A 144,179-nucleotide genomic window follows, 5' to 3' on the forward strand; every position below is an offset into this window, starting at 1 on the left:
TGTTTTATAACTTGTTAATTGTTCCTTCTACCAATATACATGCATAACAGAGGAACAGAAATTGAATGATCAGTGGTTAATTATATCATAATTACACTTAACATGTTATATGATTTAATCTTTTACAGCTATACTGATACTTATCAGGAAATACATGTGCAGTTAGATAATTTTTCATGAGAAATTGATTAACTGGATTATATTCTATAATTTTCCTACTCTACGAATAACTTTAGTTATTTCACAGAATTTATTAATAAGCCCTGAAGTTTTTGGGGAAATACTAATTTGCAGTCATATTTAGCTGGAGAACACACTGCATTGGTTTTACCTTTCAGAACATTATAAGATGATCATTAAAATTTCGTGGAAAATATAATTTCCTTTAACTAATACAATGTCAGCCATTGATAAGCACTTTTGATGTTGAAAGATCTTGCTATAAGACTTAATTTATATGCATACCGAAGATGTCTTGAAAACAATGGATACAAATGCCTGTTGAGATTGGAAGGTATCCATGTTTGTTGATAGGTATTGAAGAATAGCCTATGGCTATCAACACCTAGAGGTAGGTTTCAAAACTGAGATTGAAAGTGCCTACCATTAGCTGATACGTATAGATATCAATGTCTATCAATAGGCATCCAAAATGATAGGCAACAAAGCCTATTGACACTGAAAGGTCTCACTATTATTAGGTTGTGATGTCTACAGATATCAAAAAATGAGACAGTTGGATATAAATGCCTACTGAGATCAAAAGGTATTAGGTATTAACACCTACCAGTAGGTATCGATATTGATACCTACAGATAAGTGTTGAAATGAATAGGCATCAGTGCCTATTGTTATCAAAACATCTCAGTTGCTATCAATTTATGTCTACTCATATCAAGATTGGTCTTGAAATGTACAGGTATAACTACCTACTGAAATCAAAAGGTATCTATGCCTATTAATCTCCATCAATATTTGCATCAAAATGGGTTATAATAAAATTAAGTTGACAACAAGTATGACTTAGTAACATCTTTTTTGAAATAGTTTTAGTCAGTGATGATTTGAAGATTACTTAAAAGGGAAAATTCAGATATTTTACATGTGTCTGTATAGTTCATGTAGGTAATACAGACTGTAATGGTCCAACAAAAAGGGATTTGCCATCTGACTTGAGAAAGACCAACTAGACTTGTGAATGGATGAAAATCTTAATAAATACAAGAGCATTTTGAAGTGCCAAAACCCACCTGTACATTAGAAAATTGTTTGATTTTATACATACTGCAGTCACATGTGAAATAGTTCATTCTAGTCTGCCTGTTTATTCCTACTTAGAAATTTACAGGTAATTGTGCAGCCCATTTCCCTCAGAGGATTCAGAAATTCTGTCTCCTGCGTCCAGCTGTGCTGTTTTAAGAGGTCTTCACAGTTTCTGACAATACAATGGCAAAATTTCGTATCATTAGCTGCAATGATTCTGGTATCCTAGGACTACATTTGTTCACTATTTCATACTGCATTCTGTAGTAGAGGTGTACCTTCAAAGTCAGAATGGCCAGTCAAAGAAATTCTTAATTAATTCCCTTATTTCTTTTACTCTTCCACAACTCATTTCTCATCACATACAAAACTGAAAACCTTAAAATACTTGCTAGTTAAATTAGAACGCAAAACATTGTAGTCACTCTTGTTTTAGATATTTTCTTCTTCCTTTGGCTTACCCTAAAATTAATAAATACCTTATGTTTTGTTTGGCACCAATTCAACTAAGTTAGTGCAAAATCATACCATAAAGGCTCTAGACAAATAAGCAGCAAAAAAATCACTTGAAGATCAACTGCATTAGGGATCAAGTTTACTTTGTTTATCCCACGTCACAGTTAGAAGAACCACTTATATGAGTGGTTTTCTTCTGGCCAGTGCTGTCAAACCAGCAAGCTTTAAAGCAAACTTGTTGACTTTACATTGGAGTGGTTGAGGAGTGCTCACACAAACCATGCAGTAAACGCCACCCTGGGAGCAGAAATATCTAGCAGAGACTTGGTTAACAGTCAGGTGACAGGAGGGCCAGTGGTAACACAAAGAAATGGCACAACCACTTCTAAAGCAGACCTCTAACCTCAGTCTCTGTTGCACAGTGCTTTTTTTCAGAGGCATTGAGCATGGAGGTGAACAGTTGCTGGAGCTCTGCTGATAAGCAGTTACTCCCTCCTCAATGGTAATTTATCATGAGGTTGGGTTCTTGGCAACAAGCTGGTAAAAATACTTACTGAAGACCAATCCTTTCATGCGGATCACACTGAGGAAGGAATTTAATTGCTAAGAGGCATTTGAGACAGTACAGAGGAAAAAAAAAGTAAAAATATTCTTTCCACAGGCTTTCCACTTCTTGACCTTTCTAGGCACTCTGGTTGCTTCTGACATCCTTCCCCACCACCCTTTGCTTCCTTCCTTGGCAAAACCTCTGAAATAAGATATTTCTCTGACAATGTGCGGTGAACATATTTACATACAATGTACATAATCCCAATGATATCACTGATCTTTGGCCAGGGCCTTAACACCTGCACTTGGTGCTCATACTTCAGACTCTGGGAATTGCAGGGGAATATGGAAGGGTGACAATCTTTAAGAAACACATACATAAGAGGTCATGGATTGGCAAGCAGCAAGATATAGAGCAGCCAAATCATCAGTTGTAAGAAGAAAAATTAATATTCAAGGACAATTTTAACAGATTTCTTTTAAAGATTTCTAATTAGACATCATTTTCATGGGTTTGTCAAGAAAACTCTTTTAGAAGAGAACTCTTTGCCTCTCTGCAGTCAAAACATTAAGACAGACAAAAGAATGAGAGTAGGAAGGATCAGAGGGCTTTCCAAAGTGGCATCTGCATAGCACCTGAAATTGGAAGAAAAATCCATGCAATACAATATGTTTGGAAAAAAAACACTTTGATTCAAGGCAAAAAGTACTATAAAACAAAAGCTATAGAAATATAGAGTTATTTTATATCTTTTATGCATGTCTGCTGTATGGTGTCAGCTTTTTCAGAAATAATGTACCAAAAATCCAGCAAAAATTATTGATGTTAAAGCAAGTTTTGTTATAAGATTTAAAGAAAACTGTGGAGTTTTCCAAATATACCCTAAGTAGACAGGGTTCTCTTTTTCCATTTCCTTTTTTTTATTATTATTATTTTTTTCTGGTCAAAATTATTAATGGATGAATACAGGTTTTTTGTTTTGTTTGTTGCCTTTTTTTTTTTTTTTTTTTTTAAAATCTTGGAGAAACAGGCTTCAGCTGTTCATAAACCACTTGCTTTTGGTTAAGGCCCCAGAGTGGTAAGAATATTTTCTGAATCACAGATGACTAAAAAATTTAAATCAGGGGATTAATGCATTATTCTGAATTCACAATGTGCCAGGGGAAAAAAATGACTCAATTGAATGTTGATGGCAAAACTCCACTGACCTCAATAGGCCAAGATTTCAGTCCTCGTTCTTTGCCAATTTGCTGATATGAAAATCAAATATACGTATCTTTTGATACAAAGCCAGCCTCCAGACATCATGCATTTATGAACATCAAATATGAAAGGGGAATAATTATGTTTGTTAACTCAACATGTATTTAGAAATTTAATCAATGTTTTCGAACACTTTTCATAGCACTTGGCCAGTGTTGCCTTTCATTATTAGCTAAAAGAAGTTTTCTTCTATTGCTCTCACTGTTTTTCTCTCCTGCTTCACCAGGACTGAAAACCCATGCTGATCTGTTCATCTGAAGATTGTTGTCTCAGATCTGGTCAAGCTCAGCAGTGATTGAATATTGTCACCACGTGACAGCTGTTTGGGATCTGTGTGAAATGCTTGATGGGTTCAGTGAAGTCCCAGGGAGCTGCTGTCTATATTATGAAAAGTACAATCAGAAATGACATTAATTAACAACTCTGGGAGTTTCCAGGCAGCCAAGGACTGAGTAAGCAGCAAATGACTGAATTACTCTGGCACTTCTGGGGTAGTCCCTTCCAGTCAGAAGCATGGCTCACTGGTGAATCTGGTGTGAAATCTTACACTGCACTGACACAAACCTGTGAAGGATTTTATTCTCCAAGGATGCAAGCCCAGCACCTTTCATCTCCACTAGAAATGTAGCCAGTTTAAAAAAAAAAAAAAAAAAAAAAAAAAAAAAAAAAAAAGCACAGAAAAGAATAATTTTTGTCCTAGAAGTTTGGGTGGGCATTGTTTTACTTTACAATGTGGCAGCGGGTGTGAGCTCTGAACTCTCAGCCCTGGGGGTAAATTAAGTGAAAACTCATTTTAGAAAGTAGCACATTAAACTACGAGAATGCATTTGTAAATCTGTCTCCTGTGCTCTGACGCAGTCTTCCTGGGGCCAGCACAGCCTCAGCAAAATGGATGGATGCACAGCTGCCTGACAGAAAAATAAAGTAAAAAAAAAATCACAAGCTCACCCACAAGCACACTTGCAAAAGAGAAGAGGAGCCATGGACTGACCCCAAAAGCTGCTGACACCATCTCTATAAATATGCAACTGAGTTTTCTCAGTTTTCTTTGTCAACTCAAACTGTTGAATAATCTTTCAAGTAAATTTCACACCATTCTTCAAACAACTCATTCAGCTCATTTGACTTAATTTATTCATTCCTTGCTAACAAAAGTGGCAGAGATGAACAACTTAATATGTATAGAGAAACAAACATATACAATGAACTCCTAAAGGAAAGAGAAAAAAATAATAAAAGAAAGCTGTAATTGCATTTCTTTGATTCCATTGACAAATCCAGAGGAAGGTGGTCAGCCCTCCCTTTGGATGAGAGTTAACAGAGGGATTCTCATGACATAGCAGGTTCTTCTTTTCTGAAGCATGCTATTCACCTGTCTGTGCACACAGCTGATGCCAACAAGCACTTAAACACAGTGAAACTCACCTACAGCTTTTATTTCATTCCCCATCAGAATCATCATTTCACTACCTGTAAAGTTCATACAACATTCAACTTTCCTGATTCAACTAAATTTCATATTCTAATAACCCTCCCTAGACATGCTAGTATCACTAGATTAAAATATTTTACATATATATTTATCTCAGATAGAGAATTAGTATTTTCTAGTCAACGTAATTTAGATGAATCAGAGATAACTTCCACTGTGCAGTATTTACACCGCATATATCTGAAGCTAATAAAAAAGTAAAGTTTATAGCTATTATATCCTAGAAGTAGATTACACTGTCTATTAACAAGAGTAAATAAAAAGATACACAGTCCTGGGGTTAGGCTTCAACATAAGGCAAGGGTATTTGCAAAACGTTACCCAGTTATCCGCTGCAAGCAGGTAGCTCAGCACTGATGCTGTGTATTGCAGTATGTCAGATCTCTGCTCCAAGTGCTTCATCCCTGGGAATTGGTGACTGCTGGGAATCCTTCATTTATCCACTTCAAGGAAAAGGAGCCTTTTGCTTAACTTAACAAAACCTGCCATGGTTGTAACTAACACTTTCCATGTCCAGTGCACACGAAGACCCCAGTCTGTATCATGATGTCTTGTCTTGTGAGGCCAGGGACATCTTGGGTAGCCAAGGTCTCTGTGCCCTAAATACAAGCTGTATAACACTGCTCAAGGACTGAGAGACTTCTAGGGATAACATCACTTTCTGTTTTGCTGGAAGGACTCATATAGCAATACACATACATTAAAACAAACAAAAACAACAACCCACTAACCAAGGAAACAAAAACCAGCAATGCTATTAGAAAATAAAAAAAAAAAAAAAAAAAAAAAAAAAAAAGGCTGGATAAGACTCAGAATAGTTTCAATAAGGAATCCAGAATCCATCATCTTCCTTTTAGTTTCTCCTACTTCTCCCACAGCCTTCCTGCTGCTTTTGTTGTTCCTGAACTTCCCTTCTGGTTGTCTATTTGAATCTTCCTTTTACCCATGAAGGTAGTGCTTTTCAGTCACTTGAATGCCATACTCACTTGCTCTTGCCCCTCAAAGCTGACACCCACTCCTCTATGCCTAGACGTGGAGTGTTGCTTCTACATTTCATACTTAATACAAGCAACAGGACATCAACTCAATCAACTTAAATCTTTTCTGAGTCATTTTAAAGCAAATGCTCCACTGGGTACACTTTAGACGTGAAAATGATTCTGTCACTCCCATATGGCCCAGTTATTACAACCAAACTGTTGGGCCTTATCTCATAGAAGTCAGCGGCCTTGGTCTGATTCCCCAGGGACCTTTCATTAATTGCCATGGATCAAAGGAAACTCCTGGAGATTCTAATGCAGAATAGAGACCCCCAGAATCTCACTAAGACTGTAAAACTGTTCAACAGTGAACATAAATCCAGTGCATCTACAGCATATTTTTGTTTTAAGTTTATTTTTACACCTCTGACTATAGAACAGGGTGGGGAGGAACAAGGGGAGGTCATGAGCTACTTTGAAGAGATTGGTCTGTGAAACCTAATTAAACAAATCTCAGTCTGTAACTTACCTATGGGAAAATTCTTAAAGCACTTACAGATTTACAAAAGTTGCAAAAGCAACAGTAGTGTTGGATTGTGTCTATCTGGAATATAAAAGCTTCATCTTATTTATTTGTAACTGTCAGCAAGTAACTGATTCTGTGAACAAAAAAGTCATAAGGAATAAATAATAAAAGATTAGGTGGTCAAAGCATACCAGTTTGGGGTGTGAGGTTTGTATAGAGCCCCTGAGTATATGACCACTTCTTGCTTTGCTTTGAAAGCCTCACTAGTATCTTTCCTTCTTATTTTTAGCTGTTTTATTACTATCTTTCCAAGGAGAAGGAAAAAAAAAAAAAAAAAAAAAAAAAAAAGAAACAACACACCACAAATTATCTAAGCACTTAGACATCTTTAGATGTTACAGTTCAATAGCAGTTTACTGCCATTTTGGTAAATTGTGCTCAGCAGTGAGCCACAATTAAATGAAATCTTCATTCTAAATGTCTCCAAGATAAGGGTGTAGATTTACTTCCCTCAGAATACTCTATATCTTTATTAAATGCACATGTCATTACAACATAAAAAGATTGGTTCCTAAAGCAGACTCTGAAAGATGGCTACATTTATTTTGCTTGCTTCCTTAGATGACTACCAGAAATGCCTAGAGCAAGATTCTGTTCCTAGAAAATACTGGGCTATCTGGGAACTTTCTCCCTTTGTAGTTCTACCTCATTCATGGGCACTCAGATTGTAGGTTTAGTTATAAGGGGAAAAAACAGTAAATAAAACTTCACCAGAACTCTCCCCACCACAACACTCTCAAGAAATACTCTTGCTTCAAGCTGTATCCGTAAAAGCAGTAAGCACTCCATGCTTAAGTGTCCAGGTTATTTCCAATGTGTCAGACGCAGCACCATCATTTCAAAGAGATACGGACACTTGAGAGGAAAGAGCCAATCCTCCATCTCATGATAGTGTGACCGTTTTAACTGTGGTGGAGAAGACAGGAGAAAGAGACTGTAGAGCAGGTGGTCATCATTTTGCCTGCACTGTCTTACGCAAGCAGGGAGTGTTGTAGAGTAAATCTATCCCAGCTTCTGCTCCCATCTTTTTTTTTTTTTTTTTTTATGTTCATGTGTGTGTGTCTTCTGGGCAATAATTCTAGCATCAGCACACACAACATGTCCTAGAGACTACCAGCTGAAGCCAGAAGTTGTCCAGGAACTTGTCTTTAACACCCACATGAGGAGAGCCCTGTGAAGTACAGGGCTGACCAGCAATACCTTTATATTGTAGCTGTCTGTTCCTGAGGCATGTATGAGTAGATAAAACAACAAGCACAGGCCTGAGGTCTAACTCTCTAACAAGCTTCCTAGCCCACAGTAGCTCAAAAAATTGTGGCTTCTTTTCCCTTGAGGCTCTCCTGAAAGATCTGACGAGCTGTCTGTGCTCAGGGCATGGCAAAAAGGTTCCATATGCGTTGCCTAGTATTCTTTCATCAGTGATATACATTGCAGTATTAAATAATAATAATAAGTGAAATGAATTTGTTCCTATGAAAATAACAGATTGGCTGTGTAGTCTTACCAAATCCTGAATGCCCTCTTCAATGTGCAGAATACCTCCAACAACAAAGGGCAGGTTAGGAATGAAAGGGGCAGTGTTTTTAACACCTCCCAGGGTAGAGCCCACCTTCACCTGCCACACATCACTGTTGTCATCCTCATCACTGAGGCCAGCTCAGTGCTTTGGAAGAGCTCAGGAATTACAGCTGAGCAAGGCAAAGCAGGCACCAGTGTTTCAACACTGCTGGTTTGATATAATCTAATTACAGCTGTGACGAGCAACTGCTGGGCTGTGTGGTGTTCTACTAAGTAAAGAGCTCCCAAAAAATAAGACATAATTTTCACACAAACCAGAAAAATGAGGAGTTGTCTTCCAGATAGCTCTAGCTGACTATAGGGAACACCAAAGTGAACAGCCTATTTATTATATTACATCTGACATTATGAGAGCTTGTGTAATGTAATTATCCATAAAAATCCCAACAGTCTGCCAATTGTTCCTCACAGGTGTACTTGTTTTTAAGACAGCTTTCCTAGACATCCATTACTCACAGCCTCCTGCTTGCCTTTATCTGTTCTTTAAGTAGTATTAGGAGGAGTTCTTTTGCCACAAATAACTGAATAAAAAAAATTGAAACACACGGGCTCTCAGTTAAAAAATATAGATATATTTTTATTGTGGGTTTTTATTGAAATCTCTATTTAAGCAGGATATTTGATGAATATATATATATCTTGCTCATCATCATGCTAGAATGGAAAAGTTATTTTGCAGGCTGTGGGCCTTACAGTCACCTCAATAACTTTGCTGAAGAGTACAAAGAGCTCTAGCTTTGCAAAGAAGAGGAATCTTGCCCCATGAGATTTAGTGTTATGCCTGTTTACACTCGAAACTCTGCTTTGCAGAACAGGAACATTGATGAGGAAAAAAGTAGTACCAGGACAGGGGATTATGATTAGCAACAGAGGCTTAGAATGCAAGAATGCACACCCTTCCCCACCCCACCCAACCCCAAATCAATGTCCTGCCAAGGAAGTATATCAAAAACTCACTGAAGAACAGATGATCTGTGTTTATGGGCAGCAGTAATTTGCCTCTAAGCTTTAGGATATCAGATGGATGGTGAGGGGGAGAGAGGGCTGCTACTTTCATACATACAGTGAAATTAGTTACATATCTAGTGAAGTACATTTGCTTGTCTGGGTCCCTTTAGAAAGATAAAGTACAGCAAGACCATATTTCCCTGTTTGAATTACGCTGTAGGATTTGGAGTGTCCTACACCATCTCATAACACTGGTGGTAACTGAAAAGAATTTTGCACAGACTAATTTCCAGACTTAATTCAGTTCTCCTATTCAATAAATTAGTAGAGAAATATTGATTTGTAATCCCAACTTCTTTATGATTGACAGATGGCTTCCTCAAAATGGACGTTCTGTCAGGCCGGTTTAGTTCAGGTAGCTTTATCCTGTGCCTGGTAACACCACCTGAAACGTTTCACCCTCACTGCTGCCATGGATCAGTCCTCTTGAGAGTAGTTAGCTTTGTGTTGTAGATCATGGAAAGCGTTTGGTCTGCATTCATAAAGAGATTTGGATAAGACTTAGGAGCCTAACACACAGTTGTGTGTGGTTCAGTCTAAATGTGAAATCCTTAAAATCTCAGCTAAGCTGACTAGAGGTGCCTTGGGAGGTTTCTCCAATCTTTACAACAAAGTTGTTGTAGCCCTGGATATACAGTTATGAGCTCATTTGCCTTATTTTTTTCTGTTTGTGCAGTTTCACGTACATGTTCACAGGCAGGTAAGTATGCTCCATTGCTCTTCAGTGTGTGGCCCAAGTCAGTACTCAGCCTTGCAGAGCCCCTAGCAGAGCTCTTGCTGCATGCTGCCTTTCTCCACACTGGATTACAACTCAGCCTTCTCCTAGAAGTCTGTGACTAAACACTGTTTCAGAAACCAAGAAACCATACCTTTTTGCCAGAGATATGATGCAAAGACTGCTGGGTAGTGATGCCTGATGGTTAACGTATTCTTCCAGGTTGTAGGAGACATGAGCTTCATTCCCTCCTCTGAGAAGATACGAATTTCTATGTGGTAGTGGTTTGGGAGTACACCTGTGACCTGTGGTCTCATGGATGCTCACTGTGACATTGCAGTTTTCACAGGTGCAAAGGCTGGAAGTTAGATCATACCTGTGAAGAAGGTATAGCTAGCAGTTTTTCTCTGGCCCAGTGAATATTAAGTTATTCCATGTGAAGCAGCAGAGCTAGAACAGGAAAGAAAGAAATTACACCTAGTTCACTATATGCTGGTGGTTTGAGCTTTTCATGAGGAGAAAGACACCACCATTGCCTCCTTTTTTTTTCTATTACCTGTCACAAGTTTTACTCCCCACTTGGTGTACTGCCTTTTCTGGATCTAATTCTTAGAGAATAGTTTCTTTATACTTCATAAGAAACCTACACATTTAACTCAGAAGCTATGAATATTTTCAGGCCTCTAGTAAAAATTAAATTAAAATAAAATAAAATAATTAAAAAAAAAAAAAAAGGTATTAGTGAAATTCCATTGCATTACAACAGTAAAGATTCCATACTAACAGGGGTAAAAATTCTATCAGATGTCTAGAGTAATAGATGGAAAATCCTCATTGGAAACTCCTGCCTTCAAACCACAACTTTTGTGATGGGTGGAAAGAATTTTTAAGCGACGGTATTTTTAACTAGGTACATTTTTGAGAGGTATTATGAGAGTATGATAATTTTCCTATTTCAAAAGACTGATGTAAGCATGGAAAGTGTGATGTTCATGTGAAATGAGCCTCAGTCTCTCCCTTGTTTGTACTACAACATACCCAGTGAAAGTTTTAGTGTCTCACCTAGCATTCTTTATAACACTGCTCATCCAGTCCTAGAGAAACACTTGGAAACAAGAAAGGATTCATTTTTCAAAGGAAGACTGTAGTCCTTGGAAAATTCACCAGGCTATTTGCTTAGCAGTAGAACAGGGAAGAAAGGGAATGTATGCAGCAGTATAAGACCTACACAAACTTAATCAGTTGGGTCCTCTACTCTCCACAACCAGGTTGCTGTATCACGATGGTGTGACATAATCAAGTTCAGTTAATGATGAGCACCCTGGTTTAACATAATTAAAATATTACTTTTGCCCTGAAAACTCTCAATGTTTTTACATCATTATATGAGTGAATCATCCCTCTGCCTAAGTGTAAGGTCATTGGACAGTAGCAATTCAAATGCATTTGGCTGTGGCAGAGGGAGATTTGACCAAGGTCACTGGCACTTACAATGGTCCTTGTCAAACCCACTGGGACAGATGTGCTATGCATCCATTCAACTGTGCTGCATCTTAAACTGGATAGACTTTTCAGTTGTATGGTCCTTGGCACACACTGATTTAAACAGAGGGCAGTAATTGATCTCCTTTGGATCCATGCTTTGCTTTCCAATTATGTTTCTTCTTATTAAAGATGTTTCCTCTTATTAAAGATATATAAAAGGAAGAAGCAAACGCTTTTTGCTCCACATAGTGTCATGCCTGTGTATATGTGCAGGCTTTCAGCCTGTATATGTGCAGGCTTTAAAAACCTGCAGGCAGGTTTTTATATGCAGGCTTTCAGCCTGTAGGAGGACACAGGATAAGAAAACAGTATTGGCACCAGCAAAGGCCCTCTTTCTGCTGAAAGAAAACATAGAGAAACAAAAAGATATCAAGGGAGGAAATCTCTCAGCAGCAGCTGTGGGACCTAAAACATACTGCTATCTCACAACATACACACTTCTTCTGAGCTGTTAATCCTCACATGTATTCTATAAATGGAATTATAGTCAAACATGAGCAAATCCTAAGAATAACTCAACTGGTTCAGAATCTTACTATATTTATTAGCTAGATTTCAATCATATTCAAACTCCATGCCAGAAACCACCCAATCTAAAGTTTCAGACAGCTTTGAAAAACACTTAAGAACACAAGAACATGGAAGATAAAAAGCAAAAATTGATCTGAAAAGCAACATTTCATCCATCTATTTTATCCCCAGTTGTATGAGAAGCAGTTCTGTCTAATCATAGGAAACAACAGACTATGACTTGAGAGCAGGCCTTGAATCAGCCACATTGCAGCTGCATAGTCCAAAGGAAATGACTCCATGTTTTTTCCTGTCCCACCCTTTTCCAGCCTCACCAACAAAGGATGGCAACATTTTGGAGCTGAAACTCCCTTTTCCCTCTGTCCATATGCTCATTCTTAGACAAGTCTCAGCCCTTAGTTCCTGTAAGTCTTCTTGTCTTTCACAGCTTGAAAAAAAAAAAAAAAAAAGGAAATGTAAGACCAGGGGAAAAATGAGGTGTTCAGTAGAATTACAATAAGGGTAGGAACTAAGGCCAGGAACCCACAAGTTTATTGGAAATTTTTTTTTTTTTTTTCCTTTTTTCCTTTTTTAAGCTCTGTGTGGTATAGTATGCATAGAACAAAACCATAGGAGTTAGGATTTCTGGGAGGAAAATGGGAATGATCCTGCATCACCCATTGGTGATGGCTAGAAAATGAAGCGAAGAGATGGGTGACAGAGAAAGAAACAAAAAGAGACAGAAACAAAAAGGAGAAGAGAAATTTATTTGCAGATCAGCCACCTAGTTTGGGAAATTAGGAAACTGACTGCTTTTAAAGATCTACTGTTTTGAGCAACCCATATATTTTATTTCACTATGCTTTGTGTTATCCAGGGTCTTTCAGGGGATGTCTGTTTGTTCACTTGCTTTGTATTCTGAGAAATTCCCCGTGCTAGAAGCCCCCAGAGTTTATAATTGACCACATACTTGAAGATGGATGAAGCTGAAAGAAATGACATTGCCATAGAGAGAAAAATACTGAACTGAAGCCTATTAACAGGGAAATATGCTGCCACTCCAAATATTTACTTGTATAACAGCAATTTTCAGCAAGGGATCCATACCTGGTGTCCCCATAGTTTTTACAGGTAAGCAGTCTGGAAAGCTAACCCAAAGGAGCAACTCTATCTTCTCCTGCCAAGGCCAGGAGATGCTGTTATAATATCTAGTATTCTTACTGGGATATTTATGAGGGGGTTGGGAAGATTGATTTGGCCACCGAGGATAGATTTGTGAGCATCTGCTGTAATAGCACTAAAAAGAATTAGACTCATCAGGAATAGTGATTCATAATGATAGTAGCAATGTTTGCTCTTCGCATGTTAAAGAAATCTACTAGGCCCTTAAATCTAAGAAAAAGTTACACTTCTATATGCAAGAAAACCCTCCATTTTTACACAGCTGGAGTCACAGTCAGGAAAAGCCCCAAATGTGTTTGTGTGCCTGCACCCAGGAGTGAGTGGATTAATTGAGGGATTTCCTTTGCTGACCTCCTATTACAAACAAGAGGAGACACTACCATATTTTAAAGCCACATTAGAAAAAGTTGGTGTCTGAAAGAGCACAGATGAAGAAATCTAATGTGCAGATCAGGAAAATAAAACGACTTTGCACCAATCTGACAATATAATTTGCTAGACCCAAGCTAGACTTTGGGATCTCATGGAATGAGAAGAGATGAAGTAGGCAATTGTCATGGTTTAACCAGGCCGGCAGCTAAATACCACGCAGCCGTTCACTCACCCTCCCCCTCCCTCTCTGGGACGGGGGAGAGAAATGGAAAGTGAAGCCCGTGAGTTGAGATAAAGATAGTTTAATAAGACAGGAAAATCATAATAACAAAAGTAATAATAACAACAATAATAATAATAATACAATGGTGATAATAGGAAAATAATAATAATATGTACAAACAAGTGATGCACAATGCAATTGCTCACCACCCGCTGACCGATGCCCAGCCTAACCGAGCAGTCTGGCCCCCTCCCCCCGGCTAGCCACCCCTATATATTGTTTAGCATGAGGTCAGATGGTATGGAATACCCCTTTGGCTAGTTTGGGTCACCTATCCTGGGTCTGTCCCCTCCCAGCTCTTACTGCACCCCCAGCCTGCCTGTTGGCAGGACAGAGCAAAAGGCTGAGATGTCCTTGGCTTGGTATAAGCACTGCTCTGCAACAATTAAAACATCGGGGTGTTATCAGCACTCTTCTCATCCTAAGCCAAAACACAGCATTCCACCAGCTACTAGGAAGAAAATTAATTCTGTTCTAACTGAAACCAGGACAGCAATGCATTCTCAACTCCATCTGGGACCCAGGAAGATGGTACATGAACTTGTTTTCTTTTCATGTATCACATTAAGGACAAAGAAATGATGTTCATTAGCTGCCTTCCATCCTTTCTGAAGTATGGCCAGAAAGTCCTTCTAACATCCTGAGGTCACTCATAGTTGTGAAGGTCACTCATAGTTGTGAAGAAGTCACTCAGACTGGGTGAACTCCTGCCCCTTCCACTTCTGCCCCTTAGGTGAACCAGCAACACAAGAATTTTTTAACTTAGATTCCCCATTCCTTTAGTTAATAGACCTCCACATTTTCCAGAGGTAAAGAGTCCTAAGGAAAAGTCCCATAGATCTTAAGAGAGCTAACATAAACATTGTATTTTTAAAATTAGAACTCAAATTGATATTCAAAATGATGATCTGTATATCTAATTCTCCATAAAATTCTACAGAAGAGCTTAAAAAAATAAAAATAAAAATAAAAATAAAAATAAAAATAAAAATAAAAATAAAAATAAAAATAAAAATAAAAATAAAAATAAAAATAAAAAATAAAATGTGGAAAAGATTTCTTGTTTAATTACAGAGAAACTTGCCATAAATGGGTGCAATGTACATTAGGTTGTCTGGAGATACTAATCGAGCTCCCCCTCCCCTCCATTTATTCTCTCCTTGAGCCCACATATGTAGCTGAAAGAACATCTTTAGTACTGTCCTGCTCTAAAAATGAGTCTCTGCAAAGTCATGTGCTCTACTTGTAGCCATGTTTGCGACAAGTGTTTCATACAGGGTGTTTAAGAATATGGCTACATAAGATTAGCATGTAACAGCTGCTTGCTTAAAATGAGACGGACATTGGAAAAAAATGAAAATTCAAGTCTTCAAAGACCATCAAAAAACCTCCTCCTTTTAAGGAAGCTCTGCCCACATTAGTAGTTCAAAGAAGTAAAACATCCTTATTTTGGTCAGCACTGACAACCTTCCTCCATTGTGTTTTCTTCTCAAGGTACTGCTTGCAGAACACAGTCATATTCATTGGGAGCAAAGCTGACAAAATCTGCCTCTCAGCTTGGCACTTTCAGCAGATCACAGTGTTTATACTGTATATTTGGTGAGTCAAACCTCCATACTGCCAAGCCTCCATGTGTAAATGCAGGCCTACCTACATTGGCACAGTGTTGCTGAAGAGGTTCCCAGTCTTATTTATTGGGAATGTATGTTTATTAAACAACTGTGCTTCAATATACAACTGCCTTTTTCTTTCCTTTCCTCTTCTTTTTCCCCATGGCTTCCTATGATCTCTCTGGCACAAAAAATTCCATTGCAATTATAGCCAATGACATGAATTCAGTCTGAAGTCCAGATATAGACTTCACACCCCTCTGGAGCAATCATTCATAATTTCAGGGGTTTAAGGAATTTCAGGAATGTCTGCTAAGAGCTAAATCTTATAGAAGAATAGCTTGTTCACCACGTGAGACATAGGGACTGTACTTTCTATTTTAGCTCTCATAAAACATGTACAAGGGCTCAGGCATTTTTGACACATAAATCTCAGATGCTGAAAGTTCACTCTTGTTCTGCTGCCCCTTAGAGTTATTTCAGGCAATATGCCACTCCCCACATTTCTGGAACTGTAATGTCACCCTTTTCTCCCAAGTCCATAAGACTGTTATTATGCAAACTTTGGAAGTTAAACTCGTTTTGTTGTTTCTTGATTCTTTTCTGAAAAATCATGTGCTGTCTTGCTTGCCAGTCAGTCAGACATCATACAAAAAACATCTCAGAGATGGGGGCACAATATATCCCAGGCACATAGATGGTGTCCATTTATTTTGTGTTTCTGCAAATGCTTATTTTAGAACAAGAGACAATGTGCATTCCTAGTGTGTATTCAGTATGAGCTAAATTGTCACAGGCACTTAAAAGGGTGAGTTGTGTGGCCAGGTGCCCCATCTGTAGACCATGAAACCAAACAGCCTGGTTTCTGGCTCCCAGCTACTCCTGGGAGAGAAACAGCCAAGGTGAGTCACTCTGTCCGAGGGAGGTCATCAGCAATCCTGCAACATTCCTGTCCTGAGATTCCAGGAAGAGTTTTTTCCAAACTCTGATGTTTCTCTGCTCATAGGAAGCTGTATGAAAATGTGAAAAAGGAATGTTCTTTCACTCAACCTACAACAAGGTGGTTAACTTAAAACAACGAAGAAATATGGATCTAGCTTTTTATTTACCAGCAGCTTTGGAACATGACTTAGAAACAATCCTTGATATTACTCTATTGGCTTTGGTAGATTTTCAACAGAGGTCACGCTCTGCCATTAAGAGTTGAAAAAAGACAAGATATGCTTATGCCTGCATTTAAAGAACATGCTTTTTCTACTTCACCAATTCTTCAGAGGAAAAAAAAAAAAAAAAAAAAAAGGAAAAAAAGAAAAAGAGAAAAAAAAGATAGAACTCAATATTCTTGATAGATTTTGCGTAAAATGACGACAGAAAAGAAAACGTATCAGACTGGTTTTATAGGCTGGAAAGAAATGTGACTGGGGGCTTAATCTATAACAGAAAAATAGTACTCCCCAGATGATTTCCACATGTTTTAATTCAGTAGGTGCTAACCTAAGAAAACCCAACATGTGTTCAGACTCTTTAATAAAAAAAAAAAAAATCCTTTTACATTTTCTTAGATTTAATTGTCAAGATAAAATTTATTCAAGTACTTGTGGCATATTGAGCACTGCCATACCTGAACTCCTCCCAGAAGCACATTGAACAGCATTATTAACATTTCAATACTTTGCACTTGGTAAATGAGTGGAGTGTCAGATGTGGTAGTGTAAATGAGCACAGTCTGGAGCCATTCCGTCTGTACTCACTGAGAAGGGCCTGTCTGCTGGATGCTTCTGACTGCTTGAATAGATGTCCTGAGAAAGGAAAGGTATTGCAGTCTCCTCTATTCTTCTTCCAAACTAACATGAGTCAACAAAGATGTTTTACACTCCAACATATCAAATCCACAGACATACTGACCACGATAGTGTGACATTGCTATGGGTGATGTTTTCTGGTCCCTTTAAGCATGGAGTAAGAAGTCATTTAGAAATACTTTTCCAAAAGAAATCTTATAGAAGTTATAAATTATTAAGGTTTTGTGTTGTTTCAGTCCCGTTTGCTTCTCCCACCTACTGCCAATGTACCATCAGGAGTATTTTCTGGTCAGGTAGAGCCCTGTGTCTTTCCCAAGTGCAGAGAGACAACCTTTGTCACAGAGTTTGCTGTGAATATCAATCCAGTAATACAACACAGTATACGTAATGGTTACCTGGCTCATGTGTGCCATGTAAACTATTTCCTTGCTGAAGCAAATAACCAAATAACAAATGACAAAACACTGTGACTCCACTGATGATCATGCTGAAATCTGAGTTAGGTGGCATTGTGTGTGTCTACTGACATCTACATCAAGGTGGTAATAGGGAAGGAGGAAAAACTGTCTGTGGTTTAAACCCCTGAGGCAACAGGGAGTATTTCACAAGTTATACATCTGTGCGGAATTTGCTTCCCAATGTCCTGTTTCCTGGATTTCATTGGGGCAGGTGGTGGAAGTGAGCTCCCTTGGAAGCAGCATGCTCTCCACTCAGGAGGGAGGCCCTTATGTTTCACAGCCATGAACTGTCTGTTTGATTAATAAGCAATTTTGTTGGATTTGAGAGAGAGCTCAGGTTTTCCTCCCTTGCCTGCAGAGCAAGGCTTTCCTAGGGCAGGGGTGATAAACAGGGACTGCCAGAGGCATTAGGAGCAGATGGTGGAAGGGAATGGAGGGGTTGAGAAAAAAAAAAAAAAAAGAGGATGTTACATCCTGCTAAGTCACGGATGCTACGTGGCCTCTCCATATAACAGCCCATGATGCCTAGCGGAGAACCTGGCACAAAGTCTTGTTCTCTGAAAAGACTTCTTTCTTCCCCTGGATAAGGAAAATCTTTCTGCTCCTACAAGAGACAAAAGCAGTCATTCAGTTTAGAGCTGGGGCTCTTTTCATGACTTCTAGAAAACACACTGAACTCCAGTATCACTGATAAATGGATTAAATGGGAGCACATTGCTTTCAGAGGACGAGTGGCTACTTTACCTAAATGTTGAATACCTGAATGTTAATCAGGAAAGATGTTCCAAACCAATTCCACTACAATAACATTTTTCGTTCCCCAGCCAAACGTTTATTTGCACAGGGTGCATGGAAGACAGTGTTATGATCTCAGTTACACTGCTAACTGCTTTTATCACTGCCCTTTCACTTTAACTACATATAAATGCCAGAGTCTGGGATATTTGCAGTTACAGATTTGCAACAGAAAACTTGGGATTCACTGACTGAATGTTACCTGACTCTAGAATAGTGAAGAACCACAGAAACACCCCAAAATAATACTTCTACCTCAGAGGGAGGTTTCAAAGTGTGATAACTCAGGTAGCTCTGCAGCAGGATCCATTTCTGCTTTTCCTATGGAGAAGAGGGAAGTAAATAAGGAAGCTCTGGGGTGAGGCCAAGCAGTCCTTCCCACCCCATGGTGCCAGGTGGGGACAGGGATGACAGTCATATATAATAAAATGTCAGCTGGCACAAGAGTTAGGGCATTAAAAGGCCTCTAGGATAAAACCTAGGAGGTCCTTGTAAGTCAAATGTAGAACTGGGCTTTCGGGGTTTATGTGCTAATGACAGAAAGCTAAAAAATTTGATTTTTTATGGAATTAAATTTATTTTTAAATGGATATTTTACTGAAGCCTGTGGATGAAGATGCAACCCCCTGTGAAATGAGCCCAGTGGGACCACTCCAGAAAACCTATGTGAAACCAACACAAGGTTTCTTAAGCCTGTAACTGGAAACCCTCCTTCCACAAAGTCTTAACTCAGCCCTGTCAGTATTTACAGGGTTATTTCTAATAAAATGTCTGCAGAATTCAAAGTATGCTTTGAATGTTACAAAATGAGAAAGTATGCTTTGAAATGCTACAAAATGAGAAAAAAATAAGTTCTTGGTTCTTTTGCAAGATGCTGGAAAGGTATTTTAAAAATAATAATAATAATAATAGTCATTTTAATTTGATATGCTTCAGAACATGCATGCAAAAGAGTTCTATTTCAAATAGATTCATAATATTTATAATAACCCTTATGCTATGCTGCTTCTTGCCACCCACATGAAGGAGATGCCATATAATGTTTTCTGATATTATTTGCTTAGCTGCAGAAATTCTGGCATAGGAATGTGTAGAAAATGAGAGGAATCAGCTGTGTGCTCTTGATATATTACCTCCTCCTGTAGCTTTAAATGGTTACAGCTCTCCCATTGTACCCCAGAAGTGATTGCATTACAGTAGGCAAATGCTTTCCTGTATATTTGGATAGTGTGTAACAGATTCTTTGGATTTAAAGATATTTGATGGATTTCTAATAGAATTTTTACTAGAGCTGGCTGGCACGTTCAAGACAACTTTATTTAATGTATACCATTTCTTTGGGTAACTCTTCTGCCAATCCCTGACTGGTAGCAGCGAGGACCAGGTTCTGCATTCAGATGTCTTCTTTTAACATCATCTTGAGACATCATCCAAAACTAGGGAGAAACCAAATAAGACTGTCAGAACAGCCAGTGACCAATATATACCCAACTCACAAGCAGTGAATCAAACAGACTTGTTGAAATGGCTTATTATTTGGGAAAGAACAAAAAGAAAGAAGAGAAACAAGACAACATAAAGAAACAATCTCCAATAGGTTTCTTTCCTCTCTGATAGACTCACTTTTAACCAAAATAGACAAGTAATCATTCAGATTGTTCTTCTCTTAGCATGTTGATGCTTATTAACTTTCCCAACCAAACCCATCATTTGCTGACCCTTAATGATGTTGAACTGTCTGAATTTGGCTGCTGGATAAGATCTTTTGAGGAAAATCACAGCTGACAGTAAAGGTGCCAACTCATCCACCCATGTCTTTCTCTGCTGTGATTTCTACTTCTCACTAGTAATAGAAAATGGAGCCCATAACACCCCACTTAAATAAAGGAGCTTCCTTAAAAGTAGGGGCCTTCATTGCCTCGCAAGTTTTTTTAGACCAATTCTTTGATCTGCAGCATTAGATCTGGGTGGCCACTCACACTCTGTAGCACTGGATAGGTGAAAATGTCGTAGGAAATGTCTTATGGCTCATGGTCAACAATCTCTCTCAAAAATGTACTAAGCAGTATGGTATCAAGACCCAAAACTGGTTCTAATCTTCATTAATTGTCATCGCTCTCTGGAAAACTTTGCTTTTTTTTTTTTTATTATTATTCTGTAAGTTCTTTTTTTTTTTTTTTTTTTTTTTTTTCTATCTGAATCTTCTCATTATCCAGTTGTCAGTGTTCACTGTTGAGGGAACAATCTCACTGTTATGCACAGAATTTCCAGAATCACAATCCTCTCTTAATCTTATTCATTGATTCCAGTCCACACACTGATTTTTATTTTTTATTTTTTTTTCAGAATATGCTCTTTTGATCAGTAATAACCGGAGTTCTGTGGGTTTCTGTTTGTTTATCTTATAGGCAAGAATGTGGTAGAAATGTTAATTGGATTGTCTACCTAATTTGTAATATTAAATCTGTAATTTTATCATCACTTTCCTGTAATATGCTGTCTCCTTATATTCTGTCATATATTTAACAGAATGGTTTGTTTACAGTCTGTAGGGCTAGGCTAAAAAACATGTATATATATTGTGCCTATATATTCTTTGAATATAAAACTAACATTAAAATGCATAGTGAAGATTGAGATGGATTATATATAAAAGACAGGGATGGAAGCCATATCATGCCGAAAACAAAGTAAGCTTTACCACTAATTTAATTTGAGGCAGGATATCACTCAAGTTGGGTACATGCCTTAGGCCTTCCTCACAGGAACACGTATTTACGTGTGCATCCTCTCACCCTACTGCTACTTTACTTTCTTATCTTGTTTTTCCCATCAGCAAAATATGGCATTTGGGGTACTGATGAGAGACTTAAGTATCCATCAGTTCCAAAAAGCAAGCTCTAGGTCAAGGACAGTCTGTTAGCTGATAGATATGTACTTTTACTTTGTACTTTGTCAGAAGTCAGTTTCCAGCAGAAAACACATGGACTTGGAAGACAGATCCCCAGTAGGATCAGAATAACTTTATTAAAGGTGAATATCTCTACACTTATACTAGCAGTTGATCTGACTTGTAGAGTCCCACCTTGCAAGATTGCAAATGTGGGTGTGAAAAAAGAGAGATTTTTCAGCACTTAAGAAAGTATAGAAAATTTCAGTATTATAGAGATCATAGATGCTAAAGTTTTCTCTTGTCTTCACATGAAGGTTACAGAACTTGTAACAATCTTTGCTGACAAACCAGAGCAGTGATAGGTTTCAAAGTCCATTAATTTTTACTGTGATGTAGACCTGGATGAAAACATTTTGCCAACCACAGATCTCAAAACTGGAGAACTAACGTACTTTGAATGAGAACATCATAAAATCAGCTGGGCTACAATGGAACTGGGCAAGATGAAACTTAAAAGAGGAACAAACTCTTTCCCAAAGAGATCACCTATTACAATAACGATTCTGGGACGGATAGGGATGGTTTTTCAGTACTTATGTACCCATTCCCTGAATGAGTACTTCCTGAATAGAATTCCTTTCTTTGAGAAATTCCCAGACCTCTGTACTTAGACCTGCAGGTACCAAATACAGTAGCAGACACTGAATCCTCTAAGATTCACTGGCTTCAACTGTTCTGACGGCACTTAGTGTTATGTGGGAGAGAGCTGATAGCTGTAAGATTTACACTGGGAAAGAAATTAATACCACAAAAAAAAAAAAAAAAAAAAAAAAAAAAAAAAAAAAAAAACAAGAAGACCTTGCTCTTGAAATGCTTCTTTCTTTTTAAATCAGAAGAAAACTCACCTATGTACCAGGACATTTAGAGGTTGTAGAATTTATTAGGCATAAGGAAATAACCTTGGCAAAACTTGCTTTTCTGTGTCAATACCTTGAGCAAGAGCAGATTCAGACAGATGTAAAAGGAAGTCCTGAAGGAGGGAAAAAGATTTAAGAAGGCTGGGATGCCGCTGTCTTGTAATGCTGAGCTAATTCAATAGCCCATCAAACATCCTGGCACAAGCATACAGCTCTCTGTCACATCATCCAGACTGCAACCAGAAGCAAAACAAAATATTTCAATTAATGTACCAGTGCTGGTAACATGAAGTCCTTGTCTTGTCTGGATTTACCCTTTAGCAAATTATATGCATAAATAAATAATGGCTGACATTCATAATCTTAATGAAACTGTTGTGCTCACTATGGGCAGACCTTTCCTTTCACAATATTTTCTTCCTCCACCTTTTATCAACTTACAAACACCATCAGGTTTTCTCCATCACCCCAAATTTAGTTCTATATTAGCTTTATGCTGGTGTAGATGATGAATCTCACCCCATACCAGCTCCAGCACCTCAGCTCAGTTCTCACATATTTAGGGCTGTTTTTAGGTATCACAGCCACAGATGGCATGTCACATCTTTAGTCCTCTTGAGGCTATTCATATCCTAATTCCCTTCCTTTCACAATCCCCCAAGATTTCTGTCAGTCTTCAGTCTGGGATACAAGTTTTGTTTCTCCCAGCTTTTCTGTCTCCATCAGAGTGCTGTAACCAGTCCCTTTCACTCTCCTTCCAAACCTTAATCCATTACCACTCGGATCCTGGTTGCTCTATATGATTAATTTGCACCCAGGCTCCCTTACAAATCTCACTCCTTTGCATGTGTCTAGTAGAATTTGCATTTTCTTTAAGAAAATTCCTGTGCTTTTATCTAGCTCTGTGCACTACAGAAAGCAGGGCAAGTTGTGAGCTAAAATAGGATGCTCTTTGGGGATGAGTGTTTTTCCCATCCATGTTCCTGAGTCAGAGCAGTTCTGGTAGCCACCTGGAAGGTCACACAGAAGCAGAAACTGAATGGATAATAGTCAGTGAAATCCCCTGCATGCAGTATCAGTTGGAGCTCTTATCTTATCAGTTGGATTATGAAAGCAATCTCAGGAGTCTATTTTACTTTGACTATTGTTTCTTTTGACGGGTTGATGCCTTGATGAAACAGTTTATCCTGAAAATAAAGAAGTACATTTTCTATAATAGCCTGCCAGATTTAGGAAGGACCAGCCATGGTTTCTGGTACTAGGGACAGTTCTTTGTCAGCTAGAATCTCCATTCATGCTGTTCCCAGGTCATATACTTCTTTCTTCCTCCTGTAAGGCTTGTTGTAGATCCAGTCTTTTAAAGGGAGTGATGTGTTCTCCAGAGAACTGTGCACTTCATTGCACCCTGCATGCTTCAGGAAGTGTCCGAAATGCTAACATCAGCAATATGCACAGCCAAGTGCTCCCTGTACTGTCTACCTATTTTATCCATCAGATAAGAGGCATAACTGTCATATTCTAAGGATGTGTCCCAAAAGTTATAACCCTAAATTCAAAGCACTCTCATGAGATCCATGTAAGCAGAATTTGCTGATGTTCTTTTGTTATATCTAAAGCTAGAGATAGATGGCTTGGCCTATTATTTCTGTTCCATTCTCCAGAGAACTCATCTTGCTTGTCTTGTCAAAGACTACATTGAACCTTACTTGGTGTGGGAGCCAGCACAATAGCAATGTCACTATCTGCTGTGTGATTTTTTTCACAGATTCTCACATTTTCTATCTTTTTTTTTTTCCCTTGTTCAAGGAAAAAAAAAAAAAAAAAAAAAAAAAAAAAAAACTTGTACCCTATTCCCTTTGCTTTATTAAAGGAGGGGCAAAATCACATCTCTCTTTTGGCTAGTCAAAGAAAACTGTTTTAAAGTCATGAACTAGACTGGTGTCCATATGGCTTCAATATTTAGGTGTTTTCCCAGTTAGAATTCATATACCTCTTCCACTTTATGGCCTCAGCAAGATCACATGATATGTTGCCTTTCTGACGACTGATATAAAGAAAGGAACCATAATATTACAAACAGTGAAACATTTCGCCTGCTCTTTGCCCTGGGGTTTATAGTTTAAGTCTGATTTGCAAGCATCAGGCTTGGAGTGCTACAGGCATAGCCCATGTCCATTAGCAGCACATTCAGGGAAGATGATCAAGGGTCTCTCAAAGCCTTACTCAAGTTCTAAAAAGCACTTGTTCAAGGGAGGAGGATCTCTCTCCCTCTCTGTTTTCTGGTGGGTTCTCATCATAGATGAAACTTTCAAAATCCCACAGTTTCTCTTTGTATTTCTGTTACAGGCTCCCTTATAGCCAGTTACTCTCTTCACAGGATAGCCAGAATATCAGCTGTGCAATTAGTAACCTCCTGCCACAATCCCTACAATGTATTTCATTGTCTAACAGCATAGCAGAACTTAAGTAATGACTCTCAAGATGCAGAAGAACAGAGGGAGGTATAAAACATAATGAGTTACTGTGGGATAATGCACTTATCCCTGCTATTGAGGAAATGAGCTGTAAGGGGCATGGTTAAGTCTGGGGTTTTGTACAACTATATGTCCATGTTCGTTTTAGTCTAATTGAGTCCTTACTTTCAATTTCCAGTCTTCAGGAAAAATCATTAAAATGGGTTACTTTTCCCCTTTGTCAGTAGACTGTACACACATCCAAATGTTTCATCATTCTCTAAACCTTAATTTCTGAAGAACTTCTGAGACTGCATGGGGAAAAAAAAAAGTGCTTGGAGTTTCATACACTGAGCTTATAAAAAAAAATAATCTGCATTTCCTACCACCCGCTATTGACATTCCAATTCAATATGAGCAAAATGGTGAATAGATTCTCTCATATGGGTTGAAACAGAAAAGTTTGAAAGTAGTTTCTTATTTATTTATTTTCTCTACAATGGCTTCTATTTGATTCCTAGCTTACAAGCGTATAGTCTTCAAAATCATTTTATTGCTGCAGTTTAATGTGGTAGATCTCCCTCAAAATCCCACTTGGGGGGCCCTCAATACTTCAAACAATTTCCATTTCTCAGGTAGCAGTGCTCTCAATATCTGTATATATTAGTCCTGGACAGTGAGTTTTCTGATAAATATCACATCTCCCTAAGCACTTTTCAACTTATCCTTCACAGTTGCTCAGGTCTGATAATCATTTCTCACTCCAGGGAGTAAACAAGGACTTATAGGGCTACTGGCCCATAGACTATTGCTGATGAACTGATTTGTTCAGAGGCCACTCTACAGATGAGCACAGCTTTAGTAGTCTCTTGAGCTGCTAGAACTTGTGCATTCTTCCCTTGCTTATGGAAGTAAGACACAGTAAGCCTCTTGCTTACTCTCCATTCTTGGCCCTCCAGTTTTAAACCTTCTTGATCTTATTCTGCAATAACTCTTCAAGCCCTGTCTGGCAGCTCCTTACATTTTGCTAACACCACTTTATAACCTTTTCTTTGAATCACAATGAAGCGCCCCCTGCAAGGTCTCCCCAGAGCTTCCATTTCCTGTCCAGATTTTGCTTCTTAGTCCTTCCTGTCACTTCTTTAATCTTTCAGAAAGAACAGATGGACATTGAGCAGTATTTTCTAAAGGCCCATGACCCATGTTGTCCATGTGAGTTTTATAACATCATCCCGTTAGAATGAAATTGAGCAATAGAAATTAAGTATTTATTTACCATCATTACCAGATGGTCTGCAAAAAAAAATAAAAATCAATCAATCAAAGATTATTTTGTGATGGGCATTGCAAAATTGCTAACTTTTGAAATGGTTTGGCTCCTGTTTAAATTTACAGTAATATTCATCCAGAGTCTCAGAGGTAGAGAGTTTATTATGGATAGATGAGGAATGATTTTTAGAATGTCATCCATCTTGTCTAAAATAAAGTCTCTGTTACATTTCAGGGAATAAATGTAAATTAGCATTGTGTTTTTCAATCGTTCTGAAAGGAATTCTGAAATTAGTCTTATGATTTCATCAGCCACTTTGTGCTTTATTATCCATCATAGGATTATTTGGACACAGCTATTTCTTTGTCTAATTATTTTTAGTATTTTACATACACAGATTGGAAAGACTCTGTAAGAATATAATTGTTAAGACTGAATTTCTTCAGGAATGATGAAACATAATCATGTAACTATAAGAATACATTGCATAGAAAAGTAGAATATGGTCTCAGTTGTGGTTGCTATGTAATTTTTCTTTTCAAACTAATATTGAATTTTATATATAAAAGAGAAACTGATTTCTAAAGGCTGAGAGAAAGCCTTAATTCAGAATTTCCTGTAGATTTGATCTATGTTTATTTTGGGAAACTGCGTTACATATTTTAACTAGCCTGATATTAAATATGATTGTTGTTTGAATGTAATCGAAGTTAACTTCAACCATAACTAGATAATACATTTTTAATGGCTGCCATCCTTTATCATTTATTATATACATTCATTTATATATCTCTATATCATATCATATATGTAATAGTCCAATAGAAAAAAAATATGGTTATATTTTGCATATTAAATTAAAATTTTATAGGAAGGCATTGCCACACAGAATGGTCTTGTCTGTGTGAGGACTAGAAATTAAATATACATGTAGAAAATTTTGCAATAATTAAGAATTGCCTTTCTCCTCAACATTCCTCCAATGTGCACCGCATCTGATTGTTCAAACTGGAAAAGCTTCACTGAAACCAGTGGAGTTGCATCAGTATCCTCCATCAGGGAATCCAGTCCTTAACGTTCTTTATCTCTGGAGGGCAATTGCCATCAGCTGTGATAGAGGCATGATCTACATGTATTTCCAGAAATGGTCAGCTATCTCATCATCATCACTCAGAATAAAGTCTAACAAATTAATAGAAAGTTTACCTGAAGAGGTAATAAGGAATCAGGATTTACAAGAGTAAAGTTATACAGTAAGTACTAAACCAGTGTGTTGCTGATGTAATGTTATCATCAAACTCTCTGCAAGTTATCGGTAGAAGACACATGCTTTTCACTTCAAATCCCAAGACATGTCATTGCCCCAGAGCTACCAGGAGGTACAGGTGACTGCAATGCAGCTAAGAGACTGTAGTTTGCTCTCCTGAAATCTGCAATAGCATGATCGTGACTGACTTTATGGCAGCACCTGCTTGCCATGCACCCAAAGACTCCTGCTGTCCCTACCCCTCCAAACAGTCCAGTAATGACTATGTCTGCTCGTGGCCTCTTGTTTTCACCCTTAGATCCAATAAAAACATTTTTATATTTTCTGGGAATGTTTGCAATGTCCTTGTGGAGAAAATTGGAGGGTACAGTGGATAACAACATGTGTCAGATGCCATTGTATAGGTGATTTCAGCTATGGATCAAAAGAGCCATGGAAATCAAGCTGCCCTATCTGATGTTGTAATACTCCTTCAGGGCTGCAGAGAAGCTTATGTACAGGTCTACTGCTCTCCACTGCCTTTGCTGTCCCTTAGGTAAGATAGCAGTCTCCAGCAGTCTCCAAGACAGTCATCCTAGCATCTATAAGGATGTAACTTTTTAACATGAGTCAGTAAGAGTTCAAATGCCTGTGGAGATCTCAGCAGAATATATGTATTTTTTGTAGTAGATGTGTTACTGTGACTGTGCACACATGCTTATGTGTATAACTAAATGCAATTTTAAGGGGAGAATATCAAACAGTAAGAACAACGTAGGGTGGTTATTATGTAGATAATACTAATATGAGTTACAAATATTTAATTGTTACACATTAAAAAAAAAAAAAAAAAGAGAGAGAGAGAAAAAAAAGTAGCCATTACCTTGAAAAGTCTGTTATTATCTTTTCCACCAAAAACATGGAACAAATATAAGACAATTCTAACAAGTTTTAGCATTGTTAAAAAATAAAAAAATAAAAAAAAAAAACCACTTTGGATACTTCTTCCAATGAAGTAGCTAACAAGTTGTTATTCTGTCACTGCACGTCACTTTTAGAACAGCAAGGTAATACAAGATTTTGGAAAGTTCTACAAAGTACTGATGGGAATAGACCCCTTATTCCGAAGGTAAGAGTAATTCCTGCACACACCAGAATCTTCCATTTCCACTAGGTGTTGAATGCTCCTAGATTCACAACAAAATCTAACACAAAATTTGCATAATGTAGTTAAGTATTTGTTATCACCTTATTTGTCTGCTTCTGTTTACAAACATAAAAGCTTTCTCTTATTTTAATTAAACATTTAAAACTTGTCATTACCACCCTGTAAGGACCCTAAAAATTTTACAACCTAATTCTAGACCTTACAAATGCATGGCTAATGTTGATGTTGCCTCTCCTCCTACTCTGTATACTGCTTGTTTCCAGCCAAACAAGAGGAATTAATGAGCCCAGTGACTACTTGAATCTTTACTGAATACAATTCATCAGTTTGCAGGAGGACTCCTGAATAAAGCACACAGGAGACAGGTTCCATCTTCCACTCTTTTATGCTCCTCCTCATCCAGTGTATATGGTAACTGTGGAACTGTCTCTGGTCACTGGGTTTGGAGCACCTATGGCTATTTACCTCTTTGTAACTAAGAGAAGGAAAGTTTTGGGTCTCTTTCCACCATCCTGGCCATTGGAGATTTCTAACAGCAGAGAAATTCCCATATCACCACCTCAGATCTTGTCTTCAGATGGGAACAGAGTAGTGCCTAGGGACAGGTCTGTGATGCAGCTGCTTTTAACCTGCCCAACTTTTGAGTCTGACTGGAGGCTTACACAGACCCCTGCATGTTCCCCAAATATCAAAAACCTGAATTGGAAGAGGCTTCTTTGTATTTCTGCCTCCTTTGCACCCCATTATAAGCCAAAAAGAGAAATAAACAAAAGCCAAACTCACTGATGCCAGACATCCCTGTTATATCTACAAACATTAGTGAAGACTGACACAAAGGGAGACTTTTTAATTTAATGCTGGAGACTACAAATTGAATTCTCAAACTTGAGAATTGCCAACCTGACTTGAGGCTTGACAGTTCTTAATAGACCGGTTACAAATTAATAATTTTTATCTAGCTGAGTGCATAACATTTTGATAAATTGTCCATTTGCCTGTCTGCTTTATCCAGCTATGCCCTGTTTCCTTTTTAAACCCAAGGAAACTCTGCCCATAAGTTGATGGTGATAGAAAAAGCTATTTAAAATCCCAGGTACCCCAAGGTTTTTCACATATTCTATCAGAAGTGGTGTTGCTGAACCACTGAATTAAAGTGATTATATGTGTAGATAATTTCCTCCTTATTTATTTACTCCTTTCTCTCATGCCATTGAAGACTTTTAATTTTTATATATAGTGCAATATTAACCTCAGTATCTTTACCTAACCAGTATTTTTCACTGTAATTCTTCAGCTCTTGTGGGGTGTTTCAGTCCATCTCAGGTGTCCTAAAATCTTGTCCTTACTGTGTCAGTGACAACACAGACAGAAGAGATCTGTAGTGTCACATGACAGTCTTTCCAAAGCAAAGCTTTATCTTCTGGATAGAGGATCTGGAATGTTTAGTAGCTTTGCGTTATAAAATCAAAACAAAGTGTAACCAAGTATCTCCCCCCAAATCTGACAAGTTGTTTGTTCCGAGCTTGCTGGATCACTTCTTGCCTGGGCTGGAATACAGCATGCATGTTTGCCTCCTTTGTTTGCATTTCTTGGGCCACTCCAGCCCATTGTTTCTTTACGGACACCTCTCAAAAACCCTCCTCCTATCAATTTGGCTTCTTTTTTTGTTCCTAGTTCCCATGCCTGTCTGTAACAGCTTATTGTTCCCTTTGATATCTCTGCTGCTACTTATATCTAGAAATCTGCTTGTTCTGCTGGTGGGCATCCACCTAATCTGGTCCATTGTTTTCCTTATATCTAGTACAGGTTACAGCATAAAGTGGATTATACAAGACACTGTTGTCAGAGAGTTTCAGGAAACCTAACTGCACTAATATTGCAATTTACTTTCTACCACAAAAAATAAGAGTTTAAGATTACATTCATAAAAATAATGTGTATATTCTCTATTTGAACACAGACAGAAAAAGATTTTTTGGAGATGCTCAAGAATACTAAAATATATATTATATATATAAAAATTAGAAACCAAGAGTCATCTAAGGCATAGGTTTTTATGCTTGAAATGCGTACTATGATACTGGGACACTTTCTCATCTCAAAATATACTTAAAGAAATAGAAACATTTAGAGGAACCACAGTGACTATCATATATGCACTCAATCTTGCCTGTGAAGGGAAAGTCTTTCTGACTCCTTACATCAAAGGGATCACATAATGGTCAGCAACAGCTCTCTGATAACTGTCTTGTATATTCCACTGTCCATCACAAACTGTGCTAGGTACAAGGAAACAAGGGTTATCATGATGACTCTCATTTCACTCCCTGGACCTGTGGGTTTAAGTAGGCCTAAATTGTTCCTAATAGATACTACACCCCTGTGCCTTCTTAATTACTTTTCTAGCCTCTCCAGGAAATCTATTCCTATGTCATCTTTCCAGGTCAAAAGTATTTTGATGCCTGGCCTAAAATTTTCTTCACTTACAAGTAAACTCATTGCTTTGTTGGCAGTGAACACAAAAATAATCTGCAATTTCCTTTTTAGTAAACTTCTTCTGGAGATGAGCGTTATCTGCCTCTTCAAGTCTTTTGAGAATCATGCAGCCCTTTTTTTATTTTCTTTTTCTTAGTCTTCCCTTAAAAATCTTCATTTCCATATCACCAATCTTTTTAGTTCCTATTTGGACTTTCAGCAAAGTGTAGTCTTGAAAATGGAAAGATTACGTAAACTGAAGCCTCACCAGAACAGAGTAAAGTAACAGAACTACTTCACCTATCTTATCTGCAGTGACTGTGTTTATATTTTCCAGTATAATGCTTCCTTTTTCTTCACAGTTAAGTTGCCTCATATTCAGTTGGCTGTCTACTACGAGGCCCAGATACATTTCTGCAGAATGACTGTAGAGAAATTAATTTCCTATTTTGTATTTGTGTGGTTCATTATTTCTGTACAATACTGTAAATGTATTACTCCACACTTACTTTTTTTCCTTCCCTGGACCATTTCTGTAATTTTTCATGATAATCTTGAGCTTTCATCCTGTACTCCAATGTGTTGCAGCCTCTCCTAGGCTGGTATCATCTCCATATTTAATAAATTCACTCCATTCCATTACCCATCTCATTAATGAGATTACTGAATAGGAAACACCTTGGTGGCACCAGTGTAGAGGGCTTCAGCTAAGTTTGACAATAAGCCTTTAATAATTACTTAATTCAGTACCATCTTTGTGAAGGGTGGAGTGCCTGGGAAGCTGTGTACTATGTAACAGGCAGTTTATTTTGTGCCAGTATTTTATCCCCTTTGGCCTCATGCTAAAGCCAGGTTTGCCTGGGAATGTACTAAATACTTAGCTAGCCATGTGTATGTGTGTATCTGCTTTTTGATACACAAGTCCCACCTTCCAGTCTCAAAATGACAGTGTCCCCTAGGCTGGGCAAACATGATTGGTGCTCCTATTGACAGCTGAGTAGCGCTGGCTTTTCATTACAGCTGATAGGTTTGAGGGAGATCTTTCCCCTTGCTGATGTGCTGCTTTGCGGAGTTTCTCAAGCATGGCTTACAATGGAATAGGAAGCAGTCACAAGTGGGATGACTCACACTTGCAAGCTATTTTCATCTGGCTTATATTGCTCTGCTAATAACATTTTCCCTCTGTATTCAGAAATCTTTGCAGAGAAAATGAGATCTGCTGGTGTGAATCTGCTGGTGCTGTCCCCAGCTGGCAGCATGTCTTCCCGACTGAGTCACTCACCTTCTCTTTTCCTCAGTTTCTCCACTGTGAATATGAAATTCACTTGAAAATGTGAAATATTCTTCAATTGCTTGTAAACAAAAATTATTTCCCATGTGTATTTTTACGGTGATTTTGTTCCTAACCTCCCACAGAGGAAAACCTGCTTCATCTCATCCTCAGACCAGCATGGCATCCAATCACCTGCTGAGATCACACTGTACCTGTGTGTGAGGTTGGAGTAAACTGATTTCATAACAACTTTCCATCCACTCTGTCACATATTCCTTGCCTTTCATCTAAGTAGCAGCAACAGAAATTAATTTAGCAAGTACAAGACAATGGGAAGTCCATCCATTTTTGGAGAGGTTAGGCCTGACAACTCAGTGAAAGAATTTAGCTGCAGCAACTGTGCCAAAGGCAATAGAAGATTTTTATTTTCTGCCTCCTAAACTTTTCTGAAATGACATCCTGTGTAGGTGTGTGTCCATGAAGGTCCCCATGAACCTGCCCAAGTCAGGCATTTGTCTCCATTAAGTCATGTGCAAAGATAAGGGCATTTCAGTAGTCAACAAGACGGCACATTGTATTTTAAAATGAAGGATTTGCAGGGTTGGCAGCTCATTTGCATGCAAGCAATGTAAATGTAGCGGAGGAGGTGTTGTAAATCACCAAAGAGCTACTTGACAGTGCCACTCTGTGAGTCTGGTTCAGAATTATTAATTAGAGCAGGCTGAGGATGGTTTGTTTGCATATCAGTTGAGCTAAGCCATGTTGGAATCCCTGTAAATAATAAAACAGTCTGATTAGGCCTAGTCATTAATTAAGTGTCTTCACTGTGAATAAACAGTGAAATCTTTCCGTTTGCCAGGGACCCCTATGACACTGTGATAAATATGCAGTTGCAAAAGCTCCTATAACGTGGTTTGACATCTTCATCTATTAAACTGCAGCATTCTCCCCAGTGATGATGGGTTCAGATCCCACTGTGGGTGATACATCTGCCTAATTTTGTTTGTTAAAATATATTTCTTTGGAGGTCTCAGATAATCAGGGTTGAGAACCTGCTAGGGAAAAAGAAAAGGGGAAAAACTTGTTAAAACTCCAAACTGCAGTGTTCAATCATCTGTATAGGTGGGGTTTTATTGGTATAACAATGCAGAGGATGATTTAAAAAAATGGTTTTATTATTATATGGATGTTAAAAACAGTTATTATTTATTTGACTAAAATGTTGTACATTTAAAACCTAGTTACACTTGCCGCAGAGGTTGGTACTTGAATGGCTGTTTCTGGATTTAGCATCCACTGCCCATCAGTGTGGAGTAAGACAAAGAGATCATTTTTACAAATGCTATTTTTTCAAACTGAAGACGAAGTTAAAGACAATTAAATCTCATTCTCCAAGACATGAATTGATCATTGTATGTGATCAACAAGGAGATTTTCTCCTCTTATGCACTGCTAAACAATTGGTGAGGTGCATTATGGGGATGTTTCATCTTCTGAAAATTTGAATATTGACAACTTTTCCAGTCAGGATATTAGACTAGTAGGCAGATCAATGAGCTGAGCAGACAGTGACAAGTTCTATTTTCTTGTGTAATATTCAAGTACTACAAGTAGCACATGAACATTGTCTCCTAGAAAATAAGGTAATTTTTATTGTTTCAATGACAGGACAGAGATCTACTCAGTTCCCATAAAAACTGATGGCCTTGTCCCCAGATATTCCCTCTGCATCATTCTCCTTGTGCTCAGCCACAGCAGACAGGGCCAACACAGCCTTATTTACCCATCATTTTGGTGTTCTGATACTCAAAACAGACAATTTAAAGGTGCTGAGATAATTACAATGCTGAGCATGAGCATTTGAATAGGTGGGAGACAGATGACTCAGTGAGATCAATCTATTGATCTCAAGATATTCTAAGTATTTAAGTGCCATGCAACAATTAGAGGTATTTCTGAGTATGCAATAAATGACTTTATTCTGACAGGCTCTCTTGTTTCTTTTATACATAATAGAGACTGAGAATGCCACTGAACTTAGAATAGCTTTTAGGAAGACAAGGCTCAGCAGAGTTTGGTGCTGACAGTCTTGTGTATGGGTAAACAATCAGCCAGGTGGCAGGAGATCATTGTGATTATTGTTACAGCAAGTAGCAGCCCCTTGAATCCTGAGATTTACTTGAATGTGGTCAAATGGATTACAGGCCTCAATTTGAAATTAATACAAAGATATACATACATGTGCAACAGATGGATTAACTCCTGTTTAATACAGACAAGGAAACAGAATCCACTTTGGTTCCTTGATGCCCATCAGAAAAAGACAGCAATGACCGTGATGCTTGATGACTTATTTGTGGAGACCACCACAGATGCCCAGAGTCTCCCCCTACAGTTGCCACTTTCATGTTCCAGAGAGACCCTAACAGGTAGCTGTTGGCAGCATTCCTCTCTTCTGCAGTGATTCCAGCGAAGTAGCATGGGAAAGGCATTTTATGAGAGACTTGGCCTGTGCAGAGATTTGTAGTGATATTCACTATGCTGATGTCACCCAGCTGGCACAAGAGAAGGGATTAACCAATGTCTAGACATGCTCAAGGCTTGCAGGGGACTGGCTATTTGCAAATGAGTCTGGAAGAGACTGAGACAACCTTCATGGGCTGAGCAGAGGCAGGGAGAAGTCCTGCCAGAACTTCTGTCCCTGCTGCTCACTGAGGGAACATGACTACTGGTGGTGAGGCAGGTGGAGAATTTATGTGTGTGTTGAGAGTCTGGGCTTCTCCTCCTGGACATTGTCCAAGGAAGCTGTGTTAGTCTGTGCATGAGGAGCAGAAGCAATTCTTCTCGTTTCTGTTAGACTTTCCCATTACTATCTGCACCTCTATTGCCTGGAGATATGGCTGCCATAATTCTGTCTGATAACCTGCTGTGGACTCTACTGTTGCTTTTATCCCTGGTTTCAACAGCCTGAGGGATCACATGCCCTCAGTTATGATTAACTGATCCCTTTGGGCTGGAGCTCTTTGCTATAAAAGCAGAGAACTGTCGATGGAGTAGGCATCCCTGAGTTTGGCATTTATTCTCCTTTGAGGCCTTTGGGACTGCATGAGTTTTATGTTATTAAGCCTTTGGCCACATCACGAGCCATGTCTTTTTTTTTTTTTTTTTTTTTTTTTTTTTTCTTTGCAGAACAAATAGCCTGGGAGCTGGAGAGGTTTGAGTTTATTTTATTGTCTCCTTATCTTGCCAACATGCTTTGTCAGGTGGGATGAGCAGTCTTTTTGCGTGTGTGTGTCTGGAAATGTGTATTTCACCCAGAAAAGGGAATGACCCCCAAAGAACCTTTTGCAGAGCTAAAGAAATATGTAATTTAGAATTTAGAAAGCTTCTCCTTCCCCATACAGCTCAGTTAAGGCACATTTCGGCTCTCATTTAAACTGATGGAAAGCCTCCTAGGTACTTCAGTAGCGTGGAATGAGGCCTATTAATTATTATACTTCTCACATTCTGGGGATACATACCCATGCTGCACGGTCCTCACAAAATATACCACAGGCAGATGTGGGAGTTTATGATAACTTTATTTCAGCTGATGGAACAAAATGGCATTACAGAGAAATTTCAAGGTAAGTCTTGCACACTATCACAGCAATTAGCACTGGATCACTTCAGCTTGATCATCCTTCATATGCAATCAAGACCTTCCACTGGCATCTCTGAATTCAGTCCTGTCAGGTTACTCACACGCTTGCCTTGTACACTGAAGGAATGGTTTGGAGTCTGCTTTTCATATACAGCCAGGTCTTCCAAGACAATAAGAAAGTGTCATACACTACAAGTAACTGCATCTGGGAAAGGAGAGCAAAGGGCCGTGTCCTGCTTTGTGTAGCAGACCACACATTTGGCACTCTAACAAAAGGAAAACATGCACTGAACTGCTGAAAACTCCACAGAAAAGCACAGGATTTGTTTTGTTCTCTAGACCAGCTCCTCCTCCTTTTCCCAGCTCCATCTTTTTTTAACAGAAAAGATTTCTAGCTGTGAGAATAGCCTTCCCAATGCAAATGACACAGTTTTTTTAAATTCACAGCCAAGCAGACAGGAAAAAAAAAAAAAAAAAGCCTGTGGAGCCAGATCCAAATGTCTCTCAAGTGACAGAGACTCCTATTGACTTCAGTGGTCTTTGGATCAAAAACTGAAAAAAGATTTATCATCACTTGATTGTCTTAATGGAGAATATTTTTCTGAAGCCTAACAATCACTTACACACCTCAAACCTCTGTAAAAAAGCACACAATGACATACTAATACTATCCTTAAAATGTGCCCATCTAGTGTGGCTGGCACATCCCTTTAAATAGATATTGTGTGGGAAATTGTTCCTGGAACACATGCTTATTCTAGCAGCAGTAAGGTCCATTAAATACCAAGCCAAGACATCAGGGTCTGATGGTGTTGCCTTTGTTTGAGAACTGGTAGAAAAAGAAGGAGAAACTTTAAAATTCTACAGAAGCAGCAATGAAGGCCAATGAAAAGCTTCCATTTGTCTCTCTGCTTTATAGTATCTGTGCACTGGTTAATTCTGAGCAGACCTACAAGTTTACATTTTTGTAAAATGAATCTAATTTTTTCTCCTAGTCATGCTTCTAATCTCTAGGCTCTTCTGTAGTATTTATCTCCCCTCTCTGGTGCCTCCCAATTTATTACCATCTGCAAATTTTGTTAATGCATTTCATTTACCCTCTGTACTATCACATAAAAGAGGGCAATAAATTAGATGTTAACTCTGTAAGAGGGTTGGGGTGTTAAGATTGGCCCTAAAACATTCCTGCTGTTATGCTTTAGTCATTTCCCTTCAGAGTGACCCTTCCAAATACAACTGTTTACTCTCGTCTGGATGGCTCAGTAGTTTTTCATCCACTGGCCAATATTTCTCAATGAACAAACTGAACTCATTTTGAGAAGAGTGATGGGCTCCAGGCTGCTTAACTCCTGCCTACTGTGGACAGTAGTCCCTAAGGACTATGAGGCCCCAAACAGGAATGGGTTTCTAGGACTTTTTTTATGCTATAGACACTTGAGACCATTAGATGCCATTTAGACTGAAAGTTCCTGGTCTGCCTGATTTCCTTCCCTTGCTCTGAGGTGGACATTCTGGTGGGATTTTTCCCCTCTCAAACATTTGTTATAGCCCAGGTTCAGGCCTGAAAATCATAGGTCTTAACCTAGAAACCTAATCTGGCAGCTAGCACCAAGTCCCCAATGCCAGCGCTGAACTTCATTAAAGAAAGCATTGTGTTCTTCAGCTTGGAGTTATTTCTGGGAGTGTGTTGACTTTTTAGTAAATTTTCTGTGAAATTTCTCTGAAAAAGATTTTAGCAACTCTAAATCAAAACACATAGTTTCAAAATCAAGACATTTATGTCAATATCATTTTTTTCTGAATGAGAGACATTCAAAACAGAAAACACTTTTGTTTTTAATTCTGACTTGGATAAGGAATATTTTTTAGAAATCTCACCAGTTTCTGAAGGCTTTCTACCCACTTTCATGTTGATTAATTATTCCTTATGCTTTTGTTTAGGTTTTGAATCTCCATGAAAGGCCCTTTAATCCAGGCTCCCAAATGCAGATTACATTCTTTGAAAGCTCTCTATTTGTATGATCATCTATGTATATGACTATTTCCAAGTGTGTGTGACTATGAATAACTGTACGCCTGGAGCCAGTGGCCTCAAAAACAATAGGAAGACACCACTACATTCAGAAAAAATAAAGAAAAAATTCTCTGAAGTCACAGTGAGGGGGAGATGCAATCTGTTTTATAGTACACTTGCAAAAATATTTATGCCATAGCATAAATATCATAAAACAGTCTAGTATAAATATAACATTTTGCAAAAAGCCCAGTGAATTAAACAAAGCTCATTTTTGACTAACAGTTAGTAGTAAAATAAGATATGCATTCTGGGTGCTGGAAAAGGAAATTGAACACTCCTGGAAAATCCAAGAGCAAGAAAGAAGTCATTAAGTTTTTTCAAACAGGCTTTTCTCAGTCTCTGAGATCTGGTGACTTTACTGAAATGTGTATACTTAGAAGTTGGCCTTATGAAGGAAAAAAAAAAAAAAAAAAAAAAAATTGTGAAGAAAAGGAGAAGCCCAATGAATCTTGGAGGGGCAGGATGGCTGTCTATGTGATATCCCAGAAGACCAGTGCCAGGGTCACTTTGTGGCAACTAATGGAACATGTCTGATGTGCCAGAGAAGGGAATCAGGTCTGCTAGTGATGGAGGAAAAACAGAGAAAGAAAATAAAAAAAAATGGTGTCATTTCTGAGACTGGGCTAAATTACTAGAGAGGACAACAATAAACCAGTTTCCTGGCTGTCTGCATTAGAAGCATGTCCTCTACCAGCCCTTGATGAAATATGATGAGATGAGCTGCAACCAGCAAAGCTGTCCAGCTGGTACTGGCACACCAATATCAAACTAACTATCCCATCAGTACTACAGTGTGGGCTTCATGGTGGCAATAATAAAACTAAAATCTATATGGAATAAGGAAACAGATGCAATGTTATTTAGATACAAACAAAAAAACATATAATTTCATGGTTTAAAAACTAATCTATTTCTTCAGTACTGACTACAACGTATTTGCTAAGCAGACTGCCAGACACATGGAGGTTATTTGCATTGTATAGGTACCAACACACCAGAGAGGATTTTGTTACCAGGAAGCCAAATACAGTATAGTAAGGTTTATCATTTTGTCTATGCTTCAACTGTTCTTCACTTGGAATATCATGTTTTAAAATAATCAAAATGGTAACACCTAGTTCCTCTCCTCAAGAGTGCCTGAGCACACTCTTACTTTTACACAGAGTTACCTCTGAGGAGCTGCCAAGACTCTCAAAGAACTGGACAAACATAACAAGTTATGGTCATGTCTCTGGAGAATGTGTAGACCACTCTTCTTCCTTGGAGAACATTTTGTATCTTCAGATAGATAATCTTCAGCAGATACCAAGGACTAGAATTTTAAAGACATTCAGACGTCAAACCCATTGATTTTCACAGAAGTTAGTTGTCAAAGTGTCCTTAAATGTACACTGTGCAGACTTCATACAGGAAAAGTCTCCATAGGTACAGAAATGAAGACAATTTTGAGGCCCAGCAGCATTTATGCAGCTACTACAACATGCATCCCTTTGTGGCCTGTATGTTTTACTGAAGAAATTCCTATATTCTTGTTGACACTGCATATAGCTTGACTAACAACATTCAGGGATGCATTGTACTGTGCAGATGCCCTATAGGATTCTGTGGCATGTGACTGAGGAATATAGACAGACATTTATACAGAAGACTCAATGGAGAATAATAATGCAATGCAAACTTCCTCACAGTGAGCTGTTTTAGATGAATACTTGCAGTCTACCACATATGATTAACAATGAAAAGTCTTCCTGAGTCATGAGAAAAGCAATTTGGGTATATATACTGCGATGCTGTCTTCCCCCAAAAGAGAAATGTTGTCCTCATAAACCTCTGAGAAGTGCCCTGAGCTCTTACTTTTTCACAGTGTCAAACATAACATAGACAGATCTGAAGGCTGGTTATCATTTTGCCTTCATGGCTTGGGAAGCAGAATGGAAGCAGAAACCCGGCTAGGATAGTTTATTTATTACAAGATAAAACATACTGCTTTAAACCACATTCAAGTCCATTCCTCTACATACAGGAGCAAGAAAAGCAGTCATCCAAGGATGTGCCCAGCAGAACTGAACTCCTTCCTATTGGCCACATTGACAAGACTTTAGACATATGAAACTGTCAGAAGAATGTTTTCTAATGCATGATACATCTTCCACAAACTATGTGCTCTTGATCTTGTGTACTGTGAAAGTCTTACTATCAGCTCCCAGATTAAAATGCATCTTGTATAAAGGGAATGTGAGAGGAATGATTGCAAATCAGTGCAGAAACCTATTTTTAATAGTGGCTAAAGCCAAGGGAAGTATTTGTTCTCCTGCTGCTAACATGCCACTTGCAATACACCAGCCTGATTCCAAGGAGAGACTCTATTCCATTGGCAAAGGTTAAGCTGGTACTAGTGACTACAAATGGGTATTGTTTTAATATGGTCAGGCGAATATATGCACGGTTTTCCTTACCAGAATGGAAATCAGTGACTATGTCAAGAACTATGTTTATCAACCTTCTGGACTGAGAGTTTCTCATGTATTTCCATAATTTCCCTAGAGGAATCTATGGCTTAAGACAGCAAATGCTGTTTGCATTTTCTTCCCAAATGACTCTCAGGTCTCTTGCAGGTGATCTCCAGAACATATTTACATGAGGAGTACAGATAACCCTGGGTCTCTCCCAGAGACTCAGGCTACCTATGGCTGAGCTGACTTCCTGAGTATGTATCAGATGGAATAATTAGTCCACCTGCAGTCCTGTACAACAATTTGATGCATCTCAGAAGGCAACCTTGGAACACTCTTTCTTCCTGACAGCATAATGGTAGAGAAAGCCTTATCTTTGTAACATGGCATCTTACTGAGCTTTCAGCACAGAGCAAAACATTATGACAAATAAAAATGACAGGTAAGTTGAAAAGAAATAGCATTATCACAAAGGTCACTCTGCACCAATGATTTACACATGAACAGAAATAAGACTATTACCAAGTCTTGGACATGATCCTGCAAGGTGTTCCAAGACGCATGTCTTCTGAGATGTTTGACTCCTCCAGTCCTCGTTGAAGAAACTCAGCACCTTGCATAAAGACATCTGTCTGTAGTAAATGATAATGCAGCCAGCAACAACGGAAGTGACAAACACAAACATTTTGAAAGGTAAAAAAAAAAAAAAGAGTTGCCAGAAATCAGAAAATCAGAACCATTTTTTCACTGGTTTCTAAAATCCCAGTAAAGGTTTGGATGAGCTCCCGCTAGAAACTCTATTGTCAAAACAAACAAGCAAAAACCTGCCTTCAGTTTTGAGCTAGAAATATTTGCTGTGCTATTTGCATATAGCAAATCCTAGTGTAACCTAATGGTAAGAGGGGTGAAAGAGGTTTCTCAGGGTGCGCAAGTGAGAAACTGATTAAAGAAAGTGTGATCATATTTAGATGACTTTTAAGAATTGCACAAGACCTTCAGTTGAGCACTTACCTTTGCATTTTATTAAATGTTACAAAATGATTATCTTTCAATGAAAGGAGAGACTTAGTGACACAATTTCTCTCCAAATTAATGGCAAATAAAGCCTTTCTACTTCTGTATAATAAATTTGATTACACAGCTCTAGCCTTTTACTCATAAAATTCATGACCACTGAGCAGCCAAAGAAGTAAAGGGATTCTAAAGAAAGATACAATTTTGAATATCATACAACTGAAAAAATTGAAACATCTTAGACATCTGAAATGCTGTTTACATACTGTGTGATGCAGATATACTTGTTTTACTGACTATTTAACGTCACTGTAATCAGCAATAAAACATTAAAATTATGGCACAGGAGCTGGAGGGAAAAAGAAAAAAAAAAGGTTTTATATCATTTTTATTACCCTGATTTACATATCTACAAAAATATTTGGAGATTCTGCAAAGAAAAAGTAGAAGCAGAGCAGCTAAAGCAAAAAAGCGTAGTGTTATTGATGTCTACAACCACCTCACCTGTCTGACCTGCTATTAAGATCTGACCCATTCATCTGCATTAGAAATACAAATACAGATAATGAGAGCTTTCCACAGAAGGACCCAAAAGAAGTAAATTTCCTTCAAGATGTAATTTGAATTTAATGGCTTGTCCATGAAATAAACAAAGCATCATAAAAAGGGATAGCTTAATGATGCACAGTGAATCAAGAAAATGTATGATATGCCAAAGAACTCTTTAATCTTAACAGGCTCCTGTCTATATTTACTGCGACACGTTGTCAGAAAAGCTGAGCTCATCATGCTACTTTTTCGGTAACATCATGATGCAGACTTTTAACTGGAACAATCAATTTTGATTGCTGTTCCCCATTGCTTCATACTGGAGGGCAAAATGTGTTTTGCTGGTAAAAATTACTTTGCAATTTTTCCTTCTGCTTTGTAGAGTGGTCTGTGTCTCTTCTCTTCTTACGTGCTGAAAAGGAGTTCATCCTGCTTTTATTGGTTCAGGTGTAAATCCATATTTCCCCAGAGCAATTAAAGAAAAGGGGAATTTGGCATGACCAGAAGAAGATGAATATTTTTTGTCTTCTAATGCCAGTATTAGGTAATCATACTAGCTTGGTTTAATACTAGACTCCGATGCTATCCTTAAAGTAAAAAGAAACCAATTTCTTCTTTCACCTCTGCACTATGCCACATCAATTTTCATAGTGCAATCTTTTTTTGTACTATGGAGGAGCGTAATTCAAACCTACTCAGATTTCTGACTTCGCTGTAAATTAATCTTGCCGATGCATGTCTGACACTTGAACTAGGCTGTATCTTCCACTTCTTCAGCAGCCTGCATGACATCAAAATGCTACTCATACTGTGCACTGCGGTTTCTTATCTAGATTATGATGATAAAACGAAGACCAGAGGAAAAGGTAAAATGCCAAAAAGACACTGTGGTGTTTTCATAGCTTGTTCCTATCATCCTCCAGTTCAAAAACCCATCCACCAGAGCTCTGAGCTGTCAGAGGCTGTGAGGATGGGTGACAAGAAAATCTATTTGTCTTGGCTGTAATGACAGTTTAAAACTCCAGCTCTTTTATTATATGATTGCTCTTATGGATATAATGGATCTGATTTTCATCTCGGTTACCTGAGTATAAATCAGGATTATCTCCTTGAAATTGCACCAACTTAAAGCAGAATCAGGCCCACTCCTAACCATGTTGCTCAAGTGAAAACGTCATCTTTTGAAATTATGTTTTCCAGAATGAAGATACTGCGGGTTAAATGGAGAACAGAAACATACTTCTATGGTGTCTGGTTTCTCTTACTACCAGGACTCTTAATACCTTGAAATTTTACCAATATATAAATTACGAGAGGCAATGGGCACAAACTGGCACACAAGACGTTCCATCCAAACATCAGGAAACACGTCTTTATTGTGTGGCTGACGGAGCACTGGCACAGGTTGCCCAGAGAGGCTGTGGGGTCTCCTTCTTGAAGATCTTCAAAAGCCACCTGGACATGGACCTGGGCAGCCTGCTCTAGGTGGCCCTCCTTGAGAAGGGATTTGGACCACACGACTTCCAGAGATCTCTTCAAATCTCAGCAATTCTGTGATTCTATGAATTTCAGAGTTAGAAGCGTGAACGTGCCAGAAACTGGTTTCAGCATTAACCTACTCTGAAGAAAAAGATTAGCCTCAATTTCTCTGCTAACTAAAAACAACATGTTAAGGTAGATCTAAGGAAGATTGCACCAGAGTAGGAAAGTCCTTGATGAACATGCTACAGCTACAATAACCCCTAAACTCCCCCAGAAAAGGCTGTAGAGAGGATGTAGTTAGACAGGAGGAACAGCTATGCATGACTGTGCCTCAGGAAATCCCAGAAGCCCCCAGATCTTCCTCAGCAAGCCCAGGCTGTCATCAGGACTTTTGCCCTTTGTTTCACTGGTGAAGATTAAAAATGTTTTTAATATGCTTTATTCAGTGCCAAGGGAACTGGCAGAAGCAGACAAGGACTAGGGAAATGAGAGGGTTACTTAAAATTACCTTTGCATACATGTAACATCTGAATCCTGATGAGCATTTCTTTGTACTAACCTGGGACCTGTTCTATGGTATTCCTAGAAGAGAGTTGTTCCGGAGAGGGTATTTCCAGGTATTAAATTGTAGCCTATTTAGTTCCAAGGCATCCACTATAACTGGGTAATATATGTCATTAGCAGAACACCAAAAAATTTGTTGTAGGGCTGTGGGAAGAGAAAAGAGAGAGGTGTCAGCATTAACTGACACTGGTGTTTTTCTTCTCTTTAATGCTTCCCAAGAAAGTTTCCCTTATGGTGAACCTTTCCAGAGGAAAAGCTGGTTTTCTACTGCAGTGGGAGTTAAAACTGCTATTTATTTGTGCTCTTTTTTCCTGTAGATAGAAATAACTATGAATGATGAGTCAAATGTCAGCCATGATGCTTGGAGCTATGGCTCTGCATTAATCTTTAGCCTGGCAGTTTTTTCCCCTCCTTCCATCAAATTTGTTTCATCATAAGGGATATCCCCCTCAGCCCCTCAAGTGGGAGATCAGTTACCCAGTGTCAACTTCTCTGCTGTAATCCCTCTATTTAAAGAGGAGATAATCAGCTTTTGTTTGGTTGACTTGGATCTAAGACAATCTCTGGACAAAAATAACAAAGAGCCTACATGGAGAGAATGCAGAGTCTCTGCTTGCCTGAAGAGACAGGAGGTGGTCTTTTATTCTCTTTCCAACACTGAAAATTCTCATGCCCTGCAAACCCCAGTGGTATAACTTAGAGCACTACCCAAAGACAAATGCTCCTGTTAGTAAGTGAATATCATCTGGACAGCAGGCTCAGGAGCATGCCAGAATACTTGGCATGAGTGATCATCCCAAGAGAGAGAAAGAACAAATACTTCGTTCATCAAGTGATGGCACACAAGGTTGCTGCTTGGGGAGCTACCTTTCAACTCCCGTTGGCTGTCTTTCAGGACTGCATGTGCTTTGGAGGAAAGGCAGAATTCTTTCTGTCCCTCCTTCTTCTGTTTCTTTCCTACCTTTTTCCTTCTTTCCTTCCTCCCTTCTTTTCAGGAAAAATCACTGGACAGAAAATTGTTGAAAGTGTTTTATGTCTGCAGAAGTTGTTCATCTTACACTGGAGGCATGAAAGCCACCAGGCTGTATCAAAACATCTCAACAGTGGCTGGGCATTTCCACCATGGACTGTATTCCTGTATCTCTTCCCCTTGGATCAAAACAAAACAAAAAAAAAAAAACACACACAAGGTATCAGATCAAATTTCCACAAGGTGGTGAGTCTCTTCAGAAAAAGATAGTGGAGTGCTGAGTTAATACAAAATGAGCAGTTTTGTTATCTCCAACAGATGTTTCACTACGCAATTCTATTTCATGCCTTTGATATTTCAGGTTTTCAGTTCTATTTGGGAGTAAGCAAACACTAATACATCAAAATTTTATCAAGGCAGAAATTCACATTTTAGGACTGTGTTAGGATGAAGGGCCTGAAGAGAAAAGCTTCTGTGCAGTGTTTTCCTCTAGGAAATTGTAGGTGCTAATGCTCAGGGAACAAATAAGTTTATTCATGCCCCTATAGTAGGGTTCCTGGTTATGGTTGGGTTCAGTAGAAGTTATCATACAAGAAACATACTGGCTCTTCACATCATAAAATACGATGCTTTGTATGTCTGTATCTGTGAGAAGTTTAGGGAAAACACATTTAGAATAGCCAAAAATAAAATAAAAAAGGTAAGTGTTGTTAAATGCTTGGGTTCATGAACTAGTTGAACAAGGCAACACAGGAGCTTGCAGGCAGGTCTATCCTATAGGTTCACCTGGAAATTTCAAGGGACCACAACAGCCCCTGAAAAGTCACCCTGGTAGAAAAAAAAGTCCACTGTCTCCAGCATCCCCCACACAGATGTACAGACCTGCTGGTGGTGAGAGCATGAAGCTTGGCAGGGAGGTGTGCAAGAAGGGTTTCCTCCAAAGGGAGGGGTCAGAGGGATATGACCTTCCCCTGCCTTGCAGTCTTATGATTACACTATTATAGATTCAAACTTGGCAAATGCAAAAGTTAAGGTTCCTATGGCAACAGTTATCTCTACTGCAATTCATGCCTTGTATACTTATCATACACATTTAGTGTCAAAGAGGAATATATTACATGACACATTTAACAAAGAAAGACAGAACAGAAAATACTCCAGCTGTGGAATGCAGCCAAGTTAAAGATTGCTAAAGAAACCTTGATTTTTGGACTGCTTGACCTTTTCTATTTTAACTGTAAAACTTTATGGTTACATTAACAAAGATTTGTACTTATTATCTGCTACCTCATCCCTCAGATGGTAAGGGCATTCTCCATGCAGAAGAAATGTTCTGTTCCCTAGATACAGTCTATCTTCTACTAAAGTCAATGTTCATTGTTATTTTCCACTGGTGGACTTAGCTTCACTTGTAGTCTTTCTGGGACAGGTATTAACGAATATATTTAAAAAAGAATACTGGTGAAAATTTCAGTGAGGCAATGTCAGTGCAGGTAGCTGTCTCCTTTAGTCAGTTTTGCAATTCCCTAATCTCTTGGAAATATAAGCAGAATTGGATGAAATTACATGATTTTTTGACACATAGTTTTCATGCAGAAATATGGGTTTATTCACCCTTTCATCATACATATAGAAATGTCCCTACCAGCTCAAAACAAAAATTCAGCTCTTTCAACATCTTGCTATCAACAGTGACAGACAACAGGTTTCTGGGGAAGAGTACAGGAACAAAGAAAGATATGGAAAGACTTTCTAGTTTTTCTCAGCCTTAAGCAAACTATGCCTCAGGAACCTAATGAAAAAGATTATTATTTTTTTTTTAATTCCTGTTGTGAAACTGTCAACTGATTGGACTCATTTGATGTACAAGAAACAATAATGGGCTGTACTCAACCCTTAAAGCAGTGGGTATCATTCTGCCCATTTCAATGGAGTATTTCACAGACAAAATTGTGCTACTTGACCTAGTTCCCACGTGGTTTCCTTGCAAACACAATCAATTTCGCTAAATCTGTGCAAATTGAGGATAACTAAAAGAAGAATCCAGGTAGATGTTCCAGAATTTCTATCTCCATGCACTGGTGTCCTTGTTGACAGCTGCTCAATGTCACTAGAAGCCACTGTCAGATCAGATTGGCATTGCCTTGCTCATTAGGCCCACATTTCAGATGGTGTAACCTGTCACGGCACTGTCAATTGATGTGAACTGATTTGCTCTAACCAGAGCTTGGAGCAATTTGAGGGCACTGCCTGGCATTACACAATGCACAAGGCAATGACAAACAATACCCACACAAGAGTGTTGCCAGTGGTACTAGATGAGCCAAATCTACAGGTAACATAAAATGAAACAATTTATTTGAAATCAGTGGGGTCCGTATCATTTATATTAAATCAGCATCTGATAAGCAACATAGAAACTAAACCAAAGAGATCTTTGCTGCCTTCAACAACAAACACAACTTTCCTCAAAAGGGGCAGTACCTCTGTAGCTGATGTGAATCTGTGAAGCAGCTCTTATAAAACCCTACAGGGCCCAGACCTTCTTCCACAAGAAGCTAGAATGGTCATACTCCTTTTCTTGTGACCTAAGAGAAGTGTATCGGTGGCATATTTATTACAGAGTCCACTTGTTTTGGGAAGAGCTAGTCTTTCAGAAGCTTCAGACTTGGCTCCAACTGATTTATTTGGATAACATATTTATTATCTCTGTGGGCATGATTTAAAAAAAAAAAAAAGAAAAAGAAAAAAAAGAATTTGAAGAGTTTTGTCTGGGTAGCTGGTTTGAAGAGAGCTGATTTTCAGAAACAACTAAAAATTAAATGATGGGAGAAAAAATAATCAAACCTAAAGGAAATAAACAAACCATCCTTCCTCGAGGTGTTAGGCATCCTTAACTGCACCGATTTCACTAACTTTATCATCATGGTAAGAGTGGGAAAATGGATTTTTTATAGCTATTATGACAGGTTTGTGCTGTGGTTTCTTGAGACTTTCACTAATTTTGCTTCTGCAAATCATTACTTCCCCACACAGGAGTCTCCCAGACAGACTACCCAATGCAGGTATGCAGTACCTTCCATGCCCTCTAGCACTTCCAGAAGATGCACAGTGTGTATGCAGGTATGAGTGTATACATATGCAAGCTGTACCAAACTATGCAATGACTTACCTGTTCTTTACTCATGGCTCCACTGAAAGTCAGATACATGCATTTCTTACACAAGAGCATTGATCTTAGACCGTTACATAGCCACTTGGATTTAAGTAAAGTAAGATAAGTAAAAATTACATAATCATGCTAACTACCATGTTCCAAAATGGCTGTTATGCAAGCAAAAGACTTTGAAATATAAAAATATAACCCTAAGTATCATCAATACACTTTGTGAACAAATTCTTTGCATAGAGTTATTATCATTGTATGCAACAGTTATAGTGCAGTATATTTGAAAGATAGGTTTTGAAACAACGTCTCGTTTAACGGGACCATAACAACACTAAAGGAAAAATATTAGTTATTTAATATCAAAGAAACAACATAAACGCATACACATTGATACAAAGGTTGTCTTTGCCCTAAGGCTCTCATGGACTGAGATTTGGAAGTGTCTGAAAAGGCTCACTTTTCAATTTCTGCAGATAACTCTTTCTACATGCGACTAGGTATGGTTAGCTCTTGATACTCATTTCCATATACCTACACCAAAACAAGTTACCTAGATTTCTTGGATTGCCTAATGTAACATAAAAGAGAACATCAATTCATAAAAGAGGAGAATAAAGCTACTTGAATTTGACTATTTGGGAAAATCTGAGGTTTCAATTATAACAAGTTGTTCCTTGTTATAGTATTATAATCCTGGCCCACAGATTGGCCATTCTGGCCATCTGTTTCTTTTCTCTCACCCTCACAGACAAGAAATGTCTTTGCTGACGGTGGGTCAATATTGGTATTTAATTTGCTTGACATACACTTGAAAAATATCTGCCACCTCTGTCAAGCCTGAGGTAGATACTACACTGATCCCTGCCTTGCAACTTCTAATTTAAGAAACAGTTTCTTCCTTGCAGACAAGACCCCTTGCCAACCCACAAAATCTCAACAACATACTCCTGGAAATGACCTCCTGGTCATAAAGGCTTTTATGACCAAGCTGTGCAATCTTTCCTGATTAAAGAAAATATTTGAAAGCTATGGAGTGGGAGCATAATCTGGCTCCATCTCTGTTTCCATAGCAAATCTAAATAAGAATAACAGGAGCCACATGGGATTCAACTGGATTGCAGTTTTCTACTGGGCAAAGATGGCAATTTATACCTAATCTTCTTCTTTCCCTTTTTTTTTTTTTTTTTTCCCTAACCATGTATTAAACCATGTGAGGGGCCCTCCCTTTTATCCCATGACTGATTAATTTCTTTAAGACCTTTTGGTGATGTGAATAGCTTTTTGAAAACCCAAGTCCACTATCAGGCAGCACGCCCTCAGCCTGATTCTCATTAACTTCTTCAAAGGATGCTAATGGATTTGTGAGGCATGTTTTCTCTCTACAAAATGATGTGTTTACCAATTCTATTTTCTATGATCTGTACCAATTTGTCTTGTACAGAAATCAATTTTACTGGTCAGTAGTTTTTCAGCTCTGCTCTTTAAACTTTTTTTTTTTTTTAATAGCATCACATTCGCCACTTTGTATTTCTCTGCTTTCAAGGCTGATTTCAGAAATTAGCAGCTTAGCAGTCTCATATTTTAGCTTCTTTAGAATGCTTGGTTGAATGCTACCTGGTCCTTGAGTTCTGCTACTGTTTGCTTTATTGAATTGCTCTGAAAATCTCTTCTGTGGACAATTTGATTTGAGACTGTTCTGGCTTGTCCCTGGAAAGACTGGTTCACATGTGGAAACCTCCACGACCTCTTCTGAAGAGAACACTGATATAAATCATTCCTTTAGCTTTCTTGCCATTGGGCCTAGCTTCCTGGAGTATCCCATTTACACCTTAATCATCTTTCAGGCCATTGACTTCCTAACAGGCTTCCTGTTTCTGAGGTATCTGAGAACATTCTTATTAGTCAGTTCTGTGCCTTTAGGAGGTCACTTTTTTTTTTTTTTTTATTTGGTTTGCCTCATTAGAGTTCTACATTTAACAGGATAAGTTTGTTTTGTTTTATTTTCCTCACTTGCACGGGATATGCACATTCAGATGGATGGCTATTTTACTTCTAATAGCCTCCTTTGTTCTTTTATTTAAATACACTGGCTTTTTTTCAAATTCTTTTTAATGCCTTGTTGTTCTGTTTCTGTATGTGTGCACGCGTGTGTTTTTTTGTTGTTTCGTTTTAGCGTTTTTTCCTTTTCAGAATGTGTGATGTATAGACTTTACTATTCTACTGATATAAACATTTACTTCTTTGTCCACTCCTTTTAACTATTTCTCTTAACTTTTACAGTTTTCCATTTTTAGAAATTAAACATAATAAACCTTACCTTTTTCTTCATGTTTTCACTCCTGATATGATAATGTAAGTATTGTTCATCCAGCATCCACACACTGCTTCAGAGAACAAAGTCTTTTAGGGGTTTCAGATTAGTTGCTCCAAGAAGCGGCTATTTATGTACCTCAGACTCTGAAGACCTTACTGCTACTAGAGATAAAGTAAGATAAAATTTCAAACTGAGATTTGAAATTTGCTGTGAACCATCCTTAGAAACACAATTGCAGAATCACAGAATCATCTAGGTTGGAAGAGACCTCCATAATCATCGAGTCCAACCTCTGACCTAACACTAACAAGTGCTCCACTAAATGATATCCCTAAGCTCTACATCTAAACATCTTTTAAAGACCTCCAGGGATGGTGACTCCACCACTTCCCTGGGCAGCCTATTCCAATACCTAACAGCCCTTTCAGTAAAGAAGTTCTTCCTAATATCCAACCTAAACCTCCCTTGGCACAACTTTAGCCCATTCCCCCTCCTCCTGTCACCAGGCATGTGGGAGAACAGACCAATGCCCACCTCACTGCAGCCTCCTTTAATGTACTTACAAAGAGTGATAAGGTCGCCCCTGAGCCTCCTTTTCTCCAGGCTGAACAAACCCAGCTCCCTCAGCCACTCCTCGTAAGACTTGTTCTCCAGACCCCTCTCCAGCTTTGTTGCCCTTCTCTGGACTCGCTGGAGCCCCTCGATGTCCTTCTTGTAGCAAGGGGCCCAAAACTAAACACAGTACTCAAGGTGCAGCCTCACCAGAGCCGAGTACAGGGGGACAATCACTTCCCTAGACCTGCTGGCCACACTGCTTCTTATGCAAGCCAGCATGCTGTTGGCCTTCTTGGCCACCTGAGCACACTGCTGGCTCATATTCAGCTGACTGTCAGCCAATACTTCCAGGTCCTTCTCTGCCTGGCAGCTCTCCAACCACTCATCTCCCAGCCTGTAGCTCTGCTTGGGGTTATTGCGCCCCAGGTGCAGGACCTGGCACTTGGCCTTGTTGAACTTCATGCAGTTGACCTCAGCCCATCAGTCCAGCCTATCCAGATCCTCCTGCAGAGCTTTCCTACCCTCGAGCGGATCAACACACACACACACCTAACTTGGTGTCCTGATAACACTCCCTCAGATGGCAGCAACAGGCTCAGGCACTCCCTGCATCCAGAGACCTGAACTGCCACATTTTTGAGCAGGCACTCAGTCTGGGTGGCCGCAGACTTTCTAGAAAGAGCTTTCTGCCTAGCGCAGACCATGGCTGGTTTAGCTATAGGTCAGCAGCCAGTAGATGAGCTGTTCTGAGCGAGGACCAACACCCTACCCTGCCTGCACACACTACCGCACCCCGCTCCCTAGGGGCAGCTTTTGAAGGTCAGGGGAGGGGGCGCTGCTGGCTCCGCCTACGCCTCGTCAGGCTCCCTCCTGAGGCTGCCAGGCCCTGGCGGCTCCCTTGGTTGCCTCTAGTGGCCTCGGTGCAGCAAAAAAGCCCCGGCTGACCTGATCCCCTGCTCCGCTGCAGAACGCGTCTGCACCGGAGCTGATCGCCTCAGCAAGTGGCTGCAAAATGGCGGCAGCAACCAATTTAAATGGCCTGAAATGGCTTTTCTGTGCCTTTGATGGATGGAAAAAAGGGTTAAAAACATGGCACAATGCTGTAAATCAGGACTCACTTACTAATCTGAAAAAAAAATAATAAATAAAGCTAAGAAAGAAAGACAGCAGTGTTATCTAATATCTGAACAACTGATGGCCCTCATATCCTTAATCAGCTACAATTACCTGTGGTGGGGAACACATGAAATATAATAAATCTTAAAAGATGATGTCATCCTTAATAAGCCAATACATTTAATGAATTCCCTTGGTTATCTCCTAGATTCAGAAAGGGCTGTGAGGTTTATAACGAACTATGAGGCAGCAAAATTGTGTATCACCTGAACTGGCCAAATTTCAGCTGGCCCCTTTGCTGTTGTTTGCGGATAATGTCCGCAGATCTGTGGCCTGCCAGGAGAAAGGAAGTGTCCAGCCACTGCTTCTGGCAGGAGGTCCTTGCTATCAGTGCAGGGCCTGGGACAGAAGCCACAAGGCATCCCTTCCTCTTCACGCAGCTGGCCATATCAGCTTGCACCCTGCTGGCCACCCCCTCCTTCTTGTGGCCCTGATGCCAGGCCTGGGCTGGCAAGCTGAGGTCTGGATGCATCTGCAGATTTTTCAGGGCAAATTCAGATGCAAATAAGAGTGAGTACAAATGTGCCTAAGGGCAGCTGCTCACCTTGAAGCTTCGCAGCCTGACCCAGCCTATAGGATGCCTGCCAACATCAGCTAGGGAAGGGAATTTTCGACAAATACCCAAGACTGCTTCTCCTTGTGCGGTTTTCACAGGCTACTTTGAACCCTGAAACTGTCATGTTAGCAATACTTCCATCGACTGACTGCTCTAAATTTGGGGTGTTAGAACAGCTTCCTAGAGGGCCTTCAAAGTGCTCTGAAAAGTCTTGGTCAGATATGCATTTCTGCTGCTCTGGCTGCCTCAGAAAAGATGGTTGACCTTTCTCAGAGCTTAGAGACCTGATGTCATAGTTTTTTAAGGACAGAAGAGATCAGCATGTTCATCCATCATCCTTAAACATCATCCCTCTATCACTAGGAACAGACATGACCCTGGCATTAAAGCTTATTTTAAGTTATTTTCATAGCTGCTTCTCTGCATTTGTTTGACCGAGAGGAAAAAATATCAAGCTGAAACTGCCTTTCTATTTCATATTATCTTATCAACATGTTTATCTTTTTGGGTGATGGGAAAAGTAACCCTGGTACTTCTGTTTGTGAATGTTCACAGAGGTAAGGGGATTTAAGCAGTTAGTGAATGGTTTGAAGGAAAATTTAGATCCCCTTTACAAACATCATTATGTTGATGGAAATTCTCATTTTTATGCAAACCTTTCCCCTATAATAATTTACTTTAAAAACATCTTCCTTGTATTATTTCCAGCTATCAGAATTAATCAGCCAGGTATACGCTAAACTCTGATACAGGGCAATGGCAGTATATGGAGAAACAAGCATAAATTATGTCACTAGTGGGTCCAGAAAAGGATTGCAGCGATAAAGGAAGATGAGCTGAAACATTTATTTCACCTTATCTCCTACTTGTAACAAAATAAAAATGAATGAATAATAAACAATTCTTTTTGTAAAGAACCAGCTTTGTTTGCCTTTCCCTGCTGTACCCATAAAAAGTTCTCACCAGCAAAGTGTAGCACTTGAGTTCATACAGTTTCATCCCAGGGACATTTGACTGTCTCTACATCGTGTGACTTTAGATCATACTCATTTTTTAAAGTTTAACTTTTAAAAAAAGTCCCAAGTGGTATGCAAGCATTTTCATTTAAGGCAATTAAGCTGTCTTCATGAACAAGACTTCTGGATCTGTGAACAGTGTCAGTAGGTAAGTCACGGTGTGAGCTAGCATGGATATCTGGGAAGTCAATGTACTCCCCAGGTACCGCTGAGGCTGCAGTTGTGGCATTTGTGCCTCTACCTCTGCTTTTTGCTCATTTTGTTGACAGAGAACTTATCTCACTAGTTGTCCCTGCCACACAAACTCTGTGAATCTAGCATGAACGTTTTAGGAAGGGAGGGTTGGTGCATCCCTGTTTCCGTGGGCATGTTCACAAGGGCACAGCCATGTTTTCAGCAGGAACAAACATATTTGCACTAGTACTGCGCAAACCAGCTTGGGCAGCAGCACACTGGGGCACTGGGAGCTCAGGATAAATTGGACAAATCTGCCCAGAAATGACGACTACATGCAGAGGCAGCTGCTATGCACTAAGGTCCATACTGAAGAGAGTCCTTCTAGTGGTACCCAGGCATCAGAGGTGCTTTTGCCCTTGTTGCAATGACACCTCTGATTACAGTGTAGGTGTTTTTTGCTGCTAGATACATCAGTGTGTTGAGACTGTTTTGTGCTGCTCTGGGGACATGAAGCAAAAGTAAATAAACATTTACCAGACAGTTGAAATGGCTGGTAATGGCTACTAATTATGTAAGTCAAATAAAATAACTGGTGTTTGAACGACTGACCTTTAATTTCTATAACTCAGAGAGCATCCATTTGCTACAACATTCAGACCTCAGCTGTGGTTACGTGGCCAAACTTGCTTTATTATTCAGAAATTCCTCTTTCTGTCTGCTATAGCTTAGAGCCAAGAATTATTCAACAAAGTTTATTACCACCTTCTCTGAATTTTAACCCCATGATGCGGGGTTAATAAGTGGGTGCTTTTGAGGAGTTTCTGCTTTCAGATTTTCCCATATGTTTGGTGTCTGAGAGATGAGTTTTTTCCTATAGGAAGTTTTATAGAAGAACAAAAGTTGCAATCAGAGTAATATAAAATGCTTTGATGAAATAAGACCATCTACAAACTGCTTCATGGAACTTGTGGAAATAATTGATTTAAAGCACTGTGACTGTCAGCAACTAAAACAATGCAGCTATTTTGCAGACCTGAATTGCCTGCTGAGTAACAACCTACACCAACAAATAAATAAATTGTATTTCAGAGCTGTTAACAAGCTTAACTATTAATTTATGTGTGCATTTAAAAACTACTAAATAGAAATTTATTCCTGAATAAATACTAATCTCACTTTCGGAGGCGAATTGTCACTCAATCTTGTTTATTACAACAATGCAGAGAAAACATATTGTTTATGGAACTTAAGCCCAGACAATAGTCACAGAATTTCTAGGTTGGAAGAGACCTCAAGATCTGATTAGAGCTAGGACATTGACAGTCAGAACTAGGAGTGACTTTGCATCTGCCACCTACATTAGTATAAACTCTTTAGATACTATTTGTATCTATTAATGATCAGATTATTTGTCCTCAGATTAACAGAATTTCTCAGATCCTATTCTGCATGTCATTAATTTTGAGTCATATTGACCAGAGAATGAAAGGCATATAGGAATAATAAAAACTAGTCCACACTTTAGTTGCATATAACTTTGTTTTGATGGAGGGTTTCTTTTTGAGTTTACTATTGTTGGCAAAATCCCTCCGCTGATCCTGAACAAAGTATACAGAAGTTGCTACCAAGATATACAGCTGTGGAGAATTGACAAGAAAATTGTTCTTAATGTATAAGCACAGGCCAAGACTTGAAAGATCTGGTTTCAGGTCTCATCTGAAGACTTCCTGGAGGCTTTATCAAACCAGGTAATATGCTTTCTTTCTTGCAATATCTGCTTTGGTTTTGGCGTGAGGTTTCCAGACTGTTTTGCAGGCTCCTGGACATCCACAGGTGGCAACTTGCTAAGGAGTAGTGAGTAATGGCTAAGGGAAAACAAGCTTACTCTTAGCTGCTATTAGTGACAGTGGAGATGTTTTAAAAGGGCCACAAATAAAGAACGTTTAAAAGTCTACACATTTAACTTTCAGTTTTACTAGATGAGATGTTTTTGACCATCTCTTTGCACTGTGGACACTTGATAAAGAACTGTAATGCCATTGGTATTGGTGTAATACTGAAGTCTATCACTCCATTCCACGGGACCTCTAATAGACGTCTCCCACGCTGACTTCCCCTATGATGCTCTATTTCTGCCCATACATTATTGATAGCTACTCAAGGAGTAACATGTCATGTTTTCCATTTTTTCTAGCTTTCCTAGTTTTCGGTTGTTCATGGTAAACATTGACAACCTTCTGACAAGGTCAGGAAGCCAACGAAGACTGCAAAATACAAAGGAGAGGTGGATACCAAAAACATGCAGTTCAGGCCACTTTGGCAATTTTGTGGGCCTAGCTCACATGCTTCCACATCTCAAGAGCATAAGCATCATAAAGGTGGGAGAACACAGCTTTGGGGAAAAAGGATATAAACCTTGTTTTAGTTGTCTGTGTGAATACAAACTTCATCCTCATGCACATAAATTTTATGTTTAGAGCTAGTTTAACAACTGGAAGAATGTTCCTTTAAAGACTGGGCCATTAAAAGGAGATACATGACCTTAAGACTTAGCCTGTTTAGAGGCAGTGTCTTTCTATTTAATGAACAGATGCAGAGAAATATAGGTGTTTTTGTGGTTGTTGTTGTTTTTCTTGGAGATGGATTTATATCTACTAATATTTTCATTCTGATATTATCTTAGTGAATATGCTTTATGTTTTATGATGTAACATGGTTTTATATGGACATTTCATTCTTAGTATTCCTTGAAAATAATAATAATTAAAAAATAAAAAAAAAGGCACCAGCAAATATGAAGAAGAAATGTGGAAAGATATAATACTGGATTTACCTGAAATCCTAGCAATAATGTGTCAGAAGCTTTACAAGAAAATAACAATAATAAAATGTAAACCTCTACTCTGAAAAGACACTGACTGAATGTCATAAACTGCCTGAAAGCTGAACACTGAACTTGCATGCAATCATTCACTGGCATGCTTACATCTTTCGGATGAATGCAAAGCTCTCAAATAGCATAAAAAATGAAAATATAATGGCCTCAGCATGCAAAATAAAATCCTACTGTAAGATTAAATATATTCCAATGACTACAATTAATTGCAAAGGAGAATAAATCACTATACAAATAATTTATGTGTTTTAAATATCATTAAAAAAGCCATTAACAATCAAACAGGAAACTGGCAGCTTGACAATTTTATGACACTAAGCAGGACTGCAATAGTGTGATTCTGACTTCATTTAAGACAATGACAAACCTTCTGTTGACTCACTTGGGGAGTACTGAAGTGTCAATAATTTTTCATTTAAAAAAAAATCTATTTTTCTTCTGCATTGCAAAGGAAATCAAAAAGGCTCAGAAGTCTAGATAAACCAACATTTGTGCTGGTTTAAGTATGCATTACTTACTTCTATAGATGAGCAGAATAATTTGTTATAGTTAGTATTGCATTATCAAATAACTCTTGCATTGCAGAATCCCCTTACGTTCTTTTGAAGTTTAATACTTACTTTTTTCCTCTGATCAAGAAAGACTGTAAAAAACCCTCATAGTCTTATTGGATGGTTTGAGCCTCTAAAGATAACAACAACAACAACAACAAAAAAAGGTAGATGATTTAGGAGAAGCCATTTTGTATTGTTAATACACCAAGTCTTGTATTTACAAAGAGCAAAAAGTAATCTCGATATTAGGGTATTTGATATTTCTCATGTTTATATAATTTTTGAAGCAGTGTTAGAGTTTTGAAAATATTGTGCATAATAGAAGTATGATTAATGCTGAGAGCAACAAACCAGACAAAGAAAGAGAAGAAAAGGTAAGTTCAAATTGCAGCCAGTATCTGAACTATTGGTACTTGGCAGACAGGCAGTGTGGGTAATGCTCTGCTTTGCACTTCAGCAGCAGGGTCAGAAAGCCCAGGGCCACTGTGGAGGGGAAACCCATCAACTCCATTCCTGCTGGACGGCAGAGACACAGAGAACCTGAAAAAGCAGGCAGGAAAGACCTTCTATCCTGATCAAAAGGCAGGAAGAGGCAGCACCTCTGCAGGACAAACAGTCACACCTCCTGCCTGAGACCTTCTGCTCCTTTACCATGAGCTGGGGCATACTGGAATGAAGGTAGATATCCCACTTCAATCTGCTGTCTCCAGAAATAGTCGGAAGCTCTGAAGCTCTGTGATCTCCCCTTTCTCTCAGACATCTTTTTTTTTTTTTTTTTTCTGATGATGATGGTACTTCCAAGGGGAAAAGGGAAGGGGCACATTGTGGACTTCCCAGGGACCATCCACAGGAACATTCTCCATGCTGCTCTTGGCATGAAGCAGCTCACTGAGATGAAGGAGCCACAGTCTGCTCCTCCCTTCCTGCTTCTGCCAGTCTCTCAGCTCAAAATACACCATCAATGGCTCCCTGCTGGGTCCCACCTGCAGAGAGAGGGTCTACCAATAGTCTGCTGAGGAACAGCAAGCAAGCAAGATGGGAGGGGATAATATTTTGGGTCTGGGAGTGGGGAGGGGAGGAAAGGGCACTTTATGAATTACAGTTATCTCCTGTACTGAGTTTAATTTATCCCCTAGGACCTAGGCTGCCTGAGAATAACTACTCCATGGTGCTCTCTGCACGTCAAACACGTCCTCTTCCCAACAAAGGCCCTGGGCAGAGGTTTATGAGACAGTTGTAGTGAGCCACTGTTGAGGCACTGCAGCTTGCCAACAGATGGGCTGGGATGAACATCTTATGTTGGAGATTGCTCCCCAGAGGCTATTTCTGGCCTCTTGTGTTGCTGGAGGGCAATGGAGCTACAACATCACACAGAATTAGGCCTGCTAGGTCTGAATGAGGAAGGTGTTCCTAGCATTTGGGAAGCAAATGCGAGTCAGCTATTTCAGTACTGAGATGATAATTGCCTTGCAATTTGAGTAATTACCATGTGTGGCAATATATGTGCACTGTGAAAGTGTTTCCTAATGCATCCATTAGTAAGCAGCTATGCCACACAGTAGCAAGCCTTTGCGTCTTTCACAAACTTTAAAGTCTGTGAAAAAAGTTAAGCCCATCCTTCAGAGCTGGGAGGGGATTAGTTACAGACTTAACTTGAGGCTCACCTCCACAGAGGTGCATTTTTATTCTGTGGAGAAAAATAGTAGGGCTGCCTGCTGCTTTTATGCTTTTCAGTCCTTATATGTAGGAAGACTTCAATGCACAGCCTTCTTTGCTAAAATGAAAATAAAATGAAGAGTAACTGTGTTAAGTGAGAGCAACAGGAAAAATATAGCTCCAGATGCTAGGAGATATTTAGGCACCAATTCCCATTGAAACTGTCTCACTAAAATCATTCATTCACGTGGATAGTTTGTGCTTGGCCTTTGGTTATGTCAATATAATGCAGTTTCCAGAAATCTTTACCCATTCTCAGTAGTTAATTACGACTATCTAAGCCAGTCAGGCTCAATGGGGCTGAATGAATAAATGTGTGAATGTTTGAGTGCTCCCGGTTCTGGGCTTTTAGACCTTTTCCCTATCTGAGGCAGCTTCTGTCAAGCAGTTCGGCCCTGTGCTTTCTCTGCCTCCCCCAGTCAGTAAATGGTATCTCTTGTAAAAGGAGAGTGAGGTGTGTGGTGGTGTTTTAACTCCAGAGCTCAGAGAGCAGCCCAGGCTGAACACAATGCTCTGGATACCCTGAAGGAATGGGCCCTGCTCCAGCCCCAGAGCTGTGTGAGGGTCCTCATGGGTATGGGCCCCCGGGGCCTGGTTGCTCACAGTTCATGACCGGGCCTCGCAGGCAGGACGAGCGCCGGCACTCTGTAGCAGTTATGCAGCTAGTTACGGACTGGCAGGCAGGTTTCAGCATTTATTGGTGCCCTGTGACACCTAAATTATCATAAGGTCAGAGAATTCATTGAACCCGAGCAGCACTTAAGCAATTTCAGACTCATTTGTGGCCATTCAGACCCAACAAGTTTTTCAGAGGAAGACTATTGGCTCCCGGTAAAACATTAATGCAAAGAGCACCAGAAGAAAGCAAGGCTGTTTTAATAAGCTGTCTTGCTGCTGTGGCAGGGACGGGCAGGAGATTATTCCCAGCAAGCGGCCTGCTGTGCCAGCTAAAGGAGTCCCTGGGACGCCAACAGAGGATAATCAACAAGGAGACACCCACGCCACATCTTTTTCTGCTGGCTTTCCTGTCTTTCCACCTACTGTGGATATCTTACTGATCTCAGAGCACCAAGATTCAGCAGGCACCTTCTTAATGTTTAGTACCTTGAGCGAAACACAAGGCCGTCTTGTTAATAGCCTCACTTGCCTGCTCTAACACGTCCATTGCTGCTTTCGCTATCCCGGTAGCAGTGGGATGTCAGCAGGGGAAGAAAAAAAAAAAAAAGAAAAAAAAAAAAAAAAAAAAAGGCAACAGCCTGATGTAGATGAGACCCAAGGAACAAAAATCAGAACCTTCTGGAAGGCAATGCTGAAACCCAGGCTGCTACAGAGATCCTCCCAGGGTGGCAGGAGAGCCTTGACCTGCTCCCTGGGAGAAGGCCAGATTCCCCCTTCTGCTTTGCCATGGGGCAGAGGGGACATGAAGGGACAGGGACGTGGGGAGGAGGGAAGAGGATGCCAGGGGGACAGGCAATGGAGGCTGCATCCCTTTCCTCTGAGTCAAGGGACAGCAGCTGTCAGTGTGAAGGTGGAGACATGTAAATGGCAGGCATGGGTTCGCTGCCTTCCCAGAGCAACAGCAGCTGAGTCAAAACAAGCACAGCCAGAAACATGGAGCCCTTAAACAACCCCCCCGCCACACTCACTCACATATATACACACATCATAATTCATGCTACATCAAAGCAGTGATTACCACAGCTTCCTGGCTGTCTATTTCTGTTTATTTATGGTGCATTACACATTTTAATGCTATTCTCAAGCAGCAGCTCAGCTGCCACTGTTCTGTATTTGGGTGGGGAAAAAAAAAAAAAAAAAAAAAAGAACAAATGGCTGTAATGTACAGCATGTTGTTCCCTGAGAAAAAAAGGACAAATGAATGCTCAGCACCTTCCAGGGAGCAGCAACTCAGAGTTATTCATAGCATGATGACCCATCCCCATTTCATTCTAGTACATCGCCAATTCACTTGAGTAGGGGGAGGGTGACATGGGATAGGGAGAGAAGGGCCAAAGCTGCTCCCCAAATGACCTTTAAGCCCGGCTGGCTTCAAATTAATCTTACATCATCGTTCGTCTTCATGATCATGTCAAGCTCTGAGCTGCTTCAAGGCAGGGGCAAGGGTTTGGTGTCAGGCTGACCAGAACCACCAAACTCATGGCTTGTCTGAAGCTGGATTCAAGCTAATGGCAAGACAGCAGCTACTAGAAACAACACCCACTTTGGGGTTGCAGTCTACTCCCTCTTCTGCCTCTCCCCATAAGGTTAGAGCATGTGGACTTGACTTTAGTAATTTATTTAAGGAAACTACACTCAGCTCAGACCAAGCTGAGCATACAAGATTTATTTCTCCTTGCCGTCAACCTTAACACCATTCCCTCTTGAAGCCTGACTTCTCATTACCATTACTCTCCTTGCAAAATGCAAGTCATTTTGTTTATGCCATGGGAAAAATACATCATCTCTTTAAGTGCATCAACAATATCAACATACAACAAATAATACTGAACAGGCAGGAAAAGCAGAACCCATTGTGCTGGCAATCCCTACTGTGAGTGACACACAGACTGCCGCTGTGTACCTCCTGCTGTACCCTGGTGTGTAGGAGTGGCACTTCTGAAAGGCTCTTTTTAGACCCCTTAATATTGCAGCCATCCTTGGGAGTGCACTCCAGGCAACATGCTATCAGCTTCTGCTGTAATAAACTGCTCTTAAAATGCCTAGCTATGGTGCCCATGAAACACACTACATGTATATCCAGGGTCCTGAAGCACTCCTTTCAAAAGGCGGTTGTATAGGAGTGGGGGACGTGTGGCTATGTCCTTGGTGCTATACCAATCTACCTTGGCTCTGAACTAAGAGGGAGAGAGGGAGGGAGGGAGGAAGGGAGGAAAGAAGGGAGGATGGATGGATGGATGGATGGAAGGAAGGAAGGAAGGAAGGAAGGAAGGAAGGAAGGAAGGAAGGAAGGAAGGAAGGAAGGAAGGAAGGAAGGAAGGAAGGAAGGGAGGGAGGGAGGGAGGGAGGGATTTTTCAATCTTTCACCTACTATATTAACAGCCATTTTTTCCAAGAGCAACCTCGGCTGATGCCAGAGGGGCCAGCAGCTTCTTAGAGATGTCTCTGTCCACTGGAGGTAAAAACACCAATATAAAACTGCTCTTGATGGCAGCAGCCTTCAGGCACTATTGCATGAAGTTACATCTGAACCAGCAAGCCATCACTGAAGAGCTCCATACCTTATCACAAATTTTCAAGTCACCCAGTCCCTCCTGACAGCCTGTTTACAGAAGCTGTTGCAACATGAAAGGATAGTGCAAAAGAGCTAAGCCCCGTAGTCCTTATTTTTTCAAGCTATTACAGTGACATTTGTGTTCTTCATTTCACAGACTAGCTGAACTTCATTAATATGTATTTATATGGATATTTTTATGTGGATATACAGATGCAAACACAATGGCAAGGACAGACTCTAAGCCAAATGTTGATCTTATGAACAGATAAAAAAGGAAACTCTACTCATGCTGGTGAGAATGCACTGGATTTACAGTGCAAGGAGTGACAGCCAAAGTGTCTGGACAGTATAGTCTACATGGAGTTATGTTTCCTACACACAGCCCCTGCTCAATCCACATACTGCTGGAAGGGGCCAAATCCCATCCCATCACCAAACCCCATCCCATCCCCTCAAGGATTTGAAAGGCTTTCCAAAGGAAAGAAGGAGGAAAATTCTCACATGAAGGATGGGTCTGGGTGACAGCAATGAGCAGGAGAATTAAAAGAGAGATCAAATGCCAGAGAGCATGAGGGCAAAGTCACTGCGGGGATCTGGGGCAAGTGGGGTGGCAGCAAACCCCGCATTTGGACTGTGGCTGGGAAGCAAAGCAGATGCCAGCCCCTCTGAGGGAGCAGTCCCCAGAGAAGGAATCTAAGAAGAGCCCTGCTGAGCCTCCCACCCACCCTCCAGGGGGCTGTAGTCAGAGGCTGTGGTTGGGGAGCTCACTCTGCTCCCAGCAGGTCTTGGTTTCACAGACTGCTTAATCCCAGACGGCATGTGCTAGCCCAAGCAGGGACCGTAACTGAACCCCCGGGAAGGGATTTGGTACTCAGAAAGAAATGCTTCTGCTCTTTGGTGGCATGTGTGACAGGGGTATTTTTAACCTCCTCTCTCAGTGCCCACAGGCAGTGGCCACAGCACCGAGGGCAATGTGGGAAGAGCTGCAAGCAAGCTGTGTGCAAGGGGCAGCCAGGTCAGTGACATGGGGCTTCAGCAACAAAATTAAAGGTCTTGGGACTGCATTTAGGTGAGAGATGATAACTCTTCAAAAGAGCTGGTAGCTCCTCTCGGCTCAGTAATATAGCCACAGCTGGCCAGTTTCAGGGCTGAGCATCAGCTGATTTTTTCTTCACTAAGAGCTTTGTGATCTGGGGCTGTAGTTCTCTTATCACCAAAAAGAATGGGGCCGACAAATCAGGGAAATATTGTTTTGATTACAGCAAATTATTTTGTGAATTTATTATTTTCCTCAACCTCAAAGGGTAATTCAGACTAAACTGTTCAACCCAAGGTCTTCATTCTCCAGGTTTTTAGTTCTCTTGTTGAACTTTGTTTCCTTTTCGTTTGTTTGGGACACTTTTAAAATAAAGTGGAAAAAAAAAAAAATCCACTTTGAAACAAAAGGTGAAAAAGTTTCATTTGGAAAATGTCAAAATAAATCATTTTAGCTTTTTTTTTTTTTTTTTTGAAACTACGTCAGTAATTCTTTAAAGATTGTTGAAACAAGAAGTTTCAAACTTTTTAAGATTTCCCCTTGTCCCTCATTTTTTGACAGAAACATTATTTTTGGACAATTTCATCTAAAAAAAAAAAAAAAAGAAAAAAAAAAAAAAGGTTTCTAGTCCTAAATAGATCATAAAACAAAGGAAAACAGAAAACAGAAATCACAAGATCAGCCTACTTTAGCTCAGCTAAACTGTGGTCTTTCTTGCCACATCAATGAACCCCTCAGAGCAAGGAATAGGGATTAGGTGTCCTTGAGAGACAATGTTGTTGGTTTTCTGTTTGTTTGTTTGTTTGTTTTTTGGAGAAAGAGGAAAGTTCTCAAGAAGAAACAGGGAAAATGCAGGAGGAAAATACGTGAGAATGGTCATACTGCTTTGCAGGGTGATACTGAAATGGGCAAAAAAGTGCTGGACCTAGAAATATTTCTGCCCTTTATCCCCATGACCAATTATGTGGGCTTTGCAAGCTGCCAATAGCTGTATAGGCAGTTGCACTCCTGTCATAAGAAAGATGTTTCCATTTTAGCAGATTTGTTTGCTTTTTGAGACCCTGCAGCACCTCTCAATACCAGACTTGCAGTGCTTTACTATAAACACCAAAGTAATCTTACAGTCCTGATTTGACCATCCATGTTCCCCACTCTGTTCACAAAATATTTTGCTGTTTACAGCAGAAAAAAAAATAAAAAAATAGAAAATGGTATATGAACATTATCTGTCTTGTAGCCAAGTCCTTTCAGTGACTCCCAGTGAGAAAAATTCGGGATTAGAGATAATATTTAGTTTTCTGCTATTGGGTCCTTTCTCCTCTCCCTGCTCTGTCCCCACGTAACACACACACCAACAGCGATTAAATCAATGGGAATTAATCATATCCTGTGAAAGAAAAGTGGACCTGCAGTTTGCCTTTTCTATGTGATGGAATAATACAATCAACTTCAGGAATCATTTGTGATTGCTCTTGTCACAGCCTTTTGGCCAAATTAATCACTGTTACAGGCAGGCAAATCCAGAACCGTTCCCTCAACTCCATCTTCCAGCTCAGAAAGCATATGCAATACATCTTTTGTATGTGGTGCATTTCACAAACAACACCAAGGAAAAGTCACAGCAAATTCAAATTAAAAAAACAAAAACAAAAACAAAAACAAAAACAAACAAACAAACAAAAAGTCACTATTGCAAATTCCTTGCTGACCTCAAAATCTGAGTAAGAACCTGTAAGGACTCAGGAAATTTCACAGCTTGCAGGGGGAGGGGAAAAATTCAAGAACTGCAGGAAATCATTTCCAAATTCTTCTGCACTGCAAAAATTGTACTAATCCAAAAATTCTCCCCCCTGCTGTTCCACCCAGAGGTGCTTTCTTTCATTTCAACAAGGTCTCTGGGAGAAAAGGGAAGTCAGACTTTCTTCCATCAGCCTCAGTACAGTTAGCACCCCCAGGCCCCCACCATTTCTCCTTGGTGCAGCAGCGCCTGGACAGTCCTTCCTCCCTCTCCAGTCACAGCCTGGGTATTCCTACACCCAAGTAAACACATATCAAGAACTGGCCAGGAAGAGAATCCATTTTGTCATTAAATTAACCAAAAGCCATTTTGTACGCCTTGCACACACAGTAAATTAACACACTCCTTGGCTAATTACTGCTTGCTGAGGGCTGGAGGTATGGGATGCCTGGCACCTGCAGCAGCTCCCTCTCCCCAACCACACGCCAGTAAGAATCCCATCACAACTGGGCTGGGAGTCACCACAGCGCTACCTCTGGGTCACCCCTTGGATAAGTGAACAGACTGACCTTGCTTCAGGGGTGGGTGGCCTCTTCATGAGGCTGTGCCAGCACCCCCAGCAAGGCCTTGGTAAGAACCGCTGTAGCAGTCACCTTAGCCCTGAACCTCATCTCAGCATGATTAATTAATTAACAAATTACAGTGCAGTGAAGCCAGCTACGTTTCTGCATCGAGTGGGATGTATGATCAGCTTGGAGGACTCCAGGGTTCTCAGCATCTTGGCAGATAGCCTGCTCTGGACTGCAAGAAGAACAGGTCCACGTCCGTTTGCAATTCAACCAGCATGTGGTTCTCACTCTTACAGCCATCCTGACTGTTGTGACATCTTGGCCCTGCAGTTTGGCTAACTTTGTTGGGATTCATTGTCAAAAAGAAGAGGAAGAGCAGGAACTATAAATAAATAAATAAATAAAGATCTGAAGAGCAAATGCAAAAGCTGATAACACAGAAGATGAGTTCCACTGGGATCCAAGAAATAGGTACAAGTCAGAAATTAAACCCTTTATTTAAGAAAATTAATAAAATTCATATTAAATATTAATGAACAAGGCTGGAGTCCATTGTTTCCCTGGTGAGTACTAAGCAAAATTAAATATGTCATTCTTCTCCCTTTAATCTGATTGATAGGGGTTAATTTTAAGGTTAATTTTTTTTTTTGCCATTTGACGTGTGTATTTCAGAAGGTTTACATAGTATAATCACAACTGGCATTTCACCATGGTGACAAGTTCCTCGCAGAGACTGCCCACAGAATTATTCTTTTCCTTTCCTCAGAGAAACTGGGGAAAAGTGTGTCCTCTGGCTACAAGGCATTAGTGCTCAGACTGCCAGGGTGCAGTTGCGCTTTGTTACCAATATACAGTGTGATCTTCAACAAGTCCTTTCATTTTGCAAAATTTGCATTAAATTGCCTCCAGGATGTGAGCTTCTCCTCAAAAATATGTGTGTATGTGGTGTCGTCAGTTAACTCCAAACCGTGTCTTCCCAGCAGAAGAGCAGACAATGCCAAGCAAAAGGTGCATATTCGAAGAGAAGGACAAAAGGTAGACCTCATCCATAACCTCGCTAGGCACGTGTGTCAGTGCTGAACCACTCTGACAGTGATTTTTTTTCTCTATATCTAGTTAGAACTTCTCTTGCTGTGACTCTATGCAAATGGTGCAACTATCCTCTTCCTCTCAAGCTGCAACAATTCTCAGAAAGGCAGTGAAGCCCCAGGCTGTTACTCTTGTTCCTGAATAACTTCCCTAGATGAGGAGAGCACTGAACTGAAGCATCCTGTCTCTGCACGACTGGATGACCCACTGTGAGGAGGAAGCCTGGTCTTTCAGAAAGAAAGAAGCAGTCCCATCTTCTTAGATCAGTCCCATGAGTGCAGCTGAAGACCCCCCTTCCAACAAGGAGACAGGGACAGCCAGACTCTGCCCTGGTATACAACCAGCTTCCCCAGTCCCTGTGATAATCCATTGGGCTCCTTGCCTGAAAGGCTCTTGGGGAAGACAAAGCATTATTTCATTTTCAAGGAGCTTAAATATTCTGCCTGCCTATGGCCTTTATCAGCCTCAACTTTTTTGTAGCCCTGCCATCTAAAGTTATTGCTCATTCACTGTAGCTAATTCCTTTTGATGAGTTTCACAGCAAACACAGCTTCTTGAAAACTTGTTATGGATGCTGGCTTTGCACATAAGTGGAAAAAAAAATAATACATGGATGGATAGTACATCCATCTTACAATAAATTAAAAATGAGAGCTACTTGGTGGCTGCTTTGGACATGCATAGGCATTTCTGGGTTGTGTTTGTTTTGGCTGGCAAAGCAGGAAACTGTGAGCATCCTTAAGGTTAAGAGAATGCACATGGACAAGGCATGATATTTTGAAAAGTGTCTTGACCTGAACCTGTGATTAAACAAAAAGGAAATAGCATTTGGAAAACAAGTAAAGAATTACTAAAATATTCAGGGCCTTGGAAGGAGAAATCAGCTTTCACTTTCCCTGGCATTTTGCCTGTCAAATTATGAGCTTATTTGTGGTGCTAAATGCTTTGCTTGTGTCTCAGAAAGCTGCAGGAACTGCTGGCTTTTTTTTTTTTTTTTTCTTCCATTGGAAGGGAGAAGTCGTTAATGATCCCAAAGGTTAAGAAATTGGCACTGCCAGAAGCCAGCACTCATTATTTATTTATCAGCTGAATTCATCGAGGGCCCCAGTGTGCAGGATTTCCCACCTGCCTGCCTGCCATCCCCAAAGAATGCTCTGCATTTGCCCATGTGTGCACACAGGTATCAACCTATATATAAAGAAGATCAGGTTTTCTCTCAGAGATGTGCAAGAGATATACATAGACCAAATCTATTGTATGGTTCAGCTATGGGAAGGGATCCCAAACTGAGTATCTTTGTTGGGCCTTTTCTTTGTTTGAGCTAAACCAAACTCTGAGCTGCAATATACACCCCAAAGCTTCAGAGACAGTTTATATGTCTATACATCCTAGATATGTATAGAGGTGGTGTGTCCTGGGCCACTGAGCCCCACCAAATATCCCCCTAGACTTAAGTAACTAATCCCTACATGATTGGCATGGGGGTGGAAGATTACCAGCCCAGTCCTATCTACAGAGAACTTTAGGCCTCAGAGTCTTTAATGAATGTAGTAGCCTACATTCATTACACAGTGTCATGCTGGCACAGTTTCAGAAAGAGCTGTATGAAACCCAAATTTAGGCACATCATTGTTAAGCATTTTGCTGTCTGCAGAGCCCACGGAGGCCCTAGGGTACATGGAGCGTCTCTTTCCAGCATATCATGGCCAGACCTGATGTTCCTCTAAAAAAGAAGTTCTCTTCCATTGAGCCTATGTCACCTCTGCATTGACATGCCTAGGGCCTGGGGGAGATGGGAAGGAAGAGAAGAAACACAGAACTGTCTCCCTTTCTGCCCTGCCTTTAACATGCTGCTTCCAATGACCACTGAAGGGGTCTCACTTTAAGTGTTGATATGTGCCAGTGAGCCTGTGGAGGTGCATAGCCTCTGCCCTTCCACCCAAAATGAGGAGACCCTCTGGACCAGATCAACCTCTTATCTTTGGCCTTCAGAGACTTTATCAGAGAGCAGGTGAGTGCATCAGCTTAGAAAATCTTATCCACGGAGATCAGAAAGCATTGCTTGCTTAGGCAATTGCTTAAGCAATTAAGTGTAGTGAATTTTCCTCTACAGTGGTATCCAGAGAAATCAAGAATCAACTCTGCTCAACTTTCCATTCAAACTTCTCTTAAAGGAAGCACAGGAGAGCAAAAGAAAAAGGAAGAAATTACAAGAAACCTTGGACTAAACATTGTAACCCTTGCCACTATCCTTCAGATTGCCCCTTGCCTTTTCTCTCTGTTTAATTTAAAATATTCATCTTTCAAGGCAAAAAGGGAACTTTAAAGGGAGGTATGGAATAAACTTGTTAAAAATACAGGTGAAATTTCACTGCTTGTTTGTGGAACTGAGTACAGAAAATCAAAAAGTGTTCTGGCAGAGGAAGAAATGCATTTATTGAGGTATCACGCTGTAGCAGTGCACTGAGGCCTCTAATGAGAGCATGTTCCAGTATGCTAAGTAGTCCTTATCTACATGGGAAGATGTGTTTCCTGACACCTTCTGAAATCTAAAGACACAGCGACAAAGCACAGTGGCTTCTTTTTTACCAGCAGGAAAAGTTATGCACTGAGAAATCAAGCCTCATACTTCAAAGCTCAAAGCAGAGCAACTTTGAAGAGTGTGCGTAGTCTGACTTACCCTGGTGCCACAGAGCTGGAACCCCAATGCCCTCCTCCTTGGTGGCAGGCCAACACCTAATTAGATGCCAGCTCATGCGTCCTTTTACATGTATCACCCATACTCCATACACTGGGACTCGGAGCTTGCTACCTGAAAAGTCCCTAGCACTCAGGTCTAGCTAGATAAATAAAAATGGTATTAAGAGACTAAAATATTAACATAAAAGACTAACTGTTGTAATTTCTTCTTTGTATGATTCAAGCTAACGGTGTCTTCTGTACTCGAAGGGAGACTGCTTTGAAAGGATCAAGAACAGCTCTGTGAAAGTGGGAGGAAGGGACATTTATATAACAATAAGCTTTTCCCCCCTTAATTTTCTCAGTTGGCTGCACAGTCTTCTCCTGTCTTTTGATGAGATCTCTTAATAAAAACATTAAAAGGATGAGCTTAGGCAGCTCCATTTCCAGTAATAGGATGGGTATGAGACCAATGAGAAACTTCATTTCATAAAACCTCCCTGCTGAAATCTACCCTACCTCAGCGTTTATCAGCTTCTCTGCTTTATTGTCTAGTTAAAATGGAAATAGCTCAGCTTCAGCTCTTACTCATCAAGGCATGTGGATGACAATGTCAACTGACACCAGTTTTCATAAGCTAAAAAAGCTGCTCTGGGATAAGCAGCAGTGAGACCAATCAGATTTAGTGATTAATATTTCCTGCTTCAGAAAATATAAAGACACACATGCAGTTAAAATTAGACTTCACTGGAAAAGATGACTTGAGAGAATAGTTGGGCAAAGATCAGGCTTCTCAATGAAGGACCAATGCCTTGATTCTTAAGTGGTATTTCCCAATGCAGAAATGAAGTTTTCTGGTTGTGTTACACAGGTAGATGACAGTTAAAAAAATAAAAGAGGAGTTGCCTCCCGTTGCCCTATGTCCAAATTTATTTCCTGGGACATTAAAAAAAAAGTCTGCTCTTGGTATGTACACAGTAATCGCTGTCACCATCCTCAGCCAAAAAAACATTCCTCTCTCCTTTTGCCTTAGACATATTCTTTAGGATGCCTGCTGTGTTCCCAGTGTGGCTCTGAGAAATATCACATTCTCTTATCCTGCTTTTTTTTTTTTTTAATTCACTTCACCCACCAGCAGCCTTCATTTTGCTTTACTTGCCTGGCCACCTGGAGGAAACACTTATAGTCTTTCAAAGTGGGCTCACAGAGTTTGACTGAGGTGTTACATCAGTTCTAGACCGGTAGTGCACCACCAAAATGGAATGATCCAGCTGATGAACAGGCAAACTCCAACCACTGGGTTTGTGCCAGTGAGTTTGGTATGCTAATGTGGGGTATAATAGAGCATTGCATCAGATTCACTGTCTCGTCTGGAGTTTCATTTTATAATATTTAGTCTTCAAAGATGTAGAAAGAGAAAAGGCTTTTTCTCCTCTTTCACCATTACTTTTGTAAAAGGAAGCTGTGCTGAGAAATGCCACATGTTGAAACATCCCTTTATGGACACATACAGCTTTCTTACAGCTTTCACAACACTTGCCTTTCCTTGGCTCTTGCATGAAGAATAGAGTGAAAAGTAATGCTTGAAGCCCTTAGGATCAGATACGGTTGGTAAAGATACCCTGCAGTTTCTGGCTCATCAGAGATCTCTCAAGTCGGATGCAGAAACCTGCGGATAATCTTTGCTGTCCAGTAGATAAAATGGGCCAGAGACCTTACAGTCTGATCTTACAGCTCATATTCTCTGGTTTAATGTTGTCCCCAAGTCACAAATGGGATGGAAAGCCGTCAGATCTCCTCATGCAGGAGCTTCATGGCCTGTATGATACACTTGGAGCAAATCAAGCCTGTGCTATTAATATGGAGTATCTCTCAGCTCCCTGTACCTGACAGAGGCTGCTAGGAGAAGAGCAGAACACTGAGCAGGCTATATACTGCTATGTGTTTGTTCTTCATAGTGTTTTGGATCACAAGTTAACTCTGAGGAGCTCTGGGGCTGTAGCATGCAGTTCTCAGGAGCTAACATGGTCCTTGACAGGATGATGAGGCTTTCTGAGTAAGAACCTTCTAATAAAAAAGAAACATGAGTCCAACAGGGGAGGTTTGGAAACAGAAAAAGAAACCTTTGAAGGGGGAGAGACCAAGAATAAGAGAGAGACAACCCAGGTAGCAGAAGAGGAGAAAGAATCTCCCCAAATAATGAAAACTTGAGGAGTGAGACACAGGTCTCTTCTGCCAGAACAGAAGGAAAGAGAGACCATGCTTTGAAATAGGAGGGGAAGAAGAAAAAAAAAAAAAAAAAAAAAAAAAAAAAAGAAAGGAAGTCACTAAAAGCAGAGGACAAAGAGCCAAAAGGGGTGGAGTAGGGCACTAAGATCAAAGGGACTGCTGTATGGAAGTTGAAAGCACAAGTAGAATATAAAAACCATGGAGATATTCCATTTCAGGTAACTCCAAAGATGAAGTTTTGGGATTTCACCACACAGGGTGAAAAATGTTTGACCTGGTTATCTAAAAATGAAAAACATCTCAATTGCTGTCTTTTTCTAGAAGAAATCCTGCCAATCAGTTTGAAACACAGGAGTGCTACTGTATTCTTTAAATCCTTTCTGATTTTAATTTATTTCATTTGCATCCTATTATGCCTTAATTAGATGGTGATTTCTCACTATCACACATTTAGGTCAGCAGATAGCCCAATGGAGTGAGAGAATGAAATCAGATGTAGTTGAGGCATACAGTTTCTTGGAGTATTTGCTGTATCCTAAGAGGGAGGAGATGACTAGAGAGAGACTGGATCATACAGACAGTTGTGGCAAAAGTATATATTAAGACACAGATTTTAAGTCCATATCACAGGTCATGCCTTTCAAAAGAGCTTAGTCTGTATTTGTGCATGTAAAAAAGGTGGTCAGATTTTTTTACATGCACCAAAACATATTTCCAGAATGAAATGAAATGTTCATTTGGGGGTGGTAAAAGTTTATGGTCAAGCCTGAAGGTCAGTGTAAATTAGAAAGCTGGATTCCTCTTCTCTCCATCACGTGCTCTTAGTCCCTCTAATTCCCCCTTAGTCCCTCCCTTCCCCCTGAAGGATTAGCAAATAAATTCATTTTATTTAAATGGGTTGTCAAAATATAATGCAGTCAGCTTCAACTCATGTGTTTCAGCTCAAGAGCAGAAACAGTCCATGCAGAGAGTTCTCTGAAAGTCACACTAGTAGCAGACCAGAGTTTTCAGTCAGCACCACTGGGGTGGCTCTGATGACTTTACAGTTAGTTCATGATTTATAAATGTCTTTTGTAACATGGTTCTCCTGCATCTCTCCTCTCTCCTCTGCCTGCTACCTGTGGGTTGTGCTGTTCTGATGTCTGATTCTGCTCTCAGCTGGTTCATCTTGATTAGAGGAAAAGAGAGTATGCAGGGGGATGTATGCTTGCGCGTGTGTACAACAACACATAGCTTGTGAGCTTCCATCCTCTGAAAGCAGCTTTTCATTCTTGTCAAGACAAACCCACAGCGAAGTTCAGAAGTCACTGCTGTTAGACAGGAAAAGGGCCAGTTCAAATCTGTCACTCCATCAGAGCGTGGTATTCCCCCCTGGTAAAGGTCACTTTGAGAGAAGATATGAAAGTGATTCAATACTTGAACTTATACACAAAGCCAAGCAACTTATTTACTATGCAGTGACCCTGTGGTGACCTCATCCACAACATATGCAGCTCCCACTGGCATCGGTTGGTGTCGTGAGTACAGATCAAGAAAACAGTATTGCTGTTTTAGGGGAATACACTGAGTGCATCTGCGCTTTAGTTTTACAAATCCCATATGCACCTTTCAATCACTTTTTATAAACATTAATAAAAGTATTGAGTGGAACTTTGAAAGATGAGCTTTTATTTTCATCCAGGCATTTCTAATGCCGTTTCTCAAGGCACAGTGAGTAAGACATACACCAAAGGCACGCAAGAGTTTTTCAAGCTGTGCCGTCTTTTACCTTGAACAAGAATGTTCACAGCGATGCTCTGAAATAAATTCCAGTCCAAGTGATCATTTGCTTAAAAGTGAGGAATAAGCAATTTTTTTTTCTTTTGAAAAACATCGGAGGCCAAAGGGATCATGTAGAACTTTTCTTGCACTGAACTTGATTTTATTAGTTCTTAGGAAAGCACCTAGTTGAGAAGGTAAAGAAGAAAACTGATGATCCCCATCTTTCAAAGGCATACCATGGTTACCAGCTTTGCAGGACTACCATATGAATCACTGTTTTGTGTCACTGCTTATACACAGCTGTGCTGTCACCATGCAGAATTTTTCTGAGCACCAACATCCAAATTCAAATTAAAAGAGAAACCCAAACAAATTCATCTACTTCTCTCATGATTCACCCGCTTCCTTGCCACCATCATGGATGCAATGCAGGGACAGAGAAGGAGAGCAAAAAATAAAAGCAGCAACCTCTAAATTTGAAAAGCTGAGGCTGTTTGTTTAACAGATAGAAAACATTTATAAGATCTTACTTTATTCTGAGGTTTCTAATGCAGGTTTGTTGTTGTTTTAAATTATGTTCCCCGGTTTCCCCCAAACCAAGTTTACAATTCTAGTATAAAACAGCAAATCTGTCTGCGTGATATAAAAAGCTATTTTCTCCCCCCTCTTTCCTTTTTTATTTCCCCTCCTCAATCAACAGCATTTGCCTCCGGTGCCTCAACAGTAGCTATGACTGTGTCTTAATGAAAAAAGATGTATAAAATATTACCATAACCTCAGAGGCATGAGTAAAGCCCTTATTAGGATTCGGGACCTACAGCTGGAACTGGGGCTCAGGCTGGGAGATAAAGTTAACTATTGTTAGCTCACAAGTGGCTCAGACTTCCTGGCAACTGAAGTGAATTACTCAGCCCTTTATGCAGGGTTTCAGAAACAGTTCACTGTTTCACAACAAAAAAGGCATTCAGGCAGGCATTCAGGCCGGGAGAGATGGTCTCCCTGGGCTCTAGAAAGCTAGCTTTAAGACAGTGAATGGACACTGGAGCCTCATAAGTGAATGACCACTGTGGGAAAGGGTGATGATGTCAGCCTGAATGCATTTCCAATGGTTTTGTCCCACTTTTCATTGCTTTTGCACTCTCCCTCACTCCCTTTCTCTGTCTCAGTCTGTCCCCTTCCTGTTCTTTTCAGGCCATTATTTTAAAAGTTGAGACCTCGCATCAACACCAAGGGCCCACTGCGACGTGGTTGCCATGGCGATGTTTCTCTGCACATTTGTTTGCATATAAAAAAATATTTGGGGATTGAAGGGGGGTGGGGGGGCTGAAAAGAAAATGAAAAAGTGAGAGGTGGAAGGAGAGGAGGAGTGTCAGCATCCTGCGGCTGGGAGCTGGGGCTCAGAGGCTAGTAGGGCTGGGGGGAGGAAAACGGGGGGCACCAGGAGGGGAACTGATGAAAGCAGCAGGGATTTGGGGTCCTTTGAAAAACAAATTTGTAATCCTTCACACTGCACATGTTTGAAAGGATCGGCACTTTTGAAGGCCTAGGGAAGAATCGGAATAATGTTCTTAGCTAAGCCCTCGGAAAGAACAGAGCCATGCTTTGGAAAACATACCCAATTACATAAGTTTATCAAAAGCTTTCAAAGGCTCCTCTGTCCTCAACCAAGAAGAAAAAAAAAAAAAAAATAGCAGAGGGGTGAAAGAAGAAGGTTCCTCGGTGCATTGCCTGTGGTTGCAGGCATACTGCAGCTAGGCCGATGTCCCCTGGCCAGCATGGCCTGCCATCCCCGGCCTGCCTCCCCGTGCTACCAGCACAGCCTGCCATTCCTGGCCTCCCCGTGCTACCAGCACCTCCTGGAAAGTATCTTTGCAAAAACTGTCTGAACATGCACACCGCAAGGGAACGTGGAGCAAAGCACTTAACACACAATCCTTGCAAGTAAAACCAAGCCGCTTCAACACTCCTGGCCTGCAAGCCCACCTGGATCGCTTCCTACCCTCCATGAAATACTTGCTATTCATAGGGATAAATGTATGCAGGTTTGGCTAAGCTTGTCCTGAGGCAAAATTACAAGATGGCAGCGTTGTGCAGGCAGCAAGCATTACGTTATGGATTAGCCTCACCAGGCTCCTGGTGTGCTGGGGTTTGGAGCTAGTGTGAACAGGATTACAGCTGCACTGGGATATTTTAGCAGCAGTCCCCCTTGGGGAGTGCCCTCCCTGTGCCTTACTGCAACCCTGTCCTGCTGAGACTATCTTTGCATCTTTGCAGGCAAAAAGGGTAGCTTCTGACAATGGATAATTAACACAAGTTTCCCATCTTGCTGTTATTAAAAAAAAAAAAAAAAGGCAATCACACAGCACATACTGGGGTAGCTTTGTTGTGCTGTAAAAGGGGCTGCTGGCTTCACCTTAACTATCTTTCTGTTGGTGCTTTCCTTCACCCCCCCAGAAAGCCAATATGCTTTTGTAGCCAGAGGCAAAAGCTATGCACAGGCAATGTGCTTTAGCGTTGCCATAAGGTAAATTCACAAAGATCAGCCCTACACCCATGTGAGGCTGACTTCAGTGAATTTTCCTCTGGTAAAACTTAAGAGCTTTGTCTTCACTGTGTTTTTATTGTGAAATAATTCTTGCATATGATAAGAGACACAGCTTTTTATGCTTAAAAAGGAAAAGCCTGTGCCTACCTACTAAACAGGGGCTCTCTGTCTCCGGACAGGATTTAGTAGTGAGGTACCTTTCTCGTGATAGGTGTCATCTGAATAAAACCAAAGCAAATCAAAGCAAACCAAACCAAACCTTTATGCTAGAGCAAATACAAATCCTGCCTTCTCCAGAAATATTGGCACCCACTGATGAACCATCTGCAGCCAAGCCCACAGTAGGAAGTTTACTTTTTGGCCTGGTGATGAGACCAGCACAGCTACTGAACTCCAGAAGAACTTCTGAAAGTTCCTGTCATAAAGATGCTCCATTAAGGGTATTTCTAACCAGTCTTACAAGATAAAGCAAGAAGATAGTTATTTCCCCAAGGTAGTTTTTCCTTCTTTTCCTTAAAAAGACTGTCAATACAGTATCTTGTTCTGTTTGGCTTTAACTGGGCACCTACTGCCTCAGATCTTGTCCATTCAGGTAGAAATAAAGACCAAGGAAAACATACAAGGCTGTGTTTTCAGACAGTTTTAGCCTGGTCTGAGATTAAGGTGCCACCCAAGGGACACTGCCTTCTGCCTTCAGCCCTGGACACACATTGTACCCACACTATGCTTGTTGATGGTGGGACAATCTCTGATGAACTCATGCTGCTGTGAAAACCCCTCTTAGCCATTTTTTCCTTCCCTGACTAGTGCAGGCTTGTGTGAATAACGTTAATATGAACTATGCTTCAGTTCATTATAAATCAATTCACTGGCTTCAATAAACTCACCTAGTGCCAATAGGAAAGTTCCTTTACACAGACTTCAGCCAAAATAAAAACAGCAGGTCTTATAATTGATATAGGTGTTTCAGTATCATTAATCACATAAACATGTCTACTTGGAATGTATGCAATCCCTGTGTCTCTACAACTGCAGGGACTGAGGTGCTAACTCCTTGATACTGGTGCCATTTACCTAAATTGTTAATCCACTGAAGATAAATAGGTGTTAAGAAAAATACCAGAGTGCCTGCCTGAGGTGTTTTTTCTTCGAGTTTCCCTCCGCTTAGGTCTTCTGACTTCACCATTTCATTAGTCCTCTTTATGTCCACAATAGACTTAAATGACCAATATATATTAAAAAAAAAAAAAAAAAAAAAAAAAAAAAAGCAATGTTAAGAGATGAAAAAAATGAAAATACTTTTCAGGCCTTCTTTATATATTGCCAAAAAAAAAAAGGGAAAAGGGCACAGTTCTCTATACCCAGTCACCCCATTCAGGCCTTAAGCAAGTCTGGTCAGTCAGACATGTACAAGCACTGCAGAGCCCCAGAGGCCCTCATGGCAGGCTCTCCTATACCAACAAGCACTGGGTGAAGCAAACACAGTCCTTGTGGAAGGACTACCATGTCTTGTCTAGAAATGGCTCTGAGGCCAAGCTGACCGGGAAAGACCCCCCCCCAAAAAAAAAGAAATATAATAGTAATAAATAAATAAATATACATACATATATATATATATACATATACATATATAGTATATATTTCCACAAACCCCTGCAGAAAAAATATTTTGCAGTTTACACTTAGAAAACTGCATCTAAAATGCAACCCTCATGAGACTTAGAGGGGATTCAAATCATTGTGATGATAAATGCGTGACTAAATGGAAGTTAATATTTTAAAAATTTAAATTAAATTAAATTTATTTTTTTTTTGTCCTGATTCCAGATGAAAATCCACGTGTAACCATTGCAAAGACTTGCAGGACAGAAAGTCCAGATTTCTGTTAGCTCTGTTTGAAGGTTATCTGAAGGTTGGACTGTCTCGTCTGGCACCAGGCTCTTAGTAAGCATCCAGCATCACCATTTTCTTTCACTTATCACAGAAAAGCTCACACCATTAGGAAGTTCCAGTCATTTAAGATATTGCTCTAAGAAAGAAGGGATGTATCAGCTAAATTTGAAGCAGCTCAGTGGAACAGCCCCCAAAGTTTGAGTTGGATAAAAATCATAGGAAATAAACAGCTATGAAGGCAGAAGGCCAAAACAAGATTTAAAAGGCTTTTGAACTCTATCCAGACAAGATCAGGGGAAATTAAAATGATTTTCTAAGAGCTGGCTGCTGGCAGGCATATTTTAAAGTAGTCTCTCCTGAAGCCTCCCTTTCTGTGCTTCAAACTCTCACAGCTTCTCTGTGAATATGGTTAATTAGATTTTGGAAAGAAAATCTTTAGGAATATAATGTGTTCTTTCCTTACATAACATTTCTATCATCTTATATCTAATTTCCTCATGGACACTGGTAAGTTTGTTATATCTCCCTCCCTTTCTTTGCCCTTCAAGACCTGAGGAGGTAAGCTTTCCCAGTTTTCTAGTGGGACCTGTGAAAATCTCACTCTTGCAAAAACTAGGTCTCTGTCTGCTATCCGCAGCCACCTTCATTTACAGAGGGCTTTCCTTCGGTCTCATTTGCTTCCTGGCATTGATTGTGGTGGAAAATTTGGGCTTGCTCTCTAAGCCTTTTCTCATTCCCTTTCCCTCTCTTTATTCTCTGCACAGCGCTGTAGTTGATGCTTTTTTCCTCCTCTACCCATGTTGCCATCTCTTATCCCTCCAACACTACCCCACTAGCCTTCCCCTCTAATTTTGTTTCTTTTCAACACAATTTTTCATCTGAGACTTCAGCTTCAATATTGGTGACCTTCTTGATTTGCAGCTGCATGTGTTGTTCCCTTTTGTTTTCATTGCACTCAGAGATCCTTCATAACTTCTCCCACTCCCTTTACTTCCTCTTAACCAAAGGCTAAGGACCACTTGCTTCCTCTTAGCTTGACACAGCACACAGCCAAACACTCTAATGCTTCCCCTTCCCTTAAAGCCTATCTACATTAATGGTTCACCTGCTCCTCCTGCTCTCCCCCTTGCCTTCTATTCCCTTCCTTCCACTGACAACCTTTACTCAACAAGAGCAGAAACAGTGCGTATTACCAAATGAGAGACCAAGATCCACCAGTAGCTATCATTTCCACATTAACTAGCGTGGTATTCCTCAGATATTTAATGCTGCCACAGTGACTGCTACAGTTGGGAGAGATTTTATGAGTAGTATGAGAAGATGATTCAATGTGGGAACTCACTGTGGTTAAGCAGCATATAGGGGCAATAGGGAAGGAGGAGAGGAAGGGCTATTTTCCTACCTCTGGTTTCCCAGTTTTCATTTCTACCTCCATACCTGATCTCGTCAATTCCTCTATAGAGAAAATTATCAATGTGTAGTTGGAATTTCATCTTCCTCTTTATTGATCTTCTCTTCCATCTTCCTCCCCCACAACTCTTTTCTTCCTTTTCAGCTGCTAACATTTATTGTCTGATCTCCTCTGACCATTCCACATGCCCTAAGTCTTATCTTAGAGAAAAGAAAAAAAAATCATTAATCTTCTTCTCCAACCCCCCACTGTTGCATTTACCACAGGGGAAAAAAAAAATGAAAAAAAAAAAAAAAAAAAAAAAAAGGAATTCAGTGATCTCATCATTGTCAAAGATTTCAGCCCTCTTGATCTCAAGTGACTTAAACACAGCTGAAATGATATTGTACTTTGGCTTAGGTCTCTCTTCTCTTCTTTCCCCTTTTCTTTAGAAACCACTCGCTTTTGAGACTTCGAATCTCTGAAAGTCTGCCCCAGACCACTTTCTTTCCTCCCTCTTCAAAGTATACCTGGATAATCCCATCCATATCCATTTTTATGTCATTTTTAAAAACAGACTGACATGCAGATTTTTCCTAGGATTATGACTATTGTGTTGGTGCTTAATGGTGAGTTGAACTCATTTGATAATCCACATTCAGACTGCTTGCCTGTGGTCATGCAAGAAGGATATAACATATCCATATGATCTTGTTCTCTTCCTTTTTCCCTTCAAACCATTGTTCACAGAGACACTACTGTGGATGCACAGAATTCCTTCACTAACTCCAAAATACAGTTTATGGTTCTTCGCTTTCTCCATGCCTATTTTTTTTCCCTTTCGTATGTCTCAGCCTCTGGAAATACCTTATTCCTTGTACAAATATCTCACTACCAGGTTAAGGTCTTGCTCCTCTTTGATCTTCCCATGGCACTAGAAGTACTCTTGAAATGCTTGGCAGTTAATAGCTGATCATTGATTTAAGTGGGAAGTGAGGAACCTGAATATTTTATTGGATCTGGGCCATGGTCCCCCCTTTAGGGAGCTTTTATCCACCTAAACTCAGAGCATCTGCCTAGCATGCAAAAGGCTCTGCTTGAGAGACCTACAATACAAGTACTGACAGACAATATCAAGTCTCATATTATATGAATAGACAGGGAGAAGCCAGGTCAATTCCGCTCCCTCAAGAGTTTTTCTTCATCTTTAGAGCACAGCAAACACCAGACTTCCTCCCTTGCCCCAAGTTAAGCATCTGTAGGGCACCAGAGAGTCACAGAGTGATGCAGGCCCTCTGGCTCTGGAAATACATTAATGAGTCAGTGCCATCACCCCTCCTACGGCCCCTGCTTTGGAGGTTCTGCTTGTGCCCAGAGCAAGGTGTACAGCCTATTTCTCAGGTGTGCTGGAACTGAGTGCTAAGCTATTTGCCCTGTGTGTGTTAGAAACCATGACAACACTAAATTCTTCTGGAAACAAAGCATCTCCAGCAGTAAAAACTGCAGTTTGCAATATGGATGAGAGGTTGGAATATAAAGCTTCACTCTGCACTTTGCTGGAGAGTTCCCTGACTGCACGGCTGTACCCTAGGTTCAATCATGTTGGTAGAAAAGGAAACAACAGTTCCTCCTACCCATCCTTTCCCAATCTCAAGTTGTATCACTCTGCAGAAAGTAACTTCAATTACTTAAAACTTAAAGCTTTGCTTATAAGTATAGATCCATGGAAAGAACAAGCAAGAAGGAACATGGTTTGGTAGTCCACTGGAAGTGTGGGGAGTAAGGGGAAGAAAATTCTTGTTTCCTATGTAACATCCTAAGAAAAACATTCCAAACGGAAACACAGCTGTTCCTTTCAGTCCTTCATGAGGGCTTAGTCCTCTAAGAATGGGTCTATCGTACACTTCTAGTTGGAATAGTCAGGTTTTAAGAGCTTTACTCTCTGAGGAAGCTAGGCAATTTGCAGCACACTGGGGACCCAATGATCACCTCTCCTGTGAACACACACCATAAGCTGAGAAAAATTGCGGGAAGTGCAACTTTCTCTAATTTGCAGTTGAAGAACTAAGAACATGGAGCAGTCTCTGTGCAGGTCAAAGAGAGTACCAGTGGCCAATTTGCATTTGAAGTCCCTGCAAAATAAATGTTCCTGTGGACAAACTGTAATGGTCAAAGCTGTGCAGACAAAACCTCGTGAAGAACTAGTTAATGTATGCAAGCAACAATCTTCAGCTACTGGCTGTTTTGGTTGTTTCCCTGTTTTTGTTTTTATTTTACAGCTGGAGCCATATTCCATAAAATCACTTCTCACAACATACACCAGATTTCTAGCATCATAGGACGCTAGAAACATATGGTTAATTCTGGCAAAATATCAACAGGATTCTAGGGGTAATAATTCTGCATAAAAACAGAGAGAGTCATCCAATATCTTAATGTAATATTTATGATATTCATTATTCTGAGATTACTTTAACATTTCACCAGGTACAGTTTTCTATGTTATGCTTTCTCTTTCTTTTTCTTTCTTTAATTTCTGATTGTTATTTTGTACATTATATCACTCCTTTATTGTGTAATAGAAGCATTTTATATTTCAATTTGTACCAACATTCACCATTACTTATTTTTTATTTTTATTTATTTATTTATTTATTTTTTGCAGAAGTAATAAAAAGTTTAAACATTAAAGAATATCAGGCAAAGCCTTTCTTCTTGTTTCAGGGCTGAGAGTAGATTTTGGTAGTGGTCAATGTATTAGCAGCATCTAGAGACAGCTTTCAGTGTCATTTTCTAGTATTTGAATTGCTGTAATTCTAGGCCATGTGGAAAAGCCTCACTAAGAACCTGGGATCACCAGGAGCCAAGGTTTCAAATGTGCATGTTTCCAGTTACACACTTCAGGCCTTCCTCAGGTGCCTATCTCGCTTAGTTCAGTCCCCAGAGCATCAGAACTGCAAAAGAATGCACTAAGAGCTTTTGATGATCAGCACCAATGAAATTCTGGCATCTTTTAGACTTCAAGTGTCAGCTTTGACTCTAATAGAAAATGAAGCACAGAAACAAAACCTGCTCACTCCTATGACAGCACCATATTCTTCCTCAAGGCGTCTTCCCAGACAAAGATTCAGAGGTCATAAAATGCTGTTCCATGGGGGATGGATGAGGTCTCAAAATCCCTTTACATATGCAGGGGAGAAACCACTTTACTCCGTTACCGCACTATTCCAAAAATGGAAATTCCCTCTTCATCTGAGAAAGTACAGTCATCCTTCTGTTTCTCTCCATGTCCTTTGTACTCTAGCAAAAATCATTGAGAAGTAGTGGGAGAAGTAGAGAGTAGAAAGAATTTCTCCTAGGAGGGGGACAGAAGGGTGGGAGGGAAGATAAGGTAGGTAGGAGTGACTTGTTTACCCTCTGGCATAGTAAACAGCTGCAAATTCAAGAAAAAACAAACAAAGGAATACAAAGGAATATCTCGGGGGGGGGGGGGGGGAGAGGGGGGATTACTGATATATTACCTCAGAAAGTAAATTTTGAACTGTTTTCAATAAGCAGTACCATGAAATATGAAGTGCCTGGGACTCTCTTAGGTGTGGCAAAGGAGGTTAACCTCTATGCTGTACACTACAGCAGAAAGGAGCACTGCTTATACAGATGACTGTGAAGAATCTTGAATTTATACTCTCCAAGTCAATGTGGCCAATGGAGAAAACATTTTCAGCATTTGGCTTACTTAAACAAAAAAATAGAAATTAAAAAAAGTGCCACCTTTTATTTATTCCTTCAGGAACACATAAAACCAGCTTCTGTTTAGAGGCAAGCCAAATACACTTAAGTAATGTATATAATCTTAAGCAAATAAATATAGCTCACCTCTCTGTTAATATAATTAACATTGCCTATTAACTAAGACAGTAATGTAATCAGGGAAAATATGAGGCAGAGTCTACTGTAAAACAGACAATAAATTGTGGAAAATAACCGCAGGTGAGAAAGAAGAAAACAAAATGCAAAAAGTGAATATAATGTTATATGTCCAAATCCACATTTTAGAGAATCAGAAAGCCTCACAGCTATTAGCGTGCAAAGCTGAAAGAAGGCAATGGCAGCAAGGTGGCAGGTGACTCTTCCATGTTGGGGTTTGTATGTTGATGCCTCAGAGCATATGCTTGCCCAAGACCTGAGGAATACATGCACTGGGAAGGGAGTGTTATATGATGAAAGACAGGTAGACCAGTGATGGTTTATTAAGGAGTGTTGGGAGAAGAAAAAATATTTAGTGGAGATGTGGAAAAGACCTCCACTTTTAATCCTTCATACTGAATGGAGCAGAGAAACACTCCCTTGGCTGGTGACAGCAAAGCACTGGCAATGTTGAGAAAGTCAAGTAGCCATTCATCATTGTGGCATGGGAGAAGTTGCATAAAGGATCTGAAAAGCCCTCCGAAGCACCCTGAACCCGGTCAGTAATTATGTCAAGCGTTTGACCCACTAAAACTACTATTAACCTCGAACAGAAACGCAGTTGTACAGCCAAACATTCACAATGTTAGTCATGTTTTAAAAGCTTCCAGTAAAGATGGCACAGGCCTATGAGAGGAATTTGCACATTCCCCCTCTAATCGACAGGATTCCTTCAACTCTTTGCAATCTTGTCCCTTATTTTTTCCTGGGAACTTAATAAATGAAGTACTGTCCTCACAGATTTATTCTTTCTTATTATAGGAAATCTTGTTTGGTAAGGGTGGGATGGCCTATGCTACATATTTCCTAAATGGTTGATTTAAATTTGTATAATTACAATCATCTTGACCATAAGTCGTAGTTTAGAGTAGAAAGGAAACACTCTGTTCTCCTCTTTTTCCTTTCAGACACATCAAGGACAAAGTAGCAACTGTCATAGAAAATGCATCAGCAGTCCCAAAGGGTTTTTCAATACCCTGAAATTCCCATGTCCCCATGTTTATGCTTACCCGTCTTTAATGCTGACACACCACCATCTCCAGCATTTCTTTGTGTGTCTCCATGTTTACACTCAAGGATGCTGGCAGAATAAAGTTGTCCTTGCCCACACAGGATGTGATCCTAGCAGGCCAGGCTCCTCTCTGACTCTGAAACTGCCTAATGTCACTGAAATCGATAGAGTTATCCTCATTTGCAGCAGTGGGAGGCAGTGTCAGATCCTTTCCTTACTTGGCAGTCTGCAGCTCTGGCTCAAAGCCAGGAAGGAGAGGTCTTATCCTACAGGCAGTGAACTAGCACCCTGCTGTGGGACTAGTGAGCAGAGGGACCAGCTGGAACCCAGACAGGATGAAAAGAAATAATGAAACAGGAGGGATCCCCTCAAACACACACAAGAAAAGGTGACAACTCATTGTTGTCAATCTACTGATTTGGCCATTCTAATTCTTAAGGCCCATAATCATTGATATGCACCATTAATAAATCAAAAAGGGGCCATAAGGTTTATTACAAGATAAATTTTTGAAACCAATGCTCTATCATTCAAGAATAACTTCACTGTTTAACTGAAATCAGTAGAATTACCCTAACATAAAACAGAAGTATTCTGGTGGTGAATTTAAACTTTCAGGTACAACACACAAAAACAGGGGTGTAACAGATGCCTCATGCACAGCTTAACAAGAGTAGACCCAGGACAGAAATAAACACAGTCCTTCTAGTTTTCTAATAAATTAACACAGGTGACTGTTTCTACTGTTTCACTTCATGTTTTGGTGTTCTCTAGCAAGATTAAACTCACTAACTCACTAAATGATTAATTAACTATGTTCCTAGAACTTTTGGAAGTAAATTCTGTTTATAACCTTTATCTGACATCAGAAACCTTTCACGTATTTCAAATGACCTTAAATAAGTTAACTGCTTTTGCTCCTTCCCCTTTGCAGACCTCAGCACTGTGCTTTTTTAGCAGCATCTTTTCATTTTCTTTATGATTCAAGCAATACTACTCACAAAAGCGTATTAGAAATTAGCCCCCTACACATATTTCAAAGAAACCAAGCTTTCTGTGTAACATCTGCCTCTCAGCTAGCCTCTCTTGGTCACCTGAATTGTGCCCTGGGTACAGACTAGTAATCAGAGACATATTTCTCCTCCAATTGTGCATTGTGATCAGAATAATCTTATCTCCAGTTCCCCACTTACCTCTTTATGACATTTTAATTCAATCCTGACACTGCAGCCATGATGCCTTTCGCAGGAGTTGTATAGTGCAGTCGAAAGAAGACTTATGAACATGGCACTGTGGGATCAGCAGCGCAAGCACATGAGCTGTACCTTGGAAGTCAAATATAGGCTGCAGGGAAAAAATATATGTGGAAAGGGTATCACATAAGAAATCCACTTTACTATTGCCATTCCTGTAGTGCAGCCACGGTAAGTGGCCTTCTCCTAAATCTTCTTCTGATTGTGAGGTTTTGATTTAACCATCACCAACCCAGACTCTGCCTCTATCAGGGTCAGTTTCTGGATTCTTTATTGAGAGATTTCCTCTAGCATCTTTCATATAAGCTAGGCAGTACCACTAAATATCCTAAATGTCTCAAGGAAAAAAAAAAAAAAAAAAAAAAAAAGCTCTTGGCCCACCTGACTCCTTAACTCAGTGCTTACAAAAGGCTGAATACTTTCTTCTCCTTTTCTACCACCCGCTTCCATCCTACCTTTGCAGCCATTGAGTGTGTTGCTGCAACAGGTTGGCAGCAGTGAAGGCAGATACCATGCAGGCAGAGCTAAACTAGCTTTAAACTAAATAGATCATACACCCCTAACAGGTAAAGTTGATGTAGTTCTGAGTGTGGGCTTCTGCAGCACCTCCAGCCTAAGGTAAATTTCATTAGTTGCTGCATCTTACTGTAATTGCACCTAAGCTTGGTAGTATAAATCTAGTTTATCTATGCTACCTACAGTAGGAAGGTAAATGATTGCTATATTGCACAGTAGCCACTGAAGCCCAGGCCAGTCTTCACATTTCTCTACGTGCCCTCTCTCATCACACACAACAAACCTATTGCTCAATATGTCTTCTGATCCTGAAGCATCCTCAGCACCCTACCTGCCCTGGGAGTTATGGCATTCAGATGCAATGGCAGGCAGACCCCAGCTAGAAGCTGATGAAAGATCTGGGTTCAACAACAGGATCTTCAGAATAGGGAAAGCAAGTCCTGAAATCATGGGCTGGGAATTTGGAGGAGGCCCCATACAACTTATGAAGGTTAAATTTGATTGTATCCTGTGAGAAAAGCACCAGCAGGGGAAGGACTTGGCAAAATGTCAAGCATAAGTAGAAACTTGATAAGGCTTCTTCTAGAAAATTAATCTGAAATAAGTTTGGGTTTCATTTCAGTGCTGAGAGAAGGTTAGGGTCAGTTTTTTCTTTCCTTCTGAAGTAGTGCCCTGATTCCTTCTTACATTTCTATAATAAGCTTCTATGAATTCCAATAAAATAATCACCTGCAGGATTCAGTTTTATTGCCCTAGACAAATGCATCATCTTTACTCCAATTTAGAAAAAGCATCACAGCCATGTAGTCCAGATCCTCTAAAAAGTGGAACAGACATTTAATTTAACAGCAAGGCTTTTCTCCATCAAAAGGCTAGAGATACAGGTTTTTCTTAATTACAGCATATGGCAGGGAAAAAAATAATAAACATACTTACTTCTGTAGTTTGAAAGTAGCCATCTCCCTCTGGTTATATGTACCTCAATGAAAGAATGCAATATAAATTCTGGAATTAAAAGAAATTAAAACATTGTCACCCCTCAGAGAGCTAATTTAAAGGTGTACTTCCTACCCAACCCAAGAAATGGGACACAGGCTGAGATCCTCTTCACCTAAAAGGGCTCAACCTCATAGCTTCTCATTCTGAGGAATGTCACAGCCATTTTATCTTATATTAAGTTTGTGGGTAGGCCTATATTATGGATGCCACCAGATTGTTGCTCAGACATAAGGTGCCTTTTGGTCTGAAGCTGTAGTTGTGGACTCCACCATTAACACTGACATAAGCATCATATATATCATCCTCATTAACTGAGTAGAAAAAAATACCAGGGAGAAAAATAAATGGCATTTAACTTTTACCTCTGCTGAACAGCTTTTCCTTTGATTTTGAATCACACACATCAAGATAATTTTCAAGGAAGAAACACAAAGTAATCAAGGTAATGTTTGTCCTCTCATAAGGTGATCTGTGTGAAGGTCCTGACTACCTCTAGGCCTGAATGATAAGACCAGTGCCTGTGGTGCCTTTTCGCATCAGAAAAGCATAGCGTTATACCAGTGCACTAATCCAGAGGCTTCTCCACTCTGAACACAGAAATAATTCCCTAAGAGTGTCAGCACAGGCCCTACATGTTTGACAGCACCTAATAGGTCAGATCAAACACCTGATTCCCTTTAGCTCTATTATTATCTGAAGTTGGGTGGCACAGCCAACAGGTGATTGCGGAATCTCCTTCTCTGGGGATATTCAAGGCCCAACATGTGAAAGCCTATTTGTCTTGTTTAAGCCCCCAAATACAATGAAGTGTGTTTAGCCAGTGGTCATTCAGTCAAAGCACACACCTCATATACTAACAGCCTAATGCACAGGAAATGGAAGAAGACTGAACCTACAACCTCCCTTCCACTATGTGGAAACAGAACCTTACACTTCCCTACATTGATAATCTGAAGTGGTCCCAGAGCCCTGAGGACAAACCTTCAGATTTCTTCTGGAAGAAGATGAGCTGCCATCCCTTATACAGTTCCCTGATATTGCTAAATCTTCAAGTAATGCTGGCAGTGCTACTGTAGAAATTCCTGTGGAGACAGAAAAGCCCACATTGTATTGGCCACAAATAGCTAGCCTTCACTGGTAACTTTCAAGCTCTATCCATGTTTTCAGAACTGAATACAGAGGCATAACAAACATATATATCATTCACTTTAAACCTTCATGAGGATGTTCTTTTCGTAGCTCTCCTGTTCAGTATGAATTTAGTGCTTTTAATGTTGGGCATTAATTGTTTCTCAATAAGATATCATCATAAAACATGCAATTTAGTGCTTCGTTTCTTCCAATTTCCATATAGGAATCAGACTGTTCTAAATTCAAGCTTTAATCCCCTTGGCCCTTCTTGTAGCTGGTGCTATAGACTATGAAGGGTTACCGACCCATAACAAATAAATTAATAAGCTTGTGTAATTATATTTGGGTCATTTTATTTCAATCCATGAAATCAAAGGCTCTGTTCATATTAGTACAGGAATTGCTCTAACTGGCCATTGGGGCTCCCTTGATACACCATCTGCGAATGCAACAAACTGGCACATGTTGGATAGAAAGAATCTGTGTACATAGCTAGTTTACGCGATTTTTTCCATTACCTTTGCTGGGCATAGGCTTCAATATCCTATTTCTATCCAGTATTTCTGTTTATCCTATTCCTCCTGGCATCCAATACATTTTCTGGTAGAAGGACACGCTCTTTCTAACAGGTTGTCAGGTTCTTACTTGGCTCTCTTCCCAATGTAACACAACTCCCTATCTTCCCTCCCTACATCCACTGCCCTCATTTCCTTCCTTTTTTCTCTCTCTGGGCTCCATTAGACCTCATGATCAGCTTAAATTGGAGGTCTAGGGAAAGTCTGCATCTTGCATTGCTTCTGTCCCCTGAAATCTAACTGAGCTTGTAAAACATATCACTTTCAGACCTTGTAATGAGGTCACAAAAGAGAAGGCTTGTAGGACTGACTTCTAAGTTCCTTATGGTCAATACCTTGAAGTCTGTAACCCTACAACATGGAGCTACAGAGAGGGTTCTTTCTGTTCCTGCTACATGCTTGAAAGTACAAAACAGGACAGTCACTCCAGTTATTTCCCCACCTCATAGGCTCATGGAAGATTATTTTGAAAGCTAGAGACTGTTTGGACAATCTGTCAATTGTCTGACTATCTGGTATCTCTAGAGAAGACAGCTGCATACAGCTACCTTGTGAGGTAGGTCAGATGGCACTTTTGGGATGTGGATTACTCACATACCGTGACAAGGAGGAAGAGGAGCAGGTGAGGATCCTAGCTCTGCAAGTAGAACTGGGAATGTCTCCAGAATGGAAGATTAGTTCACCATACTGCTTATGAAGTATTAGCCAAAACATGGTAGAGACAAGCATCTACAGCTTCATGGACTTTGTAAGGTTAGCAGGACTACATGTGAATATGCATCAGCAACATAGCAACTTTTAGAGGGTGAATTGTTCCGTCAGTGACTATAAATGTGACATCCCTTATGCAATCTCTATGTAATAACTCTTAAAAATGGTGGCCCTTGGGTGATGGATGCACCAAAAGAAAGATCACGCTGAATGTGTCTTCTGCTTATATATTTCTCCTAGCATCGGCTGGGTGCCCTGCCAGCCTGAGGATATTGAGCTAGATGGCCCTCTAGTCTAGGAGAAGAGTTCCTACGTCCTTCTGAAGAAGGATCTATGGGGAGATAAGTTACTGTGGCAGAATAATGTCATATCTTTTCCAACTACTTTCCAGCAGAAACGCCTCAATTCTGCCCTCAGTTAGCTAGCTGGAGTTCTTACGTGCTGCAGTGCAACTTATACTTGAGTAGCAGAGGGAAGAGCTTCTGGCATTCACAATTCCATATACTTTACCTAAACTGAGGGTGTTTACTTATCTGGAATTTTGGATTTAGTTGTTTCATGCAAAGGTGATTTTTACAAGGTGTAGCCATCTTGTCTTTGTAAAGTTAGCAACAATTTTGGCACTGGATGTTTTGTGTGTGAGAAAACCACTGAAATAAAATACGAACCAGAAATGAAAGTAGCTGCCAGCTTCCAGCACAGCATCCCAAAAGTTAATTGCGTGTTCATAACCATTTAAGACTTAAACCATACAGAAGGTATTGGAAGAGGAAGAATTAAAAAAAAAAAAAATCTAGCCACTTTATTTCAAACTTTTTTCCTTAAACTTCTTTTCCCTTTGTGCCCAGCCCTTGCAAACACTGCAAGGCACGGAGGACTCCAGGTCCACTGCAGACTGGGCAGATCAGCCAACAGGGGGCAGCCAGAGGACAGGGATTAGCATCAGTGCCCTGACACCCCTTCATTTCAGAGCCCAGAAAAGCAACAGTCAGCCAGCCTACCAGGAGCCTGTTAGTTGGTCTCTGGATTGATTCATTAGACAGACACCTCCCTCTCTGGCTCATCCTTTCGTTATGACACAGGAAGATGTCAGCCCTTCATGGGACAAAAGGACATTCTTAGGAATGCAAAGGACTGAAATATCATCTCATACCCTGGAATGCTTCCAGGACACCAAGGATGTGCAGTCTCCTTAATCACAAGTCCTTTTTTGGTCCTGCTGCATTTTAAGAGACTAGTCTGACTCAAAGACGATATCAAGTTCGCTGAAAGTAGTCTGAAGGATTTGCATTTGAAAGCCATCCAGCCCAAGCTTAACCAAATGAGCCTTCCTTAAATTAAAAACAAAAAGAAGAGTTTTGCTCAACAGTTCTCTCTTTTGCTTCTCAGCTTTGCCCTTGAGAGAGTACACTGCTGTCTGCCTCCAAGATAATATTTTTGGAAGGTACATTCCTTATATTTGGGCCAGCACAACTAGCAGACAACCAAAAGGACATGTGCAAGCTATTTCAAAAGGCTGTGTTTTTGCTCTGTGGTTGTAGTCACACAAGCGCACCTCTGCTTCGCAGCACCAATCCTGTGCTTAAAGCTGGTGCAGGGAAGACCAAATGAAACCAGGCAGCTTGGCCTTGTAACTGGGCCAGTCTCTGGGTCCCAGGGAAGATTAGAATGTCATGGCATAGAGTTGTCACAGTATAATATTAGAGGCCTGACAAGTAGAGGGTTTCTCATAGGACTACTTGTGGCAGACTCTGGATCCAAACAGCTCTCACTTCCATCTCACACGTGGGATAGTTACATTTTAAATATAAATAAATGACAGATTACCCTCCTCCTCTTCCCTGTGAAACAAGAGAAGGGGTGAGGAAAGGAGTATTACCCTATGAAATCACTAGGACCTAATCTTTTCAAAACACTGCTACCAAAGTCACCGTACTCTCATTTTTCCTTTGTTGCCACAACTTTCTGCAGCCCCTTTTCACTGATTTCTTATGCTTTAATTTTAAATTCATATTTTCTGCCCCTGTTTATGAGATGCAACAATATTTTTCACACACACATAGCACCTTTTTTCCTCAGCTTTTGCTTCTAATCCCACTGTTTCTTCCTAGGCACCTTGTCTACTCACCTATTCTCTTCTAATTCTCTGTTACCAGTCACAATCTTCATATTCTTTGGTATTTTTAAGTAAAAAGACCTTTCCACATCTCTCCTGCCTTTAATTTTCTCAGACTCAATATAAAAATCTCATTCCTACCCCATAGCACTCTCCACTACTGAACTTCACGTTTCCTGACTTCTAGCTCAGTTATTTGCCAACACAAAGAGAGAGTAGGAGCCACAGGCATGTTCAGAAATATAGTAAGTAGGAAAGAAACTTTTAAGATCGTGGTATTTCAGCATGGATGAAACTTCAGTTCTGTCCCCATCATTAATTGTAAAGAAGATCTTTTCTGAATTACTATGATTATCAATTCTATAAACAAACCTTATCAAAAAGATTAAGAGATTCAGGATACATGTCCTAGTCAAAAAGCAATCAAGCCTCTTAAAAATCTATTGATGACCTAAGCACATTTGGAGGATGGTTTACTTATTCACTTCTCAAACTGCTACATGGTAGCTGAGCCATGAAGAGGCATCAGCTTCTTAGAAACACACTCTGTAAGCAAGTCCTATTACCTGCCTTAAAACTGTTCAGTCAGCCACGGAAGTCATTCCAGTTCCTTTCTATTTTCTGAGACACGGTTTGGTTTTTCATATGCTCCCTTAAATACCTGAGATTTATGTATACCTAAAGAGACAAGCTCACTAGATTCTAAAGGCATTTGTTAACAACATTAAAAAATAGAAGTGAGATAACCAATGTCCATCAACATATATGAAAGACGGAGATGCTTCTAGCCCCAGAAGAGTGAAATGCATCTTTCTTTACACATTGTTGCTCCAAGACAGAACATTTATTGTCCATCAAAGTCAATGGCTGTCCAACCACCTCAGTGGGTACTGCATTGGGCCTCAAATCAATAGCATGTTTCAGAAATTCTCATGAGAAAGAGCAGGAGCATTTGCAAAGCAGCACATGAATTAAAGCAGGCTTGATCTGCTTTAATGTGCGTTCTGAGCCTGGGGCCCAGTAAGAACTTTCTGATCACATAATCTGCCTATCTAGAGGATCTGTATATATACAATAAGATAATCTTGGTAATCAAGAGTGTAGATAATAGCATTATTATTTTATTTCCATAAATATTTGAAAAGATAGATTTTCTTTGCCAGTGCAATCTGATAGGTAAAACTCCCACACTTGTTGGAAAAGACCTGCCAGAAAGCTGTGGAAATGTAATAGCAATAAAAACAAGTATAAAACGTCTCAGAAAGCAAAACATATAAAGTAGAAACATTTTGCCCACATGCATGTTTTCAAATCCTCATGTGTAATCAAAAATCACTGACAAACAACATACAGATAATAATGTTTAGTGATAAGTACCGGAAAAGCATAATTATATTCACCAAGACCTTGACCACATACTGTAGATGTGTACCAGGAACCCTTGGACTGTGGTGGGTAGGGGCAGAGGCAAAAGGAGACTAGGGCATAGCAGAGGCAGAAGAGGACAACTCCTTTTGTCCAAGAGAAGGAGTGTTGAGAATATTAGGGCATCAGGGGACAGGACAGAAAGTGTGTAGCCAGAGAAGGGCAGTCCAGGTCTGGCATGCTGGTGAGTGATCACAGCAGTTGCAGTCCTATTCTGGTGTCCCTGTAGAAATGCAGTATCTGTTTAAGCCCTACTTAGCCCATTATGTCACTACTAAAGCCAAAGAAAAATGTTGACATCTCAAAGATAGGACTGAAGGATGGAGTGTTACCGATATAGTTCAACTGGTAAGAGCAGAAAGCCTGTCATCTCACGTGGTATATCAGAGCAAGAACAACTTCTGTCAATTGGGCAACCAGTTTCTCCCAGCTGTTGCTTCCCTAAAGAAATAGACCCTTCATCTTCCCTAAAGAGAAGGGAATTGCATTCAGATCCTAAGGCAACTTCAGCAAGGACAAGAGGTTATTGCTATCACAAAGGCATTGAGCTTTGGGAATAACATGTATTGACAAACAGTTATCCAGTGAGTGCCAGAATAATCCTCTAAGACATCAAGGGAAATTCAGGTCACCTTCCATTCTGCAAATTTCTGGTTTATTAATGGTCTGAATATGCTTACTATTTCCATGTAAGTATAGTCTAGTGTAGCAAATTTGTTTTGCTCTTGCTTTATAGTAAAATGAAATGATACAAGGAAGGAAGGGAGAAAACTTCTGTGGCGTAACCATTTTCACAAGCTTCAGCAACCTTGGCCCACATGGCGTAGTTGCAGGTTGGGAGAGAAGAAGGGAAGAACTTCTGCATATTCAGGCACTCCAGTTTCTCTACAGTTTTAAATTGTAGATTAGTAATGAAGAATTTACCGAAAAGCAATGGGATTTATTTCAAAATTAACACTGGAAATTGGCTTCTGAAAGTTCCTGCCATCAGACTACAGCAAAACACTGTGACAAACCACAGAGCTACAGCTTGAAATTGGACTTAAAGAATCATCTACATCATATACCATCTGCAGAGCAAGAATTACTCACCAGGAGGTTTTGAGCAACAACAACAAAATAAATGTATAAGTTTCTGCCAGATGGATTGTGCCAAAAAGAGCAGGCTAACCAAGGAATATTTTTTGCTATGTGATATTTACACAATTCTTATAATTGCTGTAGTCCCCCAAGTGACTCAGTTTTGAATATCTTCTGGAAAAGCATTCAGAACACACAATATGAATCCTTACCCTTATTTCATTCACAGTGAACTCTTGTTTGTTTGTTTAGGTTATGGTTTTGGTTTGATCCACAATAAAGACAAGGAACCATTTGTAAAATTTGGATCAACTTCACTTTCCAAATTCTCACGACATTCAGTGAAAGCTTAATCCAGCACTATTGAAGTCAGTAGAATTTTTGCCAATGACTTCAGAGGGGAGTAAGAATTTAATTATGCACTACTGAGTGCTGTCAGTATTTGATTCCGGTACTTGTAAATCCAAGATATGGGCCTAAACAGATTACAGTCGGTCCCTGAGTGGCAGTACTGTGGATTAAGCCCAGTTTGAGTGTCTCTTTCTCAAAGAAGAATTTGTTTCTAGAATCTAAACCCCATGATACTTGCCTTGTGTTTCTGAATCATTCCCTTGATCTATATGAGATTAATGCCATTGCTCCTTCTTCTATAGGAGTACTTTTCAGGAATATTTTCTTTTTCCTATGGGTCTAGATCGCTGACATGACAGGAAGGAATAAAAAGTTGTTATTGTCCTTCTAGGTGCCTCCTCCAGTTCAGCTTTCAAAGCCTGGAATGCCCCCCTCATGCACCATGGGGAGGATTGCTTTTATGCTGCTTTCAGAGTTGTCTTCCTTCCCCAGGGGGTCCCTGCGAGAATTATTCAGATATGCTAGTTTTTTTTTCAGTCTTTAATTTCATTAGGAGATCAAGCCTTTCATAAATGTCAAGAGATTGTTTGTTTTCCTGTGTGTTTTTTGTTGCTCTTGATTTTTTTTTTAATTTTTATATATATTTTCCCAAGACAGGATGTTTACATTCCCAGCTTTCACCTAGTTTTCCAGGTTATCAAGATTTCTGTCAGGCAGGATATTACCTTTTTCTGCTCCCTGCTCTCCACACAATTATCTGAAGTGCTTTGTATTTTCCCACATGGGGCCTGCTTCTGATCAACTTCACACAGTTTTTAATCTGCTTGCTCTAATGGAGTTACTTCTGATTTAGTTCACTTTGGTAAGGATTCACGCCTTACCAAGCCTCTGCAGATCTATAGCAGGCTTTGACTCCCTAATTGTGCTGCATAATGTTTCTATCTTTCTTAAGGGCACTCCTGGCCCCAAATCCCCACTCTCAGTGGAAGTCCCAGAATCAGTCAGCCCTCACATCATGGCCTGGAACAGGGAGAAGAGCAAGAGCACTGGCTTCACAGGAACAGCATTACTTCGACACCTGAAAGGGAAATCAGCTCCCCTATGCTGGCATCAAAGGCAACAAGACACAGGGCAGAGTACCTTCCCATCAGATTTAAAGCCACCTGAGGGGAGATGAACAGCTACACATGACCATCTTTGGGTGCTAGACCTACCACTACTTTTGGCCATAGAGGATACAGCACAGGCTGTTCTCATCTGCTCCATTTTCCTGCTGATGGTGGGTTTTCCCTGCTGAAAGAATAAGAAGCCATCACACAAGTTTGGAGCTAAATCCTTTCCTACCGTTGCTTTCATCAAGTTAAGAGATTTTAATCTGTCCTTTCCACTTTGCTCATCCCATCTTGATCTTTCACTGAAAGAAAATCTCACCTGTGCAGTAGGTATGCATTGGATTACTAGGGAAAAATCAAAGCTGGTAAAGAGATTGAAGAGGTGGTACCAGAGATGGATGAGATACATGGAACAGTTTCTTCTGTATGCATCAATCTTACATCTAATTACAGTGAATCAGCACTACAGTGAGCTTAATCCATTTCATGAACATGTGGACTGAGAGTTCATTTTTTGAGCCAAGAGCATTTTATTCCCAAAAGCTAACACCCTGCAAAAGAAAATAAAGCAGATGGAAGATGCTGTGCAGGGAGTTAAATATATGTCTGCTGTATTAAAGTTCTTGGAGAAGTTTTCTGTGTTTGCGTTTTGTAGGCCTTAAATTAGAATAAACCTTGTAGTTAAATAAATTAAAAATTAAACAGGAACACACTATTATTAAAATCTGTATGCTTAATATCTCAGACAACCACTAAGGCTTCTTCTCTCTGTTGATTTACAAGATATATGGTTAGTTTTACAATCTAGGAACAGTCTCTAAAACAATATACAGATTTTACTAGTAGCATAAAATGTTCCTGATATTAGTATAATAAAATATTTTACTTGCAAATAAGCTTATAAATGTTTTTCTAAAGCAAGCAATATAATGTGGCTGTAAGTTGTAGTGCAACTTCAGCTGGAATTTCTCCACATAACCATTTCTTGTTCAATCCACCACCCAAACAATGATAATATCTTATAGATGTATTTGGCAAAATAACAGCAAATGTTTTCAAAGGACAAATAACAGGATAATCTGTTTGAATATCCATTCAGATAACATATCAGAAGAAATATAGAAGAGTTATCTTTAAAAACACCTCAGCTAAGAAACGTTGCTGAAACTTCTTAATAAGAATTTAATAATGCAGAAGTCTAGAAGGCATTTGAGATAGAGTCCAGGAACAGAAATGTCCAGAACCCTCCTGAGTAGTGTAATAGTCTTTGTAGACTTCTGCTGTCTAGGAGACAGGGGTGGAGCACTATGCATGTTTTGATTCATAGGTCCTCAACAATGGACCCCAGAGTCACCCAGGTGACCCTGGTGAACACCTTCACACAGAATAGCCAGGAGAAAGTCCAGCTTAACTGTCCCACTGTACCAAGCAAAGTAAGAACATTTTAGTGTAGCGCAAGCTTGGAATCACCATCATCCATTATTGACTTTGTAGCTAACTAATGGCTTTGCACATTATTAGCATTACTAGTATGAGTATAGCTAATGGATATTAATATGATATGAAAAAGTGCTCATTAAAACACCGTAAAATGTGTTTGGTTAATAATTAGCACTTTTGAAAGCATAACTTCTTAACTAATGCATTTATTTCACATATTTATAATTGCAAAATTATATGTACTCATTTTTATAAATTAGACTTTCAAAAGAAATGTGCTCAGTATGATTCCAATATACTTTTTCATCCTTCTTTTCTTTCCATTTTGCACATTTACAGAAAGTGCAAAGGAGGAAATTTTCAGCAGCAATACAGCAAAGGAAAGCCAGCAGACGGAGTTCCTGCAAAAAGCTTCCCTGAGACAGGAAGGGGAGGATGAAACAGGGCAAAACGCCACATGAGAATGTAAAATTCCCAAGTGGATTCCAAGGTCAAGGTGCCTGATCTTGTCTGTCCCGAGTGCTCTCACTTGGAGCAACATTTGTTTCATGGGTATATTCAGGGTCTGCTGGATGAGTATTAAACAGCTATAATGAGCTTCATTGTAAGTATAGAGAGCTTCAACACAAAAGCTTTCACTTCAAAGAAAAAGTGACTCCCAGTTGCAAAACACAGTCACGGTCAAGACACAGTCTCCTGATATAGACTGTCTGCTAAAAAGTGTATCAGTTTATCATATCCTGGAGGAAAAAAAAGAAAGAAAGAAAGAAACAAACAAACAAAAACATCTAACAGACAAAACCAGGAAAAATAGAGCTGAAGGAGTGCTGGAGAACTAGGAGTTGACATCACTTTAGCAAGGCCTTGACTGGGGAAAAAGGAAGAAAATGACAACAAAAAGTTCATACACTTTTACATTTAGCTTTGATTTTGACCAAACTACAAATATATTTGCATTTTTTGTTTTGTGAGTGGGACATGTAAAACTGCTGTTGCCTGCAGGAATAGTCCTGCAGGCCACAAGAAGCAGAGGTCCTGCAACACCATTTCAGTTCTCTAAGCTACATGAGCTTTTAGTGAGGGGCAGTCTGTCCAGACAGCATAAGGCCTTGCAGTCATAGCCCTTGAATTCAACTTCTTCATAAGCATGGGATTCAGCAGGACTACTTGACTTTTCTAATCCTCCATCTCTGAAACACTGTGGTTTTAGAAACCACCTCCACCCTCTACAGAGAGGGGCTGCTGCTGCACCGGCTGGGGAAGAGCACGCTCCCAGGCTGCTTCACGGCCAGCTGAGGCAGCTTATATTTGTATATCATTAGCATAGAGACCCTTAAGCAGGAGGCTTTCCCTGGTTTTTCACAGCATCCTTTAAGCAACTTTGCAGGTTCCTATGGAAAAAAATCTCCTCAGTGCCTTACTGAGTTCATTTGAAATTCCAAAACTAATGAGGCTTTTGTCTCCCTCTTAACCCAGGAACTATTGTTACCTCTAAAAATAAAAGAGATAATCTGCTAAAGAGCTAAAAATACTGAACTCTGACAGCCTTTTCACACTGATGATTGACACACTTGCACCTTTAATCTTCACAAAGAAAATGCTGAGGCAGGAGCTCCTATGCTCACCTCCCAGCAGCTCTTTCACCAGCTGCCTGCTGGTTGTTCTCCCACTGATTCAAGGGGACCAGCACCGTCTGGTTGGGTCATTAATGCTCAGAATGGGATATTCATCCGGAAGCTATAATGATCACCCAAGGGTGCTTGTGCAACACTGTTTTCAAGAAAAAAGCTCTGTATTTCTTTCAGGAAGAAAATTAGGGAGTGCTTTTGGATAGGACTGCCAAAAAGCCCAGCTATGTGCCCTCTGCCGCAGTCCCCAGGGCTCTAGAACAAACAAAAGCTCTCATATACCATGGTTGGATCTGGGGTGCAAGCTGCATGAATGGGTGAGTGCTTTGAACTGAACAGGAATATAAATTAAATGGACTTAGTTAAGAGGTCCAAAAGGTTTTCCAATTTATCATAAAGAATCCTTGCAATCTCTGTGCAGTGAGCCAAAATACCTGTTTTTCCAAAGCTTGCAGGTCAAACCACACCGTCAAATATTTGCCTCACTTTATTGTTAGAAAAGCTGTGTTGGGCATACATGGCAAGGTTTTGACAGTGGGGAGTGTTGCTGGGGTGGCTTCTGTGAAAAGGGACCAGGTGCTGCCCCATGCTGGACACAGCCATCTCCAGTGGACCTGCTAGAGAACACAGCTGAGCCCACCATCAGTGCTGGTGGCATGTCTGTGAAAACGCATCTAAGAAATAGTAAAAACACCAGAGAAAGATGAGGAGGAGGGAATAAAAAAGAGTGAGAAATGGTGTAAGGAATGCCAAGGTCAGAGGAGGAGGTGGTGCTCCATGATGGAACAGATGTTCCTGAAAAAACTGGAGCACGTGAGAAGAGCCCACATTGGAGCAAGGGAAAAGTACAAGAGGAACAGACCAGGAGAGAAAAAAATCTAAATTTCTATTCTCTGACTGTAGCTGCTCCCCCCAACCCCCATGCCACTCAGAGTAGGGTTAGTGGAACATTCTGGAGTGAAGGAGTGAAGCTGGGCCTGGCAGAAGTGGAGGAAAGATGTTATAATTATCTTTGTGTTTCACTACCAGAATCTATTGGCAATAAATTATTTTTTCCCAAGTCAAATCTGTTTCACTTGCAACAGTAACTTGTAAGCAATCTCCTTGTCTTTATCTCAACCTATGAGCTTTGCTATCCTATTAGCTCACCTGCACTGCTGAGGAGGGCTTGTGAATGAGCAGCTGAGTTCAGCTGTTTGCTGAGACAAACCCACCACAAAAGTGAAACAATCCCAATGTGTCAAGCATGCAAAGAACAAGGACTTTCTCAACCTGGAGCCTCTCAACCCAAGGAAATACTGCAAAAGGTAAGGGCTATTTCATAGAGTTCTACAGTCGAAAAAAAAAAAAAAAAAAAAAAAAAAGTGATGATTCCCCTGGGGAAATACCACTTCCAGCCTTCACTGATTACTTGTAGGAAGAGGAGGCATCTGCATGTTCACTGAAACTGCTGTCTTTCTGCTGCTCTTTTACAAATCACTGGTGATGGAAGGAGAATTAAAGATTCTCTGACAACAACACCTTATAGAAGCTCTTTTTTGGTTACTTGAGCATGGATTTGCTCAAGTATAAGTTGTGTTCTTTCTACAGAAGCAGTAAATCTGCTTCCTGATTTCAAGTATAGCACATATAGCATGCTTTCCTAGCTCTAATTATAATGGGATATATTGTTCACTTTTCATAGCTGAAGAGGCTTTTTTTTTTTTTTTTTTTTTTTTTTTTATGATATGTTCTCCAAGGCTTGTGGTAGACAGAGGGATATCCTTCACCTTCTCCAACCTCTTTGACAATAAAAAGGCTGAAACAGGGTGGACAGTGAATCAAGGCAGATTTCCACCCATAAACGCTCATTCCGGGGAATGACAAGAAGTGAAGAGAGAATGTTTCTCTCGTCCAAGAGATTGTTCCTGCTGTAATGCCATTTCTAACATAAAGAATTCCCCAAGCCTTTACAAGCTACTATGAATTAATCTCTAACTCATTTGTACTCTAGAATGTTTCTGTCCATTTAGGCTATCAAGGGATTTGCTATGGTTCTAATGTGTCGTTATAAAGCATTTTAAAATATTTCTATCTTGCCTTAAATTTTAACTCCATAAAGAACTTTAACTGTATGGTGTAAATTTATGAGAACCATATGAAAGATGTCAAGCTAGAGAAAAAATTCACAGACAATCCAGCAAAAAAATAATAATAAAAAAATAATAAATCATTAGAGTACAACTCACTCTTCAGTGTTCCTGTCTTTTCTCAGTATACCTCCAGGACAAATCACAGGTCGCCTCACTTCCGTCAATCTTATGCATCTGTGCACATTTCTGCTCCTCAGCACGACCTTGTGAAGTTTTGCAAGATGCAGTGGATTGGAGTTTGTGTTTAAACATCAGACCACCTTTGGAAAAGCAAGGTTGTTTCCACTGATGTAGTTCCAGCTGATGAAGTTCCGTCTTTTCAACTCACATTGAGTCAATGGCAACTCTTCTCTTAGGCTGAGCACCAGCTCTGTGACCTTTTGAAATAGAAATTAAAGTCAAGTTTTAGTTGCCCACAGTTGACAAGAGACTGTGTGGCACTAATGCATGAATTGTATCATACCAGTTATGGCCTCCCATTTAAATCATTCTGTGTGGCTGTACTCTTGCCATTCACATTTATTAACATCTCAAATGAACAAAATAAACCTGTAGATGTTCCAGTGGATAGTCAAAAGAATTTTCAGGCCACTCCCAGCATGACTATGTGACATACGTAACGTGGAATATTTGTGACTGCTTCAGAGGTGCAGAACAGTGGTCAATAAATAATTATTTCTAAATTTTAATTTCAACATTATTCCTATTTTTATTACACTAGCAGAATTGTAATAAAGATTAAATCAGTTGTTAAAGTTTGACTTTATTAGCGTTGTATCCTGGGCTTTGTAATTAAGACAAAAATTAATTCTGGCTTGATTGTTACACCCTTTTTAACAAACCTTTGATGATTTTGGAAAACTACTTCCATTCCATAGAATGGGAGTGCATTTCCCCAAAAGTGTTATATCTCCTCTAAATAAAATGTGTGTTCTCATTCTTATGGATGAATTGTGCAAAATCCTTTGTTTCCTGAGTTGTTTCTGTAGAATTCTCTCCATTATGGGAGATTAGAGACAGGCAGAAGATCTAGAGTACCTCTACAACATGGTTGTCTAAGCAAGATTTTTCTCGATGCCCCGTTAAAGAGCTTGCAGTCTTACAGGCAAAAGTCTGTTCTCTAGTTGTGTGGTTACTAACATTTCCATAGGCCAGTCCTTTATCTCAGGGCTATTGGACGTGGATTGATGTGTGTCCTGTAGTGTCACTCTTTACAGCTCTCCTGAGGCTTCTAGGACTTTCTCTGTTGGCCTTCAGTTCTTCTTTAGAGCAATTTGCAGGCTGACATCAGAGGAATGCTCTTCTTTCTCCCTCTCTCTCCAACTAATGATTTTTAAAGCCATCCATTTCACTTTGCATTTGACATGAAGGCAAGGAAGTACATTTTAAAAATCACCTATTGGGTAAGTAATAAAAGCTTTGAGCCATTAAATTCATACACGTTTTTCCTTAGCCTTTGCCAAGTTATGTGCAATAAAACAATTTGACTGTCCTTGACCACACTTGATTGTTGACTATCAGAGTAGCATAAGATATCCCTCAGACAGTCTGATTACATTATACTGCAAGATCATATTAAATGTGTCCTACATTTTTGGCTGGGACAGCAGCTAACCATGAAGATAGCGGAACCTTTGATTGTGAGGTATTTCCTTTCTCTGTCCTATATAAGAGGGAGATCTTGTGCAAATTCTTCATAAGATCTCCTGACAGTTCACATTTATTGTTTTCCTTAGCCTGTATTTGTGTGCTGCGTAAGCTGGCAAGCCTGCCCCACTGTGACCCACACTACCAACAAAATTCACTTTAAACATCATGCTGCTGGCTGTATGAAATAGAGTGATTTTAATAGGCTTGCTCAGTGACAGAAATCCATTTCAGATCTTCTCTGGCCCAGCCCTTTTTCATTTAATCAGTCAATAGAGTGCAAAGGGCTTATATGATGCATCCTCAGAAAAGAAATGCATGCTTATACCCTGTTAGATTTTTATTTTTTTAAGATGCTTTTATAAAACTAAGCCAATCCAGATATAATGAAAAGATCTTTCATTTGACATTCATCATTCACATTCATTTGTCATTAACTCACTGATATTGAGAGCAATCACGAGCTCAAAAATTAGAGTAAAACTCACCTTACAAATATTTTCAGCAGAACTGTAACCCTGCTGTAATATCTACATTTCTGTTTAACATAATGTGACCCAAGCTACAGAACACACACACACACTCTTTCAATTTTTAAAGACAGAAAAAACAAAATCATTCTCTCCTGCTGATGAAATACCCAGCTATTCCTTGTTTTTGAGCTATGACCTTCAGGGAATCTTCATTCATAACCAGCAAAAGACACATAGTGGTATTTTCTGTGCTGACATTTGTAAAGGCTGAGCCAAGTTCACCATGGAGTTTTCTGAAGGTGTCCTCTGACAAAGGCCAACACAGTGGGAATTATGATGAAGAGGAGTTTATGAGAGCAAAAAGTAGCTCACCCCCATGTCACACACACCTCTCTCAAGTCCCATTTATAAACACACAAAAGGGACAGGGAAGTCTGAAAAGTGGGCGATATCTGCTGAAAATAGAGTGCCAAGACAGGAACAACACATACAGTTGAGACATTAGCCTGGCACATTCCTCCTCTAGCTTCTTCCCATGAAGCGTGGAGAGACTGCGGTCTCTGGCAGTCTTTCTGTTGATCTCAGTGTGGTTCACAGGGCCTCCTATCTTCATTGAAACTTCCCCATTAATAAGTCTTGCAAGCCCAGTGTTATTTTCATTTTACCAAGGAATAAATGAAAGTTGAAGTTGAAGGATTTGTTGAAGGTCATGGAGGCTTTCCTTACCAGAACTGAATTTGGGGAGTTTGTGACTCTTCATCCTCAGATAGAAGGTGAAACTGTTTCTTCATCAACATTTCTAAAATTGCTGCAACATTAAAAACAAAAAGATATCAGGAGGCATCTGTATTTTTATAGTACTTATGGTAACATCACCCACTTTAGCAATGGGTGTATTGCTAACTGCATTATATTAAAAAAATAAAAAAAATAAAAAAATCCTTCTATGCAAAGTCTCTAAAGTCTCTTCCTTGCTTTCTTGCCTGTTGTTCAACCACCATCATGAGAATTAGTACAAATTAAAATAAATATGTTCAACAAATCCAGCAATAACAGTTGCCTGGGTATACATATTATTTCCCTGGATGTGGTCATTCGCTCATACCATAAAGTCTAATTCTGAGAATCAGTTGCAAATATAGGGAGGATTTTCTGCCCACTGATATCTGACCTTGAAGTTTTGAATTGCTGAGTAGGAGCTGAAACCTGACTGTTCATACATTACCAATGCCCAAATTATATAGAGAAGAATGGAGTTCGCAGTAAGAGTGGGGTTGAGACAGGCAAATGTTAAGTGTCAAGCACTACATTGAAAGGGCATGCATCTCATAAAATAACAGTCTGTTGATGAAGCAGCAGACAACATTTTGTGTATCTGCTCTATTTTTAACATGCACATTTTAAATGAGACTGTACCAGTTTGAACACTTTTTTTTTTTTTTTCCTATCAAAGACTCATTATTACCATAATTTGTTCCACAGTAAAATCAAATATTCACTAATGTTTTTCATGTCAGAATGACAGGGGGGAATACTATTTTAGCACCACAGCAAATTCCATTAAATACAAGAAGAGTTTAAAGTCTTGTTGTGCATCTCAAGCTCTCATTTTTAATTAGATCTCTTGTATCCTTATTTTCCACCGGGTGTGGGAATCCTTCCGAGCCAAACCCGTCTGGCAAAAGCACAAAACTTACTCACAGACCATGGCTTTATTAGATTAATATGGAAGTGTTACATATCATTGTGGACATAATGCAGCATCTGGAATGCTTTTCTCTCTCTTGCTCACTGTTCTTTCTCCCATTAGCATTAGTAAACAGTATTTTCTCTTTTACCTCTTCATCTAAAGAGTTGTGTATGTCCACAAACCAACTTCTCACCCTCCCCACAAAAGAGGCTGCTTTCGAACTGCAAACCCAGCACCACAGAAGTCTGCAGAAATTATTTTTAATTTTATTTTTGTTCCACTAATGACAGGGGATGAATTTATTAAAGCAGCAACATACAAGAACACCTTGATAGGATGATAGGATATCTCTTCTGATTGCAAAATAAAAAGAGGGTATTATTTTTGCCTTGTGGAAGAAGAGCAATAAGGCCAGGTATAGTAGCTATTGGAAGACTGCAGTGTTGCAGAAGCAGTGAAGGTCCTTGCTTTTAAGTAATGACTTGAATCAGCAAAGTCTTTTGTTACAAAGGCCAAGGTACTTAGCATGGATTTACATTTGGCTATTCTACTATCAAGCACATCTTATTTTGAAATTGTGTTTTAAAGAGATATTTGAGTTTAATTAACTCTGTTGAGTAATTTCAAAACCAAACAACAAAACCAAACCAAAACAACAACAACCAAAAATATCACCCACTTTCATCACACCTTTAATTCAAGCTATCATATAAAATCCGATAAATCAGCTTGGCCTAGGGGAGAATATGGTGCTATTGATGGAGTGACTAGGTCTTGCACAACACGGTGCTAACACTTCACTGACCTCAGGATGCAAGCTAAGACAACAGCACCATGCTAACTGGAGAGTACCTGGCATGACTGCATCATCCTCACAGCATGCAGCAAGCATGCTCCTGGATGTGGAGGCTATGGACAAGCACAAGCCAAGCAAGCAGTTGTCTAGATTAGCAGGTGGCCAGAAACAGTCCTGCTTTGCCTTCACCAGAGCCCTGAAAATTCATGGTGTTGGTTCAAATAGAAAGGAAGGACAGAATACGTGCGATGACAATGACTATTGCGTTGGCTGGGCAAGAAGAATCAACATTTTTCTTCTGCTTCCTTCAGCCACTGCAGCAGCAGCACCAAACTTGCTTCAGAAAGGCTCCCTGGGTCGCTGTCCTTCCCCATTTCTCACCTTCAACCTCTCTCCTTACAACAGAAGCAGCTGGCCCAGGCCACCCTCCTTATTCAGCTCCTCTCTAGGAAACCTCAAACAGCACACCACAACTATCTAGCTCAGGTCACCACCTTTCAAGCAGTAACACTTCTGTTGGGGTCAATAGTCCCTGCTTGATGAAAGCATCACATTAATTTCTCCTTTAGAGTGATCTCCCCAGGCCTGATCTGGCTGACAAAGCCACTGTCTTTCTGCATATTTTGCATAGTGGTTGGCTACTTGTTCTTATAGTTAAATAACAAAATTGCATCCAGTTTATTATTTGTTTTTTTTTGGTTTGGTTTTTTTTTTTTTTGGCTTAAATCTTCTTGTCTTAGCTGTTGAAAATGAACCCATTCCCAAAAGTTGCTTAACTACAGCTTTCACAGTCTAAGAGGCAGTGATTTTTTTCAGATGTCTTGGCTACACATTTATCCCTTCATTTCAGCATACCATAGACACTTCTCCTCCGATTCACCTCACATTCCTGCACACAGGTTTTTAAGGCTCTGACCTAAGGAGGTTTTTTTTTTTCTGAAACTGTATCAGACACTTTAGAGTCTAGATGAATACAATCTAGACTTGTGTGTAACATGTGTGGACAGTCTTTCCAAACAAACTGGTCTTGGGTCAGCTAAAGGTTTGGGCTCACCATAAAAAGTCTTATGTGCCAAGGAAAGCAGCTCCCAGAGCAGTGTCCTGGATGGATCTCAGGATGTACAGAACTGAGACATGAGACTGCTTTAGCCAATTAGAGTTCACTGCCCTTCACAGAAAGGACACTGTCCTGTTCCTACTAGTGGACAGAGATATTCCTGCATCTAGTGGGTAGACCCACTTCGTATAGTAGTAAAAGTAGCAGAATCACAAGTCAAAGACTCATGAAGAGCCAGTATTCAGACCTCCTCTCTTGCAACCAGAGATGTGTAAAGGAGACTCATGCAGTCCTGCAGCCACTTAAGCCTCTCTGTGCTGTATATAGTTAAAAGCATATTTTATTTTTTTTCTCAATTTTATTTCATAGACTGGCTAAATGCTGTTTTGTGTAATGATAGGAGCCAGGGGTCTAGCTAAGTGTGTACAGCTATTTCAATTACATTAAAAACCTAATGCCCTCAGTCTGCTGTATGTGAACATTTAAAAATAAAAAATAAAATAAAATAAAAATAAAAAAAAGCCTTCAGCTCAACTGCTCCAAATTACAATTTATTTTGCATTATCAAGAAACATGCTGAGGATCACCTGGAAAGAATAATAATTACCTCATGGTAAGCAGTGCTCTTGGAGCTCTCTACCATGTGCTTATTTTGTCTTATTCAGTATGTATCATTTTGATTTAAAATCATTTCTAATAATTCAGTCATTGCCCTTGGCTTTCATTCTACTTAGGATATCACATAATGCTGCACATGGACTGCTTTCTTTCATTATCCCAGGCCACCCCGAGTTAGACAGCACGCATTAACACTGCACCTCCTATAGGGTAACACATCTAAGCCACAGACTGGAACACAGGGCTCAGTGTGCCAGTAAGGGAGCCACATTTGCATTTATATGCTGGTGCACAGTGATGCTGGGGGAAGAGGTAAGCTGAAGCAGTCACTTGACTCAACCTCTCTAAATAAATGAAGGGGGGAAAAGACTTGATAAATGCATGATAATCAACACAACTGTACACTGAAAGAATTATGGCAGAGAGGGTAAAGAGGAAACAGACATGTCTATTTGTAAAATGCCATCCTAACAAGGAGAGAGCAAGAGTTATAAGATCACTCACCTAAATACCTCCCAGGATGTCTTCTCTGATTAAGGATTTGTGAGAGTTATTGAGTTTTGAATTAGATGCACTTTAATAAAACAGTAGAATGTTCTTATCTGATTGCACCTGTATTGATTGTGTTAAAGAGGTCTATCCTCAGATCAAGGTCAATGATTTTACATAAACTGACTAGCTAGATGGAATCGCTAGCGGTATTTAGAACTCCCATAGTTTGTCCACCCTTTCAGCATATGATACTTCACCATAAAACTTGGAGAGAGAAATCCAATATTCATTCCATATTCTCTGTCTTCTAGCAACATATTACTTTAGTTAAAATATAAAGTTATTTCCAAAAATACCATTCATGTTACTAAACTCTCTAGTAGTGGTTCTTACCAGCTAGAAAAGAAATCACATTTTTATGCATCACATTTTTAAACAGCAATGTTTCACAGACTTAAAGAAACATTGCACACTTTGAAACACTGGACTTTATATAACCATCCTTCTTAACTTGATTAAATTGGGACGTTAATCTGATTCATTGTTCCATTAGCTTCAGTAGAGCTGATCCAGCTTTCTACTGTGGTATTAAAATCTGGATGGTTTCTGAGTGATATATTCAAAGATTTCTTCAGTAGCTATACACATATATATTTAAAGCTTTGTACATACATGTGTATATATAGACATATACATGTGTTTGCATAAAGCTTTATAGTCTTTTGGCTCTTTCTGCTTGGGCCCTTGTTACCAGATCTCAGGAGCCCAGGAAGCAAAAGCTGCCAAATGATCCCCAGCTTTGTTAAGGGGTAGATAACAAGCCCTTCAGAGCTTAATGAGAGAGGGAGCTACCACAACACGTTAAAGTCCTAGCAGGCTGCTGAGGCTGGCACCAGCCTGTGTGTGTAGATGTAGGTTGGGGGATAGATCCAGACTCATCATCAGCTGTGTGGAGAGATCAGCCTCTCGCTTTCAGAGCTGTCTGGGAATGGACCTGGCAGGATGGCCTCCTCCTTATCACTTGCTCCTGACCCCACAGAGGATGAAGCAGAGGAAGAGGTTCAACAGGCTGCTTACTGCTGATGGAGATACAGAGCACAGCAGAGCAGATACTGAAGCTGAGGGTAAAAGCCTTTGGCATGGGCCCAGTGAGCCTGCACTGTGGCTGAGAATGGAAGGAAGCAGCTATAAGCAGTCCCCTCAAAGCTCAGGCTGGAGAAATTCTTGGCTTGTGAGTTTTGCAGATGAGAAGCGATGATTTGTTACCAATAAGCAGGCTGGTGAGATGTACAGGTAAATCTATGCCTCCGCAAACGCTGCAGGAGCGTTCCTCACTTCATAGCAAGGGATGGAAACCAAGCATTAACTGCAAGTAGAGAAAGCTGCCATCACATTTGTAGGTTTGGAAAAAGGACTGGCCAGGATCCACTAACCTGGCTGCTGTCAGAGAAGCTGCTGACAGGCTGAGGTAGAGAACCTGGAGGGGACAGCTGCAGGGGAGCAATGGCTCACTGCTGGGAGAGGCCAGGGGACGCCAGTTGTGCAGGTGCTGAGCCTGCTGGAGGCCCAGATGGTGAGAGACTTCCCAAGTAATACTTCCAAATGTCACAACTGAAATGCTCGTAGGGGAGAGGGATCCCAATACCCATCAAAAGCAAGTTTTGTGCATCACAACATGAAATCTATCAGCAAGGCGAGGAAAATCTGCCACTGCAGCTCTGGATGGAAATGCATTTGGTCCATGTAAAATACAAGTCAAGAGGCTGGTAAGGAACTCCTAGTCTTCCTGGTCAAAATTCAACCCTGCCCATAGGACACAACAGGAAGCAAGTTTACACCATTTGGAGCTTTCCCTGGAAAGTCTCAATTTTTCACATCCCAGATTTCAGAGATCACCTGGCCAAGATAACACACACCCAAAGTGGGGGAAAAAAAGCAAAGCATTCACTAGTTAACTTTAAGCCAAGAAAAGTCACATTTGTCATCCACAGCAAAGAACACCAATAAGAACCCTGTCTCTTCTTCAGCTGGCATGTTTTCACAAAGGGTGGGATTTCATGTGGATGATGCATTGGCTTCCATCTGTTTGTCTTGTTGTCCTGGTGCTGCTAAGTGCTGGGGAGGAGTGAGTGTGTTCATTTGTGGGTTTTCTCCTCCCTATATTCTCACAGTGGAATAAGTGCAGGAGGGAATTAGAGGATGGTGCTTCTCAGCCAGAAGTACACCCAAATGGTTCAGATGAGATGGTGTCCACGCAATACCTGGTGACACAAGTTTCTCTGGTTTAGTTGTTATCGAATCTGCCTCAGCAACCAAATATTCTGTGTCTGCGAACAAGGAAAAGTCGTGATGAATTTTGCTAAAAAACAAAGGCAGAATAAAATACTTATTTCTTATCAGTGATGAGTAGGATCCCTTTTCCTTGCAATTCCACTGAGCTACTAAGATATGAGATACCTAATCCTTTTCTTTCACACATTTGCTGATTTTTTCAGTTCTCACTAATTAACTTAATGCAAGAAAGAATCCGTAGGCTTTTGAACAGGCTCAGTGAGTTGTTTCTCTGCGGTAACAGTTACAGGGCCTAATAAGCACAGAGCTACTGACGCAATTCCAGGCAGCAACATTGCTCTTTTGCTGCTGCTCAGAAAGGATTTTTATTTTTCCTCATTTTGCAGGAATGAGCAGAGGTCTCCTTCCAGCATAGGGCATAGCTTGCTTAGACAGGTCCATATTCTGGGGGCTGGGAGGGAGGGACAGGAACTAGGAGCAAGCGAGGCAGTGGCTTCATAGGAATGTAAGCCACCAGATCAATTCGCTAAATGAAACATAGTAAGCACGTTACTTCAAAGAGATTTGTACCTTGGCAACCACAGATTTTTCAGGCTTGAAGCGTGATGTTTGCCATTTCTCCTAGCCTCGTTTTTACTTCTACGAGCAGCAGATATGAGGTACAAAATATAAAGAGTTTCTTCACATCCCAGGAAGGAAAGGCATGCATTTGTAGGAATCCTCTATGACTTTGAGAATTCAGCCATGCTTTCTTTAAGTGAGGATACAAGGGTATTGCTAGCAGAAATCCCACAGAGGCTCAGGCAAGGTGAAACAGAGAGGCTGGAGGTAAATTCCTGGGCTACTAGCCTGTGCCACATGTCCTGTTGGAAGCCTTGCACTGCCGCTGTTACCCACTCTAGAGAGTTTTAGTTTTGCCCATTTTTACCTGTACAAGCCATGGTCATTTTCAGGGCAGTCAAACCCAGAAGTGCCAGAGCAGGGAAGCCAGAGCAGTCCCAGTGCTTCAGTCAAGAGAGTCAATGCCGAAGGATGGGAACTGAGTCTTTGCTTCGGTTCCTGTAGTGACAAAGGCAAGTTCTTCGGTGCCAACAGATACCCATGTTCATCCTTTCTCCATCCTCTACTTGGACAATTAGACACAATCAGGGCTTTTCTCTGCTAGGAACAATGTAAGAAATAGCAGAGAAACTTTCAGGATGCTGGAGCTCTAGAGATGCAAACATAAACCTGCCATTTGGGCTATGGTCCAAGGAAACTCTCCCAAAGGTATTGAACCCAGGAATCAGAGTTTGCCCGGTTGGACACAAATAAGGGGAAGGTCGGGTGCCTTTTTGCTTTGGAACTGGCAAAGCTTTGAATTTGGATCAGTTATCCTTCAGTTTCTCTTCAACCCTTCCTCACTAGTTTAACCTAAGCAGTGCCAAGCACTTGTTTTTCCACAGCCTTCCCAGCACACCTCTGGACACTAGGGCTGTGGGTGGCAAGGACACCTCAGAGAAGGGCAGAGAAGACAGGCTGAACAAATGACCACTTTTTAGAACTCAGTGAAACTCCTTCAATCTTACCAAACAGTTTGCATTACATATTTGTTTCTGTCTTCACAAGTAGCAGAGCTGGAGACAAGCTTTTTTTTCCCCTTTTTAAATGAAAGGGAAGACAAAGTTATCCCTCAGGATGTCTGTCTTCAATCAATAGAGATACAGCAGTAGGCACTGTGGCTGCAATAAGCCAGATCTAGAAATAACAAGCCAACTCAAATCAAGTATCTGTCAAGTCCCCATCATCTCCTATACTATGAATGCAAATGTCTCCAGTTTCTATAAGCACGCACTGGAAGCAATCAGCATATGTGTTAAAAAAATCTAAAGCCAAGCAAAGAAAGTTCAATGTATGCGCATAAAAGGAAACATCTCAGATCTCTCCTTGAAAAGCTTTCAGGTGTGAAAACATATGGAATATGTTCAGCTCCGAAGCATTTGGTCCCCACTCCAAAAATAAGCATCATCCGTGACATGCTCTTGATAGCCCAGCCAAGGGGGCAAATGAACACGGAGGCTGAGGAGAGGAGGTACTCCATGCACCAACAGTGTCTCGGCTGGCATCCGACACTGCCACCCATGCTGCACCTGCTGTCTGTATCCTCCAAGTGCTCATCTCCAGGCAGCTGTTAAATAGGCTGGCACCTCTTGTCAGCAGCAACTTCAATATGGGGAGGGGAAAGGGGAAGTGGGAGTTAAAAAAAAAAAAAAAAAAAGTCAAAACATACTAAAAGAAAGTAGAAGAAATGGGAAAGCACATCAAGCCTAAACTAGAACAACAAACAAGATAAGCCTGGGGCGGGAGAGGAGGAAATGGAAGATGAGGAAACATACAGCAGCTGTTACTGGAGCTACTCACTGCAAAAAACAAATGCTTTCAGGACTGTCAGTCTTACCTTGTGAGGTGCCCAGCCCTGCCATGACAGGATCACTTAAGCTTAGTTAACAAACCCAGACAGTGCTCTAATTTATAATGCTCATAAACAAGCATTATACATAGAGTTGTGCAGCTCACTATGCTTCTTCTTTGCTAGTACCTTTAAAATCTCCCTTTCCATCTTTAGGAGTTTGCATATATTTCCAAATAAAAAATAATAAATAATAAGAAAAAAAAACCTCAAGTCATCAGATGCAGACAAGGCAGAAACCTGTTGACACTGCAGACTGGGGCCCAGTTTCCCAGCTGTTCTCCACCTCTGCAACCCTTGGGCATAACCTTACTCAGCGAGACACCTCTTCTTCCTCTCTCCTAATTCACCCCAGGAGTGGAGAGGGAAGAGGAGGATGCGGAGGGTACTTCCAAAGGTTGACCTAAGTCTGGTAAGGTTAATTTCTTTAGTTATAAGACAGTGAGACAGGCATTATCTAAAGTACAATTTGGAACAGGATCCTAATTTGGCTAATTAAAATCCCTTCTCTGTGATTCAACCCTTATTCTTTTTCCTGTCATATTGCCTTTGGGGGGAAGACTGCAACAAGAACAAGACCCCATGCTGGAGGGAAAGCTACAGAACCACCAGCACCAGGAGCTGTTTCTGGAGCTTCTTTCAAGTTTTAACTGAGTTGTCAAGTTGTGCTGGTGGGCTCCATCCTTCAGGCTCCTGCACTGCTTTTTGCTGAGTTTTCGTCTTCCCCTGCTCCTGTTTCTCACTTCTTTTTCCCTCCTTTTCCACTTCAGCTTTGCTTCTCCTCAGGAAGCCTCCCACATCCAGCCCTCCTCAAGCCTCAGCACTGTCACGCTGGTTGCTGCTACCTCACTGCTGTCTTCAGCTGTGTGCTTGACATCTGCCCACTGCTGTGCATGGCCAGGCACAACACAAGGGCTGCAGTGCTGAAGGCAGGACCTGTCTGCTGGTTTGTTTGCTTGCACAGAGCCTGGGAAGATGGAGCCTTTTCTTGGTAGATTTTTAGGCACAACCATAGCAAATGGGATCCCCTGAGAAACCCACACCATCATCCCCTCAAAAACAAAATTGTTCCAGGCATCAGGGTCATACAGAAATGCCTGGGGAGTGCTGGGAATGAGACACAAGCATTAAACAGAACACCTTTGTGTGGCTTTGCTTTATAAACGTCCCGCACACATACATAGACACTGATTGTATTTCTGTGTGACTCTGATAAATACGAGGCAATGCTGCTTTATGTCAGCAAGAGTAAGCAAAAGTGATAACAAAAGCAACATGATAAGGAAGCTCACATCAGCAAGACGAAAACATTGTTTTTCTACTTTCTGGAGCTTGTTCACTTTAAAAGCTTGGTTTTCATTTTTCACGTGTGTTAATAATTACGAGCCAAGAAACCCAAGCCTAACACACAGTCTTTCTGCCAAGTGAGCTCCTTAAGGGTGCAAATTTAAAGTCAAGATTATGGTACTGATACAACTAGGGAGGCACTGTGAGCTCCTCTACATTTGTGGAAACAGGCTACATTGGCATAAACATCCTGGTGATAATACAACTGCATTGTACATAGTCTACATAGTGCTTTCAGTATACTATTTTCAAGCCTATATTTAAAGCAGTACAGAAACTGCATGTAGGCAAACCCTTGGGAATATGTTTTTGCTCTTCAAACAATTGTAATCAAAGGAACAATACTGACCCCATTGCAGTCGGTGGGAGTTTCACTTCACATTGTTTTCAGAGTTTCTTTCAGCTTCTGGAGAAATTTCTGTTAAGTCAACAGGCTCTCATGGTGCAAACAGATTTTCGAGGTTAAAAAAAAAAAAAAAGAGAGAGAGAGAGAAATAAAGAACACCGACTGATCAAAGGCAAATCTATGACTGCATCGCCTACATACACATTAACACCTCATTAACACTACTTGTACCTACAGAAGAAATCAAGCTTGGGAACAGCTCAGGCACAAAGTAAACAAGTCCTAGGTAGAAATCCTGCTTTTTTCTTCCAAGAGTACCAGAAGTAGCAGGTCCTTGATTGCAGAAGCTTTGTTCTTTCAATTTATGAGAACAGAAATGGAAAATTTCACCATTCTGTGACAAAGAGATCCCACATGAGACCTCATAATGATCATGATAAAAACAACAGCAGCAGATCGAAGATAACAGGATTTTTTGTTGTTGTTGTTGCTGTTTTTAACATAGTACCAATTTTACAGTATGGCTAAAATATCAAAATAATTTTTTGAGAAGAACAAAGATCAAAAGCTGGAATTAAAGACACATGAAAGAATAACATAACTTTGCAAATGTTCAGTAGCCCTGAAGGTGAGATAGCATTAAAGATGGGTGATATCTAAAAACCCTTTATTAATAACACTCAGTTCCCAGGGCATTCCTATTTTAACATGATAGCACCTCACCAAAAAGCAGAGCTCCTGATTCCCTCCACCTCCCACCAGCTCAGCCTTCTTTGGAGACCTCTTTAAAACACTGGCCCAGTGGGAAACAAGGTCATTAAAAACACATGGAGGGAGACCATGCCTTGGTGGCTGGGGGAGCTGCAGCCTGGCAGGGCAGTCAGCCAGCCCCATGCTTGCACCTTGCTTGCTGTTTTACTGAGTTCTTCTCTACCTCATCATTAGCAGGCAAAGGGAGAAAATCTTTCTTAGGCCCATGCTGAATTTACACCCATTTCAATTCTCTAAAACCAATTTTGTTAAACCAGATCAGATGTTCTTATGCCGACTTAGCTAAAATCAATTCCTAATTGATTAAAGCCAACTTGAAATAAAATTGTCTAGGCTGTAATAAAGGGTGTCCGTGGCAATTTAACTGACTGGATTTAAAATAACCCCATCAATTAAGCAGCTGCAACTGCTGAGCTTTTCATGGCTGGGTTTGCTTCCTCCTCTGTGCTCAGGAAGCATTAGGTGCAGTGGGGACCTAATCCCTACCCATGTATCCAATTGATGTGCTACTGCAGTAAGGAAATAAGCAACCATAGTGAAGCTCACCATGCAGGGTATCAGGATGGAGATCCCAGGTCTACTCTCAGTTTCCTGGTCAGCCCTGTGCATTCTACAGGCATAATACACTCCTTTCATGCAGGTTAAGAGTGGAGACGGCAAATTCCTGGGGGCAGAAGCCGTCTCGTACCTTGTGCTTGGAGGCTGCTTTCATCAGGGGGATGCACTCTTGTCTGGGCCTCTGAAGTGCTGGCATTAACCAAATATCTGCCTTTTTAAAAGGATAAACACTGTACCTTTCCACCGTGGTCAATTATTTTTTATATAAGCTTGTATGTGTCCATGAGTGTGAGAGAAAATGAATCTGAAGGTTGTTTGTCTCCATTTCAGGCTTCTGTCATGTTCTAAAATCACATGCAGATGGAAGAAAAATAAATAAATCATGGCCATAAACCTGCTGATGGAAGTCAGATGCACTAGCTGGTGTGATTTTGGTTGCTAACTATACATTTGGGGACTTCTGTAGCGAGAGTCTGCAGTGCAGCAGAGCATTAGCACCCACTCGCAGAGTATAGCAGAGGGTCTGGGGAGGTTTGAAATGCTTGGATGTCACCCCAGTCCCTCCTGTATCAGCTGCAGGCCCCCTCAAGCTGGAACCCACACAAGGTTCAGAGTGCTCTCAGTTTTCAGGTGACAGCTCTAATCTGTTTCTAATCTACTCAAAACTTCTGCAGATATTTTGAAGGGTAAGGAAGGCAGCAGAAGGGTTGGGTGCTTGAAGAACTGAACATTTTCTCCCCATGAAAGGAGTACTCCAAAGGTTTTCTGCCTGGCACACTGGTCAGCAATGGGAATGAAGCTGGCTTCACTTTACCACATTTAGGGAGGTGCATCCATATAGGCTAACAGAAGTTAAACAGATCATGTCGCTCAGTCCTCTCTCTGTGTTGCTTATCATTCCTCTGCCAGCCCACAGGGAACTGAAAAATACCCAAACTGCTTAAGTGCTTATTCAGAACAGAAGTGAGCCAAAGCTGGAACTGGTTATGCAAACAATCTTGAACACTGGATTTGCTGGTAAGACAGGATACGCATCCAGGCCACCCAGTCTTTGTTTCTGCAAAACCAAAAATCAGACAGTGATTTTCTCCAAAAGAACCAGAATGTTTCTATGTCTACTTCATTTCCACATTTTGATTCCCTGCTTTACCATACAGCCCACTCAACTTCCCCTCTTCCTGCCAATCACAGCTTCACGCTTCCAACATTTAAATGATTTACATTGCATTAGCCACATAAGAAGGGTTCTCCTTTTTATTACATCCATTTGCAAATCAAAATCTTGTCCTGAAATCCATACAGAACAATGGTAAGGGACTAATGGACAATTAAAAATCTTCTAGTAAATGAAATTTCCTCCCAAAAACAAACAGTTGATTACTTTGATTTTTTTCCATCAGTAACTTCTTTAGCTACTCAATAAATTATTTTTAAATTTCTTTCCTTGAATTCCTTTTTTATGAGAAGTACTCAACTCTGATGAAATTCTGGTGAAAGTGGAATAAGTCACTACTTTCAATACGATCTTGAAGTGAGAAAAATACACTCATATATGTTGATACAAATGTATATGTGTGTGCATGCACTCTTTACACACTGAATTATCCTTATATTAGACATAGATTTGAGTCACACCTTTTGGTTTAGATACAAATTTGAATCTTCTAAAGTTTTAGAGGTGTTTGAATCTAAACTTGTTGCTCAATGCAAAATAAAATATAAATAAATAAATAAAAAGGATCCTATTCAAAATTAAGAATCCATTTAAAGTTCAAACATTTCTCACCAGTAACCTTTCCCTAAGCGGCAATGACATTTGAGCTTTGCAGATGAGACACAGTTGCATGAAAAACATAGAAACATTATGTCTCTACTAAGGTACCATCACAGAATGGCATTCAAATAAGCAACTAGAACTTCTGCCAGCATAAATCACTATATTCCCCCTGAGATTCCTACCCCATGAAAACCAATATACCATGTAAAGGGACACAACAATTTCAAACTCACATTTTTATCCTTCATTGTGAAAGGGAACAATACTAAGTCAATAAAGAAAAATGACAATACATTTGATTCACTTTCTTTAAGCATTTGATGGGATTTTTACTTCTTCCTCTGTGTAATCAATGAACCTCATTTGTGTGGGTTTTTCACACAGTAACAAAGGACTGTGTAACAAGATTGTGTCTAAATTATCAGAAATAGTGGAAAAGAAGTCAGGAATAGGAAGAAAGGAGCTTAGAAACAAGTGCTATATAAGAGATGCTTTTTATTTTGCAGTTGACCACATTCCAAGCTGAATTTTCCCTTTTCTTAACAACCTTAGTATAGATTTCTCCTAGTTGTAGTTCTGACAATTTAACATAATAAATTATGATACTAACGTGCTAGGATACAGGTGTACTTAATAGCCTATTGAAGGCAATTAAATCCTTGTGAAGGCATGCAGAACAAATTCATGAGAAAATTATGAAAACACCACCCTAATAAATAACTTTAATCCACACAAAACTTGAAGTTTAAATTTTGAGTGTGTGGAAGAGTTAGCTGTAAAGCCACAGGCAGGCTGGACAGCCCTACCAACAAAATGTCGTGTAACTGTGTTGCAGTTAAGCTGGACCAGATGATACGTGTCTCCAAACCTTTGAAGGTGGAGCAGTATCTTGTGATTTTGGAGAAAGAGCATGAATACAGTCACTGGAGGCAACATCCTTCATGTGTCCAGCCTGAGGAGCAGACATCTCCCCACACACCATTACCCACAGGACAGAAACCCACCTCACAAACCTTCCTCGGGTTGTCCTCTTCAGTTGTAAGGGGTCACCATCAAGGGCTGCACCAAAATTCCTGGTTGCACCATCACCCCAGGGCAAGGATGCCATGGAAAAATGGCACAAAGGCCCTGCCCTTGCACACTGCACCTTGACTTTAATTTTAGTAAATCTGAAGCCCAAATTCTGAGTGCGTGAAGGAGTTAGGCATAAATATATACCCATTTCTTGCAAACGATACATTACTAGCACTCAAGAATGAAGATGACACCTATGCAGTCAACAGCAGAAGTTGTTGCTTTGCCAAAATTAAGCACTTATAGCATAGAGCTTGCTTAATTTAAGCATGGTGACTACCTGTGTCTAGCAACTCTAGCCAGGGCCTGGGCCTGGGTCTCAGGCAGGATGAATTCACAGAATCACAGAATTGTAGGGGTTGGAAGGGGCTTTGAAAGATCATTGGATCCAACCCCCTAATTGCTCCTCACAATCCCGCGCCACAGCACAATGGCAGCCACAATGCCTACCTTTGCCTCTATAGCACTTGCTTTAAAGGCCAGCCTTCTGCCTTCATCAGTTTGATTTGCAGATTACCACAAAGAACTTTGTAAGTTTGCACTTGAATAATAAATACATAAATAAACTGGCATGAATAACACTCCTGGGAAATCAGCAATGAATTGCCAGGTGTATTTCTTACTCGGGGGGGGGAAAAAAAAAAAAAAAAGAGAAAGAGAGAAGATGAATAACTGGGAGAGAATTATGCTCCAAACCTTCCCTGGTCATGGAGTATTGACAGAATAAGAACTGCTGAACTGTGGGCTATTTGGAAATGCATTTGTCAGTCAGTGCACAACCTCCCCTAAGTCTGAGCCTTATATTTGGTTAATGCTATTAGTGCTCAGAAAGACTATTAGGAAACTGACAGATGAAAATGATATCTGAAATTAGTATTTCTGGCTGTTCTTCCCTCCTCTGGGTTATTTCTACAAATCAGATGCTGTGAATTCTTATCTTGTTCCCAAATCGAATAACTCCAGTGAGCAGCACAGGCAGGTTTTGAAAGAGGAATCTCCAGTGGTCTGTGCCTCAGAGCTGTGGTTTATTCTCTCCCTCCTTGACTTTGAGGCAGCTTCATTAACTTGGACTTAGACTCTAGACTCAACTCCTGTTGTGGAGAGAAAAAAAAAAAAATGCATGAAAGAAAACCTCAACGTGATCCAGACAGACCTTGAAAAATTAGATCCACAGAAAAAAAGAATACAGTCGGAACTTGCAAAGACATTTTATTTTATTGGCCTTGTAATTTCCTCACTAAACACGCTTTTAGCAGCCTACCCCTCTCAGAATCTTAATCATCTAACGGTCCCTCATAATGGCCCCATTCATGGCTCTGCAGAGCAAAAGCTCTGTGATATCGCAAATACAGGAACTCAGAAGATACAGCATGTTCCCGAGGAAGGGCTGCACACCCACAGATAGTTGGCAGAGGGAACTTGCTACTTGGAGAACATAAAATAATACAAATATGTGGATTTTCTTTCTTTCCTTTTCTCCTTCTTTCTTTCTTACTTCCTTTCTTTTTATTTTTTCTGAAGCAAGGAAGAAGAGATGCTGTGGCTGATCTGTGTGTAAAGAAAAAAAAGCACTCTGATATACAGTTCTGAATAAAGCTGAATATTATAGGCTCTCCATCTCTCTCCTCCACCATTTCCGACTGTTCATTGACTACTATAAATTAATATGACGTGATATATTGTATGGGCTGGAGACATTTTATGAGCTTTTGAAATCTTTTCCAACAGGAAATGTGAGGCATCACTTACTGTTCAGGCTTTTTTGGTTTTGTTTGTTTGGAAATGAACCGTAGGCTGAAAATCTTTCAGCTGGATCAGAACAAAGAATAATGAGTTGGTCAGCATCCTTGAGAACTGCACATTTTCAGTGATCCAAGTACATACTTCTGCAGATCTTTTCTATGATAACAGAAAAAAAAAGAAAATACCATTGCATCAAGAGGTAAGTAACTGCAAAGTTTTCACAAGCTACTAGCCCTGAGATTCTGTTCCCCCTGAAGCCCCCAGTGATTTATGCTTTCTAGGTACTCTTTGCAACCATTTATTTTTTTCTTAAATTCACACTCTGACTTTATCTAAACAAAAATGGAGGGGGGGGGGGGGGGGGGAGAGGAGAGGGGGGAGAGAAAGAGGATATTTTTCCAAACAGAAGCTATAACATATGCAAAATACAACCCAGAAAATTAGGTTTCTTCACTTATATTAAAAAACCCTTTCAGAAAAACCTGTAACTACTGCAATAAACAATATTAGAGTTTAATTTAAAAAATAAATAAATCACAGTTCAGAGGAAATATCAACTCCTTGGTAGGACAGTTTAATTAATACACTTGATATTCTAATAGTCCCAGTGATTTCAGGATCTGTTGTCCCCAGTCTACTCGTTTAATATTGACCCAGAGCATCTGCATAATTTTATGAAGCTCTACTGGTTTTTATTCCAGCAGGAAGCAGTGTGCTCCCTCCAGACCTATTGGGTAGCCAAACACCATAATCTGTATTCCTAGCTACAGTGGAAAAACTAGAGTAGTCCCCAGAAAATTGTAAGAATTATGTGGAAAAAATGGCAAAAGCAAACAAACAAACAAACAAAACACTTTTATCTAGGACCCCCACAAGATAAAGTTTACCTTTGGTTCACATCCAACCAGCCTAGAACTTGCTGTTGAATAAGAACCCTATTGTATCTAGCATGTGCAGGTGTGGTCCAGATCAATTTCCGTATTAGAAATATCCAAATTAAAAGGGGGGATGGGGATGGGGCAACAAGAACTATTGCAACTATTGTATAAGATACAGAGAGTACTACATACCTAAAGATTTATGGATGCATCCACACTTGAAACTATAATGTAAGGCAAGAACTTAACCAAAATGGTTTTGTGGACAGGGCTTCTTTCCAGAGTCCTGCTTTTAACTACCAGAGAGGCCACCACTGTGGCTATCTGGCAGCCTGTGCATGAGCCTCATTAGGAATCACCTTTGTGTTGGTTGTGCTCCAGGAAACTCATCATACAGGCATGTAAAGACCCACCACAACACTGGTACCTTGTAAGAAGAACAAAGGAGCCTAGGAGAAAGAAAGAGTTTATTTCTGCCCTGTGAAAAATGTCTCCTCCAGAAGAGAGCAAGCAGAGAGCTGTATGCATGCCAGACTACCCAACCACACCTGTCCTAGACTGATACGGCAGCATCACTCTCCACATTTCATGAATAATAAATGCTCATGTTAAAGGAGGGGATGGCAAGAGAGGATAGGTTGAAGGAAAGCATAAGTTAAACAGCAAGAAATGCATCTAATACTTGCATTTACCAACTGAAGCCCAGAGTTTTGCATCACTAGGCAGAAGGAACAAATTGACCTCTTCACAGAAGTGGAGCACTGAAGATGTTTAATGAATTGCTTCAGAAACAGAATCAGTTCTACACCGAACACAGGTATCGCAGGGAGGAAAGAAAAAAAAAAAGAAAAAAAAAAAAAAGGACACATAAAAGCACTGTGCAAACTGCTGACAGCACTCGCTATGTGAGAGACAATCAAGGTACTTAACGTTTTAAAACACATGCTTGGCATAATAACCAGCGCTGCAGAATCCTCATCCAGACACTGAATGAAGAGGAGCATCGCTACACTAGGATTATAAAAGATATCCTTTAAGCCTCTTGCATAAATGCATGTGTTCTGAGCTGGAGAAATGTTAACTTATATCCTTCATGCACCTAGGGGCTGTTTTCTACCTCAGAAGCTGAGGGGAGCAGAAGGGGGCATCATGCTATTGATTTTCTACCAACATGTTTAACCTTCCACTGCTGCTGTCAGCACTTCCAGTGTTAATGCCAACAGAAAGTGAACTACCTGCTGGTGTGCAGAGGGATTTTTTCAGCTGTAAGATTTGGGAAATCAGAGGTCCCTCTCTCAGACCTGGGTTAATTAATGACCATACCTGAAAGGGTGTGGATGAAGGAGAAAAAGGGGAAGGGTGTCTGCAAGTTCAGACAGAGTTTCCTACGCAACTCACAAGCAGCCACTCTGTAATTTCACTGTGCCTTTGGTTCTGAGTCACACAGTAACACTCAGCAACTGGAATATACACAGTTCTTCTAATGAATATTTCCTTTAACAAGTGCTGTGCTGTAACACAGCAGCAGTGCTCAGGCTGTGGGTGGTGGGGAAGCAGCCACTGTCCAGCTTCCAGGCCCTACAGGGGCTGCTGGAGCTGAGACAGGCATTTTGCAAGAGTCAGTAGCTGGAAAGGCTGGTAACAGCTTGTGTAGCCCTGCATTTCTAGGTCACTAGGGCAGGTTCAGAAGCACAGAGAAGTCAGCTTCATCTCTCCAGCAGTCACCTGGTGCCCACACAAAGTGAGGCAGTTGCTTCAGTCCCATTCCTCCCGAGCAGTTGCTTGTGCTCGCTGCGAACCCACACTGGCTCCTTGATCCCAGGCTCCTCAGAAAAGCCCAGCAGCAAACCGACGTATAGCTTGAACTGCTCCCTGACGCCTGTGAAACCTGATTTATATCAGACAGCTGATGTGTCATCCTCACAGTAAATTACAATTGTCTTGAACTTTTGACCAACTTACCTCCACTCTGTCTACTAATGTAGCTCCGCCGAGTATAATTCACACGCTTCCCACTGTTGCAGCTGCTGTCTATAAAGGGAACCTCAGCAAGCAGGAAAACAAAGTCTCTCCTTGTCCCATACATACACAAGACCCGCACACGCACGATTCCCAGCAAAGGAGAGCAATATTCAGTCCCAAAGCAACTGCAGGGCTGCCCTGCAGTACCATGCAGACAGGCAAGGGCTGAGCACTTCCAGTAGCACCGGAGGTGCCCCAGCACCCTGCCCCAACATCCTGCTACAGTAATTGCTCCCCTCTAACGAGGCAGCAGGTACCAAGCCTTAGTACAACAGAGCTATGACGGAGTTGCCTAAAATGCACTCGATACGATTTTTGTTGTTGTTATTACCTCCTCCAACACAGTTTGGGCTTGCAATATTAAGACAGCTTGGGTTTACATACAGAGGGAATACAAATAGCTTTCCTGCAAAATAAGTGGTGAAAACACACCATTCGCCGGTGCTGTGTGGCTTGCTGGATTTATAGTCTCCCATTTGGGATGAACTGCACAATTCTCTTGCGGCATTGCCATTATGAATAATGTGGCCACTCTAAACTCACACTAATAAAACCTGAATGTATCACCACATTGTTCGGCGCTATGTATAGGAGAGACCCATCCATTAGCGAGGCGGGCACTGAAAACTCTTTGTGACAGGAGCAGCGCAGGGACAGCTTCACAGCAGCTATTCAGAGCCACTTTACAACTTCCTGAGCACAGCCGAAGCTGGGCTGTGTGCCAGCACTTTGGGAAATGGTTGGCAGAGAAGGCTCAGGCCACTGATTTGTAGATCACATGAATCCCCAGGCAAAAGAAAAGGGGTAGTGAGAGTACCTGTTAGAGGGTACTTCTAGCATGCTCACAGCCCACCTTTACCATTGGTTTCAGCCCACTCATGCCTTTTACAAGTCCCCTGGCAAAATCGGGTTACTAAGATTTGCAATCTGGACAACCATGCCATTTCTTTAGCTACGGTTTTGCTATTAGTGACCACCGTAGCCTTCATGGACCATCAGAAATGTTCAAACCTGAGTGTGGTAGGCAGCCACGCCAATAACAGCAGGACAACCCAGGGGTTCCTAAAGCACCATGCTCTGAAGAAAGTTCCTCCAGCTCCTGCAGCTGCTAACGTGGTGGGGCAGGAGTAGAAGCACAGCAGATTTTCTGCTGCCACTAGCCTAGTTACTGCAGCCAAGCATATGACTACAGAAAGCACATCTGTCTACTCAGAGCAGAGGCAAAACCAAAAGCAATGAATATCTATCAGCAATACTATCTTCTTCCAAGCCAAAAGCCTCCAGACTTCACTAATGGCTCACACGTGCTGCTTCCTGCGTGCCCCATGACCAGGCTGGCTGGTCTCCATTTGTCCTGCTTCAAGAAACTTTAATTTTATGAATGCTTTAACCCTGGAGAGCTACCCAGGAATGTACTCACACCATGTGTTACATTTCTTCTGCATGAAGATCCTAACAAATATCTTGCAGAGTTCAACTGCCTTCCTTTACAGAAAGGCACATTTTTGCTTCTGGATTGCCCTTTCCTCCAAGCAGCAGTATTTAGCCATGCAAAACAGTCCTGAAAATTCACCCGACTGCTGTGGCACAAAGACAGCCCTGACAAGAAAGTTTAAATTGAACATTTTTCAGTGGATGACAAATCTTGGCCTGCCTGAAGCCTCTGAAAGCCCAAAATGCAATGCAAATTAAAGTTCAAGGAGCCTAGAAGGAAACTATTTTAGCTTTAGGCTTTCAACCAAGAAAAAAAAAGTTTAAAATTTTATTTAAAATAGCAGTTCAATCATTTACTTTCCCAATATTAATGAACGCCTTCTGTATGTTTCCCCAGATAAGGCTGTGATTCACGTCGCAGGCATACCCCAGAAACTCAAAAGGTCAGAAAGATGGCAACAAAGAGTTTTGTTAATATTACCTAGAATCCACTCTGTTCCTTCAGCTATTTTAGTATCAGTAAATAATTCTTTACGTTTTCTGACCTAAGCAGTTCCGTTTGAGAAGTTTCCCAGCCTGGATGTTTCTAAAATGTTACCAAATGATTAAACACAAATCCTCAAATGAAGAGAGCAGGTTTTATTAAATATCCCAGAGCAGTGCTGTCTGCCCACACTTATGCCCATGTCTGGCTGCTGGCTGATAAACGCCTTGGCTTTAAGATATTACTTATTAGCATGCCTGTATATTTCCACCTCACACAGCCACCCAAGGGTGATTGCTATCTGTTAATTGAATTCCGTGCCAGCAACTGTGTCTTTGTGTGCCTGCCATTATAATTTCGAGGATTGTGACTTCATTTCCTATTTACAAGTTGCAGTGATAAAAAAGTATTTATTTATATATAAGTAAATACAACATTTTTGTAGCTATTTGGGGGGTGGAAATCACATGTGAAATGCACAGGTGTCTCTGTTCTTTTGCATTCCTTTTTCTTTTGCATTTTAAAGGCATTCTGATTCTCACCTGAAACAGACCGTGTGTGGGGAAGTGAAGGGAGAAGGGGGTAGAGAAACAAAGAGAGATGCTTACATTCAGAGCAGAGCAAGCTGAGGCTGTAGAAGTACTTAGGTCCTCACTTTCCCAGCACTGGACTCCATGTTGCAGGCTTATTGGAGTAACGATTTACACATAAACTGCACTTTATTCAAGCATTTCAGAGCCGTTTACCGTCACTGCCTTCATAACAATGTTTTATGGAATACTTCTGCCATTATTCTAGATGAGAAAATGCGATGTGGACATTGATTGAGTCTCCCAAGACCACACTGTGAGACTGGGGTAGGACTAGGTGAGAGAACCAGCCAACGACACTGGACCCCACCGGTGCTTGAATGAAGCCTGACATGTCTGACCCTCAGGCCTGCATCTTGGCGGCAAGAACCCATGCCTCAGCTAACTTGTGATGGCTGCCAGAAGAAAGCTGAAGCTTTTGAAAAGACATTAGACCTTCTGAATGGCAAGCACAGGAAACTCCTGAACCACCAACCACAGTTGGCTGCTGTTGCGGGGAAAGCTTGTCTATAATCCCTTTCATAAATGCACAGGGATTCACTTTATAATACCTCCTGGCTTTCTTGCCCCCATTATGTCTGCAGGAAAGTTGTTCAAGAAGCTCAGTCCTTGGAAGATCAAAAGCTGATTTCTCTATTAAGACCCACAACAAGCAGTCTGTAAGGAAGTAGATGTTAAAGAGCTTGGAGGGGGTTGTGGCCACCACAGACTAAGGGTCTATGGAAATGCAGGGTGATCTCTTTTATCCAGCCAATTAATATTTCACAAAAAAAAAAAAAAAAAAAAAGCAGTCAAGCCTACAGTCAAGCAAGCCCTTGTTACAGTGTCCTGTATGGAAATGGATTTCTTCCTACCCAGGTTATGCTTCTGAGCATGTATGCTGTGAGTGCTCATGATGCCAAATGGCTGCAGTGGCAGCACCCAAGTACTGAAATGAATCAGAGCCTCCCTACCTGGATGTCAGGCACTCACAAAACAGTATTACCTGGAGCCTGTCTACATGAGAATCTCCTTCATCACTGATTTGATTTACCTTTTTCCATAGCCAGAATGTGCTGATCTACAAGTGAATTAACATAAGCACCCCAGGAAGTTATAAAGTGTTTTGTGAACTGGAAATAAAAGGTTCAGGATCAGATTCATTTTAACAGCCTGGGAAACCTTTATTCAAATGATATTACTGTAGTCCAACCAGTCCCCAGTTTAAGAACACTTCTTGTCTTTAGTCTGGCTTTTATTAAAAAGCTGGATGCATATTGCTATAAATTAGCTCAAGAAAAAAAATCTTTGCTTGAATTCTTTATATTCATCACTGATTCAGCTAACACTAAAAAATTGGCTTCAGCTACCCTCCCTTTGTCTTACAAATCCTCTATAAATTGTATTATTTAGAAAATGAGATACAGTTACTGTTTTCAGGGAAAAAAAATACTTCCAAGGACAAATTGTTTGCAATATAATAGATGGACGCAAGAATGTCATTTATTATTGAGATCACTCGACCTAATCTGTAAATTTATTTTGGCTGTTTAGAATTTAGGCAAACTTTATCCACTCGAACTATTTTATTTATTTTTTTCAGATTGTGTGTCACCCTCACAATAATATTGTCCTGAATTTAAGTTCCTGGATTTTGCTTTCTTAAAATATAGGAAAGCATTGTCTGTGCAAAAGGACCCTTAAAAAACATTCTTCTAATAAACCTTCCCATAATCCAGTTGGACGATGTCAGAATTAACAGGGTTGAAACATTTCAGGATGATTCTGCAGGTGATTTGATAATATTTAAAACCTGAATATTAAAAATAAATATGTTCTGAAACCAAAGGAAAACCGCGGGTCCACAGTGAAACAACCAGCAGTGAGAATTACCTTCTTCAGAGTCTGAATTGCTTACATTTTTTTCTGTCAAAAATATCATCACAAACACAATGTTCCTATAAAACATTTCAATTCTGACAAAGCAGCATTTCCTGGTGGAAGATATTCTGGTCAAAAACCTTTCAACAAAATGTACTTCAGACTCAGGCTTTGATTATATGAGAACACAGTGCTCTTTCAAATGTCTCAAATGCAAAATTAGTCCTGCTCTGTGCATAGCTCAGGACTGAGAGGTAAATTAATGCAGGGTGTTCTCTTGCTGCAAGCTCTTGCTATTGGGATGGGAAAATCAGACACATGCTCGCTAAGCCAGGTCAGTTGCTTAGGTGACCAAATCCAGGGAAGAGTTCTCATCTGAGAAACATTGTGAATTTGGCCTTGGTCTCATCCCAAGGGTTGGCCGGAGACTGGGGCCTTGGCCAGAGGCACAGTCATGCACCCATCGCGGCTGAGGGCTCCTGGGAGACAAACGAAATCTGCTCAATAAAGGCCATGTTATAAGGCACACATATATAACTGAGGACTGATTGTACCTTTAGATTGTACCTTAACTTGGATGTTCCGTAAATCTTAGTCCTTGGCTCTGCAATGTTAATATTTTTTGAATCTGTAATTTTTGTTGTGTAATTGTATATAGTACATAATTACTCATAATTCATTACTGCACATGCAGTACTGCAGACAATGTTTAGACATTAAATCTCAGCTCAGTGATTGAATGGAGGGTACAGTAAAAATAAATATCCATGTATTTCATAAATATTTGCATAATGAGCTATTTAAATGCAAGAGATTCTAACATATGTAAACAATTGGAAATACTGTATGTGTGTAATTCTAAAGTGGATGCAAAAAATATACACAACTCCTTCTAAAATCATATGATTTAGGAGAGAAACATAGCAATTTTTTTTTAAGGTTTTATGTATTCCAGCACTACAGACTGTAAATACCCATTGTATTAAAAACATGTTGCTCAGTACAATTAGTGAGTAAACTGTATGACTCAGACCCTTGGGTGACAAAGACAGGGGGATAAATGGGCATTAGTTACTGTCCAGTTACGGTGAAATCTTTTTGCAGTCTGCAGACTGAAGACATCCAAATGGCTACTGAACAAAGTCAGCACAATCAATCCTCATTCAACAAATACCAGAGGAAATAAGTTTTCTGTAGTTACAATGCTCCCACAGAACCACATTGCAGAACTTCTGCAAAACTTCCTCCCAACTCAACGTGCAGCAGTGCATGCAATGGGAACTGAGAGGCAAGCTCTGCCAGAAAACACCCCTTGCTTCTTGTGGTCTTAATGCAATCTGAGGTTTGTGGACCTGTGCATCAAATGCCACCTTAGACTCTACAACTCAGTCCACAGATTAAATGGTTCAGTTTGGTTTCTGCAGAGGAAATGTAATGGTAGAGGATGAAGGGACCAATGAGACTTTCAAAGTGAAAGCTTTTCTTTGTGTTAATAACCAGCCTGAGCTAGCTGTCAAGGAGAGAAACAATGAGTATTGTACTTAGCTAGGCTGCCTACTGACTAATTACTGCCTTTGCAGAAAGCAGCTTCTGTGCTAAGGACCAAAGCAGTCAGACCATATCCACTGTCCCACCTCTGAGCTCACAACAGATTAGAGAAAATGTGCAGTGGACTGCTGCTCCCATCTCCCTCCAACTCCATGACTCAGGCGTATCAGACGCACACTGCTAACAGGATGCATCCCACCTCCCTTGGAGCACTCCACATTTCCATGCTGGAGGGTTAGGGTTGGGAACAGGGTTCTGCAATGACCAAAGGGTGTTTAACTCCCCCCAGGGCCTTTATCTGTTCTCCCAGTAGGGTCCTAGCTGACAGGGCACAAGTGGTGAAAACCAAGGTGGCCCAGGAGGAGGAGCACCCCAGCAGCACCCAGCACCCCCAGGAGGTGAACAGGAGGCTGGCATGGCCAGGAGGAGATGGACAAGGGTCTTCTGTCTTTGGTGGGACTTGATCACTTTAGAGCATGTGTTGTTGCCTCATCCTCCCCAAATCATCTATGTGACAGGCCTATATCAGAACAGTTGCCAGCAGCTTCCTGGCCAAATCATCCCGAGACCTCAGGGTGACAGGGACATCTCAGCAGCATCCCATTTACCAGGTGACAACCTGCTGCCTCTGTCACGCTTCAGCCCACAGAAAGACTGCCTGTATCCTAAACAATGCCTCTTGTATCAACCCAGGCCCTGGATCTTTGTGCATGTCAAACTTCTGGCACCTGAGCAGTTAATAAATGTTTGAGTCACTGGGGAGCTAATTTAAGATAGCCCACAATAACTGGGTGTAGCAAATAATTGGCAGACTGAAGAAATGGAAGATAATATGAGATGCCTTTGGCTGGGTGTGGGTGTTTATGTGAAGCATAGGGAGCAGTGTTTGACTCACAGGCTAAGTTAGTTAGGCCAGATTTAAGGCAATGGAAACTTCAGTATGAATTTTGGGGAGGGAAGAAATTAATGTCATTCTCTTCTATGGGCATTTAGTTTCAATATTAAACTCAAACAGATTTTCATTAGTAACGCTCCCAGTCATCAGACAGCTCTGAATTTTTAAAGCCTCCCTTCCGAACTCCTACACTACATTTTAGACGTGTTGTGTCCAATTCATGACAAGCCCTGCATCAAATTTTTTTTTTTCTGCCCAGGCATTTCACATGGTTGGAGGCAAAAAAGGAGTCCTCTGAAATGCCACACAGGAGAAAGCCATTTGGGTTGTGGGGGAGAGTCACTCAGTGTGCAAACCACAATCACAGTCATATTTCATGTACCTTCCAACAATCAACCCACAAAGCTAACACCACTCAGAAATGCTTTTAAGAGGTTTCCTACTCACCTGTAATAAAGATAACATTTACACTGCTGCTCCTTGTTGAGCAGCTGTTCTTAAAACCAAGTGTTCTTGACTAACCTGTTTCCAAAAGAAGCTTGAGAAGTAAAAAAAAATATGCCTTCTGAAGATAGAGGAAAAAGGTCAGTCAATTAGTATTCCACCCATTTCTCAAAGTCTCATAACATAAAATACTGTTATTTAAAAATAATATTATTAAAATAATGTTTAATTAATACAGGGTAGTTTTGCACAGAAAGAAATCTCTCTTTCATTTTCTCCACCCAAAAGTGATGGTTCTGAAATTAATTTGTTCGGGTAGTGGAAAGCATCTCCAGATCTTCAGCACAGACAAATGTGTGAGGAGACAAATGTGCACTTTTGACAAAACCTATGTAACAAAAACCTCTCTCTATATTAGACACTTTTCCAGCCTTCTCTCTCACTGTCCTTACTTGTATGTCTAGTATCTGCTTCAGCCCAATGTTCTTCTAAGAATAAAAGGTTAAAGTGGACCTAGCTCATGTCTAAACATCTGGATGTGCTATGGGATGCAAATGTCCTGAGAAAGGGCAGTTGGAGCTGGACACCTAAATCCATCATACATTGCATAGGCTATCTTAAAATTCTGGATAAACAGTCTGCATTATCCCATAGCCTTCTTCCAAAGTGCTACTCCCCAGAAATACATTTGAGAAATTAAGCATGAGACCATTACTTCCCAGTGCTCTCTCCAGAAGTGAAGGGCAGAGGAGGAAGTGAGGACTTCAGCACAGGACCCATGGTGTAGGGATGGCGTACATCCACAGCCAGCATGGGCATAGGCAGACCTCCCTTGTAGCTGCATTCATGCAAGCACCATGCAGCCACGCAGACGTGCTCATGTCTCCCTCCCAGCAGACTTTCTGCTTTCATTACTAGACAATTACACTGGACAATTTCTTCTGAACAGAGGCACCTCCTGCTCCCAGACCTGCCTCTGCCTGCTGCCTCTCCCAGCCTGCCAGGGACCTAAGCCATAGCCCCTTCCTGGTGCCAAGTGCCAGGCATTGCCTTTCAGGCTCTGGCTGGGCAGAGGCAAGTAGCAAGTGGTGCAGGAAGCAGGGAGCAGCAGCTGCACCACCACAAACTAACAGAAATAAGCAGGGCTTCTGTCAAAGGTCCTCTGTGCAGCTGCATGCTTTACATACCTTGGGACAGCTGTGCTTAAGACCAATGCTAGTCTTTAATTGCAAATTGCTTTAAGCAGCTGTTTAAAAAGCAATCCACCTATCTTGACCTCCTCTTGCCATCTCAAGCAGGACTTTGGAAATTGTTAAACAAAGGCCATCTCCAAATGGAGCAATGTTCATCTCCACAGGATGAACGTGGCAAAAGGTCCGAGTTTTGGGGGGTGGGCTTCAAACATGCATGCACCCTGATATTTCTGAGAGCAAGGATAAAATAGACTAAAAGGAATCAGAAATAGAGATTTCTTGTTCAGCATGGACAGACAATCCATTTGTGGAAACTGAAGAAGGAAAGGTTGTGCATTTTGAAAAGCAGACAGTCTGGATCTGCACCAACAGCTCTTTATAATCCAGTGGTGGAAGGTCTAATTGAGGCTGTACAATTACCTCCTCTCTATATAAAATGAAATGTGCACTCCGTCAGTGGTTATAATTGGTGGAAAAAAACAAACAAACAAAAAAAAAAAAATGGGGAGAAGGGTTGAAATACACTGCAGGATCAATTTTAGTTCTAATGGTTTTAACATTTCATCTATACGTTTAACTGGCTGAAGCAGATGGAAATAAAAATTATGTTAGCAACTGTGTCATGGGATGAGGCTTTGCTTTTGATTAAAAAAATAAAGGGAAACAACCATCACCGTTTTATAGATATTGTAATTTGTTCCACATACATTTTTTCAATAGTGAGATGTACTAAAATATTTAACTGGTAAATAAAAATGCCTATAAACTTCTAAAGACATCTTCAGAGCACCTGGACCAAGACTGAAGAATGTCCTTGCGTTCTATGTCGTCTTGTAATATTTAACATAAGACTATATAAAAAGATATGCACATGCATAGAGTATCACATGCAACTATCACTTTACGCATCACTTCCACATAACAAAATATACTGAGTACTGATTTTTCAAACCTTATTATGCATTGGCCTCTTTCTGTTTCTTTTTCTTTTTTTTTTTTTTTTTTTTTTTTTAAACGATATCAACAATTATTTGCCTCTACATCTCTACACCAAGTTTACTTTGCTGATGTTACTAGCACACAGTGCAAACTGAAATCACAAACTGAGACACAAGTTCAAGCTCAGATACCAGTCCCAGATTTCCCCACTTTGGAGCAGTTTGGAGTTCATGTTTAAAGTACCAGAAACATAAAGCCTAATTAACACATTTTTTCATTATAAAATATGGAATATATGCACTAAGCTGGAGGCAAAAGACCATCAGCTATTACATGATATCACATAATTTGATCTCTTAAACCTCAGACATCAGTAATATTACTGATGCAAGTAACTAAATGAAACAAAAAATCTGACATGCAACATGTCTAGGGGCCTTGGTTCAATTTTAAATGTCTGAACCTTGGGTAAGAATCCAGACTTTTCCAATGAAGTTTTTACCCAGTGGATGTTTATTTTTCTCTAGTGTAATTTGATGCTGCTGTTGGTTTTGGCATTAATACATTAAAAGTTAAATTTATGTCAGCACCAACAGATCAACTATCAGCTGTTGCTATTAACTTTGACATCAAAATCATTAAGAAATTGCCATCATGTAAATTAATTATCAGAATTGTATTGGCATGAATGCATAATGATATTACTCATGCAAATAATTAAAGAAAATGCACAGTGAAAAACACATTAGAATAATGGCACAAAATGTCATTATTCTGGCTTCTTGACAACAAGGCACTATTAGTTTTCAGCACAGTGAACTTTAAGGTTAACAGAAAGAGACAGGGAAGTCCAGTGCAGAGCTAAAACTGCTCTTATTTGTGCCTGTATTTATTCAGCATACGACACCGTAGGAATGAAAACCAACATTTTTAAACTCATCGGAGAAAGCTTTTAACATCACTCTGGGAAAAATTAAAAAAAGGAACAAGAGAGCAGCAGAATGACTTATAGTGCTGTTGTCCAAAGATATATGTTCTTTTGTTGTTGCCAATTTCAAGTCTCAAAGGACCTCCAGCACAGAAAGGTTGCTGTTATTAAAATGCTGGGATCTTTCTGAGCACAGGAGAGTAATAATTAACCTGAAAGTATTTAGGTTATCTCCTTCCACCCCCTACCCAAAAGGTAATTATTACTGATCAGTGCGCAGGGAGAGAGAGCCATGATTATGGTGCATGTGTGCGGTCTCTTAATTTAATGTGCAATGGGCTGAGGCAGCTTTTTCGTCAACAGCGAAAGACTGTCCACTCCAATAGAACAAACATTACTAACGAGTCCGTAGTGCACGCCAGCTTACTCACCAGCTGGACACATTTCTCTTAAATGTCTCTCCCCATTCCCTCCCAGGCCAACAGAAGAGGTGTTTCTCAGTCATGGTTTTCTACTTGAACCAGAAATTATACTATAGAAGTAATGCAAAAAGGCAGTCATTTAGAGGGGTCTTGCCTTCCAGCTCCCATCTCTACTAGGCTAAGGAAACCCCATGCTTCCTCCAAATCAGGAGTTTACATCCTACAAACAAAATTTGACGTTTTAAAAGTTAAAGCATGGAGGAAAGAGCCTTATGTGTCTTCCTGTAGAAAGCAACTCCTAAGGCCACTCAAAAGAAATGGAATATCTCCATGGTAAAGCAGAGGGCTGGGAAACAGAACATCTATTTCCTTGGCCCCATCCTTGTTATTCTGCATAATTTCAGGCAAGTCACTTAAATGGCTTGCTTTAAATTCTCTGCTGTTGCCAAAGTGAGAACAACAGTGCCCACCACAGAGAAGTGGCAAATACACTGCAATAAAAAAAAATAAATAATAATAATAATTATAAAAAAAAAATCCATAAATTACAACTAGCAAAACCTAGGCACACACAAATATCCTACATGCTTCTGAAAAAAAAAATAAATAAATCTGTAAAAGATCCATTTCTGATCTAACGCCCAAATTCTGCCGCTGAGCCGCCAGCACAGGCTCCTGCATGTCTGAGGAGTCACTTCTAAACCTCAGTTCGGACCCTCCTTGTCACGGCACTTTCTAGTCTTGACAGAATGAACCTCGGCACAGAAACGGGATGTACAGGCAGGCAAGCTAAGCCTCAGTGGTGTCCAAAGGTCCGGTTACTGTTTAGATCTCCTGGCAGTTCAGAGCTTATTTTCTACAGTTTGCCAGGGGGGGTGGGGAAATGCACAGAGCAAACTGTTTTAGGGCAGTCAAGGTCTCTGGCAACAATTTAGATCGTAATTATTATCAGGGCAGTGGTAACTGTAATTTAAAAAAAAAAAAAAAAAAAGGCTTGAAAGCTATTTCTGGCTTTCTTTAAACTTTGTAACATGCCTCAGGGATGGCTAACTTTTCAGGTTTGCTGTGACTTTTTATGGTAAAATGCAGACATTTTACTTGGAACAGTTTATTTAACGATGTCCTGAGCCTCTTACTTCTGTTTAACAATCCACGCTTTGCCTCTAATCCATCAACAGATAGGTCAAACTTGTACCCATAATTTAAAGTTATGTTAATAAGATCTATGACATGTCTTGCAACATTTTATTGATAATATGTAATATATTATAAGTATCATGAGCGTCCCGAGCTGCTGTCACTCAGGGATTGTGCACATAAGGTATTACATCTCAAAAGCATGCCACTGCAGTGAAAAAAGGACTTTAAATAAATAGGCTGGCACAATTCTGCCTTCAAAGGGACAGTCTATAAATTCACAAACAAGATTTACAGTGTAATTCAAGCCTGAATCAACACAGGACATACACTGTGTAACTGAGAAGGGGCACACCACGTGGTAGGGTGTTTATCGTGTGGGCAATATTGTAATGCAGAGGTTGTTTTGCAGGTACATCTTTTCCTTTTCTAATTACACTGATTGCCACCTCCCATTTACAATCACATACCTTCACTGAGTTTAACTGCAGTAATTGCTGCATGATAAATTTATATAAGGAAAATATTGAACGTCTGTTTAGTGCCTTATAATGTAATTTAGCGGCTGGGAAAAAAAAATAAAATAAAATGGAAACTACAGCATCATGTGACTTGATCAGCTCTGCATGGAACATGGCAAAGAAGCCTATACACTACATTCACAAGATCTCTGAGGTACAGTAGCTGCATCTGGGCTAGAAGAACATCTGTAAATGCACATGCTAACGTGTAGTTTACGGCCACATCTACTTATGTTAGTTTACTAAATTCTGCAGATAATATTTTCGGCTTCTCAGCTGATTGTCAATGGTATAAAACTAATTCCTAGGAAAGGGCAGATAGTGTGTTACTTTGGGAGCAATAAAGCCCTGAAGTGATAGTCCCTGTGACATCACCCAAAGATGTAATTTGCTCCAGGAGCTGCTGCTTCTCCACCCAAAAATTCAGCAACACAATCTACTAGGAATAAAATTGTGTTTTGTTTTGTTTTGTTTTTTTCCTATTAAAGAAAAAAATAGTTAAAATTACAACTAATACAGGATATCATTACCCACTTAATTCCAAACATCACTGTAGCTTTATAGGGGGTTAGGACCCAGAGCAATGTAGTGCCAGCTGGGAAAACAAGCACAGAATGAGCCCCCTCCACTGAGTTAAGCTGTGTCTGTGTTTCAGCACCCGCATGTGTTGTTGTTACATGACGGGCAGAAGTCCTGGCTCAAGTTACCCACCCTCAGAGCTGTCCCTGACTTTCAGAGGTCAAGATCATGTTACCTGTCATCTTCTCCTACACGAGCAAAGGAAACGTGTTCTCTCCGGCTGCTTTCATCTCTGCCTACAGAGTGGTTGCTTGACAAGTAAGGCTGTATTAAGGATATGATCTGCTAACCAAAGACATGGCAAAATCAAATGTTACACTCCACAAGCTGAACTGGAGTTGCAGCTAATCAATCCTGTTCAAAACCAGAACAGAACCACACGACCAAGTGTTCAGGCAGGTGGAAGAAAAAGGCGCACAGTTACATCTGTCCCTCGGAAATATTTTCTGCAGTTTTAGCTGGTACTGGTTGATTTCTGACCGGGGTTGTTTTGGGAGAGCAATCCTCCTCTCACTTCTCTAAGAGGCAATGTTATAAATTATCATCGGCTGCTAACTGAAAAGGAGGGATTATGGACAAGTGCTTGAAGAGGTGTACTACTGAGAACTGCAGCTCCTCGGCTCCATTCCCTGCTCAGCTCTGCATCTTAACACTTTGGGCAAATAACTTTAACCCTTCCACACCTTGGATGACAAACCTGTGAAGAAGTTGCTCCAGTCTGAGTGCTGGGTTTAAATATGTTATTTTTAAAGAGCTTTGAGATTCCCAGGCATGCCTGACTCTAGATGGACAGATATTTTCTGGGCCGATTCACAGACTGTGAAGTATCCAGGAAAAGAGCAATTGCTGAAGAGCCAGTGAAGCCTGGCCGTGCTGGGAGCTCCTGCCATACAGTTTGTTCTTTCAGTTCACCTCCCCAAATACACAAAAGGTGTCACACATCCTCATAGCTGTTCCTGTGCTCTTGCTCTCCCAAAACAAAACTGATCTCAGCGAGCGCATGGCTGCCTCAGGGTGACCCAGACAGGCCTGTGGCAAGGGCCAAAGCTGTTACGATTTCTCCCAAAATGTTCATTCCTGCCCCTCCTGTAAATGAGGGTAGGAGCAGTCTATAGGCCATGCAATGTAGCTCCTCGGGACTCTCAGTTTCTCTCTGTGAACAACTTTTGTGTCCAAAATTACTCTTCCTTGTCAATTCAGCTTGCAGAAGTCAGAAGTGCTACCCTGTACTGCCTTCAACCTGTTTTTAAGAAGGCAGTCACTCCCCGTCCTGAAATGGGGGAGTGTGGCTGTGCTGCTGGGCAGAACCCCCAGCCCCATGGGCCTCCCAGCAGGCTGGGAGGGCTGGGCACAGGGCAGTGCAGTTCTCTCCATCTCAGACAGAAGGATCCTGATTTACACAATCACAGACAAAAGCACAATCAACCCTGCTCTGATTAATTGCACCGGAAATGGTAAGGAGCTATCAGTGCAGCAGCCAAGAGAGCTTAAAACTAAATATAACTCACAGAGAGGGGGAGAGAGGCTGCGTCTTTGGAAGCACTTTTGTAAGACAAAAGAGGAATCTAGCAAAAGTTTTACTCTCCTCTCCCCACTCCCCCAGCCTGCGCAGTGAAACTGGAGTTCCTGCCTTCTCTCTCTGCATAAAAAGTGCCGCTCGCCTCCCTAGGCTGAACAGCTGGGACCATCCTGCTATCACATCCCTCCTTCTCCTTGCCACGTTAAAATTAGCACCACCACAACCAGGCAGCAGTGGAGGAAATACTCACCCACCGCTTGCTGGAGTGGCGCTTGGAGCTGCTGGTGCCACAGCACCTGCCTCCGAGCCGGGCAGCTCACGATACCCGCACCTTCCACAGGGCTGCTGCTCGCCCACCTGGCCAGGCAGAAGGGGCTCTGCAGAAATAGCAGAGCCCATCTGAGCAGAGGGAGATGATTCAACGAGGTATTTCAGTCGCGTTTTTACCAAGGCAGAAAGACTCTCTTGAGAAGGTATTTTTAGTGGGCTGAGCCCCACGGTGCTGATCCACAGGCACAGAAACTGCCGGTGGAGGAAATCTGTGGAGTAAAACCACCCTGAGGGTGCAACCAGATGAGATGGCAAGTGCACGTCAGAGTACACTTTCTGTGAATTTGGGGCTCCAGCAACTTTCCAGACCACTTTTTCTCCAGCAAATTTCACAAGGAGTAATCAGTGGCACAAAATGTCCGTTCAGCCCTTCCTGGATCATCCTGACAAATGCCTCACTTCTGATTTAACAGCAAGTAGAAATAGACTAAGCCAGTACTGACACTGTCCTGCACGGTATAGAATCCTAGACCGGTTTGGGTTGAAAGGGATCTTGAAGATCATCTAGTCCCAACCCCCCTGCCACAGACAGGGAAAGGTACCCAGAAATTAAATTCATTTGGGATAAATCCCAAGAAAGAGCAACACACACACACACGCGCGCGCGCGTTATTTAACACAGGTTCATCAGGGATGCGTAAAACCTGAAATACTTTCATTAGGACTGGAAAAGAAAACACTATTAATCAGCTTCAGGCTTCTTATTACACAGCGGAAGAAAACTTCAGTAAGAAAAATTTTTAAACACACATAAACCCCCAGAATTATCCTTGGAAGAGTTAGCCATAAATATGAGGAAGTGGGAAAAAAGGCAAATGAAAGGGGTTGGGGGTGGATTATTATTATTTTTTAATTTGCATTCAACAGGAGAAAGATTTATGCATGAGATGCAAATTGCTATGTGTTATTTACACATCTGAAGAAAAACAAATCTTGAATGTAAATGCTTAAAGGGCATATTTTTAAATATGAAAGTGGTAAAATTATTATAATGTTTATAACTCCCACACTGCTAAAAAGACATTAAATTGGGGAAAAATGAGCCCTTTTATTTAAATTACAGAGTCCTCACCAAATATTAGGGCAGAAATCAAGTATAAACATCTGTGTGTTTCCATTCTTGAGAATCTTTTAGAGCCATTTGTTCACCTTGAAGTAGGGCCTACCCAGAACCTCCCAGTGGGTTACCAACCACAGAGGGCAACCACCAGTGACAACATTTCTATTTCCACTGTGGAATACATATGTCTTTAGCATATGAAGAGACAGAAATGCCCTGACAAAAACAAATCCGTTCCATAAGCAGTCTAGCTTGGGTGGTGAGATATATACAGCTTGCAGTTAATTATGGCTAAGAAAGAGCCATGCAGCAAGAGAACAAACCAAACTGAAAGACTGGGAAGAAAGGATTAAGAATGAGAACAAAATGAGATGAGAGCAAGAGATGTCTCCTAGAAGATTCAGCATTGCTTAGCTGATCTGTATCCACTCAACTGTGAATTTTCCAGTTCTCTCTGAAAAATTTAACAGATCACTGTTATCCTAACGCTGCTCAGTCTTTCATGTATTCACTTCTGGAGGGGAAAAGCTATTGTTCCTGGTTTTACCAGGAGAAAAACAAGGTAAAAAGACCTGGGTTATCTAACCCTATTTGCATGCTTGACTCCTGCCAGCTTCTAAAATCTTTGATTATCTGCACCTCAAACTCATTAGAAAGCAAAGGTTCTTAGGTGTCTTAATGTCCTTACCACTTTTGGAAAAAACAACCTGCATCACTGCAGACCTGCAGGGCCCAATAGCGATGAGACTAGACTCTATAAAATAAAAAATAATAATAGAATTAACACTTCAGCTTGTTTTTGACATTGTCAGAATTGGATGTGGGGCTACTATTTTCCTTCAAATGTCCTGTGTGGGAGGACCTTAGAGTCATTTTTCTTTCCTCACAATTCTTCTCCCCAGTGACAATGCTACAAGACCTGAGCCACCAAAACCACAATTCTCATAACTGAGAGACGAGACTGCCTGCGGCAATTGCCTCTAGGTTCCTCAGCTCATGGCCCTGCATTCACACAGTACAAATTCAGTGAGAGTCCAGGCTGTGTCCAGGAGGAAAAGGAGCCTTATGAGCATACATTTCAGAACCAAAATCAAATATTCCACCTATAACACCGAAAAAATGGTGGAGTGCCTAGAGAGGCAGTGACAGACATTCCCTACCAATTTAATCAGACCAGGGAATTTCTAGTCTATGAGCTGTCAAAATGAAAGAAAAAACAGCCATTAGTCAAGACCACTTGTTTTTTTAAATGTTAGTTCATAAGTACATTAAAAACAAGGGAGGAGGCATCCACTTTTCCAGCCAAAGACTCAGGACAGGTTTTTGTCGTTGTGGTTTTTATGGTTATCCACATGGTTAATTCACATCAGGTTTTTGTTGATATTTTAATATTTATGTCCAGATGCCACTGTAAGCATCCAGATGTTTTTACACAGACATCAAAAATGTTTGCATAGCAATTACCAAAAGAAAGTTTGAGGCACTTTCAAATAGCTGAGAATGACAAAAGATGAAGTGGTTTCTGTTACTGGAAGATTTCATTCCCTCTCTCCCTCCCCCCTTTTTATTTTGCTTTTTGCATTACCTTATAGATCATTGGTTAGCCTATTAAGAGTGAAACCCAGTCCACCTGCTTTGACTGCCCTGTTTAGGGAGTGCACTACCTTGGAAAATTTTAGATTTTGGGTGCTAGATGATGACTATATTTAAAATAAATAAATAAATAAAGGAAATAAGGAGATATATTTGCAAGTCTCCAGAGGATTATCTATTCACATAACCTACAGATCCTTTCTGTCACCACTGACCATATGAAAGTCTAGGTAGTCCTGAGGTTTAAGCCACAAATATTCATCTGTTACTGAGAGCACAGTGAAGGAATAGGAGCTGTTATGTGACTGGTGCTCTTGGGATCATTCCTGAAGCAGTGGGGCTCTGCCTTCTCACCTGGTGTCACAGCGCAATCCCTCAGGAGATTCTGCAGACACCCCTGGGGAACAAGGCAGGCGGAGGGCAAGCTGTCTGTCCATCCTGACTTCAACTGCACAAGAACGCTGCCACAGAGATAAGAGCCTATTTCATCCCAGCAGCAGCTTCTAAGCATGGGTACACAACTAAAATGGAGCACTAGGGAATGAGCTCATTAGGGAATGAGCTAGCACATGCAAGTGTCTGCAGGGAAAAGGCTCATGGGCAGTCAGTGGGCTGGAGTGCAGATAGAGCTTCCAGGTGAGATGGAGCCAGTCTGAGAGGGAGTTAAGTGGACTTGAACTCATCACAAGTTATCAGTGCTCTGGCAATTAAGAGACTGCCTCATGCTTTCCTGTTTTTTTTGTGTGTTCTTTTGGGAAAAAATAAATAAACAAAAACAAACAAACAAACAAAAAAAAAACACAACACAACTGAAAACAAACATAACTTGCCAAGAATAGAAAAAAAAAAAAAAAAAAGAAACAAAGCCTTTCTTAATTTTGATAATTATATGGTCAGAACAACCCAGTGAAGAAAAAAAAAAAAAAAAAAAAAGATTGGATAAGATTGAGAAGGTGACAGAGAGGTCATTTGCTTAGCACCAACGTTCAAAGTGACAGTCTAGCTGAGAACTCCAGTTCTTTCTGGGAAAGAAAATAGGCACTCTCGTTCTTTGCACACCCAGAGTGTTTGCTACAATAAATATTTTGGCCCCATAAATAATTAGTGAGAGTTTCATCAGTGAGTTCAGTGGGGCCAAGATTTCCCTTTGGCTGGGAGAGGAGCAGCCATCCAACATGCTCCTGTGAACACAGTTTGCCTGTAGAGCTCTGCAGAAAGAGAGCTGGACAGTAAACACAACTGCACAAGCCATATTTGTATTTAGTCAGCTACAAGTGAAATTACACTGTAATGTACTTAAGAAAGGATTTTCTACGGGGAAACAAATATTAAAGTGCGAGAGAGTTTGTCAATATTTTCTGTTAATTGACTAAGGGTTGGAAGTGTGTATCTCCACTCCGGGCAGCAGTGTCAAGTAGAGATAGCCAACTGCTTTAAGCTGGCTTGGGTGCCAGAAGAAAGATATCTGCAGCAGTGCTATTTCAAACTACCACTCAGTTAAAACTGGTTCAGTCATCTCCCTCAGTTACTCTGTAACGTGCAGTATATTCTGAAGCTATGATCTGAAGAGAAATCACAGAGAGGCAACAGCTGGGAGAACATAAAATAAATTTAAAATAACTTATCAGAAAAATAAATCAGAACTTGCCAGAGAAGTTATTTCCTAGGCACATCTCAACTCAACTTTTTAGCACAACAAATGTGTAAAAGAAGAAAAGAAGAAAAAAAAAAACCATCTGATTAGCAACATGAAATTCACGTAGCCATTACTCAGCACTGTTACTGTCAAACATCTTCAAGAGTCCATAAAATCAAACACAAAGATCCTCCAAATGCAATCTGCAACCAGCAACCACATTGAAAAGAAAACCAAAACAGACTAACATCTGAAAACTGTAGGTGAGATCTTCTGGTGCTGCAAATCATTATGGTTTCCTTTTCTCGAGTGAAACACCACTCACATATATCAGCTCAGAAAAAGCTATAGAGATTTGCACCAGACATATCCACTGTAGAAAAGGAAGCTCCTCAGCCCAGACCACGAACCCTTCTGAAAGTGGTGATTCTCAGGCAAGCCAGGTATCTTACCAAAATCTATGGCCTGCATCTTGCAAACACACCCATTCCCCTGGAAGCTGTGCTTACCGTAGCCACTGCCAATGCTGTCCATGAAACGCCATTTTATGATTCTCGGCAACAGAGCCCCATAATTATGCCCTTCACCTTTTGTTGCTTGGCATTTGCTGATGATTAGTCCAGAGTCAACAGGACAATTTTTTCCCATTGCACCAGATCATATCTAGGCACATTTTTGTCTCTGTTTATTACAATTATTTTTTTATTATTCCTTGAAACACCAGGCTTTGATCACTGTCAGGGACCGATTAATGAGAAAGATGGAATTTCCATATCCTCTGAGAATGCAATCTTTATAACTCCTTTTCAATGGTGTCATCTGCTTGTATCCTACTTTAAGGGCCTTTTTCAGTAGTGGTCAAGGGATACAGTCCTTGAAATCTGTAGTTGTCATATGGGAACGAAGACAAATATTTATGTGGTCATATATGGCTCACCTAACCACTTTTTCTCAACCTACCATGGCAAGCAGTGTTTGACAAAGGCCCAAAATGATGAACATGTGCACATGCAGAAAGCTTACAAAATCATGGGAAGGATTCATTTAGAAAAGCTCTCTTCCTTTAGTTTATCATGTTCCTGATAACAAACATTTTTTAGCAACAGAAAATAAGTATTGCTGGAGCACAACTTCACAACTGAAATGACTGGAGATGCCTTAAATAAAGGACACCGAAGACACACAGGCTCATCTGCCTTTATGAATAAGGATTACCCTGACTCTTCTTCCCCTTTGACTTTTCCACTCCTGATAGGGTGGGTGATAATAAGAGGCAGAGGTACATATGGCCTATAGTGATAAAGCTGCCTGTAGAGTCACATGAAGGGGGGGGGGGGTTGTCACATCTCTAGGTTACAGCTGAGGTCTTTTTTGATCACAAAGTCCAATGGGAAGAATCAATCCTGCCTGTTTCACAGCACTGGAGTCTCTCTTCTGTGCTGTGACCCTCAGGACGAATTCAGCTGTGTCTAGCACTTGGGGCCATGGTGCAGGAGAGGGACCACAGCACAGTCCTGTGCAAACTCCTGAGGTACAGACTGGGCCACAGCACATCAACAGGAAAAGAACTGGAAAGGGGCTGCACAGCCTTCTGTTCCAGTTCCACATGCTTATTTTCTTATAGGTACCAAAAGACATTTAAAAACTTTAAAACAGAAAAAAAAAAAAAAAAAGAAAAGGATAAAAAATATCTTTAATTGCAGACAGTGGCATAAAACCTGGGGCATGCCATCAGCCTTTTTCTACCAGGTAGTAACTTAACTGGCTGTTTTAAAAACCTGCTGCCTTGCCCTGTTAGACTCAATACATGTCACATGATTAATGTGCCCATGTCTTATTAACTGCTGTGTTACAGGAGCTGCTGTATTCTCAAACACACACGCACACACACACTTCTCATTCTGAAAACCCAGCTGAAATCACGCTTCTTTGACTGGAGGGTACTGCACCTTCTGACAAAACATCATAAAGAGTGAAGAATTACTGTTTTTCAGTGATCTAGCCCATAAATCAATCCTCTCATTTTGCTGCAAGGATGGTATGGGATTCCACAAGTGCTCCCTGAATTCATATTCAAAAGACAGGTTGTGTCCTCACAAAAAAAAAAGGGAGAGGGAGAGGGAAAGGGAGAGGGACAGGGAGAGGGAAAGACTAGGAATGGCTGAATCATTCTAGAGCCTGATTGATCTTATCTGGACCTCCCTTGCTGCAACAACAATTTGAGCCTGTAGAAAATTGCCACCTTATCTGATGGGTGGTCCTACCAACTGCTATGTTATCAGAGCCCAGCTGCACGAGGAAAACAGCATGTGGCATGACCTTGGTATGTCAGCGCCTGACCTCAGTATCTAATCAGTCAGATGTCTCACCAAGGCCGTCTCAGGATGCTGTACATGCCCCCT

At 40.4% G+C, this 144,179-nt stretch overlaps 2 long non-coding RNA genes across 2 annotated transcripts; both read right to left on the reverse strand.

Moving 5' to 3' along the window:
• Nucleotides 1-37,708: 37,708 nt before the first annotated feature.
• LOC309876596 lies at nucleotides 37,709-43,934 on the reverse strand. The gene is made up of 3 exons (XR_014317205.1): nucleotides 43,921-43,934; nucleotides 40,839-40,929; nucleotides 37,709-39,175 (listed from the first exon to the last, which is right to left on the reverse strand). It is a non-coding gene; the product is annotated as an uncharacterized lncRNA (long non-coding RNA).
• Nucleotides 43,935-116,555, reverse strand: LOC309876597. Its single transcript, XR_014317206.1, has 7 exons — nucleotides 115,160-116,555; nucleotides 113,846-113,932; nucleotides 103,482-103,563; nucleotides 100,732-101,012; nucleotides 50,382-50,539; nucleotides 44,887-45,074; nucleotides 43,935-44,069 (listed from the first exon to the last, which is right to left on the reverse strand). It is a non-coding gene; the product is annotated as an uncharacterized lncRNA (long non-coding RNA).
• Nucleotides 116,556-144,179: the final 27,624 nt, after the last annotated feature.

Source organism: Aythya marila, assembly GCF_965140915.1.
Source record: "Aythya marila genome assembly, chromosome: 3".
NCBI lineage: Eukaryota > Metazoa > Chordata > Aves > Anseriformes > Anatidae > Aythya > Aythya marila.